Raw genomic sequence first — 107891 nt, forward strand, 5'->3', positions numbered from 1 at the left:
ACACACACACACACACACACACACACACACACACACACACACACACACACACACACACACCCTGCTCAATCTATGTCGGTTACTATTTCTCATTTAGCATTCTACCACGACTGCACTTTCTAAATCAAAGCAGATATAAGTGTGTGTGGAAGGGTCCTATGTGTTGAAGACGGATGTGGAGCTGGGATAGGAATGCACACAAGGGCACTACTGTGTTTACAGCACTGACTCACTGGTAGGCTCAGAAAACAGCAATTGTAACTTCAGAGGGCTCTATATTTCAAGCACATACACAGGCAGTAATATTTTTTTCTAGGCTCCTGCTAACTTTGTAAGAGATATAACACTACTGTTGTCATTTTAGTGGTGACAAAGTGGAGTTAAGCAACATAGAGCTAGCAACTAGTACAGGAGGGTGAAAGGGCAGAACCCTGGGGTTTCCAGTGTAGTAGTTTTTCCTTCATTTAACTCTTCAAATTCAGGACTCATTTCCATACACATGTATGTGTGTGTATGTATTGTGTGTGTGTGTGTGTGTGTGTATATGACACATATAGACAGATAGTTCTCCTTTAGCTTTTTTGCTGGGGACTGGCACTCTACTTGAGCCCCAGGTTCATTTCCAGCTTTTTGTAGGTGAACTTCTATCTAGGATTCAGACTTCAGCCTTCTAAGCTAGAACTAAAGCTTAAGCACTGGCGCTGGCTAGAACCCCAGAATCTTGACTTGTGTTCTCCCATGTAGCCTCCTCTCCAGGGCGAAGCATCAGCAGTCATGTAAGTCAGTTAGAGGCAGTTTTGTCAGGACAAAGCTGGAATAAGGCAGTCTTCCTGCCATGTAGCCGAGATCACAATTAGCAAAGGTCTCCAGAGTAACACAAATGTGGAGATAAATACAGGGAGTTGTACACCAGAGCAGAACAAAACAGGAAAGCACAGAGTCTCCTGGCACACAGGTAACATGGACGTTGATCCTAGCCATCACTGCTTCCACAGTCAAGCAAATGAAGCATTAGAGTGACCTGGCAACACAGGTACAAGAATCCAGCCTTGAATGCGGCTTACATCTGGGACTGCTTTCTTGACATTCTTTTCACCTCAACTTGTGATCTTCTTAAAACAATAAGAAAATGAACTGCTAGGAAGACGCCACTGTGTAGCAAAGCATAGGACTTTTCAACTGGATTGACCAACTGACATGGAGATAGGGAGTTATGCCCAAAGTTGGTGAAATCATTGTTAAGTGTCTGACTACTGATAAACCTTCGAAAAATACTTTATAGCTAGTTACTTCCACTTCAAGGAGAGAAAGGGAAGATGTGTTTGACATGTTAAGTAGTTCAGATTTTGTTACCTTAGACTGAAATTATAGCTTTAGAAAAGCTTTTTAAATAAATCTTAATTTTTCATGGAAAATTAAGTGTTTAGAAGTATGAAATAAAATTCACTTGGCGAGCTGGGCGTCAGTGGCTCACGCTTGTAACCCTACCTACTCAGGAAGCTGAGATGTGAGGATCAGTTCAAAGCCAGCTCAGGCAGAAAAGTCCCTGCGAGCCTCTTTATTTCCAATTAACTAACTCAAAAACCAGAAATAGTGCTGTGGCTCCAGTGGTAGACTGCTAGCCTTGAGCACAAAGATAGCAGCCAGCCTGAGTCTGAGCCCCACAACCCACACACAAAAAAAGAAATACATTTGGTCTTGACCTATTCGTGTCCCAGTGCCCCCAAACTCTCTGGAATTTCCTGGGTACCAGGAGTGTCTGGTTACTCACTGAACCCCCTTGGATCATACAGGAGTTCATGCTAATGGGGTAACTCAGACTGGGTTCCTTGCCATCCTCAGGAAAACTAAGTGAATGGGAATCTGAGGGTTGGAACTCTGAGCTCCACTCAGAAACTTCAGGGAAGGGGAAGGAGACTAGAAAAGGCAAGCTCTATCTAGGAAAGCTCCCTCAGGAAGGCTAGATAATCCTCTGGCATGTAAGGAGGTGAAAGTGGTAGGAAGGTGGCATGAAATTAAAACCATAGAGAGGATGATCATGGGAATATGGCATGGAGCCAGTGGTTTTGATATCCAGCACAGCTAAGTACGAACAAAAGCCAGTGGTATAGATATGCAAATAGCGCGGGAAGTATAGGCAAACTCTGCAAAGCTGAGACCACAATCCATAGTCTCTGATAGGTTATCAGGTAGATGGGGCCAGAACTGAATCCACACACACTTAGTCCTGAAGTGCTGTGTGCTGTGAGAATACAGCACGGCCCAGGAGAGACGAGGACCTCACACATTCCAGCAGCAGCTGAGAAAGCTCCAACAGAAGTGACCTATTTTACCTCGTAGAGGTGACCCACCAAAACCAAACCCATCACTTTGTTGACAAGGGATTGGTGGTGCAACCCCACTAATGGGGAAATCCATGTTTCAAATGAGTGTTCTATTTTCATTTATAATGTAAAGGTTAGCTAAGTGGTTCTGTCTCAAATGGAACAATCTATATTAAAATATTACCCCATTCCTTTCTTAACTCATGATCATCAATCATCATCATGCTAATCATTTAACTTCCTCTCCCAAGGAACACCACATTTTTTTTTTTTTTTTTGCCAGTCCTGGGGCTCAAACTCAGGGCCTGAGCACTGTCGTTGGGTTTTCTCAAGGCTAGAGCCCTACCACTTGAGCCACAGCACCACTTCTGGCCTTTTCTATGTATGTGGTACCGAAGAATTAAACCTAGAACTTCATGCATGCTAGGCAAGCACTTTACCACTAGGCCCAACTCCTGGCCCTTCTCCTTGATTTTACAGCTCACTGACAAGAAACTAAAACTGTAGATTTGTGAAGTTAAGCAATGCACACAACACAAAACAAAAATATTCAACTGGCAACTTTCTGAATAATAAGCTAACTAAAATAATAAAGAACGTTGTGAAACAAATAATATACAAACTTTTATTCAAAGAGAATTCAAGAAAGACATGTTTTGGTCATCTTTAAAGTGAGATTCATTGAAGATCTCAGAAAAACTATCTGATTGGCGCATGGCTACTCACAGAAAGCTCTCGTCTGTTAATAGCAGCTAAATTATTCACACAGAAAAATTCTTAAGACCATGCAAATTCAGTTAAATTCCATACATTCATTATATTCATCAAAAACCTGCAGGTATGTTCATGCCAAAGTGTTACTTTAAGAAAATAAACATAAAAACACATCAAAACATGACCAAGATTAAAATAAAATAATAAATAAGCATAATTTATATTTTATTTTAAAAAGTTTGGCATCACACATATTCAAGTGTGTTACACCAGATTCATTCCTCAGAAGTGGCATGTTAAAGTGTTAAGCATTGTTAAATATCAAAAAATACAACTCTGTTTTACAATGTGGTACTGGCATAATTCAAAGTACTGTGCCGATTATAAATAGTATAATCAAGTTTCAAACATGTTTTCAACATATTTAAAGGAAAGCATATAGACACACATTTATATGCACACTATTATATTCATGTAATCAAAGATACTTAGAAAAGCAAACCGTTGTATCCCTCAACTACTTCATATACTTACAGAGATTCTTAGTATCCGTTCAAAGGTTTTCAGTTCCTGGGTATGCAGATTTTCAGGAGAGGGAATAAAGGTGAAACTCAATTTTACAGGAACACACATTAACCTTATTCTCTTTCACAAAATAACCCATTGTCTTTCAGAGCTGATAAGGAATGGTCTTTATGAAAGCGACTGTTGGCTAAAGACTGCACAGTCCATACTGCAGTCCAGATTTCTTATTAAAATCCAGTCAGCTGCTGCTCCTTGCAGAAAAAGCCTACACGGTGCTTCTGCCAAAATTAATCTTCAGGATCCGAGGCCTCTAAAGGCAGATGATCTCGTCTTCTGCTGAGACTCAAAGTGCAGCGACAAGTGGAGAAGTGCCAGATTCTCAGTCACTGCAGAAACACTTGAAGCCTGTTTCTCGTGTATAAATGTGCCAAAAATGTCCTTCAAGCTCATAATGGTTTATCGATAACTGTGACCCCTGGGCAAAGAAGCGAGACATTAAACAGGCATCACTGGCAGCATTCTGCATCTCTGAGAAAATATTGAATTCTGTATTACTAAAGCTCTGTGGGCCAAACATAGCCTGCTGCTTCAGCACTGCTTCTGGACAGTCACGCAGGAATGCCAGCACTGATGTCCATGTAACAGTGAACTCTCTGCTTAGTTCTGAACCAAGTGCACATCAACTGTTTATTCCAGACTTGTCTTTTGTGCTTTATCCTTACTATTTGGAAAAAGTAATTTTACTCACCAAATACTAAGCACCTAAGAATGAAGCAGAAAAAAGTGGTGGGGTGTGTGTGTGGAGGAGGTGGAGAGATAATCTATATGCTCAACGTAATAAAACTGAGCTGGGAAAAGTGGCTCATGTCTATAAACCTAGCCACTCAGGAAGATGAGATCAGGAGGATTGAGGTTCAAGGCTAGCCTGGGCAAAAAGCTCATGAGACCCCATATTAACCAACAGCTATACACAGTGTGGTTGGTAGGTACACTGTCATACAGCTACGTAGGACAGTGAACTGGGAGGGGGGGAATCACTGTTTCAGGCCAGACCACGCAAAAAATGTGCAAAACTCCATTTTAATGAAAGGAGTTGGGCACATACCTACTATCCCAGGTATGGAAGAAAATGCAAAACAACAGGCCTGCAGTCCAGTTACCAGGCAAGTCATAAAAGAAAACCTCATCTTAAAAACAACCAGAGGGGCTGGAGGAGTGACTCAGCTATATAGTGCCTGTCTAACAAGCATGAGTGCCTGCATTCAAGCCACAATACTGACCAAAAAAAACCCAAAACCAAAACCAAAACAAAACTTCCACTAAAACTTCCGTTCAAGGTTCTACTATATGGAGTTCTTCTATGAACTACTATTTTAAATGATTTTGTGTATGTGTGTGTGTGTGTGTACCAGTCCCGGGTCTTGAACTCAGGGGCCTGCACCTGAGCTGCTTTTGCTCAAGGCTCTACCACTTAAGCCACAGCGCCATTTATGACTTTTTCTGTTTATGTAGTACTGAGGAATGGAACCCAGGGCTTCATCATGCTAGGCAAGCACTCTACCACTAGGCCATATTCCCAGCCCTGAACTATTGTTTTGGATAATAAAAACCGAAGGCTTATTAGTGTAAGCTTCTTTATCCATCATCGTATCCGTTTTGTTACAGAAATGTTCTAATATTTTAAAATATGAGATTATATGCAGCATGCAGTTCTAAAGTTCATCATTATATAACTAATGATTACTTCTCTTACTAAGAGAACATATCAAAATTATGTCATTCAACAAACCGTATGCTTCAAGAAGAGGACTGCACTGTTCCACAAGGCTACAGTATCACGGGACGGTCAGTCACCCTTGCGGGCTCCCTGAGGAGCTAAGACTTAACACACACTGAATTCCTCTCACTGCACACCGATTTGAACATACAGATAATTTGTTATCCAATTCTAACTATAAACAACTGTAGTAACTTAATACTAAAGCTTGATTTCAGGATTACATAGAAATTGTAGGTTATTTTAAGAATAAGATTAAAAGTATGCTTAAGAACTTGTAAACAATCATGAGGCATCCGTCACAAAGCATGAGAAAAAAGAGAGTTACGGGGTTATCACCTGCATAACTTCTCCCGGTGCTCATACAGGATGACACAACTGTCCACTTATCGGTGGTCGGGTTGTAATATTCTACTGATGCCAGGTTGCAGGAGCCGTCGTCCCCTCCAACAACATATAACAGACCATTAACTGCACAAACTCCTTGAAAAGAATTACATGGAAGAAAATAATCATTTCAAACCTTCAGGTGACTATGAAAAACCTTGTACTTGGTCTATCCTTGGCAGTCACATCTGAAAAGTGTTATTAAACTAACAAGCTCATCGAGGAAGGGGTTTCATCTTGTAACACAGCCTAGTAGTGCGTGGAGAGATTTTTTTTTTGGGGGGGGGGATTGGTTTTCCTATGTGTGGTTGTTTTTTTCCCCGGCCAATACTGGGACTTGAACTCAGGGCCTTGTGTATTGAGCTCTCCCTTCTTCCTCCAACACTGGCAGGCTACCACTTGAACCGTACCTCCAGTTCATGCTTTTTTGCTAGTTAATTGGAAGTAGCCTCGTGGTTTTGTCTGACCTGACAAAGTCAAGTTGGCTTCGAACCACAACCCTCAGATCTCAGCCTCCTGAGTAGATAGGGTTATAAGTGTAGAGCCTTAGCACCTAGACATACTAACTATAAAAAGTTATTACACACTGTATTTCTTCTACTTATAAAATAATCACTGTAAAACAGAGTGACACGTTAGACAGCAATCTCATCCATCTTCTATTGTGCCTTTAAAAAAAAAAATGTATCTGTAGTGAATGACCTATAACAGCATGTCTGTGTTACTTAGCAATGAAGGCCTGCAGCTTGAGCTCTAGCCTTGTCGGAGTTCTCAAAATTTGTTGCTGTGTCCAGTATGGTGACTTACGTCTGTAACCCTAGCTACTCAGGAGGCTGAGATCTGGGGATCAAGGTTCAAAGCCAGCCCGGGCACAAAAGGACCTGAGACTTTTTTTTTTTTTTTTGCCAGTCCTGGGCTTGAGCTCAGGGCCTGCGCACTGTCCTTGGACTTTCTCAAGGCTAGAGCTCTACCACTTGAGCCTCAGCACCACTTCCAGCTTTTTTCTATGTATATGGTACCAAGGAATCAAACCCAGGTCTTCATGCATGCTAGGCAAGCACTTTAACCACTAGGCCAAACTCCTGGCCCTGGACCTGAGACTCTTTATCTCCAATTAACCTCTAGAAAATGGGAAGTGGGGCTTGGCTCAAGGGTAGGGTGGTAGCCTTGAGCTAGTTAAGATACAGGGGAAGGATGAGTAAGGTCCAAAGCCAACCCAGACCAAAAAGAAAAAAAAAAGACTAAGAATAAAATAATTGGGGAATATGGCTCACCCAGTAACCCCTTATACTTCTTTTTGCCAGTCCTGGGGCTTGAGCTCAGGGCCTGAGCACTGTCCTTGGGTTTTTTTCTCTTAAGGCAAGAACCCTATGCCTTGAGCCACAGAACCACTTCCGGCTTTTTCTACATATATGGTACTGAGGAATCGAACCCAGGTCTTTATGCATGCTAGGCAAGCACTCGTACCACTAGGCCAAACTCCTGGCCTATTTTTTTTTAAGTTTGTAATAAAAATTTAAGCATTAGAGCCAGGTGCTGGTTGCTCATGCCTTAATCCTAGCTACTCTAGAGACTGAAATGTGAGGATCATGGTTCAAAGCCAGCAGGGGCACAAAAGTCCATGAGACCCATCTCCAATTAACCAACCAGAAGTGACACCTGGCTCAAGGGGTAGAGTGCTAGACTTGAGCTCAGCAACAGTGTCCAAGCCAAGGGTTCAAACCCCACAATCAACAACAAAGTATCAGTTATGAGCTCTACCTTTAACCAGTTAGTCTTCCCATTCATCACCCAAAAAGTAGGGGCAGCACAAGTTACAACTTAACTAATGTGTTACAAAAATGTGCTATGTTTTCTTTTCTTCCCCAGGACCTTGTGGAATCTTTGTGGAGTCTAGTAAGGTACTCTATCACTATAGTCCTACCCCTCCACACTGACTTTGTAGGCTTGTTATATAAATGCCTATCTTTAAAGAACTTCAAGTCTATCAGAAAAACAAGATCAGCAAAAGAATGGAATATAGGAAAACTGCTTTAAAAATTCCCTATTTTTAAATTTTAAGCCAGACAAATACCTGCATTCCTTCTGCACATGTTCATATCTGCAACTTGTCTCCAAGCATTGGTGGCAGGATCATACACCTCAACACTTTTTCGTACTAAAGGACCATCATGACCTCCAACAGCATATAGTAAGTTGTTTAACACACCAACACCTAGAAAACACAACCAGTCAAACTGAAAGAGTACAACAGGAGCCGGGCACGGTGACTTATGCCTACAATCCTAGCTACTCAGGAGGCTGAGATCCGAGGATCATGGTTCAAAGCCAGACCAGGCACAAAAACGTCCGTGACTCTCATCTCCAATTAACCACCACTAGAAAACTGGAAGTGGAGCTATGGCTCAAGGGGTCGGGCTGGAGAACTCAGAGACAATGGCCAGGCCCAGAGTCCACCCCCCAAGACACACACACACACATACACACACATACACACACACACGTACAGCACAGACAAGAAATCTGTAACATATCTGACTAATACAATGTAACCCTTCTATTAATTACAATAAAAATATATTAAAAAAAAGAAATCTGTAACATATCAGGGTTTATCTAAATGTCTCATATTTAAACCTATGAATCTCAGAACAATTTTTCTAAAAAATCAAGAGAGATAAGTCAAACAATAAAAACATGTAGTAAAGCAGAAGTTTGCAAAAGCTCTTTGACAACTCCCTAAGAAAGTAATCCCTCTGTCACCACTACCCACACAAGCAGAAGACATTTGCAGTGTCACTGAACTCAGCAAGTTTTCGGGTATCATAGGGAGAGGTGAGCGAATCATTTCACCTGTTACTTGCTTCCCATCACCCCCTGGTTCAGCTGCCACCTGGTTCCCACTTACCTGCTCCGCTGCGCCGGGTACCCATCTCCGCTATGTAGGTCCACTCGTTCGCTGTAGCATTATAGCATTCTACTGTGCTAAGACACTGGCGTGACGCTCCATCATACCCCCCCACAGCATAGAGCAAACCTAAACAAGTGTGCAAAGTGTATAGTTATAATGGATAATTCATTACTGCCTTGCCTAATGGTTAAATAGACTGATCAAACCCCTTGAATATGGGCGGCACATATTCAATAATGCTAGTTTTCTATATTCACAAGTAATCTAACTGGAAGGGCACAAAGAATATATTCACCATATCCTTAGAAAATACTAGTTGATAAAGGGGACAACTTCCTAGAAAACAGATTTAACTACCAAGTAATCTTAGGAAGTAGACTGGGGTAATTATTTTGAAAGAAAAATCCGTGAAGCATTAACAAATACTACATCATCATGGCTACCACTAAAATTAGACACAGTACTGTCAGACTTCATTTCTATGAAACAGAAGAGAATAAGCTGTTTGGTGATGGGAGATAAAGCAGTAGTTGTTGGGTCTGGGGAAGATGAGGTTTGTAGCTACAACAAGAATGAGTGGTTTAGAGGAATCATAAGTGTTCTAAAGTGAGTTAATGTTGGATGCACAGAGAACTGTAAAAGTTAAATGGGCAAACTGTATTGGAATTATATCTTCCCCCTCACCAGGTACAGAAAATTATACTAACAGAAAAAAAGAATGGCAACCTAAAAATTTGCCTACACCAGTATGTTTTGTTTTGTTTTAGAAAACCACACCTCTACAAGTTTCCTTATATTCTGTTGGGGAACAAGGTAAAATATAAATAAGTTAACTGTGGCAATCCATCTCTTAAATGCTCCCTAGCCCTTCACCATACACAAAACTCTGCTATGTGCCCTTTATAGTTTGTTCCTCTAACAAGTGTATGAAGATCAGCTCCCAGGGCTGGGGGTTCTATACCACAATGGTGGCGGTGCTTCCCAAACATGCACAGCTCTGGGTTGAATCCTCGAAACCACAAAAACAAACAAAAATTCACAAAAGGCCAGCTGGCAGGTTGATATAGGATGCTTGAATGTGCATGTGCGCGCACATACACACACACACACACACACACACACACACACACACACACACACACGGAATATAGAGGGAAAGACTGAGTTCCATATGGGTTCATTTTTATAGATGATATATGATTTCAAGAGGTTAAATTTTATAATTATTTTTCCTTTTGTAAGTGATAACTTGCCTGCCCATTGGTAAAGCATTGCTTTGTGTATACCAGTGGAAGAAGCACTCTCCAGAACAATCAGCCCTCTACCTGGGAGCGTTCACTGGGAGGAAGGGCCAGACCTACCTCCAACCACGCCCACGCCCACGCTGCTCCTCCTCGTGTTCATTGGAGCTACATGAAACCACTCATTAGATTTTATGTTATATGCTTCCACAGATGATAAACCTACAAGGAAGCATAATACCTTTCATTTTTCCTCCAAAGACAGTCTGTTGTTCCTTTATATAAACATGAGTAAAGAAAACTATACATCAGGTATTTTACCTTAAAACCAAAGGAAGAAAATGGTGGACTCTAAACGTGTGAATCACATGATAGCTTGGAATGACTTTTCTAGAGGCTTCTACCCTAGAGACTGTCATTTACAAGCTTTTTTAGCTTGGCAGCTGACCAACACTGATGTATAAGAAATTAAGCAAAGAATTTTTTTTTGGGGGGGGGGTCAGTTGTTGGGCTTCACCTCTGAGTCTGGGTGCTGTCCCTGAGCTCTTCAGCTCAAGGCTACCACCCTACCACTGGAGCCACAGCACCATTTCCAATTTTCTAGTGGTTAATTAGATGTAAGAGTCTCAGGGATTTTAGTGCCCGGGCTTTGAACCGAGATCCTCAGATCTCAGCCCGAGTAGCTAGGATTATAGGCATGAGCCACCGTGCCCAGCAAGCAAAGAATTTTTGTAGTGTAAACTTACATCATTTAAAGATATTATGCAATTTAAAGTATCTTCAACTAGAATACCTGCTAAAATATTCAAAGAGGCCTTGTTTTGCCCTAATGTATTCAGTGTGGTTTACTATGGTAATGGAAACAGCAGTGTAGAAAGATGAAAAGGAAATTACCTGTGCTCCCATCAAAGCCCCCCACTGCATATAACAGTCCATTTAGCACAGCGGCGCCCAAGGTGCTTCTCCGGTCTCGCATGTTAGCAACACTGGTCCACTGGTCTTTCACAGGGTCATAGGAATCCACAGTACGAACTCTTAATGAGCCATTAAAGCCACCAACAGCAAAAACCAGTCCTGCCATATACACCATCCCTGCAGAAAACGCAGCATTCAATGGTGACCATGCAACCTCACCACTACCACAATCTGAAGGCCTCTGCAGCTGTGATTAGAACACGTTACTAGAAGTGTCCTGACTAACAGGTCCCAAACATACAAGTCACTTGCAAAAATATGTAATCCAAATGCACATGTATAAGAAATTGGCTGAAGCACTAATTATAACATTAAAAACAGTTTCAGTTTTGTTTTTGCTGGTCCTGGGGCTTGAACACAGGGGTGGACGCTGTCCTTAAGCCTCTACCACTTGAGCCACAACATCACTGGAGACAAGAGTCACACGGACTTTTCTGCTCAGGCTGACTTCAAACTGCCATCCTCATATCTTGGCCTCCTGAGTAGCTAGAATTACAGACATGACTCACTAATGCGTGGCTCAAAAGTAGTTTTAATATTCAATTATCAACTAAAGGGCTAGCGATGGAATTCACTAGTAGAGTATCTACCTGGAAGATACAAGGCCCAGTACTCAAAAACAAAAACTAGCTGTGTGTAGTGGCTCAAACCTGCAACTCTCGCTTTAAAGAAGAGATCACAGGACTGTAGTTCAAGATCAGGTGCCTCGCTGGACAAGGTGGCTCACACCTATAATACTAGCTATTCGGTTGTGTGGGGGGTGCTGAGATCTGAGGATCACGGATTCAAAGCCAGATGAAGCATTAAAGTCCATCCCTGAGACTCTTATCTCCAATTAACCACCAGAAAACCAGAAGTGGCATTGTGGCTCAAGGGGTAGGGCAGTAGCCTTGAGCTTAAGAGCTCAGAAACAATGCCCAGGCCCAGAGTTCAAGACCCATGACCAACCAAAAAAAAAAAAAAAAAAAAGACCAGGTACCCCCTCCAAAAAAAGATGTGAGGGAAGAAAGGTGAGCAAATGTAGTCATTATATTCAATATATACTATGGAACTTGAGGGTGGGGATGAGAGAAGGGAAATGGAGGAGAATGATGGAAGGTATGAGACTGATCAAAATATGTTGTACTTAACCTGACTTATTGAAACCGTAACCTCTTTGTACAAGTACTTTTGTTGCTGTTGTTTGTGGTGGTGGTGGGGGTGGTCGTTATGGGGCTTGAATTCTGGGCCTAGGCTCTGTGCCTGAGCTCTTCAGCTCAAGGCTAGTGTTCTACCCCTTGAGCCACAGTGCCACTTCCTACTTAATAATTTTTTAATAATACTAATTTTGAAACAAAAGTAGCTACTTATGATATGCATCATTATTATGATAGCTTAGCCCTTTAATCCTAGCTACTCAGGAGGCTGAGATCTGATCTGAGGATCACAGTTCAAAGCCAGCCAGAACAGGAAAGTCTGTGAGACTCTTATCTCCAATTATCTGTCAGAAAACTGCAAATGGTGCTGTGGCTCAAAGTGGTAGAACACTAGACTTAAGTGAAAAAGCTCAGGGGCAGTGCTTGACAGTTCAAGCCCCACAACCTACAAAAACAAAAACATGTATGAGGAGAAAAAAAATAAAGTATTGATGAAATAAACTAATAATAATCCAAATAAATGGAAACAGGATATATTATTACATGTAAAGCAGGCCTTAAAGATTAAAAAAAAAAAAAAGAAAGAGGCTTCAACTTGACCAGTGACTAGGTATGGTTGCTTGCATCTGTGATCTCAGCTACATGCCTGTAATCTCAGCTAGACACTCAGCTACTAATCTCAACTACTAGGTAAAACACAAAGACTGGGTACAGTGGCACACCATTCATCCCTGTGAGGCAAGGACGCACAAATAGGAAAATCACAATCCAAGCCAGCCTAGGCATAATGCAGGACGCTTTATCAAAAAATAACCTACATACTGGGCCGGAAGTGTAGCCTAGTGGTAGAGTGCTTGCCTAGCATGCACAAAGCCCTGGGTTCAATTCATAGGTACCACATCGCCAGTCTTAAAAAAGCACAAGGACAGTGCCTAGGCCCTGAGTTCAAGCCCCAGGACTGGCAATAAAAAAGTAAATCAACCAACACAAAAAGGGACTAGAGTAGCTGAAGTGATTAAGCACTTACTTAGCAAGTCTAAGGACTCTGCGTTCAACCTCCAACTCAACCCCTCCCCCTAAAAAAACCACAAACAACAAAAACCTAGAATATTACACTTAAAACAAAATACTGGTTAAGAATTTTATGACATTGGATCAAATGCAGAACCCTCATACATTCTAGACCAACTTTAGGTCAGAAGCCTCATATAGCTAGTTACTCAACCACTAATTTTTGTTTTAGATATAGTCTTCTATTTCCTTCCCCTCGTTGGCATGAGACTGCAATCGTCCTACTTCATTCCCCTACACAGCTGGATTACATGCATATGTAATCAAGTACCAGCATGTACTTTGAGATAGGATCTGACTAATAGCATTTTGACATTTGCTGGCTTTGAACTTTAGTCCATCTCTGCCTCCCACATAGATAGCAATTCATCAGCTATATATCAGGTCACTGAGCCACCAGGCTTGGCTTCTATACAACTTTTAAAGATGAAGTAACTCTAGGTATACTGGTATGTAACTGTCTCCAAGATACACTGTGGAAGTTCTGCCCTATAGAAACAATCCTTTCTATTTACAACTCAGTTCATTACTGGGTACAGGACTTAAGAGATCTAAGTTTAAGTCTCAGGAAAGATTCTCAAGCACCTGCAATGGCTTATGACTTTAGTTTTACCAAATATGGTCATCGAATATTCCCAAAACAGATGTCTGGGTAAAAGAACTGTGGTTTACAAGCTGAGTCAGAAATATAGAATTGAGTCTCAAAGCTAAAGAGTTCCTCTCTTGCTATTTCAGTTGAGGTAGCTAAGAAAATACCACACTCCAGCTTCTGCAGCTTACTGTGTGTACAGCATCAGTAGGCTAATCCTCTCCAACCCCCCCGCAGCCATTAGTGTATTCAGTGAGCCGTTGGAGGCCCTGAATTACTGTTTAACCACAGCTTTTGTAATCAAAGCTTTTCCACCAGACATTTCCCCAAGGAACAAAGTGTGGTGCTTACCTGCCCTGCACCTCCTGGAAGGCAGTTCTGCCACCTGGTGCCACCGTTCTTCTTTAAAGTCGTAGCACTCCACGCTTCGGATAGCCTTAGGTGCTTGACCCCCAACCACCACCATCAACTGGAAGGGCGGAAGTGTAAGCATTTGAATAACCATTACATAGGCAGACACTTAATAAAGCCCTACAAAGACATCCATGTGGGGTGTGAGGATGAAGATGGAAGGGTGAGCTGGGGTAGAAAACCTACCTAACCCATGTTATAAACATCCACAAGGGGGCACACCTTAGAACTATAGTGCTATAATCTAGCACACTTAGTCAAAAATAAGGGATTTCAGAAACTCCGTTTCTGATCCTTCAAGCAAAAGCAGTATTTGAGCCAAAACACCAGCAGGCAGGTAGCACCAGCAAGGCTGCCATGTGTGAAGGGCTGGTGGTCACATCCTGGCCTGCGATGACCTGCCTTAGGTCCCTGGGGTCCAGGGACCTACCTATTACTTAGGTATGTGAGGGGAAAGGGGCAATAATACACTAAAAGAAAGATGGAAGGAATAAGAGAGATCACAAAAACAGCACAAAGAATTGAATTGGAGTTGACAGGAGCATGGATTTCTGGCTCTCAAAGAGGAAAGCACCCTTGATGTCCCACAAATAAAATCAGGAAGACAAATAATGGAGAAGCTATGAAACACAATGAACAAATGCACTGTGGAGAATAAATCCGTTTATTGATGTTCTTAATTCAATTCAGTAACTATTTACTAAGTGCCTGTCATCTCTATCCGTCTACAACTAGAGTAGGTAGGTGTTACAACCAAGAAATTTAACTCTTGGGGCTGGGAGTTTGGCCTAGTAGTAAAGTGCTTGCCTAGCATACATGAAAACCAGGTTCAATTCCTTGGTACCATACACATAGAAAAAGTTGGAAGTGATGCTATAGCTCAAGTGGTAGAGCTCTAGCCTTAAGAAAGCCCAAAGGTAGTGCTCAGGCCCATGACTGGCAAAATAAATAAATAAATAAATTAATTAATTAATTAAAAAAAAATCAAAGATATGGTTGTTATCTGCCAAAAGCTTCTCAGTAAGAAAGAACTAGGAAATAATTCAATAATATGTAATTATATATGCTCCAAAAGCTATTGGAATTAGTACATACTAATTGCTACTGTTGATTGGATAATGGAAAGTTGCCATAACTCAGTGAAATTTAGAAACCAACAGGCTATCTTGTTCTAAGCCCCCAAAGGCACATTCTAACAACACTGAAAATACACCTTTCAAATCAAGAAAGCAGTTAATGATGTCTTCCGTGGATAACTATAAAGAATATTGAAGACTTTGGAGGGAAAAAAAAGTAAGATGATAACAGAAGGAACAGATTTTTTTTTTTTTTTGCCAGTCCTGGGCTTAGGCTCAGGGCTTGAGCACTGTCCTTAGACTTTCTCAAGGCTAGAGCTCTAGCACTTGAGCCTCAGCACCACTTCTGGCTTTTTGCTATGTATGTGGTACTGAGGAATCGAACCCAGGTCTTCGTGCAGGCTAGCCAAGCACTCTACCACTAGGCCAAACTCCCAGCCCAAAAGAGTATATTTTAAATCAGAGTATAAGTCAGATAACACTGACTTATAAATTCTATGATTATCTCAAGCTCTAAAGCTCATGATTTTTACTCAATGACTCATTTTTGCATATCAAAATGAGGACAGAAGAAAAACACATTATTCCAAGAAAAGCAACATGTGTCCTTTACTCCTCCCAGAAAGATGAGATGCAGTGTGGATTTGCGGCTTTAGAGACCAGTGACAAAGGAGACTACTCAGCAGACTAAGATCTGAGGATGACAGTTCAAAGTCAGCCCATGTAGGGAAAGGTCTGTGAGACTCACCTCCAATTAACCACCAGAAAAAATAGAAGTGGTACTGTGCTCAAAGTAGTAGAGTGCTAGCCTTGATCAAAGAGCTCAGGGACAGCACCCACACCCCAAGTTCAAGGCCCACAACTGACAACAATTAATTAACTAATTAATCAATTAGCTAAATATGTGTGTGGGAGATGGAAAAGAGATCATGAAAGTAGATTATGCAAAGTCAAAGCCACAGTGTTGTTCACGGCCGTCTATGTATGTCTGCTGTCCCTCCTTCATAGGCAGCTGGAAGAAGCAGGATAAAAGAGAGGCTTCATGGATCCATGTGTGTGCCATGAAATCCAAGTTAAGGAATTGAGAAATCCAAAAGCTTAACATCTTTGGAACGGCCACATTACACTAGAGAAGTCTAGAAACACTGTAAACAGAACAGATGGCCACACCTTTACAAAAGAGAAAATAAAATACTTCAGAAAATTTCTCTAAGTGCTCTTTAGGTTAACCAAAGTAACACGTTTAAAACTTCCATCTATTAGGAGAAAATTCATTTTCACTCTGAGGGTTTCTCTGTAGCACAGCTAAAGATGCCACAGAACTATACAAGTTCAAAGTTTTTTTTGTTTTTTTTTTTACAAATATAAAATGTTTGACAAGCATTAAGTGTAAACTGGAAAAAATTTTAGAAAGACTTAGCATAAAAAGAATGGAAATTCGACCTTTATGGCTAAGAGTTTGGCACTACAAACTGATTTCTATAAAAACAAAAACCTGACACCAAACAGTATGGACAAAATAAGAAGTAATGAAAATTTATGAAGATAGCTAAAAGATCACCATTTTTAAATGCAGGTAAAGGGGTGTTTGGAAAATGTGACCCTGAGAATCAGCAGGCTTGATGGCATGGACACTAAGGTTTGGGGAACTAGCTGGTGTACTTACTGAGCCACTTACAATTATTTTTTGAAAAGTCCTGCAGAACATTTCCTTAGGTCTTAAGGAGAGGTTAGATATATATATTTTTTTTTTTTTGCGCCAGTCCTGGGCCTTGAACTCAGGGACTGGGCACTGTCTTTGGGCTTTCTCAAGGCTAGAGCTCTACCACTTGAGCTACAGCACCATTTCTGGCTTTTTTCTATGTATGTGTTACCGAGGAATGGAACGCAGGTCCTCGTGCATGCTAGACAAGCACTCTACCATTAGGTTAAAACATCTTGAAAAGGCAAATACCAATTTGCAAAATAGAACAGGTAATGAATGCTTTGTAAACTATTTTTGGGTCTGCGGTAATAACTCTTAGTTAAAAATTAAGAGTATTTTGGGGAAAGCGCTGTAACTTCTAGGGTCTAATAAAATAATAAGTAAAATGCAAAATATTTTTAATTCATGCCATTTTTAAATCCATTTCGTCTGAGCAAATGTTACATGTCACACATTACTCATTTTTGTTTAGGCACAATTATGTAGACAGAAACTTTCTCCAAATGCCCTGTGTCTTTGGGTGGATATTTCCACTGAGATGTCACCAAGGGCTCTTCTTCTTGGTGAGTATTGGGCTTGAACTCAGGGCCTAGGCACTGTCCCTGAGCTTCTTTTGCTCAAGGCCATCACTTCCTGATTTTTATGTGTATTTGGTGCTGAGGAGCTGAACCCAGGGCTTCATGCATGCTAAGCAAGCACTCCACCACTGAGCCACATTCCCCTCACCAAGGATTTTATTTGGCTAATTTTGATTTGTTTGTTTGCTTGTTTGTAACAAGGTCTTGCTGTGTAACCTAGGCTGGTCTAGAATTTGAGATCTTACTGCCTTGGCTTGCAAGTGTTGGGATTATAGTTGTATGCCATCAGTCCAAGGTCTATTTTAAGTTAAAATGATCAAGAAAAAAAATAAGTAACACAATGGCAAAAACTTCAGTTAGCTCTAATTTGAGAACTAGTGTTAACCCTGGGCTAAAAATCAACAACAGCAGGGGGCCAGGAGTTTGGCCTAGTGGTAGAGTACTTGTGTAGCATGCACAAAGACCCGGGTTCGATTCCTTGGTACCACATATATAGAAAAAGCTCGAGGTGGTAGAGCTCGAGTGGTAGAGCTCCAGCCTTGAAAAAGCCCAAGGACAGTGCTCAGGCCCTGAGATCAAGCCAGGACTGGCAAAAAAAAAAAAAAAAAAAAAAATCAACAACAACAAACAACACCAATTTATATGTAAGGCAATTAAACATGTGGACTCAAGAAACAAAACTTGAGAAAACAGTAAATAAATGCACTGAAATAAATGAATTTAAGTACTTGAGTGGAAATGACAGAATAGAACTAAAGGTGATACAGAGATAACTAATCCTTACTTCTTAATTTAGTGTTTTTCCAAACATATGAGTTAAAAGGAAAAAAAAATATATATATATATGTATATATGCAGGTCCTGGGCTTGAGCTCAGGACCTGAGCACTGTCCACTGTCCTTGGACTTTCTCAAGGCTAGAGCTCTACCACTTGAGCCTAAGCACCACTTCTGGCTTTTTTTTCTATGAATGTGGTACCGAGGAATCAAACCTGGGTCTTCATGCATACAAGCAAGCATTCTACCACTAGGCCAAACTCCCGGCTCCAAAAATATATATTTTTTTAAAAGCTTCACACTATGGATCATCCTGCTTAAACTATACACAAAATGGAACTTCACTAGTTGGTCTGTAAGTTGCAAACAAAGTAAACAAAATTGCAAAAATAAGGACAGAAATGATGGGGTATACTGCAAGAAAAATCAAAGGAGTGAATCATGAATGACCACAACTAAAAACCATGGAGAACATGAAGTTTTACACAGGAAAATGTGTACACTGAAGCTGTGAGAAGACACCTGGGAAATCTAAGCTGCGATGGTTACATATGAAATGTGAGAAACTATCAAACAGTATTCATGATAGGGAGCAGAGGAACTAAGATACTATGTTATCCTTACACCTATGAAACTACAACATTTTTAGATATATGACCACCTTGTTTACAGAGAAATCTTTCTGCACAGTTTGACTTTCCCTCTTTGACTACAGCTATTGCTTTCTACTATAACAAGAACTTGTAAAATTCAGAAGGGGGTAGAGGGGAACCAGATAATTTCCACTCCAAAAAGTGATTATGGTGCTTCATCTGAAAATTAAGTAACAATTCCCACTCTTAACACATACAATTAGTGAGAGAGACTGAATCATACACTCTGTAATGCATTCTTTGGCACATTTTCTCTTGCAGGCAAACCACAACAATGAAACATGAGAAGTCAGATGATCAAACATACTATCAGCTCATTATAAGCTTCCAGACAAAGCACTAGCAACTAGGAACAATGGATCCTACTTTGGGAAGATTCATGGGTGTCCTCAGTCGAGTCCGGACGCTTTTCATTAATATCCGTTGTTCTGTTGGTAGCAAATGATACTTCATAGCTTCAATGAGGTAATCTTTGCAAGCACTGCTATTTTTGACCAATGTTTCCTCTTCGACCCTCTACAAGAAAAGTGCACACACAGCCCATGAGGGGCAGCTATTTCACGATAAAACTTCCAAACAAACAAATAAAAAAAAGAGGGGGGGGGGAGAAATAACTATCCTCTCTAAAGCAGTCTTTATATCTCTGCTCAAATATCTGGTATACAGAGAAAAACAGGTAAGTATCAAAGTGAACTGCAATGAAAGTTATATACTCTTCAATGTCAGCTAAAGAAAATGATGAACTCTTTATAGTGTTAGATTCACCTTGTCCTTATTGTGAAACATCAAGTCAAAAAGTTAAAAAAAAAAAAGAGAGAAAGAAAATAAATTAGGTGACAAGTTTTTCAAACAGGTTCAGCAGTATTAAGTTAATGATACTTATTCTTAAACACAAGAAGTCAAATGAAGTATCGGGGGGGGGGGGGGGGGGGGGAAACCCTCAGAAACACCATAAATAAATTTTGCCTTGGCTATGCTTAAAATCCAATACAAGAGGGGTTTGGGGTTTAATACCAGATAACCAAAACAGGTAACATTATATAATAAAGCTTCAAGAAACCCCCCAAAACACAGATCTAATCTTTCAGTTAAAAAAAAAATGTGGGGCCAGGACTTTGGCCTAGTGGTAGTGTGCTTGCCTAGCATGCACGAAGACCCAGGTTCAATTCCTCCGTACCACATATATAGAAAAAAAAGCCGAAAATGGTGCTCCGGCTCAAGGGGTAGAGCTCTAGCCTTGAGAAAGGCCAAGGACAGTGCTCAGGCCCTGAGCTTAAGCCCAGGACTGGCAAAAAAAAAAAAAAAAAGTGTCTTGGGCCAGGAGTTTGGCCTAGTGGTAGAGTGCTTGCCTAGCATGCACAAAGACCCAGGTTCAATTTCTTGATACCACACACACAGAAGAGCCAGAAGTGGTGCTGTGGCTCAAGTGGTAGAGCGATAGCCTTGAGGAAAGCCCAAGGACAGTGATCAGGCCCTGAGTTCAAGCCCTAGGACTGGAAAAACAAAAACAAACAAACAAAAAATGTCTCTTTGATGGTTTTAGTTAAAAAGTAACGCTGTAAAAGCCTGCTATAATTTTTTTAAAGAAAGAAAATTGTAAGTACTTCAGGGACTAGTAAGAATCTTTTAGTCTTATTTATTTCAAATAACCTGTTTTCCTTCAGCTTAGAAACAAAGAAACCACATACATGTCACTGTGAAATTATGAAGTAGGATTAAATAGTATTTGGGTCATATCTCGAAATTCCATTCCTGCTGGGGAATCAGAAGAGGCTATCAAAAGAAAAGAGCAAAGAAGATGTAAAGCAGTAATACTAAGCCACAGGTACATTTATTCACATGTTCTTAAATTACTACCAAGAGTACCTCAAAAAGCTCTAGTACTTTTTTATCCAAACCAGAAATGTTCTAAGAACAGGGAATGATCTAAGTGAGGCAGCAGCTACTAAGATGGCACGTGCCCTTACTGTCCTCTTTCCTGTATTCCAGTGATTTTTATTCTGAAGCTTTTATCACTGTGTGTGGGGCACTAGACATTGTGAGATCAATGATAAGACATCATGCATATCTGAAAATTTTGCATGTACATCTACCTGAACTAAATATTCCCGAGGAAGCAAAGGTAACCGCACGTGTTCCATCAGTCGAGCCATAAACTCCTGCCTCACATCCTTGTCATGGTTCACCCAAGCTATGACAGCTTCAAACACCTATATGCAGAAGGGAAGAACAAGTAGTACATTATAAACCAAGGCATGTACATAAAATACTTTATTAGCATTTACTTGGTCATTTCCATTCATCCATGAAATGTATTTCAATAAAACTCATTTTTTACACATAGTAAATACATTTTTGGGGGAGTGGGGGTGGGTCATGGGGCTTGAACTCTGCCTGGGTGCTGTCCCTAAGCTCTTCAGCTCAAGGCTACAGCCCTGCCCTTGAGCCAAGTCCCACTTCCCGTTTTTTAGAGGTTAATTGGAGGTAAGAGTCTCAGGTCCTTTTGTGCCCAAGCTGGCTTTGAACCTTGATCCTCAGATCTTAGCCTCTTGAGTAGCTAGGACTACAGGGGAGAACCAACGCATCCAGCAGTAAATATATTTTATACACAATACTTTCAAAGACATCCAAGTTCATCCAGGTTCAAATTTTTCTCAAAATACTGATTTGTAATGTATGGACATGTTCTTCCACTTTTTTCTTTCTTCTTTAACATATGGAATTTAGCAAGTATTCAAAAAGTTCTCTTTCATTTGGTATTTACTAAGTATACTATCTAGTCTTATCTTGAATAGTAGCTATGATATGATGACACATCGTGTTTTACTATTTGTAAGCTTTCCAAATTAAATTAAGTTCTGCTTACATATATTTGAATCTCAAGTTCCTTTAGAACAAAGTGCCCAAAATAAGTAAAGCAATACTATTCTGCAATGAAAATCGAGTGCCATTACAAATAATCTTACATTTGTTCGGTTTACACCCAAATGTTAGACCACAAAATTATAAACCCCAACGCTATAAAATAGGTTGATTCCACTTTGACATATAATAGAACATACTATGTCATGTTTTGAACTTTTTTACAAACTAAACATGAAGAACAAACCATTTACATTGTACTTCTAAAAGAAAACTAAGAAGCTAATATGGACAAAGTGTTTTCCTACATAATTTCCTCCTAAAATAATAATGAACTATCTGAGATTATCAGGTAATCTAGAAAAATGTGTGACAATATGTTTGATTATAGAATGGAAAATAGGTTATTCTGATACAGTAAAATAGCAATACACATTATAATTAACATCCTTCTCGAATTCACTGTCCACAATACTATATCTACGTGTAAGATGCTAGAAGGAGAGAGAACAAGATTGTCTATTTTCTATCAATTCTATCCACAGTTTCTCACTAAACATCAGAAGAAAAACGTGCATACCTTCTCTTCTGAGGAAATGGTAAGTTTGTCACTGGAGATTAAGCTGCACACTTGCTCTATGCCAAGGTTGAGAAATTCTTCACTAACAACAACATCTGCAAAGTGTTGCTCTGTTTCAGAATTAAAAGGGAAAGGTATTAACAAAATATTAAACATTTAACAAAATGTTTCTACTGTGATTTTTCCCCCCAGTTTTTTCGAGACAGGGTCTCACTATTTAACCTAGACTGTTTAAAACTCATGATGTCACCCAGGCTGGCCTTGAACCTGGCAATCCTCCTGCTTCAGCCTCCCCTGTGCCAGGATTGCAATTTGTGCCATGGTGCTTAGTTTAAGAAACGATCAAACCCAGGAGTAAAAAATCCAATGGCACTTCCTTCCTCTGGGTAAGAACCTCAACCAACTCAGAGATCGTCCAGGAAGTAATCTTGCTGAATTTGTTTTGTATTGTTTTGGGTTTGGTTTGGTTTTTGTTTTTTGGTACTCTTGGGAGTTTGAACTCAGGGACTCACACTTGCTGGGTAAATATACTGAACGACCAGATATATACCCCACTGTACTTTGTTTGCAATGCAATAGAACAGCAGCATGGCTAGGAAAAGTGCCTTGATGTAAACTCACTGTAGTGGAATCATCCCTGCTTTAAACAATCTAGCGCTTTCATGGTAACAATGTTATCAGTATCAAAATGTATGAAACTGGGCTTGGAGGCATGGCTCAGGTGGCAGGGTACCTGCTAATGAGTATAAAGTTCAAGTCCCAATCTCAGATGAAAAAAAAATACATAAAACTTTTGATCATATAAATTATACAAGGATATGGTATTACATGTCTACACATCTGCATGATGTACATAAAACATTAAAAGCTCTAGAACATTACAAAAAAGTAAGGAAAAAACTGCTTTATTCAAAAACTAGACAAAGAATGTAAATGCTGGTCAACTAAATATATAACCAGTAGCTTAAAAAAAAAAGTTGGCTTATGATACAGATGATTCTGAATTCTAAAAAGCAATTTATTTGAAGATGAACTTATATATCAACTCCTTCCCTGAAACTATTACAACTAGTAATTCTTTAAACCTTAGAAACAAAACACTTTTCTTCATTTTCCCGATTATATCCACTTTTCCAAAAGATGAGGGAAAAAAATCTATTAATATAGTTGTTTAGAAACTTACAAGAGCCAGATGCCAGTGGCTCATATCCATAATTCTAGCTACTAAGAAATCTAGTATCTAAGAATCAAACTTCAAATACAGCCTGGGCAGGAAAGTGCATGAATCTCATATGGCCAATTAACCCCCCAAATACCAAAAATAGAGTTATGGCTCAAGTGAAGAACTCCAGCCCCGAACAAAAAAGAACAGTGCCCAGGCCCTGAGTTCAAGCCCATATACTGGCACCAAAAACAAAAACAGAAATACACACACAAAAGTTATCATTACAGGGCCAGGAGTTTGGCCTAATGTTAAAGTGCTTGCCTAGCATGCATGAAGACCCGGGTTCGATTCCTCGGTACCACATATAGAAAAAAAGCCGGAAATGGTGCTGAGGCTCAAGTGGTAGAGCTCCAGCCTTGAGAAAATCCAAGGACAGTGCTCAGGCCCTGAGCTCAAGTCCAGGACTGGCAAAAAAAAGGTAATAATAAAGTTATCATTACAAAAACAGATGTCCTTACAAAAGCATCTCTAACTCATAAAGAATAGGCAGCACAATCATCAAAGATGACTGAATTCTAGTTTTGCTGTATGTTAGCTTACCCAACATTGATCAATTATATAATTTCCCTATTTTAGCCTCCATGTCTGCAGAAGATAATAAAAGTATCTTAGCTAGTAAGATTGTTGTAAGGAGGAGATGATCTAATGACTGAAAAAGCACAGAGTTCTATCTGGTGGAGAGTAAGAATTCAATAACTTATTGATATTGTGTAATTGCTGATTGTGATTCTTAAATTCTTCAAGTAAAAATGAGCTAGAAAAAAATCTAGGTTATCTTCTAGGTCATCATAATTAGCTGTATTCTAATATATTCTAATTCTAATTTTTAAAAATATTTTCTAGCCAGGCACCATAGCTCACATCTGTACTCAGGAGGCTGAGATTGAGGATTAGAGTTTGAAACCAGCCCAAAGAGAAAATTCTATGAGACACCACCTCCAATTAACCAATAAAAAATGAAATTGGAAGTGTGGCTGGAGTCAGTGAGTGCTAGATGTGGGTGAAAAAGCCTAGTGAGAAGGGAAAATGGGGACCATGACATGTGAAAGGGTATCAATGTGTGGGAATTAAGGCACCATTTATCTGGCAAATATCATGTAACCTTTCTATTAATTACAATAAAAAATATATTTAAAGAAAAAAAAGCCTAGTGAGAATACAAGGCATTAAGTTCAAGCCCCTGTATTGCCATAGGGAAGAAGGGAGGGAGGGAGGGAGGGAGGGAGGGAGGGAGGGAGGGAGGGAGGGAGGGAGGGAGGGAGGGAGGGGAAAGAGAAAAGGAGATGGGGGGAGAGAATGAGGCCAGGCATAGTAAGACATGTGTAATCCCACCAGAAAAATTCTGAGTTCAAAATTCAAAGGCAGTCTGGAATAGATATCAAGACCCTGTCTCAAAACAAAACAAAACAGCTAGAGGCATGGCTCAAGAGGTAGAATCCATGTTCAGCAACCAAGGGCCCCTGAGTTCAAACCCCAGTACTATAAAAAACAAAACAAAATAACAGAATGAAGAAAGGGAGGAAGGCAGGCATAAGCCATGAAGAACAAAAAAAATCTTTGCAAAACACATATCCATACCATTCAAAATACACAAAGAACCTCAAAATTCAACAATTAAAAAAAAGAAACAGCCCAAGGAAAAAAGGAGCTGGAGATGAGGGTCATTGGTAGAGTGCCTGTTTTCCAAGTACAGAGCTCTGACTTCAAATCCAATCCCCCAAAATTCCAAAGGCAAAAAATCTGGACAGGAGTACACAGCGAGACCTGATCTCAAACAAAACAAAATCTATAATGATATTATTTACAAGTTTTAAAATATTCAGGAACAAATTCACAGAAATCTGTAAAATATGCATGCCCAGCAATTTGGAAATTCAAGTAGAAAAAACAGTGCATACTGAATAACATAAGCTAACATAAACTTCTTTCTCCTCTTAACATTTTACCTCCAAATACATGTCTGTAATGATTTGGGTTAAGTTTCTCCTGAACATTTTAAATTGAAATCAAAGAAATGTCTAGGCTCCTTATATTTAAGCTCCTTATATATTTAACAAGGGTAAGTTTGTCTTCTCAGGTGTTTTGCCACAATGATGATAAACTTATTGGACAGCTATGGTCTTAACTGGGCAAGAAAGGCTAAAGCAATCAATCATTCTTACTAAGAATATGGTATTAGTATTGAATACACAATAAACTAATCCCACACACCTCTGAATTAGTTTGACCACTACAAACCTAATGTTTGTCACAAAGTTCTTCCCGCTTCTTCATAGGGTACAGTAAAACCTTGCGCCTTCTGCATAATGGCAATGTATATCCACATACTAAGTGATAACTACAAAACATTTGTGAAAATACAGTGCTGAAGAGTAGGTTAAGTCACTTCAGAGTTATTAGTCTGTTTCCTCACATCCATGGTTATTTTCCACATCTACAATCTTGCTTCACTTATCACCTCTAGTTCTGTTGCCAATCTCAACTACTGCTTCCAATACTTTTGCCCACATATTGCCAAAATCATTGCTGTACAGCTTTTTTTTTTTAACTTTATTTATTTATTTTTTTTTTTGCCAGTCCCGGGCTTGAGCTCAGGGCCCGAGCATTGTCCTTGGACTTTTTCAAGGCTAGAGCTCTACCACTTGAGCCTCAGCACCATTTCTGGCTTTTTTCTATGTATGTGGTACCAAGGAATCGAACCCAGGTCTTCATGCATGCCAGGCAAGCACTCTACCACTAGGCCAAACTCCTGGCCCCTGTACAGCTTCATTTTGACACTGGTAATCTGCCTTTGGTAGTTTGCCACTGAATACAGACCAAGTAGCTACTGACAGGTAGTAAGTCCATCTCCTTTCCTGAGCAAATTGTGGTAGTATCTACAATGAGGCATCATTTCTAGTCATATATAGACTGTGCTACTGATATGCAATATACATTATACATGTGTATCTATGTACACACATATGCCATCTGCATTTGTATTCTTCTGTATGTGTGCTTAAGAATTTCCCTTCCCTCTCTAAAGCAGTTGAACATTTCTCTTTGTTTCTCTCTAACAAAGAAGATAAAATAAACCTATTAGTACATGAAAGGTAAGCTGTACGATTTGTCACACTGTATGAACAAACAACACACCAGGTCCATTCTCTTATCCTAAAACAAATCCAGTGAAATCAATAAGTGTAAAATCTTATTCTGTTTGTACCCTGTAATAAGGTACAAAGTACCATTTTTATTTGATCTCTAAATACCAGGTACTTTTCTCATGAACACTAAATGCCAAGAGAAGTCTCCACAATCTCTGGGTTCCACCTAAGGTAAAATACCATCTGAGGAGAGAGAGAGAGAGAGAGCAATTGCATGAATAACAGTGTCTAAGAGATACAAGCACCCCATTTTCACAGACATAAGGCGTTCTTGGGAAAATAAATATATGCATGATTGTCATTCTCCTATTACAATATAGGTGAAGTAACTGCTAAGGTTCCTACCTATGCTAATAATCTGTGTTTCTCTGCTTCTCAATACTATTAATCTCTGGAGGGGGACGGACAATCACATGTATAGCTCCACTAGTTCAATTAACACAAGCTGTTTGGGTGAAACCTGAAAACAGCTAACTCATCTCAGCCAAAAAACTGTCAACAAAGCAAATACTACATGCTGATTAGTAAGACATACATGAAGAGCACAATGAGCACAACACAGAAAGGTGATTAATGCCTTTAAGAAGTGTCATTCAAGCCAACATGAATTCAGTTAAGAGATGCTGTATAGCATGTGCTTTCAAATGGTCCTCACAGGGAGGGGTTTCTGTATCAATCAATGAAAATGCAAAAAGCCCTGGACTAATCAGTATCTATTCTTTAATGTATGTATCACATTGGAAAGGCTGGTAATATCATTATTAAAGCCACTCACTCAACCTAAGTTGCGATCAAGAGGGAAGTATTCAAAACAGATAATCACCTCAAGCAACAATCGCTAGTCTAAATGACAGAAGGGTAGACAAATAAAGAAAACATTTTTGCAGAAAATATTTTAAGAATAACTATTATAGTGAATAAGATATAGTCTGAGGGGGCCAGGAATTTGGTCTTGTGGTAGAATGCTTGCCTAAGCATGCACTAAGAGCCCAGTGTGATTCCTCGGAAGTGGTACTGTGGCTCATGTGGTAGAGCTCTGGCCTTGAGAAAGCCCAAGGACAGAGCTCAGGCCCAGTTCAAGCCCCAGGACTAGCCAAAAAAGAAAAGAAAAGATGTAGGCTGAATATACTTAATTCAAGAGTGTATTTATTAGGACTGGACTATTATGAGCAGAGGGTCGAGACATATTGAGGCTTCTTGTTACCTATCACCATAGCAGTTTTGGCACCGTTAGGAAACAGGACAATTTTCAAAAGACCTCCTGTTGTGTCAAAGATAGCCAAGATTTGTCCTGCAGAAATGAGATCACAAATCACAGATTTATGAAGAAAACAAGAGGATAAGAAGGTAAGAAGATAGTATGACAGATTGAGGCCGTGGAGGTACATATCCTCTGCAACTGTGATCTGAGGTGACAGGTTGCTAGGAAGGACCAAGGTCCCAGAGTGGATTGTAATTGCTACGAGGTTTGTCTTCCAGAAAGATGATCAAAAACAAAAACAAGCCAGGCATGGTGGCTAACACCTGTAATCCTAGCTACACAGGAGACTGAGTGATCTGAGGATTACGGTTCAAAGCCAGCCGGGGCACTAAAGTCCATGAGAATCTTATCTCCATTTAACCACCAGAAAACTGGAAGTGGCGCTATAGCTCAAGGAGATAGGGCAGTAGCCTTGAGCTGAAGCCCTCAGGGATAGCGCCCAGGCCCAGAGTCAAGTCCCACAACCGACCCCAAAAAAACCCACTGAAACCTTCCTAATTATCACTTCCAATATATATTTGTAATTTTTTTTTGCATTTTTTATTGTAATTAGTAAAAGGGTTACATGATATTTGCCAGATAGAAGGTGCATTAATTCACATACATTGATACCCTTTCACATGTCTTGGTCCCCATTTCCCTCCCCCCCACACCCCCCACCCGTCTTGGTTTTCCCCCCTTCCCTATCAAATTTCAAATAACCAAATACAAATAAATTCAATATATCAGATAACAAAGTGAGATACTATAACTATATTTGTAATGTTTATAAACTCCAAGTGAACACAAATCCTTGGCTACTTTTGTGAACTCACAACAACCTCTTCCCCACACCTGCAGTGAAGCTGTGGGACCTATACCACACAACAATGCTGGCTCCCCTGCCAGGACACAACAGCAGGGTATGGCACACCTGAGGACAGGGCTGCCTGCTTGGGGGGCTGGGGGGACTCCTTTCCCTATGTACCCCGAAACATCTATATTTCACTGTAGAGACATAAACATTTTGTCACACACCTATTCACAAGACAATCTGAGATGAAAATACACAGGGAGTATTTGTAAACACCTCCCCCCAACAGAACTAGCTAATCTATTATGTACCCCCAGCACCAACTTACAGTATTTCATGAGTATGCTTTCATTAAGCAGTGCTCTCATTCTAAGATTTCAAATGTATTGTGATAAAGCCAACATCCAGACCAGGATGTGGCTTTGCAGAATTGTATCCCAAGTCAAGAGTCCCGGATTCCTCCCTTTACAGGGGTTAAAGTCTTCTCCACTTGCCTGCATAGGTGTTGGCTTTGTTCAGAAGATCTGTGCAAGCGTGCATGTCAGCGAAAGCCCGTATTCCTAAGCAGTTGACAGGGTGAAGCTGGGATTCTAGAAATTCACAGCAAGTCTTCTTCACATCCTGTAACTGTAACAGACCAGCTGCTGGGAGAAGGACCTGCAACACACAAGGGAACCTGCTTAAGGCAGCTGGCTGGGAAAACGCTTTCTATTTACTGTGTCTTCTGGAGTACAAGAGGTCTACAGCTATGACCCACCCTATACCCAAAGACCCTACAGGAAACAAATGCAACAATCATTTGCTGAAAAAGGTGATGACACTTCATACTCTTCATTATTTCCATGGAATATTTAAGGGTGGTCTCTTCACAAAAACAAAAAAAGTATCAGAGCTGGGTGCCGATACCTCACACTTATAATCCTAGCTAACTCAGGAGGCTGAGATCTGAGGATTGCAGTTCAAAGCCAGTGGGGCAGGAAAGTCTATGAGACTCTTATCTACAATTAGCCATCCAAAAACTGGTAGTGGAACTGTGGCAAGTGGTAAGACCACTACCCTTGAGTGAAAAAGCTCAGGGACAGTGCCCTGGCTAGAGTTCAAGCCCCATGATCAGTTCTCCAGTCCTCCCACCCCGCCCCCACATACAAAAAAGTATCAGATCCCATTACCACTGGTTCATTTGCAGAGTGTAAGTTATGTTCCTTTGAATTGTAATAACACAAATTAGGATGCTAGAGGGTGCTGTGGTTCAACAGAAATGTATTTGCTTCCTTGGCACAAGGTGTTTACTGGAAGTTCTATCTTCCCACTCACTGTTTGACTAATACCACAAACTGCTTCCTTAACATGGGACAAGACTAAATTCAACAAGAGTCTGTAGGTACCAGAACTATCTCTATTATGTAATAACAATGTACTAAAGTACTAAAAAGGAACACATAAAAGGTAAATACCTAAAATCTTTAAATCTATATGAGTAACTCTAAGCAATAAATATATTCATTATAGGTTATTCTGTAGGATTTAACTAATTTTGTCATAAATACTACATTCAATATTCTTTTCAAATAGGCCTATAAGTTTTTGTGTGATCTCTGTAAGTGAATTAGGATGGTGTCATCCTAATTACTTGCATCCAATTAGGGAAGAAAACCTCAGTTATGAGGTTATTGAGTAGCTGCTATCCTTTATAAAGGCTTCCCCCAAATAAATTATTAGAAAAGCCAATTTTAGAAAAGATTACATTAGCATAAAAACAATTTTGCAAATTCCTTTAGGACTATATACCATATTGCAGCACAAAAAGACTTACATAATAATTTATAAATATCTTTTAGAATTGTCCTAAATCTATGTAATAAGATCTAAAATTAAGGAAGGGAAAATAGATGGATATCCATGTGGCTCACACCTGTAATCCTAGCTGCTCAGGAGGCTGAGATCTGTGATCTAGGTTCCAGACCAGTCCAAGCAATAAAGTCCATAAGACTCTCATTTCTAATTAACCACACAAAAAGTAGACGTGGAACTATGGTTCAATTGGTAAACAGTCTCAGGGACAGCACCCAGGTCCTGAGGTCAGGCCCCAGGAGACACACACACACACACACACACACACACACACACACACACACACACACACAGGATGGCTCCTGTTTTTCATCACAGATTGCTTTTATTTTCTTACATGAAGTTTAGACGCTTTCACCCTGGACTTCAGTGTGTGTGTGTGTGTGTGTACATGTTATAAACAATCAAACAGTAATGAACAGAATTGAATACCTTAGTCTTTAATTGGACTTTTTATGTTTTAGTGCAACTCTATCATTCTCTGAAAAAAATGGAAACAGCATCTTAGGATAATGTAAGTAAAACAAAGTGTAAATAACGTGGTTACAGCCAAATCTCTTGCATAATATGTATCCGGTGCTTCATTATGTTATGAGAATGAATCTCTATGGAAAGCTTTAATTTGTTGATAATTTTTGGATTGAAAGTTTTCTTGTGCTGGTATAATTGTGCTCCAAAGCAATGTAAAAGCACATTCCAACATGCTTAACAGTCCAACCATTTAATTCAGCAAATACACACAGTTAAGAAAGTGGTCTTCAGCGTAATATTCATCCTGTGAAACTTCCACAAGCAGTAACAATCACCCATCTAATCAGCATTTTCCCAGAGACGACACAGTGCAGTTGGATAGCATTCAAAGTATCTGAGAGCCCAGAAACACAAGGAGGAAAAAGAGACTGCACAGAAACAGGCTATTTGAAGCTCTATGAAGCTGGTGGGAGTGCATACTGGATCAAAGTCCACAAACATGATTTGCTTATTTCAGTCAAAATGTTCAAATGCACATATACTTTGATCAACAATTAACCTATCAAGGAGCATGGTTCAAAGCTAGCCTGGGCACAGAAGTCTGTGAGACTCTTATCTCCAATCAACCAACAGAAAACCGGAAGTGGTGCTGTGGCTCTAGCCTTGAGCTGAATAGCAGCTCAAGGACAGCACCAGGACCAACAACAAGAAAAAAGTTATTTTAGGTGAGGGGATGTGGTGGCTCATACCTGTAATACCAACTACTTGAAGGATAGAGATGAGAAGAATGAAGGTTTGGAGAGAGAGAAAAAAAGAGGGGGGGACGGAGGGAGAGACAGTGTGTGTGTGTGTGTGTGTGTGTGTGTGTGTGTGTGTGTGTGTGTGTGTGTGTGTGTGTGTGTGTGTGTGTGTGTGTGTGTGATCTCAATCAGTAAAAACCGGGTGTGGTGGTGCACACCTCACTTGGCCAGGCCACATGGTAGGGATAAATAGGAAGATCATGATCCAGGCTGGCAAAGCAAACACGAAAAACTATTCAAAAAAATACCAGCAGTAATGACTGTTGTTCTTAAGGTACTATGTTATCTCTCATCACTTCTACTGTCCCTTGGTTATCTCATATTGTTACACTATCTCACTTTGTTACCTGATATATTGGATATATTTGTATTTGGTTATCTGAAATTGGATAGGGAACGGGGGGGGGGGGGACACAAGATGAGGGGTAGGGGAGGGGGAAAGGGAAATGGGGACCAAGACATGTGAAAGGGTATCAATGTATGGGAATTAATGCACCATTTATCTGGCAAATATCATGTAACCCTTCTATTAATTACAATAAAAAATATATATAAAAAAATAAAAAAAATACCAGCCGCAGTAAGGCCCAAAGTTCAAACCTTAGGTCAGCAAAAACAAAAATTACTTCTACTGTGAGCCACATGGCTAAAATTTTACATATAGTTTCTTATAAGCAGCAGTAATGAACTAAATGTTTCTAGGCTTGGTAAACATTATTAATCATAAATGCGAGTTTATTAGCATTTTTCTTTTGTCAATAAAGCCTTCAAAACTGTCTCACTTCTGTGATGTAATTTTACTAGGACTGAACTGTAAGAACTCATAATTATGCAATTAATTACATATATCTTCAAGAACAAATACTATTTGTCTCACCTTGCTAACATGATGTGGCCATCCATCACTCATAATAACAGAGGAAAGCAGCTAGGGCCACGCCAACTTCCTAGCTTACTTTGTGCATTAAACAGAATGAAAAATATTCAGATCTCAGATAAATCAAATATCCCATCATCCAAACCCCTCAGGCAGCCTGTGAGCTGTCTGACTAGGGATCAAATGATGCCTCTTGATTTGTCTGATAAAGAAACTAAATTCAAAAAGGGTTAATCAGCTTCCCAAACCCTATATCCACTCATAGAAAGGTAAAAATACAATCAAATCAGCCACCTCTTTGGTCTATTGTTCTAATTCCTCCAGCTAGTCTCTAAGTAAACAAGGACAGTGCTTGCATAATTTCTAAATCTCCAGGGTTCTCCTTTTCATCAGGTTAATAAAGACAATCACTATTTCAATAATGCATTCTCACAGTCTGCTACTTACTGAGTAATTTCTGGGTTAGTCATAGCACTAAGCCCCTGTCAGGCAATGATATTTCATTGTCCCCATTATACACAAGTGAATACAGAGGCTTGAGTTAAGTTGGGTAACCTGCCTAAGGTCATGTACCTTGGCATGAGAAGAGGTCAAGCCTGCTATGTGAGCAATATTAATTACTTCAGAAATGCACAGACATCCTTGTGTTCAAGGCTAAGAACAAAAATAAATAGAAATAAATTGAATAGTTACCTTCTATTTTTATAGTCAATATGTAAGTATATGAAAAACATATATTCAATACTATAGCCATTCTTTCATAAGTAAATTTCTGTAAACAAAAATTTAATCTACAGAAAAATATTAAACATGTAAGCTGGGTGCTGGTGGCTCACCCTATAATCCTAGCTACACTGGTGGCTGAGATCTAAGGATCTGGGTTCAAAGCCAGCCTGGGCACAAAAGTCAGTGAGACTCTTATCTATTAACCACCAGAAAACTGGAAGTGGTGCTGTGGCTCCAGTGGCAGAGCATTAGCCTTGAGCTGAAGAGCTCAGGAATAGCACTGAGGCCCAGAGTTCAAGCCCCATGCCCAAACAAACAAAAAAAAAAAAAGAGAAAAATATTAAATATTTAAAGATATTCACATCCTGACAGTTTCACACCAATTACTGAGATTTGGAAACCCCAGATCTGTGAGATCAGACTTTAAATATCACTAAAAAGGAAGCTCATGCTTTATCCTGGCACTACTTCACCGATAGCTTATTTTCCACTAAAACAGATAAACTGTGCTATCAGTAATAAACATCTATCAATGTTACCCTTATTGTGCTTATGAATAGCAGTATCTTAAAAGTTTCTAAAACTATGTAAAGAACATTGTAGCTAATTAAATAAACCTAGCTTAAAATGCTATCATACTGTAAAACAGAATTTGTTTTCATCTTTATAGATATGTTGATTTCCAACATACTGAGACAAATTAAAGGCTACATGCTACACGCCGGAGATGCTTTCAGTAATGAACAAGGAGAATGGGACCACTGATTAGCAAAAGCAAGCAGAATGCCAGACAAGGAGGACACATGAGCCACACAATTAGCATCCGTGTGACACCCTTACACCAGCTGCACATTTTAAAGTAAAATGCTTTCATCCTACTTTGAGTTGTTTGACAAGCCAAATTACACATAAGATGTTTCATTTAGACAAGCACATTCCTTCTGGCTGGCTATTAGGATCTGTTTTCAACTTGGGCACTTACTCCAGGAGAGAAATAATTTATGTAGTAAGTCTTTTAAATCCTCAGTCACTGGCAATTTGTTTATTAAAAAGAGACCAAGAGTTCTGACTGTTCCATACATAATACTTCCAGGTATCTAAAAAACTGCAAATGTGAAACCCATCACTCCGTCACTGTGGATCTAAGTGTACTGCTAAAAAGTATATTTTTGTCAGTCATTTTACATTTGTATCAAAAGAACAAGTTTATTTCAAATGTCAGGAATGACCTGAAAACAAGGAAGAAAACTAATATGATGTTGGACTTTTTTTGGGGGGGTGAGGGTCAATTGTCAGGCTTGAACTCAGGGCCTGGGCACTGTCCTTGTGCCTCTTTTGTGCTCAAGGCTCTACCCATTTGAGCCACAGCACCACTTCCCTTTTTTGAGTAGTCAATTAGAGATAATCTCACAGGGACTTTTCAGCCTGAGCTGGCTTTCAATAGCACTCCTTAAGACCTCAGCCTCTTGAGCAGCTAGGATTATAGGCGTGAGTCACTATCCTATTATTTTTAACCAAGGTTTCTCTTTAAACTTCAGCTTATTTCACAGTGGCTCAAACTGATAAGGCAGCATCTATCTCACAGACTCGTTGGAAAAACTGAGTAAGCTGAATAACTATCTAATCATGGTTAGGTGCGTGGCTCCTAACCATGAGTGCAACAGTTCTAATTCAAGTCTTATGTTCTTAGACTGTATCAAACATTCCATGACAATGGAATATTAAGATTTTACTCCCTTCCCTCACAAGAAAATACCCTGTTCCATATCACTCACAATTAGGTGGCTTTCCCTTTAGATAATTATTCCAAATACTAAAGATGTAATTAGATAACTTACAAAAGCAACAGTGTATATAAAAATGAGAAAAGTATTTGATGCTTCATTAGTTATCATATACAAATAAATGACATATTGCATGATATAAATATATATACACATGTAAATTAGAATGAGTATGACTATTGAAACAACAAGCTTTATAAACAATATACATCCAAGTAGGATTTGGTAATTCTTGGTCTCTAGCACTTTTTTCCCCCTGGATTTGAGGTTTGAACTCAGGGCTTCTTGCTTGCTTGGCAGACACTCATTATCACTTGAGCCATGACTTCAGCCTGACTGCATGCTCAATACTTTGATTTCTCTAATAGGTGTGTTTATTAAAATTTGACAAACCAAAAAATTAAGATCTGTAGGATATAAAGTACAGCACACTAAAGAAAAAATAGAATACTTAATACCCATATTAAAGATAGTGGGATGAGCTCAATAGTTAAAACACTTACCTAGCAAACATGAGAACCCAAGTTTAACCCCTGAGAAAGAACACACATACACATATACATACACACACATGCATACATACACACTTTGAGGCCAGCACAGACTATTTAGCAAGATACTATGTCACACTATCTCAAAAAAATAAACAAAAATCTCCACAGTAACACGACTGATTTTTTTTGTTTTGCTTTGTATTTGCCAGTCCTGGGGCTTGAACTCAAGGTCTGAGCACTGTCCTTGAGCTTTCTCAAGGCTAGCGCTCTACCACTTGAGCCACAGCACCACTTCTGGCTTTTTCTGTGTTTGTAGTACCAAGGAATCAAATCCAGGGCTTCGTGCATGCTAGGCAAGCACTCTATCACAAGGCCACACTGCTCAGTCCATAATTGGGGCCCTCATTTTATGAGTCTTTTAAACTCTCATCTCAGCTCATGCCTGTAACCCTAGCTACTCAGGAGGCTGAGATCTGAGGATCACACTTCAAAGCCAGCCGGGAAACTAAAGTCCTAAAGTCTGTGAGACTCTTATCTCCAGTTAACCACTAGAAAACCAGAAGTGGCATTGTGGCTAAAGGGGTAGGGTGGTAGCCTTGAGCTGAAGAGGTCAGGGACAATGCCCAGGTCCAGAGTTCAAGGCCCACAAGCGACAAAATTAATTAATTAATTAAGTTAAATTTGGGGTCTGGGAGTTTGGCCAACAGTAGAGTGCTTGCTTAGCATGCACAAAGACCCAGGTTCGATCCCTCAGTACAACATACATAGAAAAAGCTGGTGGTGCTGTGGCTCAAGTGGTAGAGCGCTAGCCTTGAGGAAAGCCTAAGGACAGTGTTTAGGCCCTGAGTTCAAGCCCCAAGACTGGCAAAAAAAAAAAAAAGCTGTTAAATATAAACCACAAGATAAAATAATGGCATTCACTGGGAAATGGATGAAACTACAGTGAATCATGTTGAGTGCGATAAGTCAAGACCAAAAGAATAAAAGGTATATTGGTCTCCTTGATATATGGATATTAGATCCAAACCGCACAAGAGCGATGACTTGATATTTGGGTACCCAAGGTTATGGACGTGGTCTTGGAGATATAAACATAACTACACAGACATAAAAATATAGGATTGGATATATATTCTATAGACATAATGTTACATTATATAGATTAATATTATCTATGACATATAAACCTTCAGCTTAATTTTAATTATGTTCTAAGATCTATGCGCCAGTGATTGTATATAGAGATTCCCTTCTTGAATACTTGCTTGTTAAACATGACATTTGAAATATGATGTAAAAATCTGTGTTAATAAATATCTTTCCAAAAATTAAAGCATTAAACAGTTTTTAAAATGGAAAAATAATGATTCTATCTGATAGAATACAAGAGGAGAAATATAAAACAAAAAGTTAAGCCCAGTATGACAGCACATGCCTACAACCTCAGCTACTTGGAAGGCTGTAGCAAGAGGACTACAAGTTCAAAAAAGAAAAACAACAACAAAGTAAAATGTATTTACATGACTGAATTTTCACATCAGTGTTCATAAACTTAATTTAAAACATTTCATTTGCTAATACTGTGAATACATGTGATATAGCTATACTCTACTTTCACAGGAAACAGTTTTCACATGCTCCATCATTTGAGTAAAGGCATAACTATATGCAAACCAGATCATTAAAAGCCCAGCAATTTTATTAAACTATGACATGAAGATATTAAGTTCTTCAAAATACAGAACTTTTGGTAGAGTAGTGGCCTTGAGAAAGCTCAAAGACAAAACTCGCCCTGAGTTCAAGCCCCAGGACTGGCAAAAAATATATAAATATATTTACTTATTTATAACTGTATTCAAGGCCTGGTGCTGGTGGCTCGTGCCTCTACTCCTAATTACTCAGGAGGCTGAGATCTGGGGATGGCAGTTCAAAGCCAGCCAATGTAGGAAAAGTCCATGAGACGCTTATCTCCAATTAACCACCAGGAGACCAGAGTGGCATTGTGGCTCAGAGTGGTACAGCGCTAGCCTTGAGCAAAGAGCTCAGGGACAGCCCTGAGTTCAAGCTCCATGATTCACCAAAAGAAAAAGAATCTCAAGGAATGTCCTTCCTGGGCTCTTCAAATCATGATCCCTAGATCTCAGCATCTTGAGTAGAGAGGATTACAGGCGTGAGCCAACTCAGCATTAAGATAAATGCCTATATATATCACATGAAGCCACTTAAAAATGAATCTCAATTCCCTTCTTGCATACTTGTTAAACATGACATTTGAAATATGATGCAAAACTCAATGGAAAAAAGAAAAAAAGAATCTCAAAATGACTCAACTGTGAGCCTATCTTCAAAGATCATATATTTTTAAGGATCTAAATCCAGCAGATAACTTAATTACTAATGCTACTAAAGTACCTACCTTTGTTGCAAACAAGTACTTAAATCCTTCAAGTCTGACACATCACTTTTCCTCAAGGCCAGGCTACTGCTCTACCACTTGAGCCACAGCACCACTTCCAGATTTTTCTGTATATGTGGGACTGAGGAATCGAACCCAGGGCTTCATGCATTTTAGGCAAGCACTCTACCACTAGGCCAAACTCCTGGCCCCCATTTCTATACTCTTAATATGGAGTAAAATATAAATGAAATAGTCTGACCAGAAAACAGATGTTCTGGTTGGCCTCCAGCTGGAGGTATGGCTCAATGGATAGAGCACCTGGATATGAGTATGAAAGCACACTTCAGTTGTGGAAAACTAAACTAAAATTACAATTCCCAAATTCAGATTTAAAATATATTAAGATACTTCCTAGGAAGCATGAAGCCCTGAAACCAAACCCTAACATAAGGTAGCATATATTCTTATATGCATATGTTGTAAGACAAATTAACATCAAAATCAAAGTATAAATAACTTAAATGTTTTGCTTCTGTATAGTAAATTTAGATAACCACTATTCTGGCACAGTGACAAAACACCAAGTTAAAATATTTTAGGGCATTATAGTACCAGATAAATTCACTAGAATAACAGAATTTCCCACAACCACTAATTCGAAAAAGTTTGGTTAAAGAGATTTTCATTTGTTTTTTAAGATTTAATCTCTTTTCTAAGCATACCATCTGTGAAATAGTTTTGCTCACAAAGGCCTTACTCTCTATCTTGTAAGTAAAGGAGAACACAAATGAAAGAGCAATAGCCATTCATAGACTCCACTGGGAGAAATACCACTTTTCCTACAGCTACTACATGTCAAACCAATGGAACAGCTTGTGATAAATCAAAGACACAGCATGGTACTACAACCAACCTCAAGTGCTGTCTCCACACTCACATATGCAAGATTCATTGACTGGAGAAAACACTACAGCAAATGAATTATTCATTTGTACTTAGGAATCTGTTTTGTGGGGCCAGGAATTTGGTCTAGTGGTAGAGTGCTTGCCTAGCATGCATGAAAACCAGGGTTCGATTCCTCCATACCATACATAGAAAAAGGCAGAAATGGTGCTGTGGCTCAAGGGGTAGAGCTCTAGCCTTCAGAAAGTCCAGGGACAATGTTCAGGCTCTGAGTTCAAGCCCCAGTACTGGTTTAAAAAAAAAAAAAAGAATTTGTTTTGCAGACTTTATTCAAAATAGAAAGAGTGAGGGAAAAGTCAGAGGGTCCACTTTCTTCCCAATATCCCAATTTTATTGAGGTTTTCTCTTGTGGTCTCAAGTTTGCTTTTGCTATTCCTGGGGCTTAAATTCTGGACCTAGGCACTGGCCCTGAGCGTTTTTGCTCAAGGGTAGCACTTTACCACATGAACCACAGCTGTATTTCCAGCTATTTGTTTTCTTTTTGTGTCGTTAATTGGAGGTAAGAGTTTCATGGACTTTTCTGCCTGGGCTGGCTTTGAACTATGATCCTTGGATTCTATTTCTAATTTCTTTCTAATATCCATAGAGCCTTGTAATATTTTTTGTAAGCTTTAACTGGCTTATAACACTTTTACAATGGAACAAGCCTCATTTAATAACTGAGAAACAGAAAGGTTAATGTCTTACTCAGGCTATGCTTAAAGTCAATAGTAAATGCCACAGGTGAGCTCAGAATTCTAATATAGAGATTAGTAAGGATCCATGGCATGTGAATTTTTATAGCAAAGGGCCAAAGTGCTTACCATTATTTTCTAAGTTGTTCAACAGCAATTTAAACATGCAATATTACGCACTTAAATAATTTTATCCAAGAGGCCACTAAGAACATTGACAAAACTGCCCAGTAGATGTTTTTCAAGATGAGCGTCCCACTGAACTATTGTTAAGCTGTCTCATTTTGGGGCAACTATTTTTTTCCCCACACTTTTTTTCTTTCTTTTTTTTTATTGTCGGGTTGATGTATAGAGAGGGGTTCCAGTTACATTTATCTAGTAGCAGGTACATTACTTCTTGAACATGCTACCCATCCCATGTTTTTCTCTCACTTTCCCTCCTCCCTCTTGGGCAACTTCTAACTGCATCATCTTACCAAGATAACCAAAAAACAACACTGGAGTAGCAGATCTGGAATACCACACTAACTCAAGACATAATCGAGCATTTGCTTTGAAAGCATGAGACCAAGAATTTCACCCCTAGCACTACAAACAAAAATCCAATTTTAATGAAGTGTATGACTATAATCTTTCCACAACATTGTTGTGTGTGTGTTTGTATGTGGCGATTTTGCTAACAGTCCTAGGACTTGGACCCAGGGCCTGCGTAGTGCCCCTAGCTTTTCTGTTCAAGGCTCACACTCTACCACTTGAGCCATAGCTCCACTTCCAACTGTTTGGAAGTTTACTGGTGATAAGAGCCTCAGATTTCTACCTCTACTCTCTGGTTGAGAATTGTCACATCAATGAGCCACTATAGCTAGTAGACCTGGCCACATCCTCATGTGTTTGGAATCAGAAAGAGACAACTACTAGATGGTTAAAAGGAAAAGAGGGGAGGGAATAATCTGAAAAACAAGTATTTGTCAGTTTTTTCTTTTTTCTTTAATTTTTTTTATTGTCGGGATACAGTTACATTCATCAGGTAGTAGGTACATTACTTCTCACACATTGATACCTCTTCCAGAGTTTTTCTCAGGTTAACACCATGCTATATGGAGAGACACTGGATTTCATGGTTTAAAAGTCACTTGAAATATTTTTTTCACTAATGGTTCAGTAGGGTTCTACCTCCTCACCTTTGTGAACTAAGCTTCTTTTGCTATGATTACATATTCACTCAATGATCCTCTGATTACAATTTAAAAAAACCTACCATTTAAGTGCCTAGATTCTAGAATAATGCACACAAGAAAATACACAATGTTTCTAGACCATTTGGCTATTCAGTTCTACACAATGCCAACTCAGCACAGTATGTCTTTTCACTTGGACTAGTCTGGGCTATTTCTCAGCTGACAAAATAGTTTCTACCTTCACAACAGATAGGAAAGCCAAGAGGACCCAAATCCCAATCTCAGTGTACATTCTACATTATATATTAGGCTTTCCACCTTGTTCATTTTTTTCTAGCACTAGAGCCAAGTACTTAGCAGATATGCCCATCAATGTCTGTCTAAAAGATGGAATGACTGCATTCAATGTCCGTTTTTAAAACAACATCCATTGAATTTCATTTCAATGTATATGTATACAACAGAATAGAAATACACAGCAAAAGCACTTTAAGGATCCTCCATTTAACCTATTTAACTCTTTCTATGGCCCCAGTTACATGTATCCTGTAATGTGCTTACATGCTTGTATTCCTCCAACTGAGCTGTAGTTTACCAGCTCACGTTTGATCTGTTTGTGACAACTGTGCTTGTTATTGAAATCACAGTTTAAATAAATATGTAGCATCAATGAAAGGTGAATGTGAAATATTTCTTTGAAAACTATGTTGACTGCTTTAGTGAGATTAGATCGATGTGTGACTGCTAAAAAAAATTATCAAAAAGGATGTGGGAGGAGTGAAAGAGAAGTTACATTAATTCAAAGAAGTCTCTGAACTGAGATTCCTTGTCAAGAAATTCACTTTTTAAAAAGACTGAAAGATTAAGGTTGATGTATTTCTATAGTGGAGTTTGCTCAAGAATATATGGGTGGGGCAGGATGTAGCTCAGTGACAAAGCACTTAGCTAGCAAGTGCGACATCCTGGGTTTGATTCCCAGTATCAAAAAAGACAAGACAAAAAATAGTTAAAAAAAAGCAAATTTGAGTGTTTAATCCACTATATTGGTCATTCTTAAGTTTTAGAACAAAAGATTGACATACAATTATACATTTATATCTCTTAGATACATATGAATTCCTTTTTGATGATTTCTCTACATTAATGGTCTTGTATTAGTTGGGATAACTTAATCAAGATTTTTCTCAACCATGCCAACAAGACAAGCACCACATAAGCCCCTTTGCCCTTCTTGAGGCAATGACACAGGAGTAAAATACAACACAATGCACTTTGAAAACAACATTTCCTATATAACTAAAATTGACATACAACTTTCCATTCCCTACTGTACTGAGATTCCACTACATATTGTGTTTATTACCAGTAAGTGATTTTCAGTATCTCCTGAAAAACTCATTTAAATTCTGTTCCATCTGCAAAGAAATATTTCTTTTCCAAATAATTCCTTGTTATAAAATACAGAAATTTCATGAATTAATTAAAACACTCATCCATGGGGTCAGGAGTTTGGCCTAGTGGTAGAGTGCTTGCCTAGCATGCATGAAGCCCTGTGTTCAATTCCTCAGTACCACATACACAGAAAAAGCTCGGAAGTGGAGCTGTGGCTCAAGTGGCAGAGCACTAGCCACTTATGCATGCATAAATAAAGTGTTACTAGTATTGGCACTGTTTATTAATATTCTAAGCTTTGTTTTTCATACTTACATAAACTGAAAATGGGAAGTGGGGCTTGGCTCAAGGGTAGGGTGGTAGCCTTGAGCTGAAGAGCTCAGGGATAGCATCCAGGCCAGAATTCAAGTCCCATGACCCACCAAAAAAAAAAAAAAGGTAAAAGCCGGGTATTGTGGCTCAACGCCTGTAATCCTAACTACTCGGGAGGCTGAGATCTCAGGATCTTGGTTCAAAGCCAGTCTAGCACAAAAGACCCAAAAGACCGAGAAACTCTTATTTCCAATTAATCAATAGAAAATGGGAAGTGGGGCTTGGCTCAACGGTGGGGCATTAGCTTTGAGCTGAGGAGCTCAAGGACAATGCCCAGGCTCAGGGGTAGGATGGTAGCTTTGAGCTGAAGAGCACAGGGACGGCGCCCTGGCCTACAATTCAAGCCCCATGATCCACCGCAAAAAAAAAAAAAAGGTAAAAATGTATCCCATATACCTAAAGGATAGCACACAAAAGAATAAAGAAAACCTACACAGATTGACATATTAGAAAAACCTCAAAGACACTTCAGTCAGAGAAAAGAACAAATTGTAGGGTAAGTGTAGAATAAACATTAAAAGAAAGTGTGTGCTAGCTGGGAGTGTGGCCTAGTGGTAGAGTGCTTGTTGAGCATGCATGAAGCCCTGGGTTCAGTTCCTTGGTATCACATACACAGAAAAAGTCAGAAGTAACTCAAGTGGTAGAGCACTAGCCCTGAGAAAGCTCAAGAACAACAGCCAGGCCCTGAGTTCAATCTACAGGACTGGCAAAAAGGAAAGTATGTGTATGCATCCAACACATGTGCATTGGAAATGGTCTGAATGGATTAATCCCAAACAGATAAGAAAGCTACAAAGCAATAACAAAGCTATAAATGGGGACAAAAAGTGGATCAATGTGTATGGGATGGGATAGATTCAAAAAGGAGGAGTATGCCAGCAGCTCATACCTGTAATCCTAACCACTCAAGAGGCTGAGATGTGAGAATTACAGACTCAAAGAAAAGTTCATAAGACTACAATTTCCAGAGCGGGAGTTTGGCCTAGTGGTAGAGTGTTGCTTAGCATGCACAAAGACACAGGTTTGATTCCTCAGTACCACATATATAGAAAAAAAAGCCGGAAGTGGTGCTGAGGCTCAAGTGACAGAGCTCTAGCCTTGAGAAAGTCCAAGGACAGTGCTCAGGCCCTGAGCTCAAGCCTAGGACTGGCAAAAAAAAAAAAAGAACTACACTTCCCAACTAATGAACAAAAACCCAGAAGTGGAGGTGTACCTCAGTGGTAGAGCTCCAGTGCTAAGCAACAGAATTCTAGCCCTGTGTTCAAGCCCTAATATCCCCTTCCCCCCAAAAAAAATCAGTGAAAAAAGAGGAAGGAAGGAGGGAAGGAGGGAGGGAGAGAAGGAGGGAGAGAGGGAGGGATTTTAAGCAAGACTTTCATTTTATTCTACATCCATCTGTATAACTTAAACATTTATGCAAATATATAAAAAACATTTGCTCTTTATAGAAAATAAGAAAGTTAAAATGTCAAATTTTGCTGAAGTCCAAAATTACTTAAGGAAGATACTGAAATAGTAATAGCTAAAGACTGTTGGCAGTCAAAAACATTGCAGAATTCATCCTTCAAAGGAATAAAGAAAACTTGTAGGCAGCACCAAACAGTGATTATAAATGAATATGACAGTGTTGTCATGAAAAAGCAATCATCATTCAGAGAATGAAAGGATTTGTATCTCAGAGATTGAAGGATATAAAAGATACTGAAATCAGAAACACTATTATAAAAGATGTAATCATTCCAAATGTCCTATAGAAACACAGTTTCAGTAATGAATCCTATCACGGTGGTTCAGAATGTATGCTGTGTGGGCATGTTATTTTTATTTGAAAAAAACTGAAGCATATAAAGAACTAAATAGTGTGATGCAGCTGGGTGCCAATGGTTCACTTCTATAATCCCCGCTACTCAAGAGTTTGAGGTCTGAGGATTGACTGAAGTTTGAAGACAGCCTGGACAGGAAAGTCCAGGAGAATCTTATCTCCAATTAAACAGCAAAAAGTGCAGGTATGGCTTGAGGAAAAAAAGCCTCAAGGACAACACACAGGAACTAAGTTCAAGCCTCAGAACTGGCACACACAAAGAAGTGTGATATATTTGCTCTTACCTGCACATTTTCTTCCGTAACCTGAATTTCAGCAGTATAAACATAATCAATTAGCATCCTCAGAGTCCATCCATCTACCTCCTTTATTCGAACTCGCTTTGCTCGGCTCTCACTCATCTCACCTAAAACACAGAGTTCAATCATATTATAACAGGACACCCCTGTGGAAATCCTTACCAACACAAACCAGTGCATCCCATTACCACGCACTGTACATAGATAGCACGACCAGCCATTTCTTGCAGACCTAAAACATTCCCTTAACTCTTCCAAAAGCTTAGCTGATCAAATACTAAAATGTACATGCTTACTGATTAACTACATGCTTACTGATTACAATGATGACAAAGATAATGAGCAAGAAGTCTAAATGAAGCAAGTGCATTTCCTTGTATTACAAGTTTTCATCTGTGTAACTTAAAAGAAATCTCACAACTAAAATATTTCATACCTGTAAACATGGCGTGAAAATAAGGACTACAGGCAGCCAGCACCACTCGGTGAGCAGAGATTTCCATGTCTTCTGCCACAATTGTGACATCACACAGCAAATTTTGACTATTCAGAAAATAGAAAAATACAAATCACTCCAATAATACATGCTTTGAAATCCTTCCCAAATTATCAGCATAAGGCCCAGAGGACGGCCATCCTCTGGAACAAGGCCCTACACCTGATGCAGAAAAAATTGTCATAATAAGGACCAGTGGTCTGGGCCCTTCACTCATAATCTTGCTTTGGATTAACACAGGAATCTTTCCAAACATAGTCACTGATTGCCCAATGTAAAGAAGTTACTGACAACAAGCCATCAATGGACTATGAAAGGAGAGGTAGCCTGAATATGAATGAGATGGGTCAAAAGTGGGAGATGGCAGCTGACATTTAAAGTTTAAGAAAAAATAAAACACATTTGGGGCCAGGAGTTTGGCCTAGTGGTTAAAGTGCTCGCCTAGCATGCACGAAGGCCCAGGTTCGATTCCTTGGTACCACATACATAGAAAAAAGCCGGAAGTGGTGCTGAGGCTCAAGTGGTAGAGCTCTAGCCTTGAGAAAGTCCAAGGACAGTGCTCAGGCCCTGAGCTCAAGCCCAGGACTGGAAAAAAATAAAATAAAATAAAACACATTTATAAAACTTGAGCCAAATACCACCCCCCTCTAAAATCAAGAAAAATGTTCAAAATAGCCCTAGATCATCAAGTAAACATTATACCTGAAGGCTGCTTAAAAGCCATTTGGGCATTTGAAGCTTATTTTTAGACAATTTACCAATATAAAATACCTATTCCTTAGAGCCAAATTACAACATATTTACCCAATTAAAAACCATTTTATTACCTTAAAACAAACCATATTCAACCATCATAATTATACCTGCCATTTTAATTCCCTTAAAAGCATGCTCAACCCTATAATCCTAGCTACTGAGGAAGCTGAGATCTGATAAAGCCAGCCCAGGCAGGAAAGTCCCTGAGACTCTTAGCTTCAACTAACCACCAAAAGAGCCAAAAGTATACCTATTTTTCAAGTGCCCAGGACCTGAGTTCAAATCCCAGCAGCAAAGAAAATAAAGACAACACAAACTATTTAAAAAATGTAGCGAACACTATGTGGCATACATAGTATTAGATTATACTCTCTGAGCAATTAAGAAAGTCACAAAAAAAAATCTTGTTAGCAAAGTAAGTTGTCGACAATCCAGAATAGGATCAAAAAGGTCTCAAAGCCCCAAACCCGCTTTACTGGTAGTAACATGACTAGATGGGTGTGGCACATGCAAATACTCTCCACAACTCCAATACTTGAGCACTAAACTTCTTTAAATGTAGAGAGAGTAGTAGGTTACACTTGGCCTCTTCCTCAATTTTTTGGTCTATTTCCTATTAGGGTACCCTGCTACCTCTTTAATATCCTAGATGCTCACAAATATTTTCAGGAGTTTAACCAAGTCTTTCCAGTTCCCACTTCCCATACCGCTCATAGACTCGTTCCTGTGGGGCTCACACTGAAACTCTTTGGAGAGTCTATAAGAATCTATTCTTTCTCTAGCCTAAGAGAAACCTAAAAAAAAAAAAAAGAAAGAAACATCCTAGCACTGGAGATGACTGCATTCCATAGCCTCACTACTGATGAGCTTGCTGTGCCATTTAAGTTGAAGTGTGGCTCACGGGTGGTGTTAACTTAATAGCTCACAATGCTGTGTGAGCCATCAGGCAGGTTCCCTATTAAAGTCATAAAAAGACAATGTCTGTCATTAAGCTGGAATTATTCAAGATCAGGTGCAGAACTGACAACATCTAATATAATCTAAACAGAGAATTTTAAAGGATGCTCTGCATTCTATTCCATACCTAGAATAAGAAGAGACTGGTATTTGAGGGAAGATGCTTACCCGCATATTTTTTTTTAGTTAGCCTCTATCACAACTGGATCAGGTAGGTATTGTTACTACTTTTGATTCCCTCTGAGGAAATCAAGACTAAAGACATCTCAGGCTAGGGACACAGTGGCAGACCACTTCCAAGCTTCCTTAATGCTGCAAACAAAAATGAACAACCACTCTACAACCTTCACAGGCACTGAAACCAAGATTCAAATCCAGTCTGACTCCAGAACCTTTTCTGTAACACAAAACTATCTAAAGCTGGGTACTTTCAACAAACTAGTATCCTTTCCACAGAATATATAGGAGAAAAAAAAAAATCAAAGGAGAGCATCTAAATCTGACTACACCTGCTTACTGAAGCTTTGTTCCATAAGCAAGTAACAGCTGGATCAAAAAAGAAGGAAATCTCAAACAGAAAGCGTGGGCTGCTGTGTGAAGAACAAGAGCAGGAAGAAAGGTGTGAGTAAAAGAGAAGAGGAAGACAAAGCGGGGTGAATAGTTACACATAATCTCTCTATGAAGGTATCCAGGGTTTTCTATAGCAACCAGGATATGGAGATACAAGTCAAACATGCCTTACATCTATTTTCCTTTTGTCAATAAGCCTTCCTACTGCTCTAATTTCAAAATGGGTCTTAAATTACATTTGAATACCTAAAAAAATTACAGGATTATATTCAGCTTCAATTCCAATTACTCATCCAAACCTTCTAGTGTAACACCTGCTGGCAGTCACATAATCAGCTTGGCCTTACTGACTTCTTAGGTGATGTCAGTTAACTAATGAGGTTAAAACATTACCAAAATACCACGAAACAACAACACCTTGGGTTGGGTCACAGTGAGTCTAAAGATCATATCACAAATCTAAGTCATAGTTCATTTCGGTGTTTCGTTTTCCTTTTGTTTCCAGCAATAACACACATTAAGACAGTACATAAATACAACAGAAGTGACCAACCGTTTTACCAGTGTGTGTCACTGAGTGTGCTTTGTGAACAAGTAAGTGTGCAATCAAATCTGCTCCTGACCTCTTTCTAAATGCATTTTTACCAGAAGTTGAAGGACTCTGGCTACCAATTAAAACCTGGCAATAAGAACAAGAGAAACCCATAATCTTCCACAGTCAATTTGTGGACATGTTTACATTATTTGAAATCTAATGAGGGAATGGACTGTAAAAAGAAAATGTCTTCATAATAACCAAATTACAGTTATTCACAAAAATGCATGTATTCATACCTCAAATATCTAGAACATGTCAACAAGATACCAAGTACTATGTCAACTTACCAAAACAACAACAAAAACAAGATAATGTCCTTGGCCACAAGTAGTTTACAGGTGAACGGGAAATATACAGAAGGAAACAAGTAACTAAAATGAATCCATGACTAAAACAATGAAGTGTAAGGTTTCAGGACATACACAGGAAAAACTAGGCCCAACCTATGGGCCAGCTTCAGAAAGGAATGGGAAGGGAGGGAGGGCGAGCAGGCAGGTTAGCAGGCACTCCCCCCATCTCCTAAATGAAATGTCATAAAATGTGGTCCTTTCTCAGGAAAACAGCACTTTGAAATGATAACATGGCTGAATAAATCAAGACATCTTGGTTTTCTGATATGAAATGTATGAGCCATTAAGAGAAGAAAAATCGTGGGGGGTGTGGGGGAGAGGGTAATGGGTGCCAAGACATGTGAAAGGGTATCAGTGTATGTGAATTAATGCACCTTCTATCTGGCAAGTATCATGTAACCCTTTTACTAATTACAATTAAAAAAAATTTAAAAAAATTTTTAAAAAAAGCTAGAAAAAAAAAAGAGTAGAAAAATCTAGTACTGTTTTTAAAACACAGTGAGTGTCTTCTTGAAGTGAAATATGTGCCACCAGGCTCTGAGAAATAAAAAAATAATTAGTTGTTACATAAGAGAATTTGTGACTTGAAGTAGCGGTGGCAAGGAAATTCCATGGCATGTGTCCCCGCTCTTCTTCAGTTGCTGGGATGGAGACCGGAGCTGTCAGCGAGAAGGCTGAGTGAACATACCCCAGAGCCCAGGGAAGTGCTAACAGTCAGCAGAGGAACAGCATGACACAGGGGGAAAAGGCACACAGGGCACGCACAACCCTTGAAGACAAGAGGAAGAATGGGAGCCCAGAAAACTAAAAGGTGCTCAGGAGGCAGAGAGTGAGAGGTGGGAGCCACTGGCTCTGGCTACAGAGAAGCAAAGTGGTGAGGTAAGGAGGTGAGCTGTTTTAAATTTGGCTAAAAATCTTCCTGACTGTTGATTGAGTCACATTTAATGAAACTTCCCACCACTGACTGTCATTTAAAAGACAAGACAGATGCACTCTGTCTAAAATGTCAATACACAGGTGCCCACCGTCTTGCTTCCTAAAAGCACGATGGAGGGTGGCATCTGTGAATTCCTGTGGCCGTTAAGCACAGGCACATCACACAATGGGCTTAGGCAGACACATCACTGCACTGAGAGTCCAGAAAACCAGCACAGCCTCCTGGAGAGCTTCTACCAGCTGAGATTTTTCAAAAAAAAAAAAACAGGAAGCAGTGACAGTCAACTTGGAAAGTGACTAAAGAGACCACCACCGTCAATTAATTAGGAAGTGTTTTAACCTACACAGGATCCTGGAACAGAGGCTTATAGTCTCATCATTGGTCCCAGATAGAATCAAGACAAAAGAAGAGTGAGAAAGGACAGGAAAGACACCAGGGAAGCAAGCTGCTAAGGATTTGGAGAGATGGTTCTAGATTTTTAAATTTACAAGACTACCTGGTCATAGCTAAGAGGAAAAGAGGGTTTATTTAGTGCTAACCAAAGTGGAAAAAGGTATCAAGGATACAAGAAAGACAGTGAGAAAGGCAATGCAGAGAGACAAGGAAGACGCTTTCAGGGGGTGGAGTTCTGGGCAGGTGAGTGAGGCACTTGCTACTGGATAGAAAACGCCAAGTCTTTCTAAAGAAAAGCTTCCTTATTACATCCTTGATAAAATAAAGTCAGAGTATCTGATTTAATTTTTTTACAGGAAACCAGAGGCAAACTGAGGCAGTACAGTAACTCACATGACAAGTATCCAACAAGGCAGAAGGGAGGAAAGAAAATAGGTTGACTTAGCAAACTCATTTACAACTGTCCACTCTTCAACTCTCCAAACTGTTTAATCACCCTACCCAGGCTCCATCAATGAGGCGTAAAAAGGAATCAGTCACTTCATCATTTCATTTACTTCAGTCATCTCACTAACAAAGTATCCATTCAAATTTTTCCTAGATGAACAACACAAAATCTAATCCTAGTAGTAGCAGGGTCAATGATACACACAATCCTGGGGAGAAACAATGAGCATTTTTTTTGGGGGGGGGGGTGTTGTGGGACTTGAACTTTGGGCCTAGGTACTGTCCCTGAGCTCTTCAGCTCAAGGCTACCACCCTGCCCTAGAGCCACACCCCACTTCCCGTTTTCTAGAAGTTAATTGGAGAGTCTCAAGGTCTTTAGTGCCCGGGCTGGCTTTGTACCACAATCCTCAGATCTCAGCCCCTGAATAGCTAGGACTACAGGCTAGAGCCAGCGTGCCTAGTTTTGAGCATTTCTCTTTTTTCTCATATATTTTTATTGTAATTAATAGAAAGGTTACATTATATTCACCAGATAGAAGGTGCATTACTTCACATTGATACCCTTTCTCATGTCTTGATCCCCACTTCCCTGCATTTGAGAGCTTCAACCTCTTCAGTTTATATCTATTGTACTGTCACAACTGCTGTTCAGTCTCGGCAGCTCAATGGGGATTATGTAAGACACAGGTAAACACCAGAATACAGGTGAATCACGATTTGGCCTTACAGACCACTTTCAACTCTTAAATATAACTTAAGGAACAAAAGTACATTCCTTCTAAATAAAATCATTTAGTTGTCTCTAATAATACATTTATTTATAAAGGACAATCCAAGCAAGTCGCTGTAATCTAGCTGCTCAGGAAGCTGAGATCTGAGGATCGAGGGTCAAAGCCAGCCCAGGCACAAGAAAGTCTATGAGATTCTTATCTCCAAAAAACTGGAAGTAGTGTTGTGGCTCAGGTGGTAGAGCAATAGCCTTGAGCTAAAGAGCTCAGGAACAGCGCCCAGCTCCACAATTCAAGCCCCATGACCAATCCCCACTCCCCCCACCTCCCTCCCCAAAAAGGAAATCCACTTTTTATTTCACTATAAATTATCGTCATATTACAGTCATATCATGATTTGTACATATAATGTAAGGCAATTACATTAGGCTAATTAACATATTCATCACTTCAAGTTCGTACCATTTCTTTAGTAGTATCAATCAGTTGCATTGTTGATTTTTTCCATATATTTTATTGTAATTAATAGAAGGGTTACATTATATTCACCAGATAGAAGGTGCATTACTTCACATACATTGATACCCTTTCTCATGTCTTGGTCCCCATTTCCCTTCCCCCACCCCTGCCCCTCATCTTGTTTTCCCTCACTCCCCTATCCAATTTCAAATGACCAAATACGCATGTATCCAATGTATCAGATAAGAAGGTGAAATACTATAACAATATGAGATAACCAAGGGACAGCAAAAGAGATGAGAGATAACATAGTACATTAAGAACAACAATCACTCATTATATGGCTTTTGTTTCTATATCCTGGAGGTCCTTTCATTTAGCATCATACTGTATGGCCTTATGTACCTAGGTTTGTTCTACTATAAATCTCTGCTAGGAGAGCCCAAGGTTTCTACTGATTATGACAAATGAGGGAAACCATTGAGCCTATGTTTCTTTGAGTCTGGCTTACTTCACTTAATATGATTTTTTTCTAAGTCTTTCCATTTCCTTACAAATCGGATGATGTCATTCTTTCTGACAGCAGCATAGAATTCCATTGTGTATAAATACCACACTTTGTTGATCCACTCATCAACTGGGGGACATCTGGGTTGGTTCCATATCTTTGCTATGGTAAATAGTGCTGCAATGAACATTGGTGTGCTGGTGGCTTTAGTATGTCCTTGTTTCTGGATGGTTGGGTAAATGCCAAGTAGTGGAATTGCTGGGTCAAAGGGGAGTTCTATGTTTAGCCTTTTGAGGCATTGTCATACTGCTTTCCATAGTGGTTGAACGAGTTTGCACTTCCACCAACAGTGTAGTAGTGATCTCTCTGGCCACATCCGCTCTAGCAACTGTTATTATTAATTTTCTTGATCCTGGCCATTCTAACTGGAGTGAGGTGGAATCTTAGAGTTGTTTTGATTTGCATTTCTTTCATGGCCAGAGATGTGAGCATTTCTTCATGTGTCTATTGGCCATTCTTTTTTCTTCTTCAGAGAAGACTTTCTTTAAGTCTTTGGCCCATCTTTTAATGGGATGGTTGTTTCTTTGGAGATTAGTTTTGGAGTGATTCAATTTTTTGAGCTGTTGATATATTTTAGATATGAGGCCTTTGTCCGTTGTATGGTTAGTGAAGACCTTCTCCCACTCTGTAGGCTTTCTAGTTAATTTGCTAGCTATGTTCTTTGCTATACAAAAGCTCTGCAGTCTAATGCAGTCCTACTTTTCCAGACTTTCTCTGATTTGTTGTGTTTCTTGTTCCTTATTAAGAAAGTTTCAACCTGTACCAAGGAGACCTAGTGTATCTCCTATTCCTTCTTGTAAAGTTTGAGGTCTTTGATCCATTTGGAGTTAATCCTGATGCAGGGTGACAAAAAAAGATCCAACTTTATTTGTCTGCAGGTGCTTAACCAGTTCTGCCAGTACCACTTGTTGAAGAGGCTGTCTTTCTTCCATTCTATTTTTTTTTGGCTCCCTTATCAAAGTTTAGGTGGCCATAGGTCTGTGGGTTAATATCTGGGTCCTAAGTTCTATTCCATTGTTCTTCAGGCCTGTTCCTGAGCCAGTACTAAGCTGTTTTGGTCACTATAGCTCTGTAATAGAGTCTAAAGTTTGGTATTGAAATTCCTCCTGCACTGTTCTTTCTGCTAAGAATTGTTTTTGCTATACGGGGTCTTTTATTATTACATATGGCTAATCCTGAGCCTGAGCTCAGGGCCTGAGCACTGTCCTTGGGTTTTCTCAAGGCTAGAGCTCCACTACTTGAGCCACAGCACCACTTCTGGCTTTTTTTCCCCCCCTATGTATGTGGTACTGAAGAATCAAATCTGAGTCTTTGTGCACTCTACCACTAGGTAAAACTCCCAGTCTGCATCACTGAAATTTTTATTTATTTATTTATTTATTTATTTATTTTTTGTAGATCTTTTTTTATATTTCTTATTGTAATTAATAAAAGGGTTACATGATATTTGCCAGATAGAAGGTGCATTAATTCACATACATTGATACCCTCAGTGAAATTTTTAAACATCAAATAGATTCCTAAATTCCAGAAAAAAAAAGTTTTTACTTTTAAAATTTGTTTTAAAACAATACTTCTTTTTTGATAGTTTCTTTCTTGGTTCTCTCACAAACCTGTCAATTTAGGGCAGGGAATGGAGATTCATACCTGTAATTCCACTTACTTGGGAGGCAAAGAAGAGAGGATTATTGTTTGAGGCCAGTTTGGGCAAAATGTTAATTAGGAAAACTCTTTCTCAAAGAACAAAACTGGCCTGCTGGCACACATATGTACTCTCAGATAAATGGGCACCACAAGTAGGAGGTCTAAGGTCTGCAGGCAGCCCAAACAAAAAGTTACCTGAAAAATAACTAAGTCTAAAGGCCTGGAGGTATGGTACAAATGAGAGGGAGGGGGGAGGGAGGGGGGAGGGAGGGAAGGGAAGAAGGAAGAGAAGAAAGGAGGGAGGGATCTATAAGGATCTATTGGTTTGTTTGGACATTAATGATTTAAAACAAAACAAAACAAAACATTCTCCTCATCTAAGTTTGCGGAAAGAGCTGCATTTCCTGCCAGACATGTAACCCTGACCTACAGCCATCTTTCTCTAGCTCTGGTAAGTTGCTTCCCCAATATCCCTAGTCTTAACCACACTATTCCATTCTCAAAAACACTCCATGTAGCAAAGGACAGGGTGGCACTGCCCAAAAAGAAATGCAGTCATTACCTGACTTATAAAATGGTAACTCCTCTGTACAACACCTTAATACTAACAATAAAAACATATTTACAAAAAAAAACTTTTCATGAATTCCACGGCTCAGTGCAACCTGATTTCCAGTTTCAAGTTCATCACACTACTCTCCTGGGCACAATTCTGTCCTCTTGTGTGCTAACCTTTTCTAAATAGTTTCCAGCAACACTTGATTTATGTTATTTAGCAGTTAGATCATGCCATCCCCTGCTTGTGCAGTTAGAATGAGAAAGGCCTCCACTGTCTGCCCCCCCCTCCCCCCCAGCCTTACTGAATACCCATCAGATTCCAGCAGGGCCCACTTCAGTGGCCACTGAAGATTCTCCTTTGATCTTCCTTTTCAGTATCTACACGAAGCACAAAAGCCACTACCCCACCCTCTTTTCGATTGTCTCCACAGCTGTCTAGATACAAAAAGGATGCTGGGCAAGTCTGACACTGTTCTTGGATCCCAGTCAACCTTTCAAGCATGCAAGCTGATTCCAAAGGATAACCAGCTGCTCACCAACAGGGAATAAAAATACTAAACAGAAATGACTGCAATGCTTTTTAACTAAATAATTTTCCATTATTCCAGCTCAGACTGGGCTAAAATACAGAGCTATGGTTCTAGAGCTTCCTGATTCAAAATATAATTTGGTTAGGCAAACAGTAAGTAAGATGCCATGTTTTTTGTCTATGAAAGAATTTTAACTTCGGGCTGGGAGTTTGGCCTAGTGGTAGAGTGCTTGCCTAGCATGCACGAAGACCCGGGTTCGATTCCTTGGTACCATATACTTAGAAAAAGCCAGAAGTGGTGCTGAGGCTCAAGTGGTAGAGTTCTAGCCCTGAGAAAGTCCAAGGACAGTCCTCAGGCCCTGAGCTTAAGCCCAGGCCGGGCAAAAAAAAAAAAAAGAAAGAAAGAACTTTAACTTCAACTTAACCTCACGTGGAACTCCTGTCCTCCCACCTGTATTCCCACAACTGCAACTTACACCAACTACAATTGAAAGTGACTTCCCCTACCAGCCAGAGGTTCATGAGCCAAAGGTTCTCCAGGTACAGCTGCTACGCCTGCACTTTATGGTGAGAGCTCAAGAGCAAAGCAGTGGGGACAAAGAACCTTTCCCTTCCCAGAAGGCAGGAAACCAATTCCAGCTAACCCTCCCTGGCAACAGGAAGTTGATGCAAGGACAAGGAATAATGAATGACTTTCAGCTATGCAAAGAATAGGCTTCTACAGATTTATTTTTTTTTAAGAATTACACAAATTAGCTACAAAGAGAAAGAAGAAAAAGAGAAATATTTAAAAAAAAAAAAAGAAAAAAAAAAAAGGTTCTCATGGGCCCAAGACAGTTTCTTAGATCTGAGAACTGCAATTCAAAGACAGCCCAGGAAAGTCCATGAGACTCTTTCATCTCTAATTAACAAACAAAAAGCCAGAGGTGGAGCTGTGGCTTAACTAGAAGAGCACCAGCTTTGAACAACAACAACAACAAAAAGCTAAGAGACAGCGCCCAGGTCCTGAGTTCAAGCCTGAGTACCAGCACAAAAAATAAATAAATAAAAACTAGCCAAAAAAATTAAAAACCACTATTATGTAATGAATTCATATAGTACTAGTTACAGATCAGTAACACTCCAACTATTCAAGTTATTCTTTGTTTAGAGCTAGAGTATGGCTCAAGTGGTAGTGGTGGCCTAGCAAGCTCACAACACTTGTTTTGAAAATCAACTGTCAGCCTTGGTATAGTATGGAAAAGAAGTACTATTACTATTTTTCAGCCCCTTGAATCATACAGTCTATCCCCAACATGGGACAGGTAAATGATGACTAGAGCTAAATAATCCTGGGACAGAAGAAAGGGTACCATAAGACTTTGCAGGTAAAGGCGGGGGGTCAGGTGGGGGGGGGTCAGAGACCCACAGAGTAAGATAAAGAATCTTAAACACAATTCTGTCCACTCTCTACTTCACAGTCCAGGCTCCAAGATGTAAGACAATTGGCGCAAGGCCAGAAAGACAATCCAGTACCCAGGCATTCACCACAGGGGAAGGAGTAGATATTATGTCCCTGTGGCTTAATGAGTCAGATCTAGGTCAAGAGACCACAGCAGAGAGAAAAGTCCAAGCTACCCCAGCTTCACGGGAGTTGGCAGAAAACATGAGCTGTCCTGCTAAGAATCAGTCTACCCCCCCCTCCCACTGCCCTCGTCTCTTCAAAGAGGAAAAAAAAAAAAAAAAAGGATACTGAGCATCAGTGGCTCAGGTAATGCTAGCTCCTGAGGAGGCTGAGATTTAGAGGACTGTAGGTTAAAGCCAGCCCCAGCAAAAAAGTTCACAAGACTCCATTTCTAAAATGTCAGCTGAAGCAGTGACTCAAGTGACCGATGACCAGCCAAACAAGCAACCCAAACAATCCTAAAACCTTTAACCCCCATACAATCAAACACAGGGGGAGGACTATTAAAGATGTCAAATAACCAGATAATTTATTTGTCTTTAAGTCCCATTTAGAAAACACTGCAGTTTATTTTCCACAACAGCAATCACAACAAGGATATAAAGCTGAAACAGCCAAGCATGGTGGTCCATGTACTCCTCACGGTAGAATTCCACCACTCAGATGTAATCTTGATCTCAAGGTCAGCCTAGGCTACACTTTGAGATCCACTCTGAAAATAACCCAGACCAGACCTGCTGGGATTCCTCCAGCTACACATCCTCCCAAAATCCAAAAAACTACAATACTAAGAAATAATGCAAGTGATCCAACATTCAGTTTAACTATCTTTTCATCCCTTTCCAACCCATTCCTCAAGCTGTAGTCAGTGTATTTTGTTAAGAATACTCATCTGATCACAGCACATTAAAATCTTTACAAACTGCTTGATCCTCACCAACATTGTCAGGCACAGTGGCTCACACCTGTAATCCTAGCTACTCAGAAGGTGGAGATCTGAGGATCAAGGTTCAAAGCTAGCCCGGGCACAAAAGGACCTGAGAGTCTCATCTCCAATTAACTTCTAGAAAACAGGAAGTGGTGCTGTGGCTCAAGAGTAGGGTGGTAGCCTTGGGCTGAAGAGCTCAGGGACAGCACCCAGGCCAAGTTCAAGCCCCATGACCCACAAAAAAAAAAAAAAAAAAAGAAAGAAAAAGAAAAAAAAGAAAAAAGAAACTCTCCAACACTTAGGGAGGGGGAGGGGATGCACACCAATGCCACAGTAGTCCTCACTAGATGCTATGTTGAAAACAAACTACACATCTTGTGGGTGTGGTTGGGAGAGAAAAACTGGGAGAGTGCAAGGAAGGGGTGGCATGGTTAAAAAAGAAATGTACTCATTATCTGACTTACTTAAATCTAACCCTTCAATACATCACCTTTATAATAAAAATAAAAAATTGGGTGGGGGGAGGGTAATGGGTACCAAGACATGTGAAAGGGTATCAATGTATGTGAATTAATGCACCTTTTATCTGGCAAATATCATGTAACCCTTTTATTAATTACAATAAAAAATAAAAGTAAAAAAATAAAAAATTATCACCTTTATAATAACAATAAAAAATTAATTGAAAAAACACCTCTCCAACAGTTTCCCCTCAAGGGCACACCTGATCAAAACCAAAACTGTGAGACTCTAAGTCTGTCAGCCTTCACTTACCCATCTGGGATCCATCTCCTGGCAGACAGTCTTGTACTCCACTGACCCCCTGGGAAGACCATTCCTTCCCTTCACAATCAAGGTACTGCCATTCTCTACGCTTTCAACATTATCTTCCATGCTGAATGCATCCCCCTGCCTCTACGTCCACCCAGATCTCCACACAACCTTTTTGTCTCCTCAGGGAATCCTTTCTGACCACCTTCATGCACCAAGTAGCCCTCCTCACTGCCATTACAACTAACTTACAGAAATCATTTCTGTGATTCTTCCCTTCCAGAAGTCAACTAGGAGCCCCACCAGGAGAGCAATCAAGCCCACTAGGGACCATCGCTGTATCTCTAGCACCAAAACACATAAACACCACAAGAGTGAGCTTTTAAGAAGACCTAAAGCAAGATGAAGAGAAATCTTACCAGTTCCTCCTAACTAAGCTCTCAATATTTTGAGTGAATGTACACAAAGTACTCTCACAATAGGAATGAATGCTGGAGGGAAAAAAACCTTTCATATGCTGCTAAGGAAACAACACAAAGATCCCTAATAAATACAATGTCCTTTTGTTGGATGCCTGTAAGCCTAGTTACTTTGGGTGCTAAGATCTTAGAATCACAGTTCAAAGCCAGCCAAGATAGGAAAGTCTAAGAGATTCATCTCCAATTAACCATCAGAAAACCAGAAGTGACACTGTGGCTCAAAGTGGTATACCACTTGGTAATAAAAGCTCAGGGACAGTGCCCAGGCCCTGAATTCAAGTCCTACCACCACCACCACCAAAAAAAAGCTATACATATATATATATATATATGTATAGCTGGTCGGAGGTTTGGCCTAGTGGTAGAGTGCTTACCTAGCATGCACGAACAGCCAGGTTCAGTTCCTTGGTACCATACACATAGAAAAGCCGAGATGATGTTATGGCTCAAGTAGTAGAGCTAGATCTAGCCTTGAGGAAAGCCCAAGGACAGTGCTATAGTCTTTTAATTTCTAATTATTCAAATGAACTGTTTTTTTTTCTTTAGGCAGGGTCTCACAATATTTGTACTCAAACACAAAATTCTCCTGCCTAAGCCTCCGAAGTGTTGTGATTATAATAGGTATGCACCACCAAACCCAGCATGTTACAATGGTTCTTAACATACATGAGAATTACTTATGCATCACCTAGATGAATACTTCCCAAACGGACTGAAACTACCACCACCACCACTACTACCACCAAAAAAAAGGGCTCACAGTGGGTGCTGGTGGCTTACGCCTATAATCCTAGCTACTCAGGAGGCTGAGATCTGAGATCACGGTTCAAAGCCAGCCCAGGAATGGAAAGTCCACAAGACTCTTACCTCTTATTATCCACTCAAAAATCAGAAGTGGTGCTGTGGATCAAAGTGGTAGAGCACTAGCCTTGAGGTAAAGAGATTAGGGACAGAGCCCAGGCCCAGAGTTTAAGTCCCACCAAAAAAGAGATTTACAGTCTTTCTTCTTTCCATATTCTTTGTACCTTTAAAGCCTTTATCTAATGAGAATAAAATATCATGTCACAATTTTCTAATACCTATATTAAGAAGAAAGATATAAAAGTAACTTTAATAATATAATCCACTTAACACCAAATGTCCAGTACAGGATCATTTTAGCATGTAATATTTATTTTGCAATCTTTTTTTTGTTATACAATGTCTCAATTCAGACTAGGTCCAAGTTGACTAGAGGCTACCATATTGGACAGAGAAATATTATTCCATCTATACTTCTATAAATTACTACACACTCTTTCTTCATACTTAAAAAATTACCTGCAGAAAAAAACTTTTCACATTCTCCTATCAAAGAACACTAGAGGAGGGATTTTTATTTGCTACAAACTGAAAACTAAAAGACAAAGACCCACAGTTACATATAGTGAGCTGATACCTTCTTAATTCGTTCATGACTTTAAAAGCTTTCTTCATGTGCCAAGGATTCACTGTCACTGGGCAGTGTTTTTCAGTATTATCATCTTTTGAATCGAGAGGCTTCGGATGACCCTGCTTTGTGCATCTGTATATAAAAGAAAAGAACAAAAACAGAAGATCTTATTAAAGATAATTTCTTTCTGGCTTGTCAAGCTACAAGAGGTAAATTAACTGCCTCCCTCCCCTGCCCACTTAGAGGAAGTCTCACTTGAAAGGCTAGCCGCATGGAAGATTAAGACACAATTCAGAATACTTTCTGATGGTCATTATGTTTTGTTTTCTTTTTTTAAAGGGTAATTACCTCCCTGGCATCAAGATTCTGTCAAATAGGAATGCAGAAAACACAGAAAAAGTAGTTTAGCAGATAGCTTCAAACAAAAATACTAGAAAATGATCTGTTGGAAATAAACTTGCTTTTTCAATTTGCTATGCTGTTCTAAAAAAAAAAAACAAAACAAAACAAAAAAAAAAAACAAGACAACAGCAAAAGCAGGATCATACCTTACAGACTTCAGACATTAGAATCCAATTTAAATTTTTTCCTCTAGCTGCAAGGAGACTTATCCCATATATTTTGGACCTACACTAATAAGGTACAAGCCATGCTAGCTAATGTTAACACTGAGTATTTTTCAAGTAATCACTGTATGTAACATTATACATTCATTATTTATAATTCTTACAAGTCTGTATGCCAACTGCCATTACTGACCCCATTTAATTGAGGAAGACACTGAGGAAAATAAGTTTGGGTAACTTGGTAAGTGGTAAAGTTGGGTAAGAAAGAGCACAACAAACGTGACTCAACATCCATGCTTAATAATATTTCCTAAACGAAACAAAAGATACTTAATTTCATACTTAAATTTACTTATACACAAGTACAAGTGGCATTAGTAGTGTTGTAAGATCTGGGAACCATTGTTAGTGTTAACATTAACAATGGGGTATGGAGGGAGATTTTTTAAACTAAATTTTCAGAGTTAGGTAGCTATTACCTCAAATTGCTGAGCACAAGAGAAAATTTTGAGGTAATGGCTACCTAACTCTGAAAATTTAGTTTAAAAAATCTTTCAATTATGCAATTATAATGGGCAGATTTTTTTATTAAAATATTGTATTAACTCTGATTTTTACATCATATTTCAAATGTCAAGTTTAACAAACAAGTATTCAAGAATGGAATCTCTATATGCAATCACTGGCACATAAATTTAAGAACAAAATTAAAATTAAGCTGAGAGTTTATATATCATAGATACATATCCAATTGTATATCAAATGTCTATAAAATATGTATCCCATATAGATTTATATGTCTGCATAGTTATATTTATATCTCCAAGTTCATGTCAATGACCCTGAATACCTTAATACTGAGTCAACGCTCTTGTACTGTTTGGGTCTAATATCCACATATCAAGGAGACCATGCGCCTTTTGTTCCTTTGGTTGGCTTATCTATTCAACACAATTTGCTCTAGTTTCATCCACTTCCCAGTGAATGCCATTATTTTATCTTATCTGATGGCTAGGTACAAATCCATTGTGTATATGTACCACATTTTTATATTCATTCATCTGTAGTGGGGCATTTGGGTTGTTTCCATCCCTTGGCTATTGTGAATAGTGATGAACATGGCTGAGCAGGTGTCCTTATCATATCCTGGGTTACAATACTCAGGGTAGATGCCTAGGAGTGGTATGGCTAGGTCGTAGGGAAGGTCTATTTTTAGCTTTTTCAGGAACCTTCAAACTGCCTTCCAGAGTGGTTGTACTAGTTTACATTCCCACCAGCAGTGCAGTGGGGTTCCTCTTTTTCACATCCCCACCAGCATTTGTTGTCTGAGTTCAGAATATTGGCCATTCTGATTGGATTAAGGTGGTATCTTAAGGTGTTTTTTGTTATTGTTTTTGGGGGGGGTCATTTTTTTGTTTTTGTTTTTGCCAGTCCTGGGGCATGGACTCAGGACCTAAGCATTGTCCTTGGGCATTCCTCGAGGCCAGTACTCTACCATTTGAGCCACAGCACCACTTCTAGCTTTTTCTGTGTATGTGGTATTGAGGAAACAAACCTGTGTCTTGGTGCATGGTAGACAAGCACTCTACCACTAGGCCAAACTCCCAGCCTCTTAACGATTGTTTTCAGTTGCATTTCCTTTATGACTGTAGATGATGAGCATTTTCTCATATGTCTCTTTGCCATTTTATCTCTTCCTCTAATAAGTCTCTCTTTAGTTCCCTTATATAATTGGCAGATTTTTACTGTTTAAATTATTTCTCAAGAAAATTATTTCAAAAAAAATCAAAGTGCCAAATTCAGCCTTAAAAAACATTTGTGCCAGGCACTGATGGCTCACACTTATACTTCTACTTAGGAGACTAAGCTCAGGGGATTGTGGTTTGAAGCTAGCCTAGACAGGAAGACCCCCCAGCTTCAGCTCAAGTGGCTAGCCTTAAGGACACAAGCTCAGAGAGACAGAGTCCAGGAACTGAGTTCAAGACCTAGGGGGAAAAAAGTGTGCTAGCAAGTATACATGCACTGCTACATTTCCTTTCTTTAAAATACTATATTGTCATTTGATAATTCATTCAGCAATGTTTTAGTCTCGATCATTTACTAATGACTGTTTTCAAAGCACTTAGAATCTATCAATGAATAAAACAGTTCCCTTAGCTGGGTGCCAGTAGCTCATGACTACTCAGGAGACTGGGATCTGAGGATTGTAGTTCAAAAATAAAAAATAAAAATAAAACTGAAATTGAAGTGTGGTTCAAATGGTAGACTTTCAGCCTTGAGCAAAGAAGCCAAGCAAGAGCATGTGGTCCTAAATTTAAGCTCTCAGACCATTACCCTCCCATCACCACCAAAAAAAAAAAAAAAGACAGAAATTCTATGTTATTTCTACTTGGATTTTTTTTTTGGGGGGGGGTAGGTCATGGGGCTTGAACTCAGCATGGCACTGTCCTTGAGCTCTTCAGCTACCACCCTACCCTTGAGCCAAGCCCCACTTCCCATTTTCTAGAGGTTAAGTGGAGATAAAGAGTCTCAGGTCCTTGGGCCTGGGATGTAGCTCAGTAGTAAAGGGCCTGCCTAGCAAGTGCAATATCCTGGGTTTTCAATCCTCAGTGTGAGAGAAAGGAGGAACTCTAGCTAGCACCTGAGGGGTATGTATGTGGGGACTGAGATGCCAAAAGGCAAAATCCACAGTAGCACACAAGTGGAGAAGCATTTTATAGCACAAGACCACTATCCTCCTTCAAACTAGAAACAGTAGGAAAGCTGGGGAAAGGATATGGAGCCCACACAAACTTCCTGTTCCTGGAACACTATATGCTGACAGAGACAACAAGATAATACTTACCCATCTCCCCTACACTTTTATAATTCCTAGATCCAAACAGAGGAAAACATTATGAGAAAAAAATATCACAGGAGGTGTTTTCAATGTTCAAAGTCCAAGTTACCATATTTGCTTAAAAAATTAAGAGACTAAAACTTGCAGCCTTACAGTATTAACTGTAAGGCGCTGCCATACAGCAGTCGATGTCCATACGGGTGGGTTCTCTTAAAAGTTATTCTATAAGCTCTTGCATTTGTTTTTTCTTTTATGTGCTCCCGAAACTCAACAAAGACTTTATTCAAAGACCTAAAAGAGTAAGAAATAACAGTGAGCTTCCTTTTTAAGTGTTCCTTATGCAGAGAGCCACTTACAAACACAGCACCCCTGCTGCACAGGGCTATTTTCAACCCTAATGCCCTTTCCTTAATTTCCCATTTCCTATGTGGCTTTGTGTTAGCCATCTCTCACCCAGCGGAGCTGAGTAACTGAAAACGATGCATCATTCTAAAACTATAGATGGGAAAAATGTGCAGACAGGAGCAGCACGTGGCTAAGTGGGAGGCAAAGGATTGCCCCAAGTTACAGCAGTAACCCTGGGTTACACCTCTCTCCACTTCCCTGCTGAAGCCAAGGGCCTTTTAGCCAGAGGACTGGGATCTCAGGTAGCTCACGCTTGTAATCTCAGCACTCAGGAGGCTGAGATCTGGGGATCAGGATTTGAAGCCAACATGGGCAGCAAGTCCATGACACTCTTATCTCCAATTCAGTACCCTTCCTCCCCCCAACACACACACAAAACTCGGAAGTGGGGCTGTGGCTCAAATGGTAGAACGCTACCCTTGAGCACAAAAGCTCAGGGGCAGCAACGAGGTAGAGGTCCAAGCTCCAGGACTGGCATCCCTCCCCCTCAAAAAAAAAAAAAAAAGCCACAGGGGCTGGGAGTTTGACCTGCTGATAGAATGCTTGTCTAACATGCATGAAGACCCAGGTTCTATTCTTTGGTACCACATACATAGAAAAAGCTGGAGGTGGGACTGTGACTCAAGTGGTGGAGCTCTAGCCTTGAGATAACCAAAGGACAGAGCTCAGGTCCTGAATTCAAGCCCTAGGACTAGCAAAACAAAACAAAACACCAAAAAACAAAAAGCATCAAAAGGAGACACTTACCGGATACAGTGGCTCTCACCTGTAATCCATCCTAGCTACTCCTGGAGACTAAGATCTGAGGATCGCAATTGAAAGCCAGTCCAGGCACTAAATACCATGAAACTCTTATCTCTAAGTAACCACTAGAAAACCAGAAGTGGCCCTGGGGTAGGGCAGTGGACTTGAGCTGAAGAGCTCAGGGACAACTCCCAGGCCCAAAGTTCAAGTCCCACGACCGACAGACCAAAAAAAAAAAAAGGCACTTTCCTCTCAAGCTACATTTTACCTTAGAATTCTTTCTCCAACTCTCAATCTACAAGTAGTCCAAGCAGTCTTATCTGAGCAGCCCATTTTTATTCAAGCAGAGTTGCGGTTTTAAGGCTTGGATTCCAATTTACAGACTTCCTAAGACATAAAAACAAACAAACAAACAAACTTCCTCCAAGACTGCCTTGGAGGAAAAGGCTGTCTTCTCAGCTGAGATGACTTTTTGTCTGATGGCCCAAGAAGACCACACACACTAATGACATTAACTAAAATTCTGAAGAGGAAAGTAATTGTTAACAAGGTTGTTTTCCTCAAATGGTCGAGACTTTATGACAAAGCAGAACTTTTAAACCTGTTGCAACAGGTTTAATCCCCCGGGTTTGAACCCAGGGATTTCTCAGCTTGCTTTCTCACCACTGGCACTCTACCACCTGAGCCACTTTTCCTGGTTAAATGGAGATAGCATCTAGAGGACTGCTCTGCCCAAGCTGGCTTCAAACTTGACATGCTTAGATTTCAGCCTCCTGAGTAGCTAGGATTGTTAAGTGTGAGCCACCAATTCCAGGGACATCTTAGAAATGAGGAATAATTTGTTAGTTACTAGATATTTATTAGTTACTTTGGAACAGTGATTTCCAATGGAGAGGCTCGGTAAACACCAAATGAGCCCAAGCAATTTTTTTACCTTATGCATAAACATGAAATCAGACAAGCTCTTTTCAGAACTATTTTCAGAACTCTGATTCTGAGAATGATAGCATCTCCCAGGGAGAGCTGCTCTGCACGATTTAAAACAACAACAGGTGATGTCACCCACCCCACCCCATCACCCGCTCACCTCCCACCCCAAGGCGATCATACAAGATTGAGAAAGAGCACTGGAGAAAACATATTTTCAGAGTTTCCTGATAGAAACAATTCATGCAGATGATACTACTGCAAAATCTCATGGAGGACCAAAGGCAAGGTCCAAATCAGAACATAAACACTGGGCTCCTTCGTAGCTACCAGCTCTGCTCTCCGCTCTCTGCATTCACCTCAGAAGCTGCAAGACTCCCCTGTATGCAGTGACTCACCCCACCTGTACTCATAAATCTCTGCCAAGTTCACATCAGTAGCTGTTGTTTGCAAAGTCACCATCCATGCTCAAAAAGTTTCCCATTACTGTATTTCTCCTCCTTTTTTTTTTTCCTACTCTTTCCAAATCACCACACATTTAGAAGCTGGGACCCGCAGACAAGTTAGGATGTCGAGAGTGGAGATGTGACTGTAACTCACATCTTAACTAACATCTGTTATGTCATCCTACCATTTTCCAACAAAATGTTCTCACATCCTTTGCCTCCACCTGTTAACCAACCAACATATTGCTCAGGGACTGTGAAAGGGTGGTTTTGAACTGCGGGTGTGGTTCAAATGGTTGAGGAACTGCCTAGCAAGCTGAGTTCAAATCCAAGTACTACCAAAAAAAAAGTTGAAAGTTTTTCACACATTTTGGCTTGTAGTTTGAGTTTTTGCAAGTACCTAAAGGCAAGAAGATATATGGCAAATTTTACATATACAAATTTAAACTTTCATTAGGCATGAAGCCAATGGATGAACTGTAATCTACAAATTTATGGCCAAATTATCCAATAACTATGTTTTTATAAAAAACAAAACAAAAAAAAACACTGTTGACATGATGTAGAGATCCAGAACTTGGGTTGGGTTGAGGACGTAGGCCAGTGGTAGAGTTTCATTGCCAGCTCCATTAAAAAAAAAAAAAAAAAAAAAAAAAAAAACTTCTATTGGTAAATACACCCTTAGAGCTGGCAGTGAGATATTGTGTGAAATAAACATTTCCTATGCTTTCTCGACTCACAGAATGCTTCAAGATAATATCATAATGACATTGCATATGTAAGTTACAGTGCCTATATTGTTAAAGTTGTATTACTGGTTTCCCACAGGTGGAAAAGAAACATCTAGAAAAGATACCAAAGGCCCAAATTTTATTAAAATGGATTAGCAGTTAAAAAAGCAGGACCTTGAGTCTATGAGGTCCAGAGAAGAGGCAGCATTTCCTTTTTCTCCCCCTGGGACTGGATGGCTTTCTGTCGAGGGAGTGGAAGCACAAGTACCAGGAGGAGGAGGTGGCTGGGGTGTCTGAGGTAGAGAGGTTGATGGAAGATGGCGCATAATTGTGCTCTGATCTCTAGAACAATAGAGCTGTAAAAAGCTCTGCTTCAGTTCAACTCAGCTCTCTCCCTCTTTCCCTCCCACCTACATGACAAACAGAGTACAATCAGGCACTTTTTGTCCCTGACAGTGACTATATTACCAGGAAAAGGACTGAGGCAAAAGCATGTCTTATGCAAGATCTATCTTTTGTAGACTACTACTTCATAAACAATTAACAAAATACTGTCAGTGGAATAGTTGTGAGAGGCTAAAACATCTCTATGTCTCTTACCATGTTTCTGGCTTTTCTGTTGTCATTTTTCACCATACCATCATCATCTGATTGGTTAAAAAAACAGCAGCAGGGGCCAGTAATTAGTTTGGCCTAATGGTAGAGTGCTAGCCTAGTATGAACGAAGACCTGGGTTCGATTCCTCAGTACCACATACATTGAAAAAAGCCGGAAGTGGTGCTGAAGCTCAAGTGGTAGAGCTCTAGCCTTGAGAAAGTCCGAGGACAGGGCTCAGGCCCTGAGCCCAAGCCCTGGACTGGGGGAGAAAAAAAAAAACAGCAGCAAAGCCATGGACATTGGCTCCTGCCTGTAATTACTCAAGAGGTTGAGATTTAAGGATCACAGTTCAAAGCCATCCATGGCAAGAAAGTTTATAAGACTCTTATCTCCAATCAACCACCATGAGAAACTGGAAGTGGCTCTGTGGTTCAAAGTGATAGAGTGCTAGCCTTGAGCAAAAATAGCTCAGGGACAGAGCCAGGCCCTTTCTACTATGAAGGAGGAAGAGGAAGAGGAGAGGAAGAAGGAAGGGGGGAGGAAGAGGAGCAGCAGCAGCAATACAATCCAGCAATTCAGTTGGCAGGCTATATATTCTAGCAACTGACAGAGAAGGCACTAGAAGAAGACCAGAATCAGGTGAAAGACCTTAAGTGTAGTCCTGTCTACTATGCCAAATACTAAGCAAGTGAATATGGATTAGTCACTTATCTTCCTTAGGATTAAACTTTTGACTTATAAAAATTTATTCCATGAGGGGCCAGGAGTTTGGCCTAGTGGTAGAGTGCTTACTTAGCATGCAAGAAGACCCAGGTTCAATTCCTCGATACCACATACATAGAAAAAAAGCTGGAAGTGATGCTGAGGCTCAAGTGGTAGAGCTCTAGCTTTGCGAAAGTCCAAGGACAGTGCTCAGGCCTTGACCTTAAGCCCAGGACTGGCAAAAAAAAAAAAAAATTAATCCGTGAATATACCTCATTTAAACTGTAGCATTAAATATAATAGTCCCTCATCTATTTATCTCAGGGAGCTGCATAAGCATTATATACCACAGAGCAGCCAGGAGTGGTAGCATACCTCTGTAATCCTGGCTACACAAAAATGTTAGACTCCATCTCAATTAGTAAGGCAGGCATGGTGGCAAGCCCCCTGGAAGTTCTAGGTAAAAGGATCTTTGAGGCTGGTTCCAGGTAAAAACAGAGGACCCTATCTGAGAAATAACTAAATCAAATAAGGGCTGAGTATGTTCATCTGCATAACAAGTTGAAGGGCCTGATTCCAAAATCCAGTAGAGAAGGAGGGAGAGAGGGAGGGAGGAAGGAGGAAGGAAAGGAGGGAGGGAAGGAGGGAGGGAGGGAGGGAAAGAAAGCAAGCAAAACAGTACACACAAAAAAAAGCATACAAAGAAGAAAAATGTTGAGGTCAGCAACCAAACTGAATATGGAGATGTTTTCGTTGATTTTTATTGGCCCTCTTCAGTTTTAATTGCAACACTCTATTCAAAGTTACTAGTAATTTGTAGAATGGCCATAAACTGTTATGAAATCAAATATGTAGGTACTGCCTAGGTGCCTACTGCAAGTACCAGGCACTGGAGGATTCAGGAAGGCTGAGCCAAGATCCTTCTCCTATTTCCCATCTACCTAACCCCAAGGAATGGCACAAGTCAGTACAGAGATGCAACATTTCAGACAAATGGTGACATGATAGATGGCAGCTAGGGCTGTCTAGCTGGGCATCTTGGTTTGGGTACGTCATTTCACATGACTGCAATGTTTGGTTAAAATGGTGGACTGACTGTTGGAGAGACAGCACACAGAATTCAAAGTTTAAGAGGAGATCGCTGGAGTGAGGGTTTGAGAGATGAAATCCATTCGTGACAATGGAGGCAATCAGACACTTAAAAGATTCCACAGACACGGAGGACTAATAGACGTGGAAGACAGGAATGGGAGACGTTAAATGTGCTTCAGTGTATATCAACGACGAGGAAAATGGTTATCCACCTGTTAAGTGGAAGGGTTTATAAAGGACAGCCAATTTGCGGACAAAGATAATGAACTCATTTTAGAAACAGTTTTTACTCAAAGCTCAAAATTCCAGGCCTAAGCAGGCTTAAGACACAGATACAGCCATAACAGAGAATTCATAGTGGACTAAAAATTTGGCCAAAGCCTCGGGCTGAGAGGAACAGCTACTGCTGATGAACACAAAAGCCATATATCAAAGGTAGAAAGTGTTCAAGAGGGAGAAAGCAAGGCTCTATTTTCCAATATTTATGAGCCTGAAAAAGTAACTTAACCTGCATTTCCTCAACTGAAAAGTAAGGAAAACATTAGTGAGAGGCATACAGTGTAAGACTGTCGATAAGATTAGTAATTAGTAAAGTATGTAAATCACATTCTGAAACTTAAAACTTGAGGGAGGAAAGTGCGTGGTATCATGGAAAGCAAAGCCCTATTTTTCAAGGCACCATCAGTAAAAGGAATACTTCAGCAAATGTCAATCCAAAATGTCAGCAAATAGGAACAACACACAGAAAGTCTAGACACATTGACTACAGCCTTTTCTCGGTGGGGAAAGAATGCAGTGCCCTTCCATTTCCCGTCTCCTCTACCTAGAATTCTGCTTTTCCAATCCAGGCTCTGCTCAAGTGCCCGCTTATCAAACACATCCTGACCCTATCAGAACTCGGGCTTGCTACCCCTCCTCCTAGTCTCTAACACCTCTAGTAGTATGTGTTTACTATTCATTTTAACCATGAAGGGAAAAAAAAAGACTTTTTGACTACAACCAACCAGTAGGAATACAAAACCTGAACTGCCCCATCATAAACAGTAGATACATTTGAACTTGATAGGACACAACAGAAAAGGACCTGAGGTAGGAATGGTGGCACATGGGGGCAATCCCAGCTGGAGGACTTACATAATAAGTTCATCACCAACCTGCCTAGAAGTGTGTTTAAAAACAAAAATAAAAGCCATAAAGACCTGAAAATTTCCCTTTTCTGAACCAAGTGGAAAGACTATAAGATCCATATGGAAATACCACAAAGAAATTCCTGTAAACAACATGCTAATAAAAAAAAAGGTTTTGGTTTTTTTTGTCAGTCATAGACACCGTTTCTGGGCACTTGAGCTCTTCAGCTCAAGGCTAGTGCTCTACCACTTTAAGCTACAATGCCACTTCTGATTTCCTGGTGGTTAATTGGTGATGAGTCTCCTGGACTTTCCAGCCAGGGATGGCCTTGAACTTTGATCTTCAGATCTCAGCCTCCTGAGTAGCTAGGATTAGAAATGTGAGCCACTGGCGCCTGGCAAAAAGATAAATTCTTAAAAGAATAAAAACCCCAATGGTTTTCAAAAAAAAAAAAAATCACCCCTACTGCTGTTTCATTACAGCCTAGTGACTAAATGGATAGTCATCCTCAGAATTTAAACGTCTACCACTACATACATTATAGAATAGGAATCAAAAACAAGGGTTCTGGGCTTTTTGGTTGAACAGAGATGGATTTCCCAACCTCGGATATTTTTTAAGACTATGACACAAATGCTATTTCCAAAACCCACTTTTCTAGTTCCCGAATGCACCTCCACATTATCCCCAAAGGGAACACTTTGTTCAGCACAACTAATTCAACCGTTCTTCCTCACTGAGGGCCAGAGGGGGACCATTACTTCTCTAAATATTTTAAATATCTTTACCTAGCACTGAAGAGATTCACCTCTGATATGAGAAATGCTCATCTTACACTTAGGACTAATGAAACAAAACCAAGAAGACACACTAGTGCTCTTAAAAAAAAAAAAAAAGATATTGGAGTAATCCACAAAATTCCACGTTCACAATAATTCAATCTTATAAAGTACATGAAAGCCATCTGGTCTAGTGGGTCGTAAATCTCAAGCTTTGACAACATTTTACAGTACTTTCAAAACTAGGCTTATGCAACAGGTGTTCATAAAACATTTATCCAATTGAAGGACAGTCCCTTAGTGGGTAAGTATATCCTTCCCTGCATATGAAAAGCACCTTTCATTAAAAAACAAACAAACAAACAAGGTAGCCAGGCACCAGTAGCTCATGGCTATAATCCTATCTACTCAGGAAGTTGAAACCTGAGGATGGAGGTTTGAAGCCAGCCTGGGTAAGAAAAGTCCATGAGATTCTTATCTGGAATGAACCACCAGAAAATCAGAAGTGGCTCTGTGGCTCAAAGTAGTAGAGCGCTACCCTTGAGTAAAAAAGCTCAGGGATAGCAGCCAGGTTTGCAGTGGCTTAGTCCTGGAATCCTAGCTACTTAGGAGGCTGAACCTGAGGATTGCGGTTCAAAGCCATCAGGGGCACTAAAGTCTGTGAGACTCTTATCTCCAATCAACCACCAGAAAACTCCAAGTGGTGCTGTGGTTCAAGGAGTAGGGTGGTAGCCTTGGAGCTAAAGAGCTCAGGGACAATGCCCAGGCCCAGAGTTCAAGTCCCATGACCAAAAAAAAAAAAGGCTCAGGGATAGCACCTTAGCCCTGAGTTCAAACCAGCAACAACAAAAACTAGTAACAGTTGGTAATTATTATTTGGAAGGATTTTTTTTATTCTTTGAATTTTTTGAGACAGGATCTATATCACTATATAGTCAAAGTTAGGCTTCAGTTCTGGATTCTCATGACCTTATCCTCCCAAGTGCTTCAATCCATTTTAGCAATCAAGTCAATAATTCTTTTACTTCACTAAACAAGAAACTCAGCACTTCTATGCTAGACTTCTCCTTTAAATTAAAACAAAAAAACAGGTTAGTTAAAATTCAAAACTCCTGCTCTAATACAGCCAGTCAGCAGCTGCCTAAATTAGAGCATGGTCAACAAGTTATCTGCCTGTATTTGAACACCTCTGATGACAAGAATCTAGTGACATGGAATCACCCACTACGATGTATCAACTTGGTGTGAAAGAAAAGCAAAAAAGCAAAGCAAAGCCTGTAGAGAACAAACCGACCTGTAAAAAGGGAGCCAGGAGGAAATCAAGGCCAAGACAGTCTGTGAGGAGAGGTTAGAAGGGGGGCTTGGAGTCCTAAACCACATGGCCTCACTTCAATTTAGTAATTATGAAAATCCACACAAAGGGGCTAGGAAGGAGGCTAGTGGTGGAGCTTGCCTAGCATGCATGAAGCCCTCTGTTCTAAGAGGCTCAGGGACAGTGCCGAGGCCGAGAATTCAAGTCCCAGAACTAAGGGGGGACAGGAGAGGGAATCCATGCAAGGAACTCTAACAGCTAGAACCTTTGCCTACAACATTCCTGAGGTCAGAGTTGTTCAGCCTTACTTCCTGTTGCATGGGTTGGTTTCCTCCCTGAAATTTCTTCACAAGTCTACACATAATTTTTACATGCACACCTTTCAGGTTTGATCAGAAGCAAATGTCACATGGCTTTCATATTCTCCAGATCCCAAGATGCAACCATATCTAAATGCCACATCTTCTCAAGGATGAGAAAGCAATAGTGAGAACACGAAGTCTAGGGACAACCTAAGAACCACAAAAGAATAAGTAGAATTTGGAGACAGAAGATAAAGCAGGCAAGTCAATGGGATTGCCATGAAGGGGACAGAGATGCCTGATGCCCCTCCAAGACAATGCACTCCAAAAGAAGCAGGAGCAAAAGCACCCCGGGGTGCTGGGCAAAGACAGGCCCTCAAATATTTGCATACTGAATGAATAAACACACCCAGAGAGAGACAATTCTGAATCTCTGCTTTCAACTGTATCATCCAAGGCACAATTAAATCCAAGTCCAACGTTTTTTCTAACTCTAGAGCTCAGCTGAAAATCTAACCTTTTGAAAGGCTGTACTTACCCACAAGTCTCAGTCCTAGCCTGGCTTTAGCCCAGTGTCAGTCCCAAGATACTGTTGGCATTTCTTAACTCCAGGACCCTTGGGTCCAAGCTGAATGGAGGTCAATGACAGTGGAGGCAAGGATATTGGAACATAGAGGGGAAAAAAAAGTGTTGGTGTGGATGTGCTGGGGCTTGAACTCGGGGCTTTGTGCTTGCTAGTTGGGCTCTACAATTGGAGCCATGCCTCTGGCCCTTCTTGCTTTAGGTAATTTTTTCAAAGAGGGTCTCATTTTTTGTTTGGCTAGCATGGGAAGTAGCTGAGATCACAGGCATATATTACCCGCTTTATTTCTTAAGATGTAGTCTAACTTTCTGCTAGGATTGGCCTTGAACTTCCACTCTCCAGGTGGCTAGCATTCAGGCCACCATGCTTGGGGGGGAGGAGGAGGAGAGGGGAGGAATAACTACTGCTCTACAGAAAAGGAAATATCACTATACCAAATTCTGGAACTAGGGTGAATTCTGGATCTGCCAAACAAAAAAAAAGACCGATTTGTATATGGAATTAAAAAGGTACAAACAGTGAAAATGTCTCTGTGACTTTAGACACCCATGATTGAAAGGCATTTCAACAATTCTTTCACCCACACTGGCATTCCAGGTTTTCCCTTGTATCTCAGCTTCTCATTGTTCTACAGCGGTGGATGGAGTCTCAATACTGAACAACTGTGCTGGATATCAAAATTAGGCTTTAGTTGCTCTGCCTCACGTTCAGTCTACCAATATTAGCCATGTACACAACTATTTTCTGGGGTTCCCCCCCCACATTTAAATCATCCTGTCTGGACTCCCTCCTTTCAGACCCTGAGCTTTTCCCCACCCTTATTTCTAACTGCTTCTTCAGTGCTTCTTGTTCTCTCCTTCAGTTGGCTCTGCTGCATATGTAAAAGGGGGCTGCAGAGAACCGATAGAAAAAGCAACCGGCTTTAGTACATATAACACGTATGACACAGGTGTGATCCACGGAGACAAAGCACATCCTGTCCTGGTGCCTCTTGACCTGGACAGAAATCTCAATGGCTCGAGTGCTGTGCTCGGTAGCTGAGGCTAATAATCCACCAGGGTGTTTTCCGGGGATTCCAGAGTCTTCTCCAACCTGGCCAGAGAGCATGGCTACCACAGAGCCTCACAGCACAGCACCCCCAAGCAGCTCTGAGCCCGAGCTGTCTGGATCAGCCCAAGAGAGGGTGCAAACGAAGATAACTTCTGTCATCCGCTCTGTCTCCGCTGCTCTCCCTGACCTGTTCCATCCAAGAAGAAAATGCCCTAATGTACTTTTAGAAACTAGTTCTAGAATCCCATCCATTCTCCCCAAAGGATTCGAGACCCTCCCCTCTCTCTCTCTCTCTATATATATGTATTATATGTATACATATATAATATGTATATATACACATATGTATGTATATATATATATATATCAGCCTCAATTAATTATTCCTATTGTAGCTGGAATTCTGCCCAACAGCTAGAGGAGGTTGGTACCACCCGTGACAAGAGGTAAATGCTAGGGGAGCGGGGGCTCCATGAATCAGCTCGCCTGAAGAGGTACACGGCGACCTCGGGGTGAGCCCCGTCCACGCAAAGGGCTCCTGTTCCTCACCAAGCCTAAACGAAGGAAAGCCGATCGACATGGAAATTTTTTTCAGAACTCCTGGGCCTTTTCCAATCCACTCTGACCAATCTAATCTTTTAAAAGCCCCAACCAAAATAAAATTAAAAAAAAATAATCCGGTACAATGCGGTAACATCATCCCCATCATTTTTTTTTCCAGCTGTTAATGATTTCTAAAAAGTAGTTTTATTGCAGGTGACTGCTGGTACTTGGGCATCGAGAGAGGGAAAAAAAAAAAACCACACACAAAAGCCACCTGTGTCTGGCAGGTCGACACACTTCTAATTTCCCCGGGTACCAGGGAGACAAGAAGATGTTGGGATGTCTGGATTCCATTTGTTTTCATTTTTATTTTGGGGGGGGGTGCCAGGTAAAGGTCACACACCCCGATGGCCGCGGCTGGGATAGCGAGATGCAGACGCTCCTCGGGTGATTAATTTCGTGAGAAATCCGAGAAAAGCCGGCCAGCCTGGCATCCAAGATCACCTGAGACCGCCGCGCCCGCCGGGCGCCCGGGACTGGCCGCGCGGAGCGCCGTCTCCCTCCCGATCCGGGCCGGCGGGCGACCCCGCGCCGCCCCCCCGCCACCGGCCCCGGCCCCGGCGCCCGCCTCCCCCCGAACCTTCCCTCCGCCGGGGATGCCAGGGCCAGCCGCCCGGGAGGGCTGAGCTCCGTCCGCGCCCGCCGCGGGACTGCGGCCCCCGCGCCTCGTCACGCCCCGCATCCCCCGGGTCCGCGCTCCCCGGGGCGGCCGCGCTCCGCCGCAGCCATCCGGCCCTGCCCGCCGCGCTCCCCGCCCGCCGCGCTCCCCGGCCCGCCTCACTCACGCGGGAGGCAGCGGCGGCGTCTCCATTGTGGCTCCTCTCGGGCTTCAGAACGCAGGCACCGACCGCCGCCGCCAGCACCATTCCAGCCGCGGACGCCGGCACCGCCCGCCCGCCGCGCCGCGTTCCATCCGCCCCGGAGCGGCCGCCGCGCTCGCCTCACCGCGCGCCACCACCTGCGGCGGCGTCGGCCCCCGCGGCCATGGCCCGGCTCGGCTCCGCGCGCTCCGTCCGTCCGTCCGTCAGCCCGCGCGGCTCCCGCGCCTGAGTGCGCCCCGGGGGCGTCGGCGACGGCGTCCGGACGGGCGGTGCGGGCGGAGCGCGCGCGGGCGGGCGGGCGGGCGGCACGGCCACTTCCGGGTTCGGCCCGGGCCCGCGCCGCCGCGGTGACGCGACGGCGATGCGGCCTCCCGCGGCGGCGAGGACGCCGCCCCCTCCCCCGCCTCCCTCCCCGGCGCCGCCCCTTCTCCCGCCCGCCGCCGCCGCCGCCGCCGCCGCCCCCGGGCCGCCGCTCGGGCCGCGCCGCGTGGACGCCGGCGAGGCTGGAGCCCCCGGAGCCCCGGAGCCCCGCGGGACCGAGCGAGCCCGGTGCGCTTACCGCTCCGCCTCCCGGGCGTGGCGTCCTCCTCCCCGGACCTCAGCATCCTTCTTCTGCCCCCGGGAGGCTGGCACCGGCGCCATCACCCACTCCTGCCCGTCTCGCCGGCGAAGCCGAGGCCGAGGAGAGCCAGGCACGTGCCGGTCCGGCGGCCCCCAGCGAGGCATCGGGGTGGGGAGGGGGCCGGGACCTCGTCCACGCCCGGCCCCAGCGAGGCTGGGCTCTGCCCGCTGCCAGCTGCCCGTCTGGACGTCGGGGAGAGAACCCGGACCAGAGACCGGTGCTGAGCTAGAGAGGAGACATCCAGGAAGGCTTCTCAAAAATGTCAGCCACACAAAGATGGAATAATGGGAGCCTTGAGCAATGCCCAGAATGCCCGGGGCCCGAGACCAGAGTGGATCCGGGAGCTGGTGACTAAGCCTGTCATCCTGGCTACCCAGGAGATCTGAGGACGGTGGGTCACAGCCAGCCGGTGCAGGGAAGTGTATGGGACTCTAAATCTCCAGTTATCTGCCACCAGAAAGTTAGCAGGGGCCCAGAGTTCAAGTCCCATATCCACACACAAAGCAGTTCACAGTCTTGCAAGATCCTGCCTGCACCTTGAGGATGCAGACTTCTCCAAGTCTGGGACTTCTCCAAGTATCCCCCTGGGACAGGAGCACCTAAGAAACGCGTTAGAAATGGGAATTCAACAGTCCCACTAGCAACCCATCGCATCAGGAGCCAAGGCAGTGAAGCTAGCTTCATCACCATACGGTGATGGTGTCTAAGGTCTGGTTGTTCTGTTGGTCGGGGAGCTTGAACTCAGGGCCTGGCACTGTCCCTGATAACAACTCTACCACTTTGAGCCACAGATCCACTTCCAGTTTTCTGGTAGTTCATTGGACTCTCCTGTCTGTGCTACCTTCAAACCACTATCCTCAGATCTCAGCCCCCTGAGTAGCTAGGATCACAGGAGCAAGCCACCGGGGCCAGGTTGTCCCCTAAGGTCGGAGACACTTCCCCAGTCAGTCCCCTATCTCCTATCCTTGAGCAGCTGAGGCAGAGCCCAGGCAGGAAGCAGCTTTGAGAGGTGAGGCAGGAATAGTCATGGATCACTTAGGCCTTGTAAACTGCCATAAAAGATCTGGCCTCTACCAAGACTAGAAGCAACTGGAAAGTTATGAGCAATTTGATCTGATCGGTAAGGGAGTCTGTTTTTAAATATACCAAAATATGGGGCACGGGGGTGCATAGATGAAAGAAAAATAGCAACACATTGATCTTTGAAGTTCAATGATGCATACATGGAGTTGATGTGGTCATTGTATTTAGGTTTGACTTTAAAGGTTCAGTAAATTACTGTAAATAATGGCTTGCTATTCCTAAGAAAACCAGAGCAAGCAAGCAAAGAAATTATTTTAAGATGAAAAATGAAGATGGACTAGACCAGCATTGGGTTAATGAAGAGAAGTGGTCAGATCTTGAGTCAATTTAGAGGACAAAACATTAGGGAATCGCTGATGGATTCAGAATTTTTTAAAAAAAGAGTAGCCACAAAGACGATCTTGAGGGTTTGATCGAGGTCTAGGGACAATAGAGTTGATATTTGCTGAGATTAAGGATACTGAGAAAAAAAATAAGTTGAGGGAAAAGTATTTGAACTCTAATTCAGATATGGTAAAAATCAGGATCACTGCTACACATCCAGATAAGGTGTAGACAATTAGGTAAGTGTCTGGGATTGACGTCTATTTGGAGGTTGTCACACGTGGAGAGTATATGATGGCATTGGATTGGCTGGCACCAGTTAGATACTATAGCTAGAGAGAAAAAAAAAGGACCAAGAAATGAGCTTTGGAGTACCCCACCAGGCAGAAAATAAGTGGAGGGGCACTTTCACACATTTGCTGCCTTAATTTTGTTATAATTTCCTACTTAAGGAATCTAATTCATCTAGCATGAAATTTTCACTCACACCCATTTGTAGGATTCACAGTGAAATGGGAAAGATTTTTTTTTTTTCTGACAGGCAGTTCAGTCTTGCTTAAGGTTAAATGTCAGCATACGAGCTCCAGTGTCCCAATATGGTAGCACTCAGTAGCTTTAAAGATGACACATTCCTCTTCCATATCTCTCCTGGATCCTGTTTCCTCCAGACAAGAGGAAAAGTTAAACCCTGAAATCAAGATCAGTCTTGAATTTAATCCGATGCCTCTTGTAAGGATCTTTAAACTGGCCTTTGTTGTTTTGTGAAAAAACTGACAGGACCCTTGGCTTTCAGACACAGAGCAGATTTGCTTAAGATCACCAGCCATTCATGAAGCCTCACTTGCCATCTTCTTGGCCAGATGCATCCTCCACACTTAACACTGCCCTCCTATGCACAAGAAAAAGTAGAAAAGGGTAAACCAAATGCTGGGAGGATAATACCTCACACCTTGTCAGCTTCCATCTTAGCAGCAGAGACTCAAGCCCACAGAGACATTCCAATTTCCCTTTCTCCATTTTCTAAAGGGGAAAGGAGGTGAAGGGAGGGCAGTCCTGAGTGTGGGACACAGGACTTCTAGCAGGCAAAGCAAGTGGTCTCACGTGCTCTACCACTGAGTTATCATCTCAGTGTTTCCCAATGTGTGTGTGTGTGTGTGTGTGTGTGTGTGTGTGTGTGTGTGTGTGTGTGTATTACTATAGATTTTATGAGACAATGTCTCAATGTATAGCTCAGGCTTATCTGAAACTAACTGTATAGTCTGCCATGGTCTTGAACTTGGGTTCTCCCTGACTCAGTCTCCCAAGTGCACACATCACAGATACGAAGCTCCATGCCCAGCACCTGCTTATTCTGTACATTCATTCTTTACCCCTGACAGATGGATGAGATCTTACAGACATCCAATGATTTATTCATAACTAATGGAATTAAACAGAGAATATCAGTTGTAAAGACAGGGGGGTAATACAAATCCTTTTCTTTTCTTTTGGATGATACTCTACCACTTGAGCCATCCCTCCTTTTCCAGATACTTGGAGGTTAATTGGAGATAAGACTCTCAGGGACTTGCCCACTCACGCTGGCTTCCAAATGCAGTCCTCAGATCTCAGTCTCCTGAATAACTAGGATTGTAGGCATGAGTCACCAGTGCCAGGCAGAGGTACAGGTCCTTGAGAAAAAAAAAAAGTAGCAGTAGCAAAAATTGCTTAGACTGAACTGAAATTGAAATTTGAAATCGAACTAATGGGAGCCAGGAGTTGGGCCTAGTGGTAAGAGTGCTTGCCTAGCATACACAAAGACCAGGGTTCGATTCCTTGATAACCACACACGTAGAAAAAGCTGGAAGTGTGGTGTTGTGGCTCAAATGGTAGAGCTCTAGCCTTGAGAAAGCCCAAGGACAGTGTTCAGGCCCTGAGTTTAAGCCCCAGGACTTGCAAAAAAAGAGAGAGAGAGAGAGAGAGAGAGAGAGAGAGAGAGAGAGAGAGAGAGAGAGAGAGAGAGAGAGAGAGAGAGAGAGAGAGGGAACACTAATGTGATAACAGGACATAGCAAGCACAAACATTTAATAGCAAGAACCTGGGGTCTGAGAATCATACCTCCCCCACAAAAAAAAAAGATTTTACAAAAGAATATTAAACTGTTAGATCCTGCGTTTGAAATCCTCCCAATGTGAATATGTCAAGTATGAAGATACAGTGGAGCTAAGTGTGGTGATGTATGCCTATAGTCCCTGCAATCAGGAAGTGGAGGCCAGGGAAACCTGGGCTAGCCCACGGGCCCATATTCCTAGCTACTAAGGAAGTTGAGGCAAGAGGAGAAAGCCTGGGCAACAAATCAGATACTGTCAAGAAAAGGAGGAAAGAGTAAAGAAAGGGCAGGAAAAGAAGGGAAGGAGAAGGGAGAGGAGGAGGAAAGAAAATCGGAAAGGAGGAGACTTTCTAAAGAACAAAGTCATCTCTTCTGTCTTACATTTAGCCTCAAGTACATTATTTAAATTACTTTCCTAATTTTAAATTGGGATTGTTTTTGCTTTTGTACACTTGATTCTAAAACAACTTCCTGTATATAACATAATATGAAGCATTTCAAAATACTCCTGGGAGACTTTGTTGTTGGATATTAAGGTAGTTATTGAAAATTTTTAGTGTAACATAGGGTCTTGTGCTCCAGACCAACAGAAAAACCACTATTTGAAGGAGGCATTTGTTTCTATGAGTTCAAATTATTCTACAGTGGTTTGCTTTCCTTTTTTTGTAGTTTGAAATAACAACTTTTCATCTGTCACTCCACACCTACCCAGTATCATCTTCCTCAAGGTCCCAGAGAAATGAAAGAAAAGTTGTTTGCTGTGATTTTTCAATTGAAAAATCTATTTGAATTCGTATAGGAAGTATCCAAAAATAGCTTTCATTCTGAGGTATATCAGGTAAGCAGTTTCTCTGGGCTTTTATTTTTAGGAAAAGGAAAGGAAATTTACTTAGTCTATTTTTAGTAGTTTGTAGTTATATGGTATCTATTTATGTGGTCTGGTGATGTAATACCTCATTATAGAATTATCTAGGACTAAACATTTTTCTACACAGCAGTGCTAAGGAGAAGTAAAATTCTTGATAAGGGTAAATTCTTGATAAGTTATGTGAAGCCTTATTGGTTTGTCATTATTGGTCTCACACTGTGCATATGCATGCCCACATGTAAACTTCTGCCCCACAGCTTCTGCCCATCCCAGACTGTTATGTAGAGGACCTAAGCAAATAGTTTGGAACATTCTCATCTTCCTCATTCTATCTCTCCTGTTTGGATTTATCTTTCACTTCTAATAACCTTCACCATCTTCAGGTATTCTGTCATTTTACCATACCTACTAAAACGTAAGTATAATCTGTTGTCAATTTAAGGAGTCATTTGTGAGATATCCCTTTCTATAAATGGCTTTGAAACATGAGATCAACTTCATATTGGCATTATTTTAGGTAACATCTCATATGTTGGTATCATCATCATTGTTTTATCAGTCCTGGGGCTTGTACTCAGGGCCTGGGCATTGTCTCTGAGACTGTTTGCTCTAGAGCTCTACCACTTTGAGCCATAGCACCACTTTCGGTTTTCTGGGGGTTAATTGAAGGTAAGAGTCTCATGGATTTTCCTCTCTGGGCTAATTTTGTACCACTATCCTCGGTCTCAATGACCTGAGTAGCTGAGATTACAGGCATGAGCCACTGCCACCCAGCCTTTGTACTATTAATTGGGTATATGTGGGTATGCCAGGGTTTGAATTCAGGGCCTGTGCACTATCCCTGAGCTTTGACACTCAAGGTTAGTGTTCTACCATTTGAGCCATGGCTCTTCTTCTGGCTTTTTTGTTATTGTTGTTGTTAATTACAGGTAAGAATCTCCCAGACTTTCCTGTCTGGGTTGGTTTCAAACCCTAATTGTCAGATCTCAGCCTCCTAAGTAGCTAAGTGTCAGCCACCAGTGCCCATCGAGATAAATAACATCTTCCTTCTTTTTTATTGTATTTTATTGTCAGGATAATGAATAGAGGGGTTATGGTTATATTTGTCAGGTAATGGGTATATTACTTCTCAAACCTTGATACCCCTTCATGTTTTTGTCTCCCTTTCCCCCCTTCCACCCAACATCTTCCTTCTTAAGGGCCTATTCTTGGAATAGGGCCTTACTCTTAGAATGTATCCCAATACAATGTGTTTTAATCACGACATTGTTGATGCCTAGGTGTGATATTGAAATGCTACTGTCATGTGTAGAGATATTACAGTGTAACACTGAAAGGAATGCTTTATTTTGCTGAGGGACAAGGCTGAGTAGAGAGCAGGAAAAATATTCTTCTTGAACTCTAGACCTTTTTTAGACCAATCCCCCAGGAGATAGTTCATAGTGCTAGTATGCTAACGTAAAATACATTAGTCTTGAATATCCACTCAAATCCTCAAATTTAAGCTCAGCTCAAATCTCAAAATAATAATAATAATAATAATTATTATTATTATTATTATTATTATTATTATTTGCACGTAAAGATCCTTGGCCCAGAAATTCTTAATCTGGTACAAGTATGTTTCTGGATTCAGGGAATCATGTTTAATGCAGGATGCAAATGGCTAGTGAATTCCTGAGTCATCTATATTTCTTCATTTTCCTTGTTAAGAGCTTGGTAATAATCCAGCCCAAGAAGCAGAACTGACTCCAGGCTGCATATGTATGAGAACTATTCCTCACTGAACTAAAAATGAACCTGAGCTGCCATTTTGGAAGTCCTTGCTAAAAGCTTACTAAAATTAACTCATGAGGGAAAAAAATTAGTTCTAGTCATACTTTCTGAGGCAAACTGATTCAAGCTAATCTTAATTATATTACACTTAGTTGTCTTGATGCTTGTTTATGCTAGAAGGGAAAACACTGACCATTCTATTTTAAATAACTATTACTCCAAAACATACCTCTTGATCTCCTTAAACACTTATTCTAGTTTATTACATCTGATAGTCTACATACCTTACTTATCGATTTCATTTGTTTTACATTCTTTTCTTTGCAATGCAAGCTCCATATAGACATGGGCTTCCATCTGTTGGTCAGAGTCCTATCCCCAGAGGTTTAGGAGTTATTATGTCTCAAATGAACAGATGCTAAAACATTTGCTTCCTGTAGCAAGTATTATAACTGCAGTTCATGCGATGTGCATTTTAACCGTACTTTTATTTGTACTTTTTTTTTGAAAGATGGGTTTACTGGAGATAAAACCCAGGACATCACACATACTAGGCAAGTACTAGGCTACTGAGCTACATTCCCTACATTCCCAGCCATATACTTTTTTTTTGCCAGTCCTGGGCTTGAGCTCAGGGTCTGAGCACTGTCCTTGGACTTTCTCAAGGCTAGAGCTCTACTACTTAAGCCTCAGCACCATTTCCAGCTTTTTTCTATGTATGTGGTACCGAGGAATCAAACCCGGGTCTTCGTGAATGCTAGGCAAGCACGCTACCACTAGGCCAAACTCCCAGTCCCCAAGCCATATACTTTTGAAAGCACATAAACAGTGCTGCCCAGAACTAAAGAGAGCACAGAGAAATTTTCTTCTGTGGAAGGCACTGGATCAGGCAACATTTACTGAGTGCCTATGGGAGTAGGGATTTTGTCTTAAGATATGTCACAGCAGATACAGAAAATGAACCCAACAGATTTAATAAAATAGTTGAAAGTATACAAGATAACAAAGTCCTCACAAATGAAATAAATACTGACTTGGTATTCCAAGCAAAGGAAAAGCACAGAATAGGAAAGAAAATATGTTCTGTTGACAGTAAAAGGGGATTTCAGAGAAATGATTCCAAGAATGAAATATTAAGAATATGTTCAAGCTAGACACCAGTGGTTCATGCCTCTTAGCTACTCAGGATCCTGAATTTGAAGCCAGCTGGAGTAGGAAAATCCATGAGACTCATCTCCAATTAAGCACAGAAAAAGCTAGAGTGGAGCTGTGGCTCAAGTGGTAGAGCACTAACGTTGAGCAAAAAGGAACTCCAAACTAGCACCCAAGCACAGAGTCCAAACCCCAGGACAGACAAAAAAAAAAAGTGCAGATGCTGAGTGAATTGCCGACTTTGTAGGGAACAGATAGATGGATAATGGAGGAGTGTGTGTGTACATGTATATGTGCATGTGTTTGTCCAGATAGAATCAACACACTACTATACAATTTTTAATCTGACACAAGTATACAAAATTATTAGTGAACAGGAGAAATAGGAAGCAAGGTTAGTTGGGAACCTTCCTGTAGAAGCTGGGCGCTGGTACCTCGCTCCTGTAATCCTAGCTACTCAGGAGGCTGAAATCTGAGGATCATGATTCAAAGCCACCTCAAGCACAAAAGTCCATGAGATTATTGTCTCTAAATTATCACCAGAAAACCGGAAGTGGTACTGTGGCTCAAAGTGGTAGAGGAATACCCTTGAGCTCGAGAGGTCAGGGACTGCACCTGGCACAGAGTTACTGTGGTATAAATAGAAAAGCAAGTCCCATTTACTAAAATTGTATTAAACCCAACTCAGTGACTATTTGGATAGAGTGGGCCACGAAGATAAAACAACAAAATGCCCCAAATAGTGAGCATGAAAATTGATAATAAAATTGATTTTTTAAATTGGTCTATAATATGTTTGATTTCCTCCCCTCTCCCTCCCTCCCTCTCTCCCTCTTCCTATTTCTCTGCATGAGATGACATCCCCACTGTTGCTTTAATTGTTCATTTTTTAAAATTTAGCACATGGTTACATTCTTACATGAAAACATTCAAACCATCCCATGAAAATTCCCATTAACTTTCCCAGCAGAGGCAATAGGTTAATCGTTGTATCTGAGTTTGTTCAAACACTTTGCTATGCAAGTTGTATACTTCTTAGGCAGTACATCAAGAAATATGTGGGTCTGCATTTGTTCCAGGTAAATGGAATCATGCTGAATGAGACCTTCAGCCATTAGCATCTGCCAGGGAAGTCTTCCTGCCAATTTGCTGTAGCTGTAGGAAACCCAGGCAGGAAGAGCTCAGCTGCCAGTTGCCAATACATCCAAGATTTAAATTCCAGGGATGATTATGAACATCAGAAGGTTGACTAATGCATTAGGCTAAATAATACACCCCTGGGTGAGCATATTCAATTGCATCTGCATATCATAGACAACTTCTCCTCCACAGCTTTGCTATATTTTACATCGCCAAAAAAACTTAATACATCCAGGTTCCCTTTTTATTCCATATCTTTTCTTTCAGCCTGAATTCATTTTTTTCCATGATTTTTTTTAAATTTCACTTACTTTTTCTAAGAAGACCTTGAACAAAAAAGGCTGGGAGGCCTGAATTATGTTAGGTATTTGTTCCTTGTATATTGCTCAAAGATGTAGATATTGCATTCTTGTGTTTTTTTGTTCCTGGTAAAATCTTCCTAAAACCGTAGTAATTTCATGCCTACTTATAATAATGATTTACTTTAAAGCATGTTTAAATATTGCAACAACATGCTTTTTATTTAGCACAATCCATTTTTAAAGTTCTCACTGTGGGAAGCTATATGTATTCATAATTACAGTTTATTTGAATGTGTAATATTTTTGGAACACCAAAGAACCATACTTTGGGGAGGTGGAATGAAAATAATTTATGTATTTTAAATAAGCTAAGTTCTTTCATTTTTAGTGTCTAGGATAATTTTAAAATTCATTGGTTCTGTTTTATATTATAACCCATGAATAAAAGTATCCTCATACAATGAACCTTTGATATCGTATATGACACTGAGTAATATATATATATATATATATATATATATATATATTGCCAGTCCTGGGCTTGAGCTCAGGGCCTGAGCACTGTCCCTGGACTTTCTCAAGGCTAGAGCTCTACCAATTGAGCCACAGCACAACTTTCGGCTCTTTCTATGTAAGTGGTACCAAGGAATGGAACCTGGGTCTTCATGCATGCTAGGCAAGCACTTTACTACTAGGCCAAACTCCCGACTACTCATACCAATATTTTTACAAGTAGAAATGTCTTTCATAGGACACACTAACATTTTTCATCAATAACTAATTATAATCACATTAATCATATTCTTAAAAAAGTAGAGTTCAGAACATCTTGCAGAGTCAACTAGTCCATTCACCAAGTTTCAAATAGAAATATGCCTTTTTGTTATGTTTCCTTTTGGATTTTATATGTGTGCATGTACTTGGTGCCTTTACTGAAGCTTGAACTCAGGACCTTGAGCTCTTGCTTAAGACTCAAAGCTGGGCATGGTGGCTCACGCCTGTCATCCTGGCTACTCAGGAGGCTGAGATCTGGGGATCAAGGTTCAAAGCCAGCCTGGGCACTAAAGTTGGTGAGACTCTTATCTCAAGAGGTAGCGTGGTAGCCTTGAGCTGAAGAGCTCGACAGTGCCCAGGCTCACAACCGGGAAAAAAAAAAAAAAAAAAAAAGACCACTCAAGGTTGACACTGCAGCCACTTAAGCAACACCACCATTTCTTGGAAATATGACTTTTTTTGTCAGTCATGAGGCTTGAACTCAGCACCTGGGTGCTGTCTCAGAGATCTTTTGCTCAAGGCAAACTCTCTGCACTCTACCTCTACTGCTTTGAGCCACAGCTCCACTTCCAGGTTCCTGGTGATTAACTGGAGATGAAAGACTCCCTTGATGTAGCTGACTTTGAGCCGAGATCCTCAGATCTCAGCCTCCTAAATAGGTAGGATTATAGGTGTGAGCCATCAGCACCTGTCTGATTTTTTTTTACATTTTTTTTCCAGTCCTGGGCCTTGAACTCAGGGACTGGGCACTGTCCTTGGGCTTTCTCAAGGCTAGAGCTCTACCACTTGAGCCACAGCACCATTTTTGGCTTTTTTCTATGTATGTGGTACCAAGGAATCAAACCCAGGTCTTCATGCATGCTAAGCAAGTGCTCTACCACTAGGCTAAACTCCTGGCCCCCTGGCTGATTTTTTTTTAATATATAATGTTATTGCTATTATTAAGGTATTGTACAGAGGAGGTTATCATCTTATAAACCAAGTTGTGACTTTAAAAAATCAATTTTGAGCACATAAGCTTGGGGTCAGCTCCCAGGCCCTGAGTTCAAGTCCCAGGACCTGCACATGTACAAAGAGAGAGACAAAGAGAGAGACAAAGAGAGAGAGGCAGAAAGAGACAGAGAGAGGGAGAGAGAGAGAGAGAGAGAGAGAAACATTCAAAAAGTATCCTGGACACTAGCCTTGAGGAAAGCCCAAGGACGGTACTCAGGCCCTGAGCTCAAGCCCAAGACTAGCAAAAAAAAAAAAAGCATGCTGGACTCAAAACTTTCCCCAGTAACTCACTGCAGAATTTCATAATCCTCTTCCAGATTCAATACTTAGCACTGTGTTTTCTGTGGAGGCAGATTAAAAAAAATTAACTAACCTGCCAGGAACAGCCTACCCACCCCAAGGAAATTTTAGGTATATATCTAAAATCATAGAGGAATGTGATTCATGTGGGAAAAAATAAGTTGGGGTAGAATTATGCAGCCATACTTTCTGGAAAAATTAGGCTTTGATGTGGACTTGGGGTACATAAAGAACTAGACTAGTAGAGAAGACAGAAACCAAGTTATCATGTAGAGAAGGAAAAGAACAGCACTGAGCCCAGCAGAGAGGATAAAAACCAGGCCCTGGAATTGCAGGTAGCAGGTGAGCTTAGACAGCTAAGAAATTCAAGAAGTTGATCTAAGAGTGGGGCACAGGTGCCTCATGCTTGTAATCTTATCTACTCAGAAGCCTGAGGGCTGAGGACCCTGGTTTAAAGTCAGTCTAGGCAGGAAAGTCTGGGAGACTCTTATCTTCAATTAACCAGAAAAAAGCTGGCAGTGGATCTGTGGCTCAAATGGTGTAATAGCAGACTTGTGTGAAAAGTTAAGGAAAAGCACTCAGACCAGGAGTTCAAGCCCTAGTACTAACTTTTATTTTTCCAAGTTGATCTAATAAGCTAGAAATTACTAGTTTGGGAACAAGGAAATAGCATAATAACATTTTCAAGTATTACTTAAGTGAAGTTAATCTAGCTGGAGTAAACAGACTTGAGTTGGAATTTAGGAGGGTGGTTTGTTTTGTTTAGATTTTAATTCCTCCTCCTCACCTTCATATTTTACAGGGCTGAATATCAAGCCCAGGATATTGAGCATAGTAGGCAGGTGATTTGTCATTGAGATAAATCCTCATCACTTTGACAAGTAAGAGCATTGATGAAGGAGTCAATACATATGCACCAAACATTTCTCTAAAAAAATAGACATAGCTTGTGACATATTGATTCTACATCTAGGAATTGATTCTAGATAAGTAGTTATAGATCTACATGAAGCAGCTATTAGAATTTTCAATACAACATAATATATAACAACAAATCAGAGACCCAAGTTACTCAACAAGTGGTGGGCTACTACTATAAATATTAAAATACCACCATATAGTAGCCTACTATGGGCCCATTGTATTGAAAATGTAAGAATACTTAATGTCATTAAAAATGACATTCTTTAAAGGGAAAATCAAGGTATTATATATAGAAGTGATTCTATGTGTGTAAAAGAAAAATGTGTATGGGCTTTGGTGGCTCACACCTGTAATCCTAGGTCTGAGGATTGAGGTGCAAAGCCAACTTTGGCACTAAAGACCATGAGACTCTTATTTCCAACTAACCACTAGTAAACTGGAAGTGGCACTGTGGCTCAAGGCTCTTCCACGCCCTGAGCTCAAGCCCCACAACCCACACACACAAAAAAAGTTCCTAGTTTTCTAACGTTGATAATTGATTTACATAGCAAGCAACACATAGATCAACAATGTGTGTTTAAAACCAATAATAGGGGCTGGGAGTTTGGCTTAGTGGTAAAGTGCTCGCTGAGCATGCACTGGGTTCCATCCTTGGTACCACATACATAGAAAAAAGCCGGAAATAGTGCTGTGGCTCAAGTGGTAGAGCTCTAGCCTTGAGAAAACCCAAGAACAGTGCTCAGGCCCTGAGTCAGCCTCAGGAAGATGGACACTGGTGGCTCATGCCTATAATCCTAGCTACTAGGGAGGCGAATCAGACATTGGTCTGGGAAAGCCCGGCACCTAACTCGCTCAGGGCATGGGTGACTCTTCTCTTTCATTTCGAAAAACATCTATGGAACGTTTGCTATGGAATATAGCAGCAAACGAAACGAAGTGTTCAGTACCTGGGGAACTTCTATTTTAGTGCAGGGTGCAAACATTGGACACAATAAATTAGAAAATCATGTAGCGTATTTTTTAAAAGAGTGCTGGCCCATTTTATATGCCATTTGGCAAGGATATAACCCTTTAGTCAATCAATCAAACGTGAATGTGGCTGAGCAAGACCCTGGGCTTGATATCCAGCTCTGCAAAATAGGAGGAGGAAGAGGAGGAGGACAAGGAGGAGGAGGAGGAGGAATTAAAATCAAAACAAAACAAACCATCCTCCTAAATTCCAACTTGGTCTGTCCACTCCAGCTAGACTCTGGTAGAACACATCTGTAATTGCAGCTATTCAAGAGGCTGAGACAAAAGAATCTGCTTGAGCCAAGGAGTTCAAAGTAACTCCGGGCAACATAGGGCAAGCCTGTCCCAAACAAGCAGACAAAAAAGAAAAACAAAAACACGGGTGTAGGTGTTGCTGAGAAGGTTTTTCTGGCTCCTGTGAGTGTGGCTGAGTCATGGTTTGGAAGCCTTCACAAGTAAAAATGAGGCTTCCCTGAAGAACGAGCAATCCTGTCTGGGGATTGCAGTTGAAGCTGAATCTGGGATCCCATCAGGCCACTTCTCACAGACTGCACAGTGGACTTTGGTCCTGTTCAATCAGCCTCTCACAATCCCAGCAACCATTTCCTTGCAGGGTGTGTGTTATCTATGAGTGACCAAGGTGAAAGTAGAAATGAGGCAGGAGTGTGTGGGAGGGCAATGTGTAAGCCAGCCTTGGTTTCATTGAGAAGCAAGATTTGAACAGAGAAATGAGACTCCATCTTTGTAGGATATGCAGACCTTTGAAAAGACTGGATTTTCTTTAAAAAAAGAAAGAACTACAGGCTGGAAGTGTGGCCTAGTGGTAAGAGGAGTGCATGCCTCGCATGCATGAAGCCCTGGGTTCCATTCCTCGGTACCACATACACAAAAAAAGCCAAAAGTGGTGCTGTGGTTTAAGGGGTAGAGTGCTAACCTTGAGAAAGCTCAAGGACAGTGCCCAGGCCTTGAGTTCAAGCCCTAGGACTGGACAAAAAAAAAAAAAAAAAAGAAGTGAAAGCAGCTTTGCTAGACACAGGTGGCTCACATCTGCAATCCTAGCTATTCAGGAGGCTGAGGTCTGAGGGTCAAAGTTTGAAGCCAGCCTGAGCAGGGAAGTCCAGTGAGCCTCCTATCTCCAGTTAACCACAGAAAACCAGAGTGGCACTGTGGCTCAGAGTGGTAGAGTGCTAGCCTTGAGCAAAAGAGCTCAGGGACAGCCCTGGTGCTGTGGCTTAACTCAGTAGAGCACTGAACTTGAGCTGAAGAGCTCAGGGAGAGCACCAAGGCCCAGAGAAAATGGTAAATGGGGCTTGACTCAAGGGTAGGGTGGTAGACTTGAGCTGAAGAGCTCAGGGACAGCAGTCAGGCTGAGTTCAAGCCCCATGACCCACAAAAGGAAAGAAAAGAAAAGAAAGAGAAAAAAAAAAAACCAAAAACCAAAACATTGTAAGCCAGGCAATGGGTGAGGAGAGGTGCTGTGAGGGCACAGACCAGGAAGTCTGATAGGACATTGTAATAATCCTGAAGACAGTGTGATACTGACACAGAATGGAGGTGTTGGACACTGATTGGTTGGCGGCCATGCACTATTTGTTGTTAGATAATTTAAATGTCCTTGCTTAAGGGACATAGTGGATGTGGGCTGTCAGTGGATGAAGAAGCCATGTGCAAAGGCCTGGAAAACCACCAAGGCTCAACCCACTCAGGAGTTGCCAGATGGTATGGATCAAACAAAGGATAAATAATAAATAACTACAGGCATCACATGTTCCACACACTTTTCTAAACATATTTGCCTTCGTATGTATCCGATAACTACTGATACATACTAAGTGGCCCAGATTTAATAACTGTCTCACTACTTACTTGCCCAGGATTCCATGGGTGGCAGTTTGCGTCAGGACAATTCAACCCTGTGCTTTATAATGGTGCTCCTGTGCTTACAGTCTCTTGGCTACTCCTCTGGGGGCTGGTTAGTCTCAGCTGTCCCAGGTACATGTCTAGTGGTTGACTGGGGACATGTGCCCTCGGATCCAGCAGGCTAAGTAAATGATAGACTTCTTCAGGGGTGGGCTGGATCCCCAAAAGAATTCAGCAAGAGAATGTAAAAGAGAGAGCAGGCTTGTGGCAAACCTTCTCTTGTGTCCACAGGCAAAGCCCAAACCAACAGGGCAAGGGATAGCACCAGAACTTAGGCTCAGGAAGACCTCGTCTTGCTCGTCCTTCCTGCAGCAGCGCACTATGATCTTTATCAAAACTCTGGGATGAAAGTATTCTTTTGGGAGGGGTGTGGTCATGGGCTTCAACATGGCCTGGGCGCTGTCCCTGAGCTCTTCAGCTCAAGGCTACCGCTCTACCCTTGAGCCAAGCCCCACTCCCTGTTTTCTAGAGGTTAATGGAACCTTGATCCTCAGATCTCAGCCTCCCGAATAGCTAGGATTAGAGGCGTGAGCTACCACGTCCAGTCAAAGTATTCTTTATGTCTCCATGGTGGTATGTGCCTGCAGTCTCCACTACAAGAGAGATTGAAGTAGGAGAAACACATGAACCCCAAAAGGTCGAAGGTCAGCCTGAGCCAACAATAGTGAGACCCAATCATCATAGATGAGGGGAAAAGATAATTCCTCATTTTTTCAGATGAAAAACCTTAGGTAGCAGTGGGTGGCAGGCTTCTGAGCTGGGAATCCTGAAAAAGAAAAAAAAAGGGGGGGAGAGAGGAAAGCTGAGACAAAAAAAAAAAAGAAAAAGAAAAAGAAGAAAAAATCCATGGGCTGAGAGAAAACCCTGTATCAAAGTGTGAAGACAGTTAGAAGCAGAAATAGAAGTCGGCATCTCAGAAGTCAGCCTGATGGGGGGTGGAGCGGCAGAAGAAGTGAAAGGCAGAGTCTTGTAGCTCACTCTCAGAGGCTAAACATTAACACTGCATCTTTGGATGAGGTGCACCTAAAAATTGATATCTATTTTTGGAGGCATTTGTCTGGCATTGTGGCCATCATAACAGAAACCCAATTCAGTTCTACTCCTTTTTGGTAAGAGTGAGGGTGTATGAAGAGCCCAGAATAGTGAATGTACTTAAATAACAGCAAGTGCTTTGAACAGCCTCTGAGTATATTTATAGATATCAAGCACACGAAATACGCCCACATCAAACACCCTCTCCCCAGGAATCCAGGGTTTATGAAGGATAATACAAGGTGTACGGTTAGCAGTCTATACCACACACAGGATGCCTGGACAGAATCATTAAAAAAAAATCTTTTAGAGTACCAAGCTGGTACTTTACCAAATAAAGTATTAGAAGAATTATTTTGAATGGAAGATGTTTGCGGTTGTTGTTGTTTTCAAACCATCGGCATTGGTGGCATCTGAATCTCTCAAGGTCAAGATGGAGCGCCCTATGACCTCTGGTGAATGGACTGATGCCAGGGTGGCATTATCTAAATCCCAGTCAGTTCTCTATCATAGATTTGCTTTTAATGTGGGGGTGCCTGTCCTGAGGCTTGAACTCATGGCCTGGATTCAGTCCCTCAGCTTTACACACAGAAGGCTAGTGCTCTATCACTTGAGCCATAGCTCCACTTCTGGCATTTTGATGGTTTAATTGGAGATACGAGTCTCATGGACTTTCCTGCCCAGGTTAGCATCAAACCACAACTGTCACATCTCAGTCTCCTGAATAGCTAGGATTATAGACATGAGCCACTGGCTGCCTTAGCTCTTTCTATTACAAAATGTATGGCTTTGTTTTGAGCAAAAAATCATTTTATTTTATTTTATTTTTTGTGGGTCATGGGGCTTGAACTCAGCCTGGATGTTGTCCCTTAGCTCTTCAGCTCAAGGCTACCACCCTACCCTAGAGCCAAGCCCCACTTCCCATTTTCTAGAGGTTAATTGGAGATAAGAGTGTCAGGTCCTTTTGTGCCTGGGCTGGCTTTGAACCTTGATCCTCAGATCTCAGCCTCCTGAGTAGCTAGGATTACAGGCGTGAGCTACTGCGCCCAGCTTATTTTGTTTTAATCATCAATCACTTATTCCTTCCTTTGAGACAGGATATGGTTATGTCACCAGGGCTAAGCTCCTGCTCCTGCCTCAGCCTCTTGAATGCTGGCACAACAGCTATGTACCACCACACCTGGCTAAGAAAATTTTCCTTAAAATTGGGTAACAGCCAGGCACTGATATGTTACTCTTGTAATCCTAGCTGCTCAGGAGACTAAGAAACTAGGATTGTGGTTCAAAGCATGCCCAGGCAAGAAAATCCATAAGACTCCTATCTTCAATTAACTACCCAAAGCTAGAAGTGAAGCTGTGGTTCAAGTGGTAGAGCACTAGCCTTGAGCACAAATAGCTCAGAGACAAGCTTAAGCTCAGAATTCAAGCCCCAGGACACACGTACACAGATGGACAACAGACTTTCTAGATACCTGTGCTTGGCTGTTCACGTGCAACAGAGAGGTCTATGAAGGAGAACAGGAAGACAGATATCTCATTAGTAATGTGGGAATTAATCTCTTCAACTGTGAGGCCTATTAAATGATAACTACTAGATTATTATTCTAACCAATCATCTCTACGCATGAAAGAGAACGACTTCAAAGGCCTTTGGGATTCGTCATTTCTATAGACAGCAAAGAAACACAGCAGTTACCAGAAAATTCACCACCTCTTCAATTAAAAAAAAAAAAAGTGGGGGGAGTTGGTGTGGAAGTCTGGTTGAGAACAGGAAGTGTGAAGGACTGCAGACAGCTGCTTCTCTGTCACCGATTTGCGAAGTGCACAGAACAGAAAAGATTGGCAGACTTGGAAAAGCTCAATATGAGACATGACACAGGCACGTGGTTGCCTTTCTTACACAACGTATTCCTCAACTTTCTTTTCTTTTTTGTGCCAGTCTTGGGGCTTGAACTTAGGGCCTGGGCACTGTCCCTAAGCCTCTGTGCTTAAGGCTAGCACTTAACACTTGAGCCACAGAACCACTTTCAGCTTTTTCTGATTGCTTTATTGGAGAGAAGAATCTCACAGATTTTTTCTGTCTAGACTGGCTTTGAACCGCAACTCTCAGATCTCAGCCTCCTGAGTAGCTAGGATTACATCTATTAACTCTTCCTTTAGGTGCAACTTATTTTTTCTCTTTTAATGTCATTTCATAGTAACATTGCTATAATAGCCTTGCAATAGCAAAAGTTTCAAATCCACCTTCCCTAACTTACAAGATTCTGAATCTGGCTAGTGCATCTGGTTCTGTGACAGTAATCAACACCTCTCCAACCAGCTTGAGATTGTGCCTATGTCCAGTCAGCTGGTTACTCAAAGACCAAAAGACAGAGACTAAGGTTGCTTGGCCACTGTGTCACACCACAGGCCCCCAGAATTCTTTTTTCTTTGTATTGTGAATCATAGCACAGAGTGAAGGGAACACTCTGAGGGAAAATCTTAAAAAATCTACTGCCTACATTCATAGCAACAGGGAGAAATAAGACAAATCAGAATTTATGAAAGTCATCTGGTGAAACAGAATTTATGAAAAGTCATCTGATGAGGTCAGGAAACACTTCTTACAGTTTTCTCTTCCCCTTTCTGAAGATGACTGTTCCTTGTCTTCACAGGGAAAGCAAGTGTCCGCCAATGTGTTTCTCTCCCCGCCTCTCAACTTAAGCAGGACAGGGAAAGGGAAGGACAGCGTTTTAAATTTGAACAGGGTTAGTAAGAAACGTGTCCATTAAAAAAAAATTGTTTTCTATGCTGGGCGCGGTGGCTCACGCCTGTAATTCTAGCTGCTCAGGAGCCTGAGATCTGAGGACCAAGGTTCAGAGCCAGCCTGGGCAGTAAAGTCCATGAGACTCTTATCTCCAATTAACCACTAGAAAACTGGAAGTGGTGCTGTGGCTCCAGGGGTAGGGAAGTACCTTGAGCTGAAGAGCTCAGGGAAAACGCCCAGGCCCAGAGTTCAAGCCCCATCAACACACACTAAAAAATGTTTTCTAAAAATCTCATTTGGGCACCAGTGGGCTCACACCTGTAATCCTATACCTACTGGGCATAAAGAGGGATCGCGTTTGAGATTAGCCCAGAAAAAATGTTCAGGAGTCCTCTATCTCTCAACTCATATGGGGGGGGGGGTGGCACGTGCCTGTCATCCCTGCTATGGTGGGAAGCATGAAGAGTGGGGGACCATAAAGACTATGACTCAGTCTGGTGTGGGCGAAAATGTGAGATGCTATCTCAAAAATCACCAGAGTGAAAAAAGGCTGGAGGCATGGCTCAAGCAATAGGAAATATGAAATCCTAACTTCAAATGCCAGCATAGCCCAAAGGAACAACAGTAACAACATAAATGCCTTGGGAATCATTTACTTTGTATCAACTAGTTATTGTGGTCACACACAGCACTGCTAGTTCACTGATAGCTATGTGAATCAGACACATACATAGAAATGAGCAAACTATTAAGTATAGAGTATTGTGTGAACACTATGGGAACTGAGAGTGATGGAAATTGTAGGGTTAGGAAAGGCAAGGAAGAGGAATGGAGGAAATAGCTTGCAATGTCAGTTCTGGGCTTGAATTCAAAGCCTGGGCTCAGAGTCCCTTAGCTTTTCCCTCAAGGCTGCCTTGAGCTATAGCATAGCGGATGGAAGGGGAATTCTGTCCTGACAAGACTCCATCTCCTGAGACCCAATATCCTTCCTCCAGAAAATGAAGACATGAGGTTCTGGAAGGTTCTGAGTCATCTCTCTTCTACTACATAATGTAGACTTCCAGAGGAAGTTTGGCTAATGCTTGCCTGAAACATGCATTTTTTTTTCTTCATCTTTCTGTTTCCTGCCATGCACGCTCTGTAAAGGTGAGAATGAAGCTGTCATTGTGGACATACTTGTATTTGCCCGTCGTGACCATGCTGCTACACAGATATCATCTATGGCTTAGTGTTAGTGACTTTCCATACATACAGGAGTTTCTGGGAAGCCCGTGTAGCTGGCATTTGCTGGGCAAGGCCATACTTTGTGTCCCCCTTTCCACTTTAGCAGGCTGTATGTAGGTTGTTCTTGCTATGGCTCCCAAATGTTGTTTTTTGAAATTTTACCTATCCACACCATTTTGTCTTGCTTATGTGGGAAATGATACAGATAAATATTCATTAGGAAAATCAAAAACAGCAACAAAAGAAACTGACCATATTTCTCAGCACCCTGCTTAATGTTAAAATAAATGTCCTAGAAATAGCTGAAATCAAACCATAAGGAACCACCATCTGGGCTTTTGTTTTCCCCTAAAGCTTAACTACATGACATAATTACTTTCCTCTGGGAGAGAAGTAATGACAAAGATATCAGTGAGAGTAGAAGAGTGAGGTTAGCCCAGATCCATTGTATAAAGTATACATTGTACACATGTGTGAAGATGTCATAGAGAAAACCCCTTGCACAACTTACATATGGTAATAAGAATTACCTTTATGTCTGTCGTGGGCTTGAATTCAGGGCCTGGGAACTCCCCTTGAGCTTTTTTTTCCCCCCAGTCCTGGGGCTTGAAGTCAGAGCCTGAGCACTGTCCTTGGACTTTCTCCAGGCTAGTGATCTGACACATGAGCCACAGCATCACTTCTGGCTTTTTTTTTTTCTAGGTATGTGTTACCAAGGAATCAGACCTGGATCCTCATGCATCTAGGCAAGCACTCTACCACTAGGCCAAACTCCCAGCCCCTCCTTTAGCTTTTCACTCAAGGCTGGCACTCAATTACTTGAGCTACAGCTCTAGTTCTGGCTTTTTTGGTCATAGTTAATATGAGATTAGAGTCTTGTAGACTTTCTTTCCTGTACTGGCTTCAAACCATAATCCTCAGATACCTGAGTAGCTAGGTTACAGGCATGAGCCACTGGCTCCTGGATCTTTGTTTCTTTATAAACTTAAACATTAAGTTTTGCTTTTGGTTTTTGTGTTTGTGTTTTTGGTCAGTCATTCAAGGCTAGCACTCTACCACTTTGAATCATAGCTCTACTTCCAGTTATTAGGTGGTTTTTGGAGATAAGAGTCTCACTGACTTCCCTGTCCAGGCTGGCTTTGATCCATGATCCTCAGATCTCAGACTCCTGCATAGCTAGGATTACAGGTAGGAGCCACCAGCACCCAGCAAGAATGTTTTTATTAAATCACCCTCTCTACCAGAATTCCCTGGTCCTCTCCCTCTTTCCTTTCTGGCCTCCTCTTTCTCCTCTTCTACCTCTTCTATCCTGTCTCTCTCTCTCCCTGACCTTTCCCTTTCCCCCTTTCTTATTACCAAACCATCCCTTTGAGCTTCACTTTCCTACTCACCTGTAACTCCAACCAAAAACCTCTAAGCTTTTGCAACTGCCAATTGGAACAGACCATGTTAATCTGTTTCATCTCTGAAAGGCAGAGCCAAATATCTCAACTTAGCTCGGCCTTTAATCAAGCTAATCAAGTCACAAGTGAAGCCAGTCCAGATTCACAGCTTGCTCATGAACTACACAAGTATGGGATGGAGGAGGAAACTGGCACAGATCACTGGGTACGGCACGTTCCTTCTCGTCCCTCTGTCACCTCTCCAACCAAGAAATGTTTCTTAAGCTTAAAGCTCAATGACCACTCTTTTTCCCTCTCCTGCCTTTACAATCATTTTCATTGTGTTGGTGATTCTCCATCTTTTTTTTTAATTCAATCTTTCACACCCAGACTTTTTTTTTCCTCCAGAGCTTTACTTTCTACTGTTTTGTTACATAAGTCAAAATGCTTCTTCTGAAATAAAACTTGAAATAAACTGAATTTGTTTTGCTTCCTCCCACTCCCAGAGGTTCTCATCTTTCCAGGGAGGGATGTAGGGAGACTAAGTTTAACTTTTCTATGCTAATTCTCTTTGAGGATCATCAGTGTAGGGGCCAGGAGTTTGGCCTACTGGGAAGAGTGCTTGCCTAGCATGCACAAAGACCCGGGTTTGATTCCTCGGTGCCACATACATAGAAAAAGCTGGAAGTGGTGCTGCGGCTCAAGTGGTAGAGTGCTAACCTTGAGAAAAGCCCACGGATGGTGTTTAGGCCCTATGTTCAAGCCCCAGGACTAGCAAAAAAATAAAATAAAATCACCAGTCTATTAGTATTGCCTATTGGAACTTGCTTAGAAAATCAGCTAAACAATTAGGAGAGAAATTCCAAAGAACAAGCCATTACTGTCGCAGATATTTTAAATTGCATTAAACCAAGAGTTTGGACTGTAAAATAGGGACTTAGTTGATCCCTGAGGTAAAAATGATCATAGTTCTAGAAGGTTCCACAGCTAGTAATAGAACCTTACAATAATGACCTGAGATTTTGCTACTAATTAAGAAAAAAAAAAGTGGCTACAATAATCCTTGTGCTTCCAACTGTGTGAAGGAGAAGTGAGAAAAGCTTGACTAGTCTAAACAAGTTTTCTATCTTTAATCCCTTTTCCAAAATGAGGTGTTCTGAATTGCATTTGTCTACTCAATGAGACAGTTCATGTTATTGAAAAAAAAAATAATGGGATACAGAAGTTAGTGACTAATAGACACTCTTGGGAAAAGTTGAACAATGTGGTAAGTTTGTTTCTTCCTCCTCTTCTTCCTCCTTTTTCTTCTCTTCTTTCAATAGACAATAAACAAACTATGCCCTTCACTGAGCAAAGATACATGAATTTATAACCCTGAAAACATAAAAGTTCCCATGTGCTTCGTATTTGGAGGACTCTAAGTTTACCTCTTCTTTCAATAGACAATAAACAAACTACCACATGTTTTCCTTTTAGCTAAAAAGAGACTATCAATATTATCTCATTAACCCTTACAATCCTAACTACTTAGGAGGCTGAGATCTAAGGATCACAGTTCAAAGCCAGCCCAAGGAGGAAAGTCCATGAGACTCTTACCTCCAATTAACCACCAGAAAACGAAGTAGTGTTGTAACTAGAAGCACTGTTGTGGCTCAAAAGTGGTAGAGTGCTAGCTTTGAGTTGAAGAACTCAGGGACCTAACTCAAGCTCCAAGTTCAAGCCCCACTATAGAAAAAAGAAAAGTTCTCTCTCGTCTCTGTCTCCACACAACTTCCCAACCTCAAATAGGAATAGAACTTCCATCGGGTCTGAGATTTCTCATTTAAAACAAACTTTCCTTTAGAGAGTGTTTCCTTTAGAGAGTGTTACATAGGGGGGAAAAGACTGCCTATGTGATTGTATAGAAAGAAGTTTGAGAAATAGGAAGCTCAAAGCCAGGAGCATGGCCTCGTGGTAGAGTGCTTGCTTAGCATGCACCAAGCCCTGCGTTCCATTCCTCTGTACCAGTACACCGAAAATGGTGCTGTGGCTCAAGTGGGAGAGTGCTAGCCTCGAAAGCCCAAGGACAGTGCCCAGACCCTGAGTTCCAGCCCCAGGACTGGCAATAAAAGAAATAAGAAGCATGAACTTGCGTGCAGAATAAATTCTAGGGCTAGGAAGGTCAGACTCGGTTGATTCTAAATCACTCTCATTTCATCTAGAACTCAATGCCCTCTGCAAACCTAGTTGATAAGGTTCATTGTCAGTTCACCTTTCATTGTTAAAAATGTGTTTCTGGCAATGATGGTCTGGGTGTCTGGACTTGCTATAAAACTAAATTTGAGCTCTGAGTATAAACGTGAGTCTCTCCCATGGAGTTAAACAGAGTTTGCAATAACGTTTTTCCTGGGCTTGTAATGCACTACTTTGTCTAACTGTGTATATGTGTGTCCTGAAGTGTGGGACACACGGCCGGACGGACACACACACACACACACACACACACACACACACACAAGAATGCTGATTTCTGTTTCTGTTTAACATAGTCTTTGTGGCCCTGCATAGACAGAACAAATAGAAATGAAAGAAATACGTTGTGTATGCACTGCAAAGGAAGAATCTAAACTGCCATTATTGTATATAATACAAATTTCTGCTTAGAAAATAAATGACAAAATCATTACTGAAAATTTTAGCACTGTTATTAGTTTTAAATTGATGCACTGTGGTTACTAGACATTTAATTTAAAAAATAAAATTACATCAGAGAAAACAAAACAATATGGATCTTCACTGTTTTCAGGATTTTTTTCTTTTGGTCATGGGACTTGAACTCTGGGCCTGGGCATTGTCCCTGAGCTCTTCAGCTCAAGGCTACAGCCCTACCCCTGGAGCCACAGTGCTACTGCCAGTTTTCTGGTGATTAATTGGAGATAAGAGTCTCATTGTGGGGCCGGGAGTTTGGCCTAGTGGTTAAAGTGCTTGCCTAGCATGCATGAAAACCCGGGTTCGATTCCTCGGTACCACATACATAGAAAAAAGTCGGAAGTGGTGCTGAGGCTCAAGTGGTAGAGCTCTAGCCTTGAGAAAGTCCAAGGACAGTGCTCAGGCCCTGAGCTCAAGCCCAGAACTGGCAAAAAAAAAAAAAAAAGTCTCATTGTAGTACTGGGACTGGCTTTGAAACAAGATCCTTAGATCTCAGCCTTCTGAGTAGCTAAGATTACAGGCGTGAGCCAACGTGCACGAGATTAAATTGAATTTTTAAAAACCCTAATTAGATGAGAAAGAGAATAAATAGCGTTTTAATTTCTTTTTTTATTTTTTTCCAGATCTGGTGCTTGAACTCAGAGCCTAGGAGCTATCCCTTAGCTTTATTTGCTTCTGACTTTGGGGCCATTAACTAGAGGTAAATGTCTCATGAACTTACCTGTCTGAGTTGGCTTTAAATTTCTGTCTTCAGATTTCAGCTTCCCGAGTAGCTAAGATTACAACTGTGAGCCACTGGCACCAGCTAGACATTTTTAGTTTCATTAATAAATTATTGGGATTTATATATGCATATATGACATATTTAGGTATGTTTATGAAATTGGCCATTTTTAAAACCTGTGGATCAATATACATTTGGTATCAGAAGAATGATATTTTAGGTGTTTTCTGTTTCTAGGTTAATGCTCTACAGTTTTATTGAGCCTGCTCATGAGTTTGTCTTGCCAGAGACAAGTGATTCAACACAGCTGAATGGCTTACTTTCCTTCAAATGAGAACAGATCTAGCCAGGTATGGATGGTTCACGCTTGGCATCTGAGTGGATCACCTTTTTTTTTTTTTTTTTTTTTTTCTGGTCTTGAGGCTTGAACTCTGGGCCTGGGCACTGTCCCTGAGCTCTTCAGCTCAAGGCTACCACCCTACCCCTGGGCCTGGGTGTTGTCCCTGAGATCTTCAGCTCTAGGCTACCACCTTACCCCTTGAGCCACACCACTTCTGATTTTCTAGTGGTTAATTGGAGATAAGAGTTTTACAGACTTTAGTGCCCAGGCTGGCTTTGAACCAGGTCTCAGCCTTGAGAGTAGCTAGGATTACAGGCATGAGCCACCGTGCCCGGCTGGATCACCATTTTAAACCAAGCCATGTAGAAAAGTCTGTGAAACTCTGATCTCCAAATATCCAGCAAAAGGCTGAAGTGGAGGTGGTTTTGAGTGGCAGAACACTAGCCTTAAGAAAAGGTAAGGGGCAGTGCTGTGAGTTCAAGCCCCAGTATCAGCACAAAATAAAAATTTAACATTTTTTAAAAGAAGGGAACCAAGAATGTGATTATCTGATGTTAAGAATTTGTAACTGCCTATTGATCTCAATTATCACGCCCTGCTGGCTGCTCAGGTTGAATTTGTGGTTGTATTTGTGAAGGAGGCTCATCTGGACCCCATATGGTGGAAGAAATCCCAGAATGCTTGGGCTGAACATCAAGAAAGAAAAAAAGATAAATTGTAAGAATTCAAAAGCTTAAAAACACCATGACAAGTAAGGCACATGCTGACTAATACTCTTTACTGCTTTTCTTCCTCCTCTTCAAGTTACAATCTGTAGCCCTCTCCTCAGGCTGGCCCCTCTACCCACTTAACATCAGGCACCCTTGAAGGCATCTTTGCATAATGTTGTGTGCCACTACTGGGGCTTGAACTCAGTGCCTCATGCTCCCACTTGGTTTGTTCTGTTCATGACCAGTGCTCCACTACTTTGAACACACCTCTACTTCCAACTTTTTCACGGTTAACTGGAGCTACATCTATTAGATTTGTCTGTCCTGGCTGATTGGTATCCTCAGATCTCAGCCTCTTCAGAAGCAGGGACTACTGTAGCATCTTTGCATTTTTTTTTTTTTTTGCCAGTCCTGGGCTTGGGCTCAGGGCCTAAGCACTGTCCTTGGACTTTCTCAAGGCTAGAGCTCTACCACTTGAGCCTCAGCATCACTTCGGCTTTTTTCTATGTATGTGGTACCAAGGAATCGAACCTGGGTCTTCACGCATGCTAGGCAAGCACTCTACCACTAGGCCAAACTCTGTGTCTTTGCATTTTTGAGTTAAAAAAAAATAGCTACAGGGGCCAGGAGTGTAGTGTAGTGGTAGAGTGTTTGCCTAGCATGCATGAAGCCCTGGGTTCAATTCCTTGGTACCACATACACTGAAAAAGTGGGAAGTGGTGCTGTGGCTCAATTGGCAGAACACTAGCCTTAAGTAAAATGTGTCCAAGGATAGTGCCCACGCTCTGAGTTCAAACCCCAAGACTGACAAAAAAAATAGTTACAACTTTATCTTTGATTTATTTTTCTTTTCCCAAGATACAGGTTCAGACATTTTTGGAAAGCCTGAGTTCTTTTTAACAGAGAACAATACTGGAGAGAAAAAAAAGACAAAAAAAAAAACTGGACACTGAACTGGGTAAGATTATTTTACACCATGGTTAGAATGAAACCAAACAACATCAGAGAAGACTATACTCAAATTAGTGTGGCTAGAGCAAAAACTTCCTTTTCTTGTTGTTGTTGGTCATGGGGTTTGGACTCTGGGCCTGGGTGCTGTCCTTGAGCTCTTTAGTTCAAGGCTACCACCCTACCCCTTGAGCCACCTCGCCATTGCTGTTTCTTTTCTAGTGGTTAATTGGAGATAAGACTCTCATGGACTTTTGTGCCCAGGCTGGCTTTGAACTGAGATCCTCAGATCTCAACCTCCTGAGTAGATTACAGGCATAAGCCACAATACCTAGTGCAATAACTTCTTAACGAGAGCAAGGAATTCTTGTTAATGGTCTCTGCTTATCTCTGCTTAAGTTCTTGTTGTATTAAAGGAAATATTTTTCCACTTTGGTTAGTGGAGTTATTCTAGTTTACATTAATTTTAACATGTCATAGTACATGTTACCATATTGAACCACATCTCTTAATAATTTTTTTCATTTGTTTCTTCATCTTTTTTTTTTTTTTTTTTTTTTTTGCCAGTCCTGGGCTTAGGGCCTGGGCACTGTCCTTGGACTTTCTCAAGGCTCTACCACTTGAGTCTTAGCACCACTTCTGGCTTTTTTTTTTTAATCTATGTATGTGATACCGAGGAATCCAACCCGGGTCTTCGTGCAGGCTAGGCAAGCGCTCTACCACTAGGCCAAACTCCTGCCCAAGTTTCTTCATCTTTGTGTTGTTCCTTAAGACCTCATTTTTGTAGATTCCTTCCTTTCTTCCTTCCTTCTTTCTTTCATTCCATGCTTCTTTCCCCTAAATAGTATAAAGCTCTCACTTCCCCTTCTCAGAGTCACCAGAGATTCTAACTTTAAAAAGATGGATCCCCTAGGGCCTGGAGATTGGCCTAGTGGTAGAGTGCTTGCCTAGCATGCACGAAGACCCAGGTTGGATTCCTTGGTACCACATCTATAGAAAAAGGCTGGAAATGGTGCTGTGGCTCCAGTGGTAAAGCGCTAGCCTTGAGAAAGCCCAAGGACAGTGCTCAGACCCTGACTGGCAAAAAAAAAAAAAAAAGGTGGAGCCCATCCTCCCTCATGAGCATGCCACCAGCTACTCAGGAGGCTGAGATCTGAGGAGCACTCTCAATGCCAGCCCCAGCAGTCTGTGAGACTCCTATCTCCTAGTAACCACCAAAAAGCCACAAGTGGAGATGTGGCTCAATTGGTGAGAGTAGCAGCAATGAGTGAAAAAACTCAAAGCCCTGAATTCAAGCCCTGATATCAACACTAAAAAAACAGAAGAAAAGAAAAAAGGGTGGAGATCAACACGTGGTTTCATGAGAGTTCTTTTAGATTAATTAATCTCTTTCACACACACATCGCAGTAGAGAGGGGAAAAAAATGAAGGAACTAGGTACTGGTGGCTCACACCTGTCATCCTAGCTACTCAGGAGGCTGAGATCTGAGGATCAAGGTTCAAAGCCAGTCCAGGCAGGAAAGTCTGTGAGACTCTTATCCCTAATAAACTACTTACTAAATAAAAGCCAGAAGTAGGACTGTAGCTCAAGTGACACAGCACTAGCTTTGAGTAAAAGAAGCTAAGGGACAGTGTCCAGGCCTTGAGTTCAAGCCCCCGCACTGGCACCAAAAAAAAAAAAAAACAGAATGGAAAAAGGGAATGAGGGAGGTATGAATCAAACTTTCGCACCATGGTAGTTTCCTTTAGGGAAGCTGAGGAATACAAGTGAAGTAACCAGGAGCCTCTCCTATAAACTGCGGAGTCTCAGTCACTTCTAATGTTTATCGGTGTATCATCTGCATAATTTTAAAAACAGAGAAATGGGAGAGAAAAAAAAAACAGGGAACTGCTGTGAAATCAGCAAGAACTTGACAGATGGTCTGTCAGAACTACCTGGGGGAGGGGGAGAACAAAGCCCACAAGCATTAGGAAAATAACTGAAAAATATATATATCTGTTAATTTAAAAAATACTAAGAAGAGAGAGGCAGGAAAAAAAAAAAGATCTAAGTAATTAAAATAAAAAATTGACAACAGGAGCCAGGAGTGTGGCCTAGTGGTAGAGTGCTCACCAGCATGCACAAAGACCCGCTTCAATTCCTCAATACCACATACACAGAAAAAGCCAGAAGTGGTGTTGTGCTGTTGTGGTGGAGCTCTAGCCTTGAGAAAGCCTAAGGACAGGGCTCAGGCCCTGAGTTCAAGCCCCAAGACTGGCAAAAAAAAAAAAAAATGACAACAGCAGATCAGAAAGTCCTTGGGAAACTGTTCTCTGTGACCATAGCCTATTACAGCTGTGATTTAGGAAGATCATTTTGTCAAAATTGGAGCATCACGAATCTCCTACAGCTCTATTTTGGAGCGGCTGAGAGGCATCGTTACACTTCAACCCCCGAGAGGAAATCATCAGGAGACAACAGAGATTTAAATATCCTCAGAGACAAGTGTTTTGCTTGCCAAGTTTTAGGCAGCCAGGATTTACTTGTCAAGATGAACCAAGAATGCTGAACAGAGAACAGATTCTCAAGATAAAGTCAGGGACCCGAGTGGTAAATGCAAGTCGGATTGCTTTTTTCAAATTTGAGCTTATTTGTTAAATAGATTATCGTTATTACTAAGAGGTTTTACAGAAGGGCTACACTTCATGAATCAAGTAATGTGCACACTCTGCTTTAACAATGTCATCCCTCTTTTCCCCCTCCCATCCCTGCTCACATTTGCACTGTTTATTTTATGTATTTTTGTTTGTTTGTTTTGCCTGTCCTGGGGCTTGAACTCAGGGCCTGGGCACTGTTCTTGGATATTTTTTGCTCAAGGCTAGTACTCTGCCACTTGAGCCACAGCACCACTTCTGCCTTTTCTGTTTATGTGGTTCAGGGGAATAGAACCCAGGGCTTCATGTATAATAGATGAGCAGGCTACCTCCTCATATACTTTTACACAGTGTATATTGAATACCAGGAGTAGGTCACACTCCTAGTCTACATAGTTTCTTTTTTTTTAAACATAGTGTATATTGAATACCATGACTGCATTTGTTCATCTTTTCTCCCTTCATTTCTGTGTCCCTCAAAAAGACCAAAAAGGGGACCAGGAGTTTGGCCTAGTGGTAAAAGTGCTTGCCTAGCATACAAAAAGACCCTGGTTCGATTCCTCGGTACCACGTACATAGAAAAAAGCTGGAAGTGATGAGGCTCAAGTGGTAGAGCTCTAGCCTTGAGAAAGTCCAAGGACAGTGCTCAGGCCCTGAGCTCAAGCCCAGGACTGGCAAAAAAAAAAAAAATGGGCACGCATTTCTTTCTTTCTTTCTTCTCCTTCTTCTTCCTCCTCCTCCTCCTCCTTCTTTTTCTTTTTATTGGCTGGTTGTGGGACTTGAATTCTGAGCTCCTCAGCTCAAGGCTATCGCCTTACTCCTTGAGCCACAGTGCCATTTCTGGTTTTCTAGTGGTTAATTGGAGATAAGAATCTCAGGGAAGGACTTTCATGACCCGGCTAGCTTTGAACCCGTGATCCTCAGATCTTAGCCTCCTGAGTAGCTAGGATTACAGGCATGAGCCCCTGTACCCTGCAGCTTGGAACAGAACATAGGCTATGTTCCAGAGACACATACCCTGTAATCCTAACTACACATGAGGGAAGGAAAGTCCCTAAGACCTTTATTTTCAATTAACCCCCAAAAAGTCAGAAGGAAAGTTGTAGCTCCAGTGGTAGAGCACCAGCCTTGAGTGAAAAAGCTAACAGATCGTGCCCAGATCCTGAGTTCAAGCTCCAGTAACTGCACAAAACATCAATCAATCAGAGTTTGTTCTAGTGATAGACTGGCAAAAAAAAAGAAAAACAAAAAACAAAAAATCCAACTACATAGGAACTCTTGAATTTACATCTAGAAAAGGAGTGCTAATTCCCCCCTCTTATTGAGAGTACCTGAGTATCCATTTCAACACTTGAGCGTCCATAATGAATACTAATCAATTATTGTTTGGTTGGTTGTGGGGCTTGACCTCTGGGCCTGGGCACTGTCCCTGAGCTCTTGAGCTCAAGGCTATTGCTCTACTAATTGAGCCACAGCACCACTTCCTAATAATCAACTTTTTAGAACACTACAGCCATGTTGCTGACAATATCAAGGGGTTTTATTTTTTCTCTAGCTTAACTACTAATTTTCAGTAGTTTAATTACTAGTTCAACTACTAATGAGGTTGTATACTTTCACGGTATTTTTTTTCCTTTTGGTCATGTGTTTTTAGAGAGCATATTGTAAATCCTTTTGAGACTGAACAACTGTGAACACTGGAGCCTATTTTTAATTACTGCTAGAGCCTCAGACATGAGGCTTCCTATAGGACAGAGCTTTGTTCTGCCTCCTCCCAAGCCATAACTGGTAATGGAAGCATCAGATTCCCTCTCCACATAGCTCTTCATTATTTAAATGACAGGATGGAAAGCTAACGGATATCTGATACTGTCAGTAACAGAGCCTCCATTTATCTCCTCCTGAGAGACACTTTCTAGTCCTTCCTCAAAGCTCATCCAAAGACCGCACTGAATACGCTACAGCTTATGTATTTTCCTATGAGGTAGGAAGAAGTTCCTTGGCTTTCAAATTTGAAAGAATGTACTAGAAGCCAGGCACTGATGGTTCATGCCTATAATCCTAGCTACTCAGGAGGCTGTGATCTGAGGATCGAGGTTCAAAGCCAGTTCAGGCAGAAAAGTCCCTGTGAGACTCTTATCTCTCATGAAATGGAAGTAGAGTTATGGTAGGTAGCCTTGAGCTGAAGAGCTCAGGGACAGTGTCCAGGCCCAGAGTTCAAGTCCCATGACCCACAAAACAAAACAAAAGATCTCAGGAATAGCACCCAGGCCCTGAATTCAAGCCCCACAACCACCACCAACAACAACCAAAAAAAGATAATAAAAATATAATTGATTGGGAGTTTGCCTAGTAGTAGAGTACTTGCCGACCATGCACAAAGATCCAGGTTCAATTCTTTGGTACCACATACATAGAAAAAGCCAGAAGAGGTGCTGTGGCTCAAGTGGTAGAGCTCTAGCCTTGAGGGAAAAGCCCAAGGACAATGCTCAGGCCCTGAGTTCAATTCCCAGGACTGATCCAAAAAAATTCCTGGGCAGGAAAGCTCTTTGTGAGACTTTTTTTTTTAATTTTTGCAAGTCCTGGGGCTTCAACTCAGAGCATGGGCACTGTCCCTGATGAAAAATAAAATAAGCACTCAGCCTATATAGTATTTTGTATGGCAATCTTAACTAGCCTAAGACACTAACACACTCA

The 107891-nt window shown here is 41.1% G+C and overlaps 1 protein-coding gene across 1 annotated transcript; it reads right to left on the reverse strand.

The window, feature by feature from the left end:
• Window positions 1–2935: 2935 nt before the first annotated feature.
• On the reverse strand, window positions 2936–75711 carry Klhl2 (kelch like family member 2). Its single transcript, XM_090354223.1, has 15 exons — window positions 75453–75711; window positions 59868–59993; window positions 45254–45360; window positions 44803–44924; window positions 29211–29373; window positions 22292–22401; window positions 20943–21059; window positions 19216–19365; window positions 14002–14119; window positions 10774–10971; window positions 10000–10101; window positions 8636–8764; window positions 7802–7942; window positions 5680–5823; window positions 2936–4038 (listed from the first exon to the last, which is right to left on the reverse strand). The coding sequence occupies exons 1-15, from the start codon at window positions 75476–75478 to the stop codon at window positions 4010–4012; spliced, it is 1782 nt and encodes a 593-aa protein (XP_090210349.1). The 5' UTR covers window positions 75479–75711; the 3' UTR covers window positions 2936–4009.
• Window positions 75712–107891: the final 32180 nt, after the last annotated feature.

The sequence above is a fragment of the Megascapheus bottae genome, chromosome 20, assembly GCF_031878675.1.
Source record: "Megascapheus bottae isolate mThoBot1 chromosome 20, mThoBot2.hap1, whole genome shotgun sequence".
Classification (NCBI taxonomy): domain Eukaryota; kingdom Metazoa; phylum Chordata; class Mammalia; order Rodentia; family Geomyidae; genus Megascapheus; species Megascapheus bottae.

What these genes read in the sequence shown, in the direction of transcription:
- Klhl2 (XM_090354223.1), bottom strand. Translation starts at nt 75,478, where the DNA reads ATGGAGACGCCGCCGCTGCCTCCCGC. An exon ending in ACGCCGCCGCTGCCTCCCGC is followed by an intron (nt 59,994 to 75,452) that starts GTGAGTGAGGCG and finishes TTTTATATACAG; the next exon opens with ATGCACAAAGCAGGGTCATC. An exon ending in GTCATGAACGAATTAAGAAG is followed by an intron (nt 45,361 to 59,867) that starts GTATCAGCTCAC and finishes TTTTCTGAATAG; the next exon opens with TCAAAATTTGCTGTGTGATG.